The 108156-nt window shown below is 43.4% G+C and overlaps 20 protein-coding genes, 1 long non-coding RNA gene, 3 other non-coding genes and 1 pseudogene across 29 annotated transcripts; 13 read left to right on the top strand and 12 right to left on the bottom strand.

The window, feature by feature from the left end:
- Nucleotides 1-18183: 18183 nt before the first annotated feature.
- Nucleotides 18184-19581, top strand: LOC9638716 (annotated as a pseudogene).
- On the bottom strand, nucleotides 19536-19829 carry LOC112343628. The gene is made up of 2 exons (XR_002991338.1): nucleotides 19794-19829; nucleotides 19536-19725 (listed from the first exon to the last, which is right to left on the bottom strand). It is a non-coding gene; the product is annotated as an uncharacterized LOC112343628 (long non-coding RNA).
- Nucleotides 19830-27547: 7718 nt separating this feature from the next.
- LOC9638715 (peptide methionine sulfoxide reductase) lies at nucleotides 27548-28893 on the bottom strand. 2 transcript variants are annotated; one of them, XR_002991340.1, is made up of 3 exons: nucleotides 28293-28893; nucleotides 27839-28222; nucleotides 27548-27788 (listed from the first exon to the last, which is right to left on the bottom strand). XR_002991340.1 is itself a non-coding variant. In XM_002993738.2 (2 exons), the coding sequence occupies exons 1-2, from the start codon at nucleotides 28665-28667 to the stop codon at nucleotides 27971-27973; spliced, it is 627 nt and encodes a 208-aa protein (XP_002993784.1). In that variant the 5' UTR covers nucleotides 28668-28893; the 3' UTR covers nucleotides 27548-27970. The 2 variants fall into 2 exon arrangements, 1 of the variants encoding a protein (XP_002993784.1); XM_002993738.2 differs by having other exon boundaries at nucleotides 27548-28222.
- Nucleotides 28894-29484: 591 nt separating this feature from the next.
- LOC9638723 (protein CHLORORESPIRATORY REDUCTION 7, chloroplastic) lies at nucleotides 29485-30162 on the bottom strand. The gene is made up of 2 exons (XM_002993737.2): nucleotides 29972-30162; nucleotides 29485-29923 (listed from the first exon to the last, which is right to left on the bottom strand). Exons 1-2 carry the CDS (start codon nucleotides 30119-30121, stop codon nucleotides 29624-29626), a joined length of 450 nt encoding a protein of 149 aa, XP_002993783.2. The 5' UTR covers nucleotides 30122-30162; the 3' UTR covers nucleotides 29485-29623.
- LOC112343631 (pentatricopeptide repeat-containing protein At2g33680-like) lies at nucleotides 30154-32505 on the bottom strand. 2 transcript variants are annotated; one of them, XM_024667405.1, is made up of 2 exons: nucleotides 32391-32505; nucleotides 30154-32332 (listed from the first exon to the last, which is right to left on the bottom strand). In XM_024667405.1, exon 2 carries the CDS (start codon nucleotides 32328-32330, stop codon nucleotides 30177-30179), a length of 2154 nt encoding a protein of 717 aa, XP_024523173.1. In that variant the 5' UTR covers nucleotides 32331-32332; nucleotides 32391-32505; the 3' UTR covers nucleotides 30154-30176. The 2 variants fall into 2 exon arrangements, with proteins under 2 accessions (XP_024523173.1, XP_024523172.1); XM_024667404.1 differs by having other exon boundaries at nucleotides 30154-32344; nucleotides 32391-32465.
- Nucleotides 32453-36083, bottom strand: LOC112343630 (putative pentatricopeptide repeat-containing protein At3g13770, mitochondrial). Its single transcript, XM_024667403.1, has 3 exons — nucleotides 35982-36083; nucleotides 32596-35909; nucleotides 32453-32542 (listed from the first exon to the last, which is right to left on the bottom strand). Exon 2 carries the CDS (start codon nucleotides 35890-35892, stop codon nucleotides 32605-32607), a length of 3288 nt encoding a protein of 1095 aa, XP_024523171.1. The 5' UTR covers nucleotides 35893-35909; nucleotides 35982-36083; the 3' UTR covers nucleotides 32453-32542; nucleotides 32596-32604.
- Nucleotides 36060-38065, bottom strand: LOC112343632 (pentatricopeptide repeat-containing protein At1g11290, chloroplastic-like). Of its 2 annotated transcripts, none has more exons than XM_024667407.1 (2): nucleotides 36172-38065; nucleotides 36060-36118 (listed from the first exon to the last, which is right to left on the bottom strand). In XM_024667407.1, the coding sequence occupies exon 1, from the start codon at nucleotides 38048-38050 to the stop codon at nucleotides 36215-36217; it is 1836 nt and encodes a 611-aa protein (XP_024523175.1). In that variant the 5' UTR covers nucleotides 38051-38065; the 3' UTR covers nucleotides 36060-36118; nucleotides 36172-36214. The 2 variants fall into 2 exon arrangements, with proteins under 2 accessions (XP_024523175.1, XP_024523176.1); XM_024667408.1 differs by lacking the exon at nucleotides 36060-36118 and having other exon boundaries at nucleotides 36120-36477; nucleotides 36541-38065.
- Nucleotides 38065-39643, top strand: LOC9638722 (TITAN-like protein). The gene is made up of 6 exons (XM_002993745.2): nucleotides 38065-38357; nucleotides 38431-38557; nucleotides 38659-38881; nucleotides 38944-39335; nucleotides 39403-39461; nucleotides 39521-39643. The coding sequence occupies exons 1-5, from the start codon at nucleotides 38113-38115 to the stop codon at nucleotides 39439-39441; spliced, it is 1026 nt and encodes a 341-aa protein (XP_002993791.1). The 5' UTR covers nucleotides 38065-38112; the 3' UTR covers nucleotides 39442-39461; nucleotides 39521-39643.
- Nucleotides 39644-40471: 828 nt separating this feature from the next.
- Nucleotides 40472-43836, top strand: LOC9638714 (zinc finger CCCH domain-containing protein 12). 2 transcript variants are annotated; one of them, XM_024667410.1, is made up of 7 exons: nucleotides 40474-41080; nucleotides 41262-41482; nucleotides 41653-41715; nucleotides 41853-41972; nucleotides 42126-42440; nucleotides 42637-42921; nucleotides 43059-43836. In XM_024667410.1, exons 1-7 carry the CDS (start codon nucleotides 40918-40920, stop codon nucleotides 43452-43454), a joined length of 1563 nt encoding a protein of 520 aa, XP_024523178.1. In that variant the 5' UTR covers nucleotides 40474-40917; the 3' UTR covers nucleotides 43455-43836. The 2 variants fall into 2 exon arrangements, with proteins under 2 accessions (XP_024523179.1, XP_024523178.1); XM_024667411.1 differs by lacking the exon at nucleotides 41653-41715 and having other exon boundaries at nucleotides 40472-41080.
- Nucleotides 43837-44089: 253 nt separating this feature from the next.
- On the bottom strand, nucleotides 44090-45865 carry LOC9638713 (DNA-(apurinic or apyrimidinic site) lyase). The gene is made up of 9 exons (XM_002993736.2): nucleotides 45631-45865; nucleotides 45476-45568; nucleotides 45283-45433; nucleotides 44993-45194; nucleotides 44856-44934; nucleotides 44743-44804; nucleotides 44583-44669; nucleotides 44410-44513; nucleotides 44090-44337 (listed from the first exon to the last, which is right to left on the bottom strand). The coding sequence occupies exons 1-9, from the start codon at nucleotides 45835-45837 to the stop codon at nucleotides 44267-44269; spliced, it is 1056 nt and encodes a 351-aa protein (XP_002993782.1). The 5' UTR covers nucleotides 45838-45865; the 3' UTR covers nucleotides 44090-44266.
- On the bottom strand, nucleotides 45864-48131 carry LOC9638712. The gene has a single exon (XM_002993735.2). It carries the CDS (start codon nucleotides 48118-48120, stop codon nucleotides 45931-45933), a length of 2190 nt encoding a protein of 729 aa, XP_002993781.2. The 5' UTR covers nucleotides 48121-48131; the 3' UTR covers nucleotides 45864-45930.
- Nucleotides 48107-50754, bottom strand: LOC9638711 (probable ribosomal RNA small subunit methyltransferase B). Of its 2 annotated transcripts, none has more exons than XM_024667409.1 (16): nucleotides 50510-50754; nucleotides 50273-50427; nucleotides 50101-50217; nucleotides 49983-50048; nucleotides 49841-49924; nucleotides 49688-49774; nucleotides 49535-49626; nucleotides 49419-49479; nucleotides 49281-49343; nucleotides 49167-49227; nucleotides 48987-49094; nucleotides 48793-48914; nucleotides 48648-48716; nucleotides 48491-48576; nucleotides 48330-48426; nucleotides 48107-48276 (listed from the first exon to the last, which is right to left on the bottom strand). In XM_024667409.1, the coding sequence occupies exons 1-16, from the start codon at nucleotides 50745-50747 to the stop codon at nucleotides 48145-48147; spliced, it is 1638 nt and encodes a 545-aa protein (XP_024523177.1). In that variant the 5' UTR covers nucleotides 50748-50754; the 3' UTR covers nucleotides 48107-48144. The 2 variants fall into 2 exon arrangements, with proteins under 2 accessions (XP_024523177.1, XP_002993780.2); XM_002993734.2 differs by having other exon boundaries at nucleotides 49281-49340.
- Nucleotides 50755-53365: 2611 nt separating this feature from the next.
- Nucleotides 53366-54766, top strand: LOC112343635 (pentatricopeptide repeat-containing protein At4g02750-like). Its single transcript, XM_024667415.1, has one exon. The coding sequence runs from the start codon at nucleotides 53366-53368 to the stop codon at nucleotides 54764-54766; it is 1401 nt and encodes a 466-aa protein (XP_024523183.1).
- Nucleotides 54767-57735, bottom strand: LOC9638721 (chitin elicitor receptor kinase 1). Its single transcript, XM_024667417.1, has 12 exons — nucleotides 56736-57735; nucleotides 56636-56666; nucleotides 56574-56581; nucleotides 56311-56505; nucleotides 56048-56250; nucleotides 55904-55993; nucleotides 55753-55846; nucleotides 55552-55703; nucleotides 55394-55497; nucleotides 55190-55340; nucleotides 55019-55120; nucleotides 54767-54963 (listed from the first exon to the last, which is right to left on the bottom strand). The coding sequence occupies exons 1-12, from the start codon at nucleotides 57418-57420 to the stop codon at nucleotides 54850-54852; spliced, it is 1929 nt and encodes a 642-aa protein (XP_024523185.1). The 5' UTR covers nucleotides 57421-57735; the 3' UTR covers nucleotides 54767-54849.
- Nucleotides 57736-58032: 297 nt separating this feature from the next.
- On the top strand, nucleotides 58033-60809 carry LOC9638720 (transcription factor E2FA). The gene is made up of 15 exons (XM_024667416.1): nucleotides 58033-58378; nucleotides 58449-58575; nucleotides 58633-58692; nucleotides 58762-58847; nucleotides 58920-59008; nucleotides 59071-59125; nucleotides 59188-59240; nucleotides 59290-59340; nucleotides 59410-59458; nucleotides 59527-59592; nucleotides 59658-59734; nucleotides 59794-59998; nucleotides 60063-60129; nucleotides 60229-60354; nucleotides 60420-60809. The coding sequence occupies exons 1-14, from the start codon at nucleotides 58163-58165 to the stop codon at nucleotides 60315-60317; spliced, it is 1290 nt and encodes a 429-aa protein (XP_024523184.1). The 5' UTR covers nucleotides 58033-58162; the 3' UTR covers nucleotides 60318-60354; nucleotides 60420-60809.
- Nucleotides 60810-60890: 81 nt separating this feature from the next.
- TRNAV-CAC lies at nucleotides 60891-60964 on the top strand. Its single transcript has one exon. It is a non-coding gene; the product is annotated as a tRNA-Val (tRNA).
- Nucleotides 60965-61064: 100 nt separating this feature from the next.
- On the top strand, nucleotides 61065-61688 carry LOC112343637 (17.5 kDa class I heat shock protein-like). Its single transcript, XM_024667418.1, has one exon. The coding sequence runs from the start codon at nucleotides 61176-61178 to the stop codon at nucleotides 61620-61622; it is 447 nt and encodes a 148-aa protein (XP_024523186.1). The 5' UTR covers nucleotides 61065-61175; the 3' UTR covers nucleotides 61623-61688.
- Nucleotides 61689-64103: 2415 nt separating this feature from the next.
- Nucleotides 64104-64642, top strand: LOC112343627 (18.1 kDa class I heat shock protein-like). Its single transcript, XM_024667398.1, has one exon. The coding sequence runs from the start codon at nucleotides 64140-64142 to the stop codon at nucleotides 64584-64586; it is 447 nt and encodes a 148-aa protein (XP_024523166.1). The 5' UTR covers nucleotides 64104-64139; the 3' UTR covers nucleotides 64587-64642.
- Nucleotides 64643-75376: 10734 nt separating this feature from the next.
- LOC112343629 (18.1 kDa class I heat shock protein-like) lies at nucleotides 75377-75880 on the top strand. The gene has a single exon (XM_024667402.1). It carries the CDS (start codon nucleotides 75408-75410, stop codon nucleotides 75852-75854), a length of 447 nt encoding a protein of 148 aa, XP_024523170.1. The 5' UTR covers nucleotides 75377-75407; the 3' UTR covers nucleotides 75855-75880.
- A 10-nt stretch (nucleotides 75881-75890) lies between these two features.
- LOC9638719 (probable glycosyltransferase At5g03795) lies at nucleotides 75891-77373 on the top strand. The gene is made up of 5 exons (XM_024667401.1): nucleotides 75891-76306; nucleotides 76375-76661; nucleotides 76724-76932; nucleotides 76989-77137; nucleotides 77201-77373. The coding sequence occupies exons 1-5, from the start codon at nucleotides 75983-75985 to the stop codon at nucleotides 77300-77302; spliced, it is 1071 nt and encodes a 356-aa protein (XP_024523169.1). The 5' UTR covers nucleotides 75891-75982; the 3' UTR covers nucleotides 77303-77373.
- An 8-nt stretch (nucleotides 77374-77381) lies between these two features.
- Nucleotides 77382-77465, top strand: TRNAL-UAA. Its single transcript has one exon. It is a non-coding gene; the product is annotated as a tRNA-Leu (tRNA).
- Nucleotides 77466-77509: 44 nt separating this feature from the next.
- On the top strand, nucleotides 77510-79795 carry LOC9638718 (pentatricopeptide repeat-containing protein At3g09040, mitochondrial). Its single transcript, XM_024667414.1, has one exon. The coding sequence runs from the start codon at nucleotides 77510-77512 to the stop codon at nucleotides 79793-79795; it is 2286 nt and encodes a 761-aa protein (XP_024523182.1).
- A 92-nt stretch (nucleotides 79796-79887) lies between these two features.
- LOC9638710 (glucosidase 2 subunit beta) lies at nucleotides 79888-82919 on the top strand. The gene is made up of 16 exons (XM_024667400.1): nucleotides 79888-80090; nucleotides 80148-80264; nucleotides 80336-80431; nucleotides 80480-80719; nucleotides 81021-81157; nucleotides 81207-81242; nucleotides 81294-81323; nucleotides 81373-81775; nucleotides 81826-81930; nucleotides 81987-82088; nucleotides 82144-82201; nucleotides 82255-82323; nucleotides 82377-82464; nucleotides 82522-82583; nucleotides 82638-82689; nucleotides 82741-82919. The coding sequence occupies exons 1-16, from the start codon at nucleotides 79955-79957 to the stop codon at nucleotides 82804-82806; spliced, it is 1797 nt and encodes a 598-aa protein (XP_024523168.1). The 5' UTR covers nucleotides 79888-79954; the 3' UTR covers nucleotides 82807-82919.
- A 41-nt stretch (nucleotides 82920-82960) lies between these two features.
- TRNAV-CAC lies at nucleotides 82961-83034 on the bottom strand. The gene has a single exon. It is a non-coding gene; the product is annotated as a tRNA-Val (tRNA).
- Nucleotides 83035-83090: 56 nt separating this feature from the next.
- Nucleotides 83091-84324, bottom strand: LOC9638717 (cationic peroxidase 2). The gene is made up of 4 exons (XM_002993732.2): nucleotides 84112-84324; nucleotides 83858-84055; nucleotides 83585-83750; nucleotides 83091-83527 (listed from the first exon to the last, which is right to left on the bottom strand). The coding sequence occupies exons 1-4, from the start codon at nucleotides 84322-84324 to the stop codon at nucleotides 83091-83093; spliced, it is 1014 nt and encodes a 337-aa protein (XP_002993778.2).
- Between the last annotated feature and the right edge of the window lie 23832 nt (nucleotides 84325-108156).

Below are 108156 nucleotides of genomic sequence, written 5' to 3'. Positions count from 1 at the left end.
AGATGGAGGAATGTATCCAACAATGTTTGCGAGAGTTCTGAAGGCACAGAAGATAGAATGCCCTTGGGAGTTGGAGCTCCTAAGGAAGGAGACCTCTACACTAGATCGCGAGGAAATTATCAATGCTAGCAACGATGGCAATGCAAGTGACGATGGAGACGAAGAAGAGGAAGCTCCAGATCAAGTTCGTGTTCCACCACCAGACAGTCAGGAACAGGCTCCAATTCAACCATCAAACAACCAAGATCCGGATCAAGTTTTACCAGTAAATAACGATGATCAAGTGGTTCACAGAATATCACGTCGACCTCGAGGTAAGTAAAAGTGAATTTTACAAACTAAAGGTGGTAATACATGTTTTTTGCAGCAATGACTATTGGTAGTAATTTCATTCCAGCTCTACGAGATGCTCGTGAAGAGGAGTTGGAGGAACTCTCATCGACAACATGCCATATGATGGTATCATACTATTTATTATTTTTTTCATTCACTTAGCTCTTTTATAGGTCCGTCCTGTGTCCCCAATAACACAATGAGGCATTGTGGGTATCTTCATTGGCTCTTATAGTAGATTATTGACATCTTTCACGGAAGACGACATCAACATGGATATACGCTGCCAGTTCAACCATTGGTGCCGAAAGATACAAAGGCCCGTGCTCCCAGTTGCGGACTTCATTCTCTTCGACTTTCCAAATAGTCTTTCAGATATCGATGGGAAAGTTAAGGATTGGAACTTTCTCACACCTGACCACTTGCGCGATGCATTCCTATTGTCCGAAGTACTTATGCTCGAAGCTGGCCATGTCGTCTTCATCCTACCGAACGACCCCAACTGGATGTATGAGCTTATGACGTGCGTAGCAAAAGTTCATTTCAAGTCATTCTCTTCCAGGTGCATTATGGATCCTATTGGCGTTGATACGAGGGGCGTCCAAGGGAAGCCTGAAAAGGTGAGTATGTATTTTATATTTTTATCTAATTTCTAAACATTTTTATTTTCTAGGTTATGATGTGGACCTATCATGCCTTCTGCAGAAACACACATAATGGGTTTCGTGATAGCGAACGTGCAGCACGTGTTTTGCCTGGGTACGACAGTTCCACTAACATCATACCCAACCTTGTGGATGAGCAGATCCGCAACACGTTTCTAGGGTACCGATTCCGAACTCCATCAGCAATGCAAGTCTTGCTTGAGCTCTATTGCCCACCAGATGGTATTGTGATTGATTGCACAGTAGGTAGCGGTTCTATGGTGGAGGCAGCACGTGACTCTGGTAAGTTGGTGTTTGCTATTGAAGAACATCATTTCTTCAAACGCCGGCTCAGAGGATTTCGTGAGTTGCCTTCAACCTCAAGGAGGTAAATTATGTTTATTAAAATTTCAATATATATTTCATTCTATTTTATAGATCATAGTCACCTAGAGTTTCTAGAATTGGAGGCTTTGGAAGTCTCCCTGACTATGCAGAAGCCATGGCTTGCCAACATATGCAAGGTGAATCTTCCCCACAATACCAATATAGGAGGAAGTATAAAAGAAATCATTATGTTGATGATGAGGCAGAAGAAAGTTAATTGCATCCTTACATAAAATGGAAAGTTTGTTATATGTTAGATGTCAGTGAAAGTGTTAGATGTTAGTAAAATTGTCAGATGTCAGTGTCAGTGTCAGATACCATAATTATAGATTATCATTCTCACCTGTCACCATCACTTTGTAGCATTTGTGTGTTGCCATCTCCTCCTTCAACATTTTGTAAACAATTGTATGTGATATGATAGCACCTTCTAGAACAAGGTATGTTACCTACAACTAATATCATTTTATTATATTTTTTCTTTTAATAGTGACAATACTATAGTATAGTAAAGTAATTCTAGATTTTACATTCCACTATAGGGTGGCCTAAAAACCCCATATTTTGCACTAGCCAATGCAGTGTTTCCCAAGGGGATGTTGTTCCTCACCATGAAGCGATAGTGGGTATGTGTCTGTAACTCATTCTTGAATCTATTGTACATCCACACGTGCACATTTTCCAGACCTGCCGTTGGGCAATTCTTACAGTGCTCAAGAAAAGTTTGTAAACCCATAGAGCCATTTGTCTTCACCAAGAAAAAGTAGTATATTGGACACTGAATGTATAGCGTTTTGTGCTTTCAGTAGTTCTACCATGTCAAGAGCAAGATCTTGCAAAAACATGTGGCATTGCTCTTGAAGCACTAAAGGCAATCCCTCTCTAGTAGCAAGATCCGGAATTTCACATATAGAGAGCTCTAATTCAGCTTCACTAGAGCCCTCAGCAGAAAAAGGATTGTTATGTAGAGGTGAAGGTGGAATGTTGGTAGAACTTGGGGATGGAGGTGGAGATTGATATGAAATGCTGGGGGGCCAAGTACGATTAGCAATGGGTCTCCTTTGAGCCATTTCAATATAAACTTCTAAGGAGCTCAAGGAGAACAAAAAACCTACAATGACTATAACTTTTCTAGATAGTTTATATACTAAGTTTTAGTCTTGGGAATGAGGTTTATTTATTATGACACTGACAATACTCAGATTCTTGGGAATGAAGTTTATTTATTATGACACTGACAATACTTAGATTCTTTAAATGTCAGTCTTGGAAATGGGGCTTCATAATCATAGCTTTCTTGTAAACATAAGAGCTTCTAGAATTTTAGATTATCGTGTATACACATGCTCTATCATTATGATGAATCCTACTTTGCTACACATATATTCTTTTCTACACATGCCAAATGTCTAGGGAAATAAATTGCAAGGAAATATAGACCACATTATAGTGGTAGAGCACATTGGCACGCTACTATTCTCTCATGTGAGATTGCCTTTTAGTCTTGGAAATGTAGATAAAGTTGATTCTTTGATGTGATATTACTTTTGAGTCTTTCGAAAGATTTTGATTTCTTTTATCATTATTTACAAACAATTCCCAAAAACTTTTAATGAGGATTCACTGCAAAATATACCTTGGTCTTATTATATGAGAGGATTGCGATATAGGCAAGCAATAGAGTTTTTAATATGAATTAATATGTAAATTACAAATGTCATAGAAAGTTTTATGGAGTAGATTTCTTGGTGCTTTCCGCTGTGCTGTTCATTTCTTCATTTCTCTTGCTCTGGACTGTTGTTTCAGAAGTAACAATAGCATTTTTATCAATCGTGATAGCGGTCTCCACATTCCCAGATGGGTAATAAGGACCAGGAGTGTAATATGGAGATTGTGGTAGTGAAACAAAATTAACATTCTCACATTCCTTTGCACTACAACTCTTACTCACAGATCTTGTATTTTCTTTGCTTCCCATCTTCTCAAGAACCCTAAAAAATCTTTTGAATGAAGGAATAGTATCTATAGCTGTAAAGTATTCAAAATATTAAGTAGTCAAATCAAATATAACAGCTGTAACAGTTGTCATAATAAAATAATATAGTTTTATAAAAGATAGGTTCTCATGAACTTTGTCTTTTTTAAACAATTCAATCTTATAGAAACTTTTAACTTAGATATTTACATATTTTAATATTTTAAAGTTTGCTAGAACCTTCATTTGTTCAATTTAGATCTCCTTTGTAATATTTCTTATTGACTATGTTGACTTGAGTTGACTTGTGTTGAATTGAGCTCAACTCATGAGCTCAACTCAACTTTGGACCATCCCCGAAAGGACAAAATGCTATTACATTCAGTGTCTAATATGCTACTTTTTCTTGGACAAGATGAATAGATCTATGGGTTCACAAACTTTTCTTGAGCACTATAGCAATTGCCCAACAGTGGGTCTAGAAAATATGCATGTGTGGATGTACAATAGATTCAAGAACGAGTTATAGACATATACCCACTATCACTTCATAGTGAGGAATAACATCCCCTTAGAAAACACTGCATTGGCTAGAGTAAAATATGGGGTTTTTAGGCCATTCTACAATGGAATGTAAGATATAGAATTACTTTACTATACTATAGTGTTGTCACTTTTAAAAGAAAAAATATAATAAAATGATATTAGTTGTAGGTAATATACTTTATTCTCGAAGGTGCTATTATATCACATAAAATTGTTTACAAGATGTTGAAGGAGGAGATGGCAACACACAAGTGCTACAAAGTGATGGTGATAGGTGAGAATGATGATTTACAATTATGATATCTGACAATGACACTGACATTTGACACTTTCACTGATATCTGACATATAATAAGCTTTTCATTTTATGTAAGGATGCAATTAACTTTCTTCTGCCTCATCATCAACATATTGATTTCTTTTATGTTTCCTCCTATATTAGTATTATGGGGAAGATTCACCTTCAATATGTTGAGCCATGGCTTCTTTATAGCTGGGGAGACTTCCAAAGCCTCCAATTCTAGAAACTCTAGGTGATTGTGATCTATAAAATGGAATTAAACATATCTTGAAATATTAATAAATATAATTTATCTCCTTGAGGTTAGAGGTAACTCATGAAATCCTCTGAGCCGGCGTTTGAAGAAATGATGTTCTTCAATAGCAAACACCAACCTACCAGAGTCACATGCTACCTCCACCATAGAATCACTAGCTGTGTAATCAATCACAACACCATCTAGTGGGCAATAAAGCTCAAATAAGACTTGTATCGCTGATGAAGTTTGAAATTGATACCTTGGAAATGTGTTGCGGATCTACTCATTCACAAGGTTGGGTATGATGTTAGTGGAACTATCATACCTAGGCAAAACACGTGCTGCATTTTACTATCACAAAACCCATCATGTGTGTTTCTGCAGAAGGCATGATAGGTCCTCATTATAACTTGGAAAATAAAAAAGTTTAGAAATTAGATAAAAATATAAAATACATACTCACCTTTTTAGGCTTCCCTTGGATGCCCTTCATATTGACGTCAATAAGATCCATGATACACTCAGAAGAGAATGACTTGAAATGACTTCTACTACACATATCATAAGTTCATACATTCAGTTGGGGTCATTCAGTAGGATGAAGATGACATGGCCAACTTCAAGCATAAGTGCTTCGGACAAGAGGAATGCATTGTGTATGTGGTCAAATATGAGAAAGTTCCAATCCTCAACTTTCCCATCAATATTTAAAAGACCATCTGGAAAGTCGAAGAGAATGAAGTCTGCAACTGGGAGCAAGAGCCTTTGTATCTTTCAACACCAATAGTTGAACTAGCACTATATATCCATGTTGATGTTGTCTTTTGTGAAAGATGTCAACAATCTATTGTAGGAGCTAATGGAAACACCCACAATACCTTGTTGTGTTATTAGGGAAATAGGACAAACCTATAGAAGAGCTAAGTGAATGAAAAAAATAATGAATAATATTTACCGTCATATGACATATTGTTGATGAGAGTTCCTCCAACTCTTCGTCATGAGCATCTCGTCGAGCTAGAATGAAATTACTATCAATAGTCATTGCTACAAAAAACATGTATTACCACCTTTAGTTTGTAAAATTCATTTTTGCTTACCTCTAGGTTGATATGATATTCTGTGAACAACTCAATCATCATTATTTATTGGTGGAACGTGATCTGGATCTTAGTTGTTTGATGGTTGAACTGAAGCTTGATCCTAGTTGTCTGGTAGTGGAATGCGAACTTGATTTGGAGCTTATCTTTGTCTCCATCGTCACTTGCATTGCCATCGTTGTTAGCATTAACAACTTTCTTGTGGTCTAGTGTAGAGGTCTCCTTCCCTAAGAGCTCCAACTCCCAAGGGCATTTTATTTTCTATGCCTTTGGAACTCTTACAAATATTGATGGGTACATTCCTCCATCCCTTACACCCTTTGCAACAAGTCGAATGCAAGCTAGTGCCTCAAATGGCATGCCTCTATATTGAAGATACCTGTAAACAATATATATTTAAAAAATGTCTTATATCTATAACCCATATATTACATGAAATAAAGCTAACCATGTTAGCAATCATAAGTTGTTATAATTGTAAACTTCTCTAGCAGCCACCCCTCTTTAATCCCTTCTAATGATGTGTTAATGTAAGTGTCAAAAGACATGAATGTGCCATTTGGATCATCACCAATGTGCGGTGCCAAAAACTTCTCAACTTCACTTATAGTTTGCATGATGTAGATAGTCCTTATCATGTTCTCAAATAGTTTTAGTAATCCTTTCTCTTTGTTCATCAAGCAGACATTGAGAAACTCTAAAATCTCTATCTATTGCTTATATGGAAACTTTGATTTTGCGATATTGTAAATCAAGTCATTTGGAGTTTTTTTCACTGCAAAAGTAATATATGCATAATTGAGAAAAATGAAGTGTGATAAGAAACTTACATTCATGAGAAGAAATTTCGGTTATAGTCTCTAGCCACTCCTTCAATTTACAATTGTCTACAATGTATACTAGTCTTTTCAACTTTGAAAACTTTGCATGCTAAATTTTGTGCTCAATTTGTATGAATTCAGCCGAGAGCTCTTCCTAACTCTTTTCCAAATATGCAAGTTCGTAATCATCTTGCTTGACCTTCACCAAAGGCTAAAAACCAAAACAATAAAAAGAGGCCCTTATAAAATGAAAGGGAAAGACATATCTTGCATCACATAGTGAGCATAAAACTAATTGTTGAACAAAGTTATACCGTCATTTTGAGTACGTGAATGCCAAATAAGTGTTGCGAGATCATCACCATAATGTTGACGAATGTCATCCTCATTCAAGTCTGCCAAAAATCAAAGTTGCTCGATATTATGGACAAGGTTTTGTTTTTGAATAGCAAACTACCCAAGCCTGCATTTAAACACGACAAAACAAGTTAAAGAAGTGGTGGTGGTGGTGGTGGTCATCGTCGTCGTTGTCAGTGTTAAATTGAACTTCTCGTGTCTTCTTAGCTCCAACTTTTTTATGTGGTACAATTTTTTTTCTCTATAAGAGAAAAAAATTTGTTAGCCAAACTAAATAAAGATAATAAGAAATTTAAATTGTCAAAGAAAGAAAAAAAAAATTAAATGGGCCTAAACTCCACCTTGGGCACTTTGGCTACCAAGGGGGCCGAGGTTATTCAAATAACCTCAACCCCCTTAGTAGCCAAAGTGCCTAAGATCGAATTCAAGTGGGCCACCTCAGGCACTTTGGCCGCCCGAGGGGCTGAGGTTATTCAAATAACATCAGCCCCTCGGGCAGCCAAATTGCCCAAGATCGAGCTTGGGCCGACAACAAAAAGTGACAGAAGCAAGAAGAAAAAACATGGAAGTGAAAGGAATCAAATTGAAACTCACCCTTGGTGGCATCTTTCTTTCCCGGTCTCTTGATTGTGTTTGATTTCTTGCACTCTCTCACTCTCTCACTTTTAATCTCAACTCATGTGTAAGCCATAAATTTTTTCTTTCCAATTTGCCAGCTTACCCCATTTATCCAACCAACACTGACTTGGCCTTAGCTAAATTTCCTCGTCAAGGTTTCCACCTATTGTACTAGCTCCTACTTGGTTTTACTTGGTTTCATTTACTCACTGTATGAGTAACGGAGTGTTAGCCATCCATCCACGAATTCCCAATCTCTCCAAATCCCCCTCCCCAGGTTAGACTAGACTTAAGGTTCGGCTACACTCCCGGCAAGCATAAGCAACTAAGCACCCCAAGCCTTTAGGTTTCTAACATCCCTTAATACAACAAGACTTGATCATGGGACCCTCTAAATCCCCAGCCTTGGGTGCAACACTTGCTTCGGGATGCTGGGGGAAACACTGCGGCCTAACGGCCCGGTATGGGTACCCCTACTCCCCCACTTTCATCCTAAAGGGAAGGCCCAAGCCCCTAGGAAGGGCGAGGACTAATGAGCCACAAGGTACTCAAGTGGGACACCACTCCACATGAGTCAGGAGCATTGCAGTCGGTTTCCTTTCTAGGAGTGGAAACTACTTTTGAGCACTTCCTTGGGTGGTCCCTTCTGCACCACCTGAGTTCATGCTCACTCCCACCCAAGGCCCCTTGGCCCCAATCTCAACTTTAAGTCAGTTTGGAAGCACCACTAGAGAGTTCCTTCAAGACTGTTTCCTAGACCTCACTATACCTCATATACTTTTGGAACCCCCTGCAGTGCCACCTGTACCATAGTCCCACGGTGGATACCTTCATCTATGGATACTCCACACAAGAGGAAGGACGTACGCATGGATGCCCAATACGTACGATTTCAAATTTTAGGGGTAGGAATATACTTTGCTCAAGGGTATATTATACTTTTTTAAGTAGCCACTAATTAATGGGAATCAAACCCATGCCATTTGCTCCGATACCAACTGTAATGCACCCTATCTCTCTCCCCTTAAGCCAACTGGAAAAGGGGCAATTGCTTGATGAGAGAGCCCTTAGTGGCTATTTTATCCCCATTTATCCCCATTTATCCCCCAAAGTTCCAAGGATCTACGGTGACAGTATATCCAAATCTCATCCCATGATCACATACGCTACAACCTTGGGCTCGATCCCGGACTCTATCTTGAACTCGGTCTCAGAGTCGGTCTTGGACTCGATCTCAGACTCGGTCCCATCTGATGAATTCTTTATCACTTCGGTCATGTCTTCAACGATCCATTAGCCTACAACACCTCAGGGAGTTGGTTCCTTACAACTCCATCACCCATAGAAGAAGTTCGATGCCCACATCAAACATCTCTTTTTAATACTACGACTTGTTGACCATGTTTCTAGGGCCATCCCCCCACTTAGCAGTGTGCCTAGGTTAGCCTCCCCAACCAAGAGCCCATGACAACGGAATATAGGTGTTCCTACACCCATCACCTCACCACGCTTTAGTATGGGGTTGGGACTCGAACCCAACCTCCATATAATACATTTACGGATTCAACATCCCCATGGGGAGTCGGGTGTAATTCTCTACACCTGATCAACTTTGCTAACCCATGCTAATTAGTTTACCTTCGGCACATCTTCGGGTCCCAACATATAACATTGCTCAATTTCTCAAAATAAATTCTTTAATTGAACTTTGCATAAATATATAAAGTTCTACCTTGTAGAAATTCATCCACTAGATCCCCTGTGTTCGTTAGGTTCTCCTTCGATTCCCATGTTGCTTCGTAGTGTGGAAATCCTTTTTATTGCATATGGAACTCCCTCACCTCACATCCTTGTCGCTTACTCTTGTGCGCATGGCCTCGACTTCATATTCCTCTTCCCCTTGGATAACCTCAGGTAAAAGTCTTACTTGGTCCTTACGAAGCGGATCTTCAAAGTACGGCTTGAGTAAGTTCACATGGAAAACAGAATGCATCTTCCTCATCTCTCAAGGAAGTCGGAGGCAATAAGCCACCTTACCAATTCGTGCCTCAATCTCGTAAGGCCCTATAAACCTACTTAAGGAACTTAGTTCATTTCCAGGAATATATACATTTTTACCTTTGGGTCAAATTTCAACTAATCCCACTTGGTAGTTTTAGGTTCTTGGTGTTCAGCCACACCTTCTCCCTAGGTTGGAACTCTACATCCTGGTGCTTTTGGTTCACATACTTAGTTTGCCTTTATTGAGCCCGTTCTAAAGAATCCCTCACTAGATTCTAAATATTGAGTCTTTCTGTCGTGAATGCCTTCATTGCAGGTAACTCTCCATGATACTCAGCCATGTCATGTTTCATAGGACCCTCAATAACTCGCCCATTGATGACTTCCCATGGACTCACCCTGATACTTGAGTGTGGTGAGTTGTTATAGCATATTTCTGCAAGTCCCAAATGACTTACCCAATCAATCTGATCTCTAGAGATATAGCATCGCAAATAATCCTTTAGCTGCCTATTTACCCTTTCCAATTATTCGTGTGTCAAGAAGTGTTAGTGCCATTGAACTTGACTTAATACCCAATACTTGTTTGTGGTTGATAAGTTGTGTTAAATTTCAACTTGGTGCGATACTGTTCTAGGAGAGTTCTCCAGAACCTATTGATGAAGATTTTATCTCGATCTGAGATAATCTCTTCTGGCCTTCCCTGGACTCGAACCATTTGTTCGAAGAACAGCTTTGCCACACCTTCCACATCCACTTCTGTTGTGGTGGGTATGAAATGTGCCATCTTCAACAATCAGTCCACCACTATGAATATCGCATCAAACCCCTCATTTGGGGGGAGTTCCATGATGAAGTCCATCGTAAGACATTTCCACGGACAATCTGGAATTGGGATGCTTTGTAACAAGCAACCACTAGTCTTAGTCATGACTTTGACTTGCTAACATGTTAGACATGTCTTTACATAGTCTTGGACATCCTTAACCATATCTAGCCAGTGGTACTTCCTCTTGAGTAAGCCTGTCGTTTTAGGCACTTCACCGTGTCCCGCAAGAGGTCTATCATGACACTTTTTTAAGGCTACCTTCCTTAGTTCCCCTTCTGGAATATACACCCTCGGTTGTTTATAATAGATGAGTCCATTGCATTCTACATAACCTGTTTTCTCTTCCATTGGTAGTTCACCTCTCTGGTGAGCTTCTCATGCCTCTTGGTTCCTCAGCAACACTTCTTGTGCTAGACTATCGTTCTCATATGCTGTCCGCACATCATCCCAAATGATTGCTATCGCACTAAATATTGCCAACTTCAAGCTCGCTTTTTGACTTACAGCATCTGCCACGATGTTGCTCTTCCTAGGTTTATATCTGCTTCAAAACTGCACCTAATGCAAAGTTTGAAGCGTTTGTTTCTACCTTGAAGTCCTTACGAAAGTCTGGTAACACCAACATGGGAGTCTTCCTCAACTTCCCTTTGAGGTGGACAAATGCCACCTCGCATTCTGTTGTCCATACCATCTTCCCTTTTCCCGTTTGGTCTGTTAAGAGCAAAGTTACTTTCAAATAATGTTTGATAAACTTTTGGTAGTAGTTGCATAGCCCCAAAAACGCCCTCAACTCTTGTACATTCAATGGTCGCTCCCATTCCTAAATTGTTTGAACCTTCTTAAGGTCCACATTGAGCCCGTCCTTGCCTACTACATGCCTGAGAAACTTTACCTCTTGTTGAGCAAAATCACATTTGCTCTCTTTAGCATATAATTTGTGATCCTTTAGTTTCTCAAACACCTTTGCCAAGTGTTTGGCATTCTCCTCTAGCGTCTCGCTATAGATCAGGATGTCGTCAATATAGACGACCACGAAGTGATCCAAATAGGGTACAAAAATGTGGTTCATTAACAGCGAAAACGTTGCGGTGCATTGCACAGCCCAAAGGGCATCACCAGAAACTCAAAGATCCCATATCTTGTCTGATAGGTTGTCTTCTCAACATTTTCCTATACTACCCTAATCTAGTAATATCCTGAACTTAGGTTGATCCTCGAGAAGTTTTTTTTTTTTCCCAACCTATCAAATAGGTCCTCAATCCCTAGTAAAGGGTACTTGTTCTTCTTCATATACTTGTTGAGCAATCGGTAATCTATGCATATGTGCATAGATCCATCTTTCTTTTTCAAAAATAACACCGGTGCACCATACAATGACTTGCTCAACCTAACATACCCTTTATCCACCAACTCCTTAAGTTAGTGTTTGAGCTCCTTGAGTTCCTTTTCGTTCAACTGATAGAGGGGACAAACCACCGCCTTAGCACCCTCGACTAGCTCGATCTTATGTTCTATCGGTCATTCGAGGGGTAACCCCGTCAGTAGCTCCTCCAGCATATTATCTTGGAATTTGTCTAACACCCATTAGATTACTAATCACACTTTTTTTGTTCCCATCTTTTTGTCACTCTTCACCAAGAGTAAGCACAAAAATGCTACCTTGGTTCCTTTAGTGAGTTGTCCTTTCGTGGATACCAAGTTCAAGCAGGAGTCTTTGGCCTTACATTGCCCTACCTTTAGATCTTGGGCCTCCACCTTAGATCATTCTCCTCAGGCATTCACCAGTACCACAAGGTTCCTACCTTGTCCATACAGGGCTACCATGAATTGATTGAATTAATCCATCTTGAAGATTACGTCAAATCCCACCATGTCCAACACAGTAAAATCCATATCTACTTTCCATATCCCTACTTTGACTCTTGCTTGTCGAAATACCTCATCGGTGCTTTAGCTACCTTGAACAAACTCTATTGTCCTTGGTTCACCCAGCCATTGCACTGTTAGTCCGGCTTGCTGAACTATGTCTATAGCCACAAAATTATCCGAAACACCCATGTTAATAAGGATCTTAACAAAGCTATTTCCGAGCTTCCCTCAAAGGGTTAGTAGATGTCGCAAATGACTCTTTACCAAAGTTGTTTTTGTAATGAGTAACTTTGAGTTAGGGACTAGATCACATACCTCAGTTTGGATTTCACTTAATTTAATGGTTATATTTGCTTTGGCATTCTTCAAGTAGAGACATTCCCTTGAAAAGTTTCTTGCTTCACCAAAGTTGAAGCATATGTTGCTTCCCACACTACTAGCAAATTTGACCTTTTTATCCATGGGTCTGTCTCTTTTCACTTGACTCCCTCACGTACTTGCTCACTGGCCACCGGATTTGCCTTTCTTAAACCCCGAGGACTCATTCTTAAAGAAACTCTTCTTGAATTTCCCTTTGCCATATGTCCCCCTTGGTTTGGCCCTTTTGATAAACGTAGACCCCGACCTTGACGTGTTCCCCTTTCATAGGTTATCATTGAAATGCACCTTGATAGCTGCATCTAATGCTTCCTTGTAGTTGGTTGGGTGCCAACACATCACCTTGCCGCGAGCCGAGGTTTGCAAGTCTGATATGAAGGCATGGAATGCATCCATGTCACCCATATCCATGACAAGTATCCTCTTTGCCATAAACCCATTCATATACTCTTGAATGGTTCCGGTCTGCTCATCCCTTAGGTGCAAAGTAGCATTCAAAAGAATATAGGTCACACGAATCCTCACCTTTATCATTTCCCAAGTGGCCACTGGTCCTTCTTGTTTGTTGGCTTTTGTCGTTCTCCACCAAGACTTGGCATTATTTTCCAAGTATGGTTTTGCACATGGGACCTTTTCTGAGCTCAGTAACCGCAATGCTTGGAAGTAGTCCTCTATATTGTAAAACCAATCCTCTACCACCTTATAGTCATTCACTCCCTTGAAGACCGGTGGGGGCTTTGGTTTGTACTTAGGAACTACTTGAAAGACTGATTCCACTTCGGTCTGTTTAACCTTGTTTGGTTCCGCCTTAGTCCATGCCGAAGTGTCCACACCTTTTGCATTGCGCTACCAACATCTGCAGTCCTTCACTTTTTCTTCCACTATTCGTCACGCTTTAGCTTACATATGAGAGTCTCCAGCAGCGCATTAGTTTGTGCCAGTTGTCCTTCTAAAACGTCCAATCGAGCCTTGGACAACTGAACCTTACCACCGAACTCCTGTTTGGAAATTTCCTCACTGGAGTCCTCATACAAAAGAGACACACACTTTGGGCTTTGTCCACTCTACCTATATAAGTATTCGGACTCGGTCTCAGACTCAATCTCGGACTCGATCTTGGACTCGACCTCGGACTCGGTCTCAGACCCGATCTCAAACTCTATCTTGGACTCAACCTCGGACTCGGTCTCAAACCCGATTTTGGATCTCGGACTCGGTCTCAAACTCAATTTCGGACTCGGTCTCGAACTTGGTTTTAGACTCGGTCTCGAACGTGGTTTCGGACTTGGTCTTGAACTCGGTCTCGGAGTCGGCCTCGGACTCGATCCCGGACTCTGTCTCGAACTCGGTCTCAAAGTCGGTCTTGGACTTGATTTCAGACTCAGTCCCATCCGATGAACTCTTTATCATTTCAGATGTGCTTTCGAGATCCTTTTACGACACCTTGGGGAGTCGATTCCTTACATCGTGTCCACACTAGTGTGCTCCATCTCCTGCACTCTCCCACACTCAATCTCTCCCACTTGCACTCTCAATCTCTTGCATTTGCACACTCCACACTCAATCCCTTGATCTCTTGCATGCTCAATTCCTTGATTTCTTTCGTGCACAATCCCTTGATCTCTCATGCACTGGCAGCTACCCTAACCCTAATCCTGATGGCTGCCCTAACCCTAACCAATCTCTCATCCTGGCCATTCATTCCAAATAACCTAAATCTCAACCATCACAATATCTTTGATCTTATTTTATCTTATCATTATTATTATATGTGAATTATGGTTCTTTATTTTGTATATTTTAATGATGATATAACTAGCACCTATCAACGTTTTTGTTATTAGAGATATGATATTATTTTTTACAAATTATCTAGAAAGGATGCATTCTCATCAATATTTTATACATATTTTGGAATTGTTACAAGAGATTTAAAGAGTATAAATAAGGCACGTTAAAATATGTTGTACTATATCCATCTAAAAATGGATGAATCCTCATCCAGAAATTTATTTTGTGTTGTATTAGATCTTAGACAATAGGTACATGCTTTAAATGTCATTGAGTAGTGTTCACAATTATGGATAAAACTTGAGTTGTACCATAAATCAAATATGTTATTGAAGAATAAGATTTGACAAAATTTATTATTATCTACCACTTAAAATTTGACAACTTAACACATCACACGTGCTGACAGTTAGATTGGATCTTTTGGATTGACACACTATAACAAAATGTCATTATTGATATCATTATTAGGTATCAAACTTCACGTACTGAAAATCCTTCCTTGGATCTATGTGTATATATGCATCAGATATTATAATAGATGACAATAATATTAATACTGTCACACTTACACATGTTTAATTTGCTATAGAATTTAAATTTATTTTGTACGTTGTTGATATTCTTGTTATTGCTCTATTTAAATTTCAATTATATTTCACTATGGATTTTTATAGCTCAAAACTTACTAAATATGGAATGTTCCTAGATTGCAAATTTGGACATGGGACGAACACCATTGTATTCAAAACAATTTTTACATTCTATAGATGTGCCAAATAAACAAATCTAAACACTTTCCATAAATAGCATTTGGGACCAAAATGAGACTAACACAAAAGGCATGATAGCTAGTGTGTTTGGCAGACATGGTAAACTATCATCTTGCGAATATTGAGGGACCAATCTCAATATCGTGGGGGTTTCTAACACTTAGCAAGTGCAAGTCAATAAATGAGTTTCTTTAACCAAATCAAGTATACTTGACTAATAGCACTTAGGAATTTCGTCCTTATGTTCATCTGGTCAAATGCACACGCAAGGACCAATTTCTTAACTAGCTTAGGCAAAGACTAATAAAGGATCCAGCAATACTAACCTCCTGCCATCGTGGCAATAAGGAGAGAATATCCAAAAGGATTAGCTGACAAGTAACTTTCAATACCTGAAGTCACATTAGCGATAGCGACCCCATTAACAACTCGCCATTCTTTAAGTACTACATCAGGTTTAGTCATTATAGTATCTTCCAGCCACTTCATATGGTTGGCATTGGTGTTGTAACAATATAGCCAGCACCATCTCGAAAATTATGCTTGTTTTTGTTCCTCATAGAAACATGGGGCTAGAACAGAAGCAGATTTATCATCAGAATCCAAGCCTAACATTTGCCCTTCAAAAGCATCCCCGCACACTTTACATTCGATTTTGCTGGCATGTATCAGATTGCCCATTGTTTCAACTTTACACTATGGTAAATGATTTTAACATGTTGTGATACACTCTCTTCATTAACCACTTGAGGCAACTCGGTCTAAAAGTAGTGTCTTGGTGTAAAATGATACTCAACATCAAGCTTGTGAGAGCTTTTTACTCCAAGGTCCATGCCAACATCTTCATCAACAAAGGAAAAATGACACTTTGAGTGAACAATCTTTATATCACCAATAGATATTGGCCACCACATTTGGATCTTATTTGCTTTTACCTCATACTCTTCTTTAGAAGGTGCAACCTGCCATTGTTTGTACAACTCCTTAAACACTGATTGAAACTCTAGCTTGATAAGATGGCAATGCTCTTTTAGGCTTTGAGCCAAATAGAACTCATAAGTCCTTTCAAGACTTTCCAATGATGGACCATTCCCAAAACCTACTTTGACACTATTTCAGTTTGCACTAGCCCTATCTGCCATGAAACCATGAAAGTCTATAGGCTTACCAATCTGCTTTAGGATAATATCAGAGAGGGACTTCCAAATTATTTCCTGGGCTATCTGGTTTTTTACTTTAAACTCTATTGTCACAATTGTCAAGTTACAATGTAGCCTGTGAAAACACAAATATTACAACAATTTCAATATAATAAGAATAAAAATTACCTTGGATCATACACATAAGCTCCATATGGTCAAAATGTACCCATGCATTTGCAAGGTCACTGGACCCAAACATGTCCATTCAGGAGAGAAGATCTACACCAAAGATCTACCCATGTAGACATTTTGAAGACAAAAGGGCTGTAAGCCACAAATTTTTCCTTTCCAATTTAGTTTACTTCGTATATCTGACCAATACTGCCTTGGCCTTAACATCCAAATCCTATTATATAAACTTCATGTTTTACTGTAGATAAGGAGTTATATCAATTTATAATTTTTTTGGGTTTAGCAAATATGTAACAAAAGGTAATTATGGATAAAATAATTGGTCATTTGAAGGTTGTTTTAAGTATGTAAATTATAATTTATTGAGTTTTTTTATTAAAAAAATATAAATAATATGTACTTACTTTTATTATAAATTAAATGGGATTTTTAATAATTCATAAAAAAGCTAAAACTTAATTAAATTTTATTAAAACATTCACATTATTAGTAAAACACAGTTCCTCAGCTACTAAACATCACAATACTTAAGTAATCAAATTTGCTAAAATCTAATTAATTTATACACATAACAAACAAAAGGAAAAACATAATCGAGATACTATTGTTATATAGTATACTACTTGTCTCAAAAAAAAAAAAGTGCTCTTTACTTTTGTCTTTAAATAATAGTTTCTAAAATGACCAATAGAGTTAAACTTGATACCATTTTGATACCAAATGTAAATTTTTGAAATTAAACTTCATAGGAAGTCATCCAACTCAATATTATTTAAACCCAAAAATGTTTAACCTTAAATATCTCAAGACCTTAACATATTAAAAAAAGAGGTGCACTCTTGTTCATAGGCCCTTTCCCTTTATATTTAAACTTTTATGAATTTTTTCTCAAGTTATTCTCTTTGGTTGTTTATAATTTAAAACATTTTCTTACACATCTTTGTGAATGGAAGCTAAAAGTTGCAAGTTTCTTCAAAGCTCTACTCTTTTGACACTCTACTTCTTAAGTTGAGCCTAACTGGAGGCAAATTAGACTTGCCAGATATCAATTTCAACATATGGTATAATTCTTCTAACCAAGAACTAAAGTTAAACTTGAAATTGTTTTAATACCAAATGTAAACTTTTGAATTTGAACTTCCTGAGAAGTCACCCAACTTAATACTATTCAAATTCAAAGATATTTAACCCCAAGTATCTCAAGACCCTTAACTAATTAAAAAAGGAGGTGCACTTTTATTCATAAACCCTTTCCCTGTATCTTTCAAATTATTTTCTTTAATTACATACATTTTGTTATGGTACCACAATAGCCATATTGAGGTGAATGCAAGCAAGGCTGCATATTCACTTTGACATAATTACTATAGTACCACTCCTGACATGAGTTTCAAAAGATCCAAAATTGGGTATGTTATCATTACAATACATCCCAGTTTTGGATAGCATGCAAATCATAAGGATCAATGCAAATCCCATAAAATCCCTCCTTTTCCTTCTCCCCAAAGTTCTCTTTCACTTTTTCTTCCTCTTCTTCATCTTTATTTCTTCACTTATTTTGTCACTGCAGTGAGCAGCTTACATGCTTAAGATCTTTGGAACTTCAAGCAAAAGAAAGGAAACTTTTTTTCTCTTGGTTTTGCTACTAGATGTCTTTATAACACTTTGAGGAGTAGTGACTTAAGATATCAAGAATATTTAAGATCCTATAATATTCTATTGCAGGTGCCATAGCGTAAGAAAGAGAGAGCACAAGATATGGACATGAATCTGTAGAAAGGTGCTCGTTGAGAGCTACCTAATCAGACATCCATTACAAACCATGGTCAGCACTCAGACTGAGAGTGTATGAAGCGAATGTACTTGATGGGCCGCCCTAATCACGCAAATGGCGAGGTCCGTGCTCGTGATAAACTCTGGCAGCTCATCGATCAAGTGAGTAAAGTTTTTTGTGAAGAAAGAGTTCCTCTAGAGGGTCAGGTATGCCCTGTATCATCTGGGAAGAGTGGCTTCTTGCATTTTCCAGGGCAGTGTGGAAGGCATTGGAACTTCCAAGAGCTCCATCTCCCACAAGAGCATCTCCACTGCCCAAGATCTAAAAATCATGGTATTTGTGTTCCAGCAATCTTAAAGCCTTTGTACATGGATAGCTGGATTGCTAATAGTTTTTTGGTTTTCTTCCAGGGAAAATGTATTGGAGACCACGAAGCTGGTCTCAAGAAAGTGATGGACTTGCTTCAGCAGCCACAAAACGTTTGCGCTGTTGGGCACCGAGTCGTTCACGGCGGCGAGCAATTTAGCAAATCAACGCATATAACTCAAGAGGTGAAGAAAGCAATCGAGAGGGCTGTTCCGCTCCACTTCACAATCCAGCAAACTTGGAGGTAACAATCTTTTTTCCAAAAGGAAAAATCCATTTTTTTGTCCCATTTTTTCTCCAACCTTTCTCTTAAAAAGATCACAAAAACTTTCCAGGGAATTCGAGTTGCTGAGGAGCTCTTCCACTGCCCCCACGTAGCCGTCTTTGACACTCCACCATCCCCCGGCCGTCGTACACGTACGGAATCCCCTGGAAGCTGTACGAAGAGCTGGGCGTACGGCGTTATGGCTTCCACGGGACGAGCTACCAGTTTCTTCTTGGCGAGGCCTCCCGCGCCCTTGGAAGGCCAGCGCTGGAACTTAATCTCATCGCCTTCCATCTCGGCGCTGGAGCGAGCGTGTGTCACGGGCAATCGATCGACACAAGCATGGGAATGACTCCACTCGAAGGTTTAGTAATGGCTACTTGGAGTGGCGACGTTGATCCGGCGATCTGGCCCTTCTCGCAGTGCACAAATCCATGGGCTTGGCCGAGATCAATGCTTTGCTCAACAAGGAGAGTGGGATCTATGGGATTTGCCGTATAAGGAAGTATCTGGGAGCGTACATTGTTGATCTCGAGGGGAAAGTTGACGCGCTGGTGTTTAGCGGTGGCGTTGGCGAGAGGTCCGCTAAAATGCGGTCCATGGTTTGCGAGAGGCTGGAGGCTTTTGGAATCCAGGTTGACGAGGAGAAAAATGGTAAAAGCTTGAGAGAGATCCACAAGGATGGTTCGAGGATCAAGGTTTTGGTGATACCGACCAACGAGCAGCTTTGTATTGCGCAGCAAACTCGCGAGGTTTTGGAGAGTTTAGAATCTCCAGTTTGTGAGAAGAAAACTACGAGTGGGGGATAGGATTCACTAGAAAACTTTGAATGATCTTGGTTGTAAATAGAATGGATTGATCGAGGTTATAAGAGAACAAAAGTTATCGCTACATGGTCTTTGAAGTAAAACTACTAAAAACCATACACCTCTACTATAGCTTGATCTCTTCGCTTCAAATCGCAATCATCGACGAATTGGCAAGGAGAACGCTGGATTCTTTGATCTTCTCGAGCATCACATCAGCTGCAAGAACCAAGTTGACAAGTTTTTGACGACAAGTTTATGACGTGAGACTGATAGACAGGACTTACACATGATTTGTCTTAGCTGAGTTATCACCATCTGTATAGATCACAAGAACACGGTTGAGATAGAAGCAAAGCAATGAACAAATGTGACTTATGGATTTCCAGGAGGGCCCTGTTGTTGTTGTTGCTGCTGCGGCTGCTGCTGTGCTGGATTGTAGCCTCCAGGATTGCTTCCTCCACCTGGGTTGTATCCATTGTTGTTCCCAGTATTATATCCGCTCCCCAGATTAAAACCTCCACCTCCAGCACCTGAGGAAGGATTGCTAAAACCTCCCTGGCTTGGATTGTTAAATCCTCCTGGACTACTTCCTGGACCACCACTATTGCTTCCTGGATTGTTGAAGCCTCCTGGACTATTGCCTGGACCACCACTGTTGCTTCCAGACAGAGTGTTGAATCCTCCTGGACTATTTCCTATGGTGTTGCTCAATTAATGATTAAGTCATTGTGATACTTATACCATATCCATGTAATAATGAGTAATGTGTTTACAAAGTTGCTTGGTTAAATAATGATCAACCCTAAAGTGGTTGACGGTGAAGCTAATCTACTTACATATAGTAACATTGTAGTAGTTTTGATTAGATTCTTAATGGTGATCCATTATGTTAAGCTTAAGTTGGTTCCTTAGTTCCTTGAGTTTGTATAAGCTCCTGAGTTTGGACTTTCCGGGAGGTTACCCAGCCAAGTACTATTCAAACCCAAAGACACTTAACCCCAAATATCCCAAAACCCTTAACCGATTGAAAAAGGGGGTGCACTCTTGTTCATGGGCCATTTCCTTCTATATTTGAACCCCATGGATCGTCTTTCGAGTCGTTTTCTTTGGTTGCTTACAGTTTGTCCATAATGTGTTAGAAAGGGTTATAACATTCACTTGCTATGGCTTGTTGGTTTATCTGTTAACACTTAAAGTAGATTGTTGGATAGAGAAGGTGTGAGGTTGAGGCATTGACATCACTACCACTTGTGTTAGTGAAAGTGGCATTGTTATTTCAAGTGATGAGGAATTTTCCTTAGACCTTGATTTTTCATGTCATTTTTTTTGTGAGTGTTTTAGCTTCACATAGGATCTTGAAGGTGATTGAAGAAGAGTGTTAGTGCAATATGGATATCCGAAGATGTGGTCTTCATGATCAAGCCTGGGATGTTCATTTTGCCTTTTACAAATATCAGTGTTGGATGTCGGAAGTATGGGCAAAAATGTTCGATGCTTAGACATGCTATGGGTTGGTGTTGAGGTGAACCTATGTGAAGTTGTAGGTAGGAGGAAGTTGGTTGAGTTTTGGAAGTTTGTATTCCTAGACTGAGAGTCATTCTTTCTCTAGGATGAAATTTTTTTATAAATTTTCCACAAATTCTCTTAAACTTTTCCAATAGCTGATTTATTGGTCACTTTGCTCAAAAACCATTTCATTTTTGTAAGCCAATACAAACTAGTGAAAGGGTTGGAGTTGACTTTGGTTACTCTAAACCTTAGTATATAATTTGTATGATGCAGCCTGAAAGAGATGCAAACTTTTGAGGCTAAGGCAATTAAGTTGGATAGAATCTAAAGTTGGTGTAGAAAAGTGGCCATTGCGCTTTTCTAAGAAAGGTGACCCTTATTCTATAGTGTTATGCTCGATAGCAAGGTGCACCTTGCATTTTATTATATTCTATAAGAGTAGTGAGCTCTCACTAATGTTGACTTATTCTAGGTGGCTCTATGCCTTGGTTGAGGATTGTAATTTCCAACTTAGTTGTTTGAGATTGAGATGTTAGTACTTGTACTATAACTTTATCTATAAGGAGGTTGTGTACTGATATGAGTCCATCTCATGGTCATCACTTTAGTTTTTACTGAGTGTTATCATGCATAACTAGCTTCTTCAAGGCATGCTTAGAGCAGACGTGTTAGTGAGTTTATTACAGTTGAGTTGGATTCGAGTTGTCATTTAGTTTATGCTTGTCCATGAACCTTTATCTCGTACCTAGGGTATTTTGTTCATGTTAGATAAGTACATAACTTGATGACATGAATTTAGTGTTTGGGTCTTGTGAAATGCAAGTTGAAAAATGATTGTTGGTTGCTTTGCAACTAGTGATTGCTTGTAGATTTTGTTGATAACTATTGACACCTGCTTCGCTCAATGAAGATTTAGCAATGATAGACTTGCTTTACCGGATGGTGTTGTGAAAGATTGTGTCATTAGATTTTCATGGGTTTTCCATGTTGATATGTTGACTCTACCTTTATCAATATTATTTGTTTACGCTTAGTCCGTAGTATTGGATTTCATGGAGTTTTGGATGTGGTGAATCACTCCATGATGATGTGTTATCTGAAATTGAGTATTATTGAAGGATTAGTCTCAGATACTGAGTATAGTATTTTTAACTTTGGTTACCTTGGTTGCTAAAGAGCTTTGGGTGGTGATTCACTCTTGCTTTCTTTTATTTTTATTATAGTGTTGATGGCATTGAAGTGATGCCCTGTTATTGACATTGTTGATATTGAGATGCAAGTGAAATAAGATATCTCTCCTTAGGATTGATATTGAGTTTCATTAGTTTTAATGAAGATCATGTGAATGATTTGGTTTTAGCTTTGTGTTGTTGGTATTCATGCATTTGCTAGTTAGCAAGTATATTGACATTCAGACAAACTAAGTGGCAAGTTTGAGTTAGTTGTGTTTTAGACGAGATTATTTAGTAGGGGTTGAGCTTTGAGCTTTTCCTTAAAAAGTGATTTAGTCATGGACAACACTAACTGTACGAGAGGATGAGTTAGTGATCGATATTGGATTATTTAAATCCTTATTGAATTTGAGTTTGAATATGTTGATCATTGATGATTCTTCTTGTGTTTGTTATGATGTGATTTACATCTTGCTATAGATGGATTCATGGAAGATTTTTTAGTGATCACTAGTTGAGCATAGCTCCATTACACTTGGCTTTTGGATTGATGCAGATATATTCTTTATTAGCTTTGGTATTATGAAGTTTGGCTTATAGAAGTGTTAAGAAGGATGTTGTGAATTACACCATGATTTCTTCTTTAGCATTGAAGTTAGTTCATGCAAGACTTGTGATCATTATTAGGCAAAAGTTGGCTATAAGCTTCTTCAAGTTTTTGGTTCCTTGGGTTTTCATGCTTATTGTTTTATTTGTTAAAAGTTGTTGGGGAAAGCATTTTGGCTTATTAGTTTCGATGTTGAAGTTAGTATTTGCATCTGGCAATCATTGATGATGATTGATTATCATCTAGGATAGTTGATTATCCTTGTTAAAGATGTTTGCTTGATTATTGTTGATATAGAATGATTTGTCATTTTACGGGATGGTAGATTCTTTCATTGACAATGATTATGTATATCTCTTTTGATGGGATGATTGATGATCTTTCATAATGGTTAATTATGCTATTTGATAGCTTATGGCTTTTCGCAATACCATATGTTTTTTGTGGTTTGCTCTGGATTAGTTTCTTGGGTTTGAGATATTGATAGGATGTTGCTGACACTTGCTTAAGCAACTCTGGTTCCTTGGTATTGTTGACCAAGATTTATTTAGATTGGCTAATGCAATCATTAGTATGAATGAGTGTTTGTTGACCATCGCATTCATATGATATTCGCATTCGCTGCCGCATTATCGCATTCATTCTGTTATGTTGATTATTGCTCAAGTTAGTTTTGATAGATTAGGATGTTATTTCCTTCAGGTGATACATTTACGACCATTGTGCTTGCTAGTCGATGATACTTTATGTTCTTTTAGTTGTCTTTTGTGAGTTGTTTCGCATGCTATCTGCAATCTTTGATAGTTGTGTTTTGTCATTGAGTGTCCTTGATGATACACTAGCTATTGAATTTTGTTGGATAGTGAATCCTATATTTCCCACTGTTGTGATCTTGGTGGTTCCTACACTATAATACTGGTTTATCAGATGATAACTTATTTGGAATACTTTTGGTGTTCTAATCAAGATATATTGACTGATAATTAAGTCTCTAAGATATTATTGTCTCTAACTTTGATATTGTCCATCTATTAATCTTCGAGTTTGGGCTAATATAAGCAGACTGGCTTTAGCACTTCGTGTGTACGGTGAAATCTGTAGTCATGGGGTAGCTACTGTTGACTGGTCACATCACCCGCATCTTTGTCGATGTTCCTTATTCTGTTAAAATGGCGTGACCGTATTGTAAGCAACCAAAGGGAACAACTTGAGAGACGATCCATAGGGTTCAAATATAGAGGGAAAGGGCCCATGAATAAGAGTGCACCCCCTTTTCCAATTGGTTAAGGGTCTTGGGATATTTGGGGTTAAGCGTCCTTGGGTTTAAATAGTACTGGGTTAGGTGACCTCCCGGGAAGTCCAAACTCAGGAGCTTACATTTGGTATCAAAGCGGTCTCGGGTCCGACTCTGTTGGTTGGCTAGGGGAATCACACCACATGTTGATTGACATCTGGCTGGTCCAGTTTGCTCCCGCTAGGCTCGACCTGAGGGGTAGGGTGTCAAGAGAGCGGGGCTCTCGGGAGAGCTGCGGCTCTCAGCTTCTGTTCACGAGGGCGTGAACTTGTAGGGAAGCGTGGTGGATTGTAAGCAACCAAAGGGAACGACTTGAGAGACGATCCATGGGGTTCAAATATAGAGGGAAAGGGCCCATGAATAAGAGTGCACCCCCTTTTCCAATTGGTTAAGGGTCTTGGGATATTTGGGGTTAAGCGTCCTTGGGTTTGAATAGTACTGGGCTGGGTGACCTCCCGGGAAGTCCAAACTCAGGACCTTACACGTATAAACAATTCTAACTGCTTGTTTACAAGAGTCTATTTAAATCTTACTGACAGATTTGGTTTCTTTGCTCAAAAGGGTTTGGGCCTTTGGCTTCTCTCTCTATGCCACCTGCGGGTAGGGGCATATCACACTTTTGTAAGCTGGGTGACACCTAGAGTAGCAAGGGTGGCTAATTCCATTGGTCATTTCCTTATTGGTGACGGCCAGAAGGTGTCTAAGCTGATAGCGCATCCGCGTTAAACAAAGAGGTTGCCTTCTAACTCATTTAAATTGGTGCATTTCTCACATAGTGTGATCACCATAAACTTTTTCTGGAGTTATTTCCTTTATGGTGGTCTAGACTCGAGTATGCATCGACGAGGATGTCGATCTTCCCTAAGGGGGGGAGGGTGTCGTGAATGTGACTTCGGGTATCGAAAATTACCTGTCGGCTAGTCCTTTCAAATATTCTTTCCTTACTGCCACGACAGCAGGAGGTTGGTATTGCTAGATCCTTTATTAGTCTCTGCTTAAGCTAGTTGAGAAACTAATCCTCATGTGTGCACTTGACCAAATGAGCATAAGGACGGAATTCCTAAGTGTTATTAATCAAGCATACTTGACCTGGTTAGAGAAACTCATTCGTTAATTTGCATTTATTAGTGTTGGGAACCCCCGCAATATTGAGATTGATCCTTCAATATTTGCAAGATGATAGCTTACCGTGTTTGCCAAACACCCTTGTTATCATGCCTTTTGTGTTAATCTCATTTTGGTCCCAAATGCTATTTATGGAAAATGTCTAGATTTGCTCATTTGGCATGTCTACAGAATGTAGAGATTGTTCTGAACACAATGGTGCTCATCCCGTATCCAAATTCACAATCTAGGGATATTTAATATTTAGTAAGTTTCAAACTTGTCCCAGAGACTAATTCCTAGTACTAAGGGAAGCTTGGGGTGAAAGCCTAAAACATGTGTTCTTCGGGGGGGGGATTGTGGGGGGTTTCAAATGTATAATAGGGATAGTGGGTGGGTCAGGCATGGCTGACCAACTTGAGGCATAGTTTATCTCCCGCTTGCGTGTTTATCCTTGTTTTACGTCTAGCTTAGGTCTAAGCCCAAGTTCCACACCATACTAACTGGTGGAGTACCCATGTCCTTGTGTTAGGCTACTGGTATGCCAAAATAGCGCTAGACTCCGTTTGGCTCTGTTTTGCATATTGGTCATGGCATTGGGATGTTGGTTGCTCTAGGACTGTTCCAAGTTGCTCCGGGCTCCTGTCCCTTTTCTCCTTGGGCTGTATACTCGGGAGTTGCTTCATGGTCCGGTTCCGTCATTCCTTGGCTCCATGTTTGGGAGTTTGGCACCATTCCTTCGTTTAGTGGCCCAAGGCTCTGAACCTCGGGTTCCACACCACTATCCTATGGACACGTGGCATGTGATATATGGCATATCACACGTGGCATATGGAGGGTTTAGGTTCCACTTTGTGGTATTATCCTATGGTAAATCACCATAGGATAAAGGGTAAAAACCACATACACTACAGTTGCACTCACCTTGGATAAGATTGAAAACTTTGAGAAATTTAGTTTCAATCTTAAGAGGAGAGTTGGAGACATGAGTGATAGAACCAGGACTATTCTTATAGAGATGTATAGGAGGCCAACAAGAAAAGGTAATGCAATTAAATTTATTTGTATTGTCTTCAAGCAAAAGTAGGGTAAAATAAACTTGGCTCAAACGCTTGAGTGTGAAATTCTCTTCACGAAGTGCATCATTGCGCTTGCAAAGGAGTACATAGTCAAAGTTGATACTATATTTTTAAATATTAAAATAAAAAATGATAAAATGTTTCCTTTCAGCATAATTTTAATTTTGTAACAGTAAAGTTATTTCACACTATCTAGAATTTGATTACTTTATATGCAACAAACTTATTTTTTAGCTTAGATGAACACTATTATTATTCTGTCATTAAATAACATGGCATGTCATTAGTGTTTCAGTTTTGCATAGTAAATATGATTATTATATTTGGCTTACTATAAGAAAGGGTAGTACATTCTTTTATTGTATACATTTTGAAATATCACATTAACCCAAGGAGAAAATACTTGTTTGTAGGGACGAATTTAGAGCTGTGTGAATATCGTGCTCATCAGTTTTGCTCGACAGCCTTTCACGATGTTGACCCAAAGCACAGAAAAATCCAATCATGCATCAGCAGGCATAGCAGAACTCAAAATTTCCTCACAGCTGCACAGCAACCTGATCTTGTACAAACCTGTTGGTTTGTGCTGGAACTTGGACGGAATCCCTTTCTCTTCTCGGAATTTGGAAACCCAGCAGCTGTCTTTGCATGAGTCGTCACGTACTTCTAGAAATTCAACAGCTGTGGAGATCACTGGACTCTGATCATGATGATCAGACTGAGAGTAGTATGTGATTTCTCCTCGGCTGGAAAAGAGAGATTTGATTGCCCTGGACTTTTCCCAACCTTGGGCGACTTTGCCTGATTTGCCCAAGTCAAGTGATGAAATTCAGGGAGGATTTCTTTGAAATGGTTTCAAATCCCAACGATCAATTATCTCATCTCAACAAAAGCAAAGGAAATGGAGCTATCACCATCTGTCCGTATTCATGTACTTTGACGAAAACAACGAGGACAAAGCTAAGTTGGCTTCCAGGGTAGCGTCGATCGACGACTAACATTCCACTAGAAGAGCTAGAACTCCAAAGTCACGAAAAGAATCTAGATATATAGACGAGAACACGAGTGTCTAGATAAAGCCTAAGAATAATCTACGCTTTTTCTTGTTTAGAACAATGAGTTGTGAGGATTTTTTTTAACCAGCACAGTGAAAGTTTCATTCTTTTTAAAGAATCGCTGAGATCAGCGGTTCTAGGTTTCCCACGAATCCTTCTAGAAAACGAAAATCTTCTCTCTTTTCTCTTAACTTATAATTTTAGGCCGAGAGAGAGAATCGCCCACCGAAGAACACGCACAGTAAAATTCGAGGATGGGGAAGGCTTACAACATTTGTCGTTCTTCCTACCGTGGCGACGAGCGTAACTTTACTCGTTTTTATTCCTTTTGATCAGCGATCTTCTTTTACTTGCTGGTGGTGGCAGCGCCACCTTCTTACTTATTGCCTGGTGATTGTTTTCTTTCGATCAAACTGTACAGTTGATTGGAAGAACCTCCGCTTCTTCTTCTTCTTCTCGCTGGAACTCAATAAAAATTCTCGAAATGTTTATGGAAGAAATGGACGTACCTAGGAGGAGGAGGAGAAAATTTTTTGTTTTTGATCCTTCCCAAGGACTCTCACTCGTACGAGGAGAATGAGTGTAGAGAAAAAAAAAGGATGAGAGGAAAGAAAGAAAAGGAAGAACCAAATGGCGTTGTTCTACCCATAGCAGCGGATTGGATCAGTGCAACCCTTTGCAGCGGACTGCCTGAATCCGAATCGCCCACCTTTGGCGAGGTACTGCTGGTGGAACGCCTCGGCTCGATAGAATTTCTTGGCGGCCAGGATCTCCGTCACGATCGGGCTGTCCAAGCTCTTCTGGAGGCTCTCTTTCGATGCTATGGCCGCGCTCTCTTGCTCGGGAGTGTAGTAGTAAATTCCAGAGCGGTACTGGGTTCCTACATCGTTAGCCTGTTCTTCACGAAAACTTCCATCAGCCAGCTAGAATCGCGAAGAAAAAAATCTGTTTTTGCGAGCTTACCTGACGATTTGGAGTGGTAGGATCGTGCTTGGACCAGAAAACGCTGAGGAGATTCTCATATGAGCAGCACTTTGGATCAAATTGGACCCGGACGACCTCGACATGGCCGGTATCCCCATCGCAAACGTCCCTGTAGGAAGGGTTGTGGAGGTAGCCGCGCGAGTAGCCCACTTCCGTCTTGGTCACGCCAGGAACTCTCTGGTACGCTAGCTCCACTCCCCAGAAGCATCCGGCGCCGAATTGGGCCATCTCGCTGCCTGCCTCCGCCACATCCAAATCCGGCCCCTGCGCGATCTTCATCAGCGCCATCTCGTCCTGTGCCGCATTCCTGCTTCCAAGCCCCAGCTTGTGGAGCCATCCCCGGACCTTCCCCATCCCGCCGCGACACTCCCCGGGCAGCAAGAATTATCCAGCTCCAAGATCCACAAATCCCGAGCGCGCATGAAGAAATACTACCACTCTAGATCAAAACCCCGGCCATGCTCCCATCGATCGCTATGCAGCGCGCGCCCGCGGCGCACGCGCGCTAGCTCCACCGCCCTGCGAGAAATCAATCCATAGAGATCACTGCATGCCCTCGATCCAGCATGGCGCTCGCATTTTCTCCCTCCCACCACGAAGAAAACCTAGCAAGCTCTCTCGCGCATTACGATTGCCATGGCAACCGTCGATTCCGCCGATCCGACGGTCCGCGTCGCTGGCTGCCGTTGCCGTCGGATGCGTCACATCTACCGCCCGCCGTGCTTAACTGCCTGACGTGGCGGCCGCAACGGTGGGCCACGTGGCAAGAAACACGTCAGCAGCCTTTTCTCTAGAATCGTACGGTAGCCGTGGCCAAAAGTCATTTTTGACTGGTGGGTAGTGCCACCGCCGTTGGATCATCCATCCAATGCATGGAAGAAAAGCTATGGTTTGTACCATGTAGGAAAACACCCCCGATTAATAAAATCGCCCAATGTTTAGTGTCATACGATTCCTGTGACTCGCGGAAACGAGGGAGAGAGAAAAAAAAAAGTTGCTAGCAATTCACAAGCTACGCGACGGGCGACGACACGCTGCCGTACATATCTTGTATTTGCGCCATATGGCGTCAGTGACGCGTTCCTGTTTTCCGTGCCCTACCACCTTTCTAGAAGTTAGGTTTCTTTAGAACCTTCTAAAATGTTAGTTTAATGCTTAAACTTTGTGTGTGGATCCAAACCAACTTTTTGATTATAAATTCACGGCACGCCCTGGCTTACGTAATGTGGGCTTGATATGTTCGTTCTAGATGTTGACACGAAATAGAAAGATAGAAAAAGAGTAGTTCTAAACAAAGCTACTACTATAATCTATCGTTCTTCCAGTCTAACTTGGAACCACTGAATGGAACCAAAGCCGCCGCCAATTTCGAGCTCGCAGGAATTGGTCACGAGATGCGACGCGGCCTCGTCCAGAGTCTTAAAGTTTTGGAGGTCGAATGGCAGCGACCCCGACGGCCATCGCTCCAGCCAGGATTTAATCCGCGACTGGAGCTGCTCCATGGAGACGAACACTTCGTCCTCGCCGGGCTCCAGGAGAACGAACGTATCCTCGTCCTCGTACATGATTCCTCGCTGCCCCCCTGCTCGATTTCGATTCACCACCAAACTCTGGAACGGAAAACGATCAAACTCGATGAGAAAACGAAGAAGACATACCTTGGAAATCCTCTGGCAATGACCACTGATCGATCGAAATCGCAGCGAATTGCCACCGCAGTTGAAGTTGTAATCGTCGAGAAATCTCGCGGAGCCGCCACACTTCGCAAAGGAGCTCGCGAGAGCAGTCATCGTGGAAGCCATCGCCATGGCGCCACTGGATACGAAACCAACGGCGGAGATAGACCCCGACGTGGACGCCACGTCAACCAACTGTCGGCGCGCCAGCAGCCACGTCACTGTCATGTGAAGCCAGCTCGCTCGAGTAAACGTTGGCCATGGCGATGTAGATGGAGGCCTCCTCTCGATCCATAGCTCGCAGCTTCTCAAACGCTAGTCGCCCGGTGTCTACATCTTTCCACTTCGCGGACGCGGCCAGGATTGTCATCCACACCGCCGCCGGCAAGCTCCGCTTCTGCGCCGCCAGCCTCTCCGCCACCGCCACCGCCTGCTTGAGCCGATTTGCTCGGCTCAGGAGATCCACCACGCAGGTGTAGTGCTCGATCGTCGGCGAGGATATCTCCCGGAAGCACTCGAGGCCAGCGTCGACGAGCCCGGCGTGGCTGCAAGCTTTGAGAACCGAGAGGAGCGTCACACCATCTGGCCGGATCTTCTCCTCCCGCATCCTCTCGAGGAGATTCAAGGCCCCGGCTGCGTCTCCCTGGAAGCTGTAAGCCGCGATGAGAGCACTCCACACGGCCGCGTCCTTCCTCGCCACAGAGTGGAAAACTTCTCGAGCGGCGGCCGTGTCTCCACACTTTCCATAGAACCCGATGAGCGAGCATGCGAGCAGTGGATTGCTGTCCAGATTTCTTTCTCGGATCTGCGAGTGGAGCCTCTTCCCAGCGTCCAGCGCTGCTAAGTCGCCGCAGGCCTTGAGCGCCGCCATGAAAGTCTGAGCGTTTGGCTGGAGGTGGGAGCCGGCTTGCTCGTAGAGCTCGAGAGCAAAGGTGGCTGCGTTGTTCTCGGCGTACCCCATGATCATCGACGTCCAGGAAACGATGTTTCGCTGCTCCATGCCGTCGAAGACACGGCGAGCTTCTTCCAGACTTCCACACTTGGAGTACATGTCGATGAGGCTGTTGGCCACGAAGATATCGCGGCAGCACCCGGACTCCATCGCCTGTGAGTGAATCGCAGCTCCTCTCTCCAAGCTGGAATCTTTCTTTCCCCCGGCTTCTTTTTCTTTGCTTGCTACAGCCGCGCAAGCATTGATCGCAGCAACGAAAGTCCGAGCGTTTGGAGGCAGGCCAGCTTCGCGTTGCATCTGATAGAAGAGCTCGAGAGCCATCTCTCCATCTCCGTTCTGTGCATGTCCCATGATGATCGTGTTCCAGGCAACCACGTCGTGGTTCTTGGTTCTCCCGAACACTTGCCTGGCCTCTCTGATGCTCCCACAGTTGGAATACATGTCCATGAGGCTGCTCGCGACGAATGCGTCGGCTTCGTATCCACACTTTGCCAGGCGAGAATGAAGCTCCCTGCCCTTTTCCAGGTAGATCAGCTTCGACTTTCCATCCTGTTCTTCGTCCTCCATAGCCAGCTTCGTGCAAGCATTGAGCGCGGCTCCGTAAGTTAGAGCATTTGGCTGGCAACCTTCTTCTTGCATACGATGCAAGAGCTGTAACGCGAGCTTGGCTTGGCCGCTCTGGACGTAGCCGGAAATGAGCGCAGTCCACGAAACCACGTCGCGAGTTTTCATCCTGTCGAACAACCTGCGTGAATCTTCCATGCTCCCACTCTTTGCGTACAGATCCACCAGACTGCTTGCCACGAACATGTCAAGATCGTAGCCCGCCTTGCAAGCCGAGGAATGCAGAGCCATTCCTTTCTCGAGACAATTGAGTTTGTTCTCGGCTTCGTCGTTGCCTTCAGCTGCTAGCAAGCTCGTTACCGCACCGATCGCTGCGACAAAACTTCTCGAGTTTGGTTGACAGCCTTGTTGCTGCATGCTGGAGAAGAGATCAAGTGCCAAGCTACCTTTGCCGCTGTGAGTGTATCCTTTGATGATAGTGTTCCAGGAGACGATGGTGTGGACTGGCATCCGGTCGAAAACTAGTTGAGCGTCCACCATACTGCCACACTTGGAGTAGAGGTCCAAGAGGCTGTTTAGAATGTAGATGTTGGTGTGGAATCTGCTGCCTGAAACCACGTTCGCGTGGATCTTCATCCCTGTCTCGATGTCTCTCGACACGCTGCATGACTTGAGAGCCGCGAGGATGACCGGAACGCTGTGTCTTGCACCGTCGTGCTGCAGCTGGTCGTAGAGTTTGAGAGCCTCTTTATTTTCGTGCCGCCTGTTCTTGGGCTTCAGCTTGTCGAAAGAATCTGTAGCGTGATAAACTTGGCTCGTCGTCATTGCTGCGAATTCAGCTGAAAGAAAGTGGAATGAAAACTACGAAAAATGGAAAACACGAACCAATGTCTGCATTCTTCGTGGTGCGAGCGCGCTCTCACTCGTGTTATCCCGGAAAATGTGAGATGAGTTGCTCTTGAGCTAGAGGAGCTTAATGGAAAACACCCACATACCTCATTCCAGGAAGAAAAACTTGGCTTCCTCCTTCCACAGCCCTAGCATATGAAAGTTAATACACCACGAAGTTGCAGTCCAGAACTTAGCTTACCTCTTTCGCTCACCAAAAATCTCCGCAAGAGCATTTTCCATCCTCGAAAACATGAAACCGGCTGGCGTCTCGGCAAACGATGACTCGCTTTTCCACCTTGGAGATGAAGCCCGTTGCCTTGTGGCAGTCCTCGCAGACACGCAGATTCTTGCCGATACGAATCGTTGTTCCTGCTGGAGAATTCACGAGAGCACAGGCGATAGCCAGCCTCTCGCTGTGGCCGCAAAGCGACTCCTCTTTATCCTCGTCCGGAATGTCCCATGCAACGGCTCCTACGTCCGCAACGTACCCCTGATCCTTGATAGCAGCCTCGAGAAGCTTCAACTTCTCGCCAATCTCGTCCCTTTGCGCGTGAGTTCTGTCTCCGGCTACAAACTTATGGATGATTCCACGCTCGTCAGTCCACCAGCTCTGTCCGGGCTTCTTCCAAGCCTTCGCATCCTTCCTCATCGCATGAACTTTGGCCTTCTCCTCCCACATTCCAGCAGCAGCGTAGATGTTTGCCATAAGCACGTACGATGCAGCTTGCTTCTCGTTCAGCGAAACCAGCTCGTCAAAGGCGAGCTTTCCAGCCGCAACATTCTTCCATTTCCTGCTTGCTGCTAAGATGGTCGTCCAAGTGATCACGCTCGGCTTGAACGGCATCGTTTTCGCCATCTCGACAGCCTCGTCTAGCTTGTTTCCACGCCCGAGTAAGTCCACCATACAGTGATAGTGCTCCAGATCTGGAGTTACTCCATACTCCGACGAGCTCATTGCCTGGAAGTAGTGCTTCCCTTTGTCGACCAAGCCGGCATGGCTGCACGCAGTGAGGATGAAGTTGAAAGTAATCCCGTCCGGTTTTAAGCCTCCCTCCAGCATTTGTTGGCTCAGCCGGAACAAAGCCGCTGTGTCTCCCAAGTGACCATAGCTCGCCATCAGTGCGTTCCAAGTCACGACGTCCTTCGCGGTAGTCGAGTAGAAAACTTGCTCAGCACCAGTGATACTCCCGCATTTACCATACAAGAGCACGAGAGTGTTGGACACGGATGCAACGCCTTCAGCTCCATATCTGGAAATAGTCGAGTGAATTGCCTTCCCAATTGCCAGAGCTGCCAAACTTCCACAGGCCTTCAGTGCTGCCACGAAAGTTTGAGCATTTGGTGCAAATCCTTCGACCAGCATCCGTTGAAACAGCTCGAGAGCGTCTTCCGGTTCATCGTTCTGAGCATAGCCGGCGATCAAGGTAGTCCACGAGACCACGTTATGTTTCTTCCGGGGTATTCTTTCAAAAACTTGACGAGCTTCTCTCATGCTTCCACACCTTGCGTAGAGATCGACCAGCATACTCGCGACGAATATATCCGTGTCAAACCCAAACTTCGCTGCTTGGGAATGGATCAACGAAGCTTTCTCCAAAGCTCTCTTTGTCTTCTCGTCGTCCGCTTTACCGTCTTCACTCAGGAAGCTGGAACAGGCCTTCAACGCAGCAGCAAACGTTTGAGCGTCCGGATCACAGCCTTGGGATTGCATGAGAGTAAACAGCTCCAAGGCTTCGTCACTGGCACCGTTTAGAGCGAAGCCCAGCATGAGTGCATTCCAGACCACAGCGTCCCGCCGCTTCATCCCGTTGAAAACCTCTCGAGCGCTCGCCATGCTCCCACACTTGGAATACATGTCGATCAAAGCGCTGGCCACAAATATGTCCGACTCGTAGCCCCGCTTTGCCGCTTGGGAGTGAACATCTTCCCCTTTCTCCAACGAGCCAGCTTTCACAAGCTTTCCTTCCACCAGCTTTGCATCTTCGTTGGTGGCCAGGTCGATGCAAGCCTTGAGAGCAGCCACATAAGTCTGGCCATTCGGCGGACAGCCTTGAGCTTGCATGCGCTCAAAATACTCCAGAGCTACACCACCTTCACCGTTTTGAGCAAATCCCGATACCAGAGCCGTCCAGGAAATCACGTCCGGATGCAAAATCTTCTCAAAGATTTCTCCAGCGTGTCTCATGCTCCCACACTTCGCGTACATGTCCACTGCCGTATTTGCCACATATATATCCGAGTCGAAGCCGAACTTTGATGCCGCAGAGTAGACTTCTATGCCTCTTTGTAGCGACCATACTTTCACGACTTTGCTGTCGACTTGCTCGCCTTCCTCTTTGGCAGCTAAGCCAGAGCACGCCTTGAGAGCAGCAACAAAAGTCTGGCCGTTTGGTGCACATCCTTCCGATCTCATCCTTTCGAACAGACGAAAGGCCACCTCTGCCTGCCCGTTGTGAACATAGCCCAGCATCAGCGCGTTCCAGGACACCACTGCTCGTCGTGGAATCCTCTCAAATACGTTCATCGCTTCAGTCATGCTCCCACACTTCGCGTACATGTCGATGAGCGTGTTCGCAACGAAGATGTCTGAGTCGAACCTGTTCTTTGTAGCTTCTGAGTGTATTTCCCTGCCTTTGACCAACGTGGAGACTCGCAACAGACTTCCATCAACCTTGCTGCTCTCTTCTTTTGCTGCCAGATCCGTGCAGGCCTTTAGAGCAGCCAAAAGCGTCTGACCATTTGGTGAACACCCGCTGGACTTCATGTCTTGGTACAAGTCCAAAGCTACTTGTCCTTCCCCATTCTGTGCGTATCCCAGTATCAATGACGTCCAGGACACCACATCCGGCTTCTGAATCCCGTCGAAAACCTCCTTAGCTTCAGCCATGCTTCCACACTTCGTGTAGAAATCAATAAGTGTGTTGGCCAGGATCACGTCTGCGTCGCAGCTGCTCTTTTTAACTTGAGAGTGTATAGCGATCCCTGTTTGAAGAGCTTTCGGCTTCACAACTCTCCCCTTGACAAGCTTGCCTTCTTCTTTTGCAGCCATCCCCGTGCAAGCCTTGAGTGCGGCAGCAAAAGTCTGAGCGTCTGGAGCACAGCCTTTAGTCTGCATGCGCGAGAACATGTCCAGAGCTACCTCGCTTTTGCCATCGAGAACATAGCCGGAAATCAGTGATGTCCAGGAAACCACATTCGGCCGCGGTATTTTGTCGAACACGTTGCGAGCATCCACCATGCTCCCGCATTTCGAAAACAAGCTCACCAAGCTGCTGGCTACGTAGATGTTCTTGTCGTCCTTACTCGCGACAGCATCTGCGTGGATTTTCCTTGCTTTTTCCAAGTCCCTGGATTTGTTGGCGTCCTTCAAAGCTGCGAGCAAGTCCGAGACTCTTTGTCGCTCTTCAGTCTGCTTCGCTATCCTGGAAAAGTGTCTACCATCTCTTTGAGCGGAAGATCTCCATGCAGCTCGAAGCCTGTAGCAGAACCACATCATTTAGACAGCTGCTGCTACTGTAGAAGAAAAAGAAAACCATCATGTGAGGATCGTCAGCAATAAGTGGAGCTCCTGCTCAAAGTACTTACGCGCATTTCCGGGACCCATTCCAATGCCGCAAGGAATCCTTTCTAACCTTCGCGAAAACTCCAGCGCCTCTCGCTCAACCCTAGTGTATAGTCTCATCTGACGGTCCGCAGCTTCTCATATGCTTTCGCGCGACACACTGAAAGAAAAGTTTAATTAATCTATCCGAAACATGAAAAGAGATAAGCAGACCTTTTGAAGTGTTGAATCCATTCCTTGATGTAAAGTGCCTGTTCTACAAATTCCAGGACTCGTGCTCGAGCGCCTCCTCATCCAAGCCACCCATCGCACGAACGTTGGCTTTCTCCACAAACATCCCAAGGCTTCCATAGATGTTGGACATGAGAATGTGAGCTGAGACTTCACCTGGATCCAGCTCCATGATTGAGTCGAAAGCCATCCTTCCCACAGGAACGTTTTTCATCTTCCAGCAAGCACCTAGCAGCGTCCTCCATGTCACCACCGTCGGCTTGTATGGCATGTCTCTGATCATGGTCACTGCGTCGTCCAAATGGTTAGACCGGCCGAGAAGATCAATCATGGCATGATAGTGCTCGATACCTGGCTGGACACCATAGACCGGTTTCATAGAACCGAAAAGCTTCCGTCCTTTCTCGAGGAGACCAGCGTGACTGCAAGCACTGAGAACTGCTAGGAGGACGACGGCATTCGGTTTGAGACCTTCATCGACAAGCCTGCCGAAAAGAGTGATCACCTCGTCGCTCTCTCCTTGCCGACCATAGCCAGCCATCAACGCTCCCCAGTGCACAACTCCAACGGCAGCAGTCGAGTCGAAGATGTAGCGAGCAGCTTTCACACGTCCGCACTTGCTGTAGAAGTCCACCAGGCAAGCCGAGAGAAACGGCTCGCTCTCCAGTCCCTGGCCAGTTACTAGAGCATCGATTCTTCTCCCAGCATCAAAAGCCGCCAGAGTTGTGGAAGCCGTGAGTGCGGCAGTGAAAGTCCGAGCGTCCGGTCTACAATCCGAGCGCTCCATTTGCATGAAACATTCCAGAGCCTGTTCACTGTCACCATTTAGTTCGTAGCCGAGAATGAGAGCAGTCCAAGAAACGACGTCGGGAGAGATCATACCTTGGAAAACCAAGAAAGCATTGGCCATGCTTCCACTTTTGGAGTAGAGCCTCACGAGCGCATTTTCGATGAATCTATCCGACGCAAAACCCCGCTCCAGCGCCTGAGAGTGAAGCTCGAAGCATCTCTCCAAAGTCTTCAGCCTTACAGTAGCCACCTTTCCAGTTTCTTGGAGGAAAACTTGCGTTCCATCTTCTTTCTCAGCCAGCTCCGCGCAAGCGAGCAAAGCAGCTACGTAAGTTCTCGAGTTTGGCTCGCAGATCTTTCTCCCAAGAACATAGTCGAAGAGCTCCAATCCAGCTTGGGTCTCACCATTTTCTACATGTCCCTGTATCAAAGCCGTCCACGACACCACACACGGCGAAGCTATAGTCTCGAAAACTCTCCACGAATCCACCAAGCTCCCACACTTAGCGTACAAATCCAGCAGAGTGTTGGCGAGAAAGGAGCTAGATCGATCGAAACCAAGCTTCGCCGCTCGGGAGTGGAGCTCCATCCCTTTCTCCAAGCTCCACAACTTGTAAACCTTTCCATCGATTTCCCTGCCCTGTTCTTCCACCGCTGCGATCGCACAGGCCATAGCCGCTGCCACGAACGCTGGCCCATCCGCCGGCTCCTCCATTCTAGAGAAGAGTTCCAGCGCCAGCCTCGCCTCTCCATTCTCGGCGTAGCCAAGAACGAGCGCCGTCCAGGCAACCACGCCTCTCACGGCCATGGCATCGAAAACCTTGCGAGAATCCGCCATGCTGCCACACTTCGCGTACATAGAGATCAGCGTCGTCGCCACGAACGCATTCCTGTGCTCGCCAGAGCGCATTGCATCGGCGTGGATCCTCTTGCCCGATTCGAGCTGCCGCGAGCTCGCGCACGCCTTCAATGCCAACACGAGCAGCGCGATCGTGTTGATTCCCTGGAGCGCTACGAGTGCCGGGAAGCGATCGCGGAGAGAATGCGCTAGAATCCTCGTCCTTGGACGCATCCATCCAGGAAAATATTTTAGGGTTCTTGGGGGAAAGAAACGAGTTTAGGGTTCTTCGTGGGATGGGCGCGAAGGGCTTCTCCTTCTGCGCCGTGTGCCGGAGGAATCACGAGCAAGGGAGAGGTCACAGGTACACGGCAGGCCATCGCAATGCGCTGCAGAGCGTTCTTGGGAAGATCCGGATGAAAATCGAGGGCCTCAGAGGATTTCTTGGGAATCCGCGAGACCAGGCGCCGTCGCATCGCTTCTGGTGCTTGTTCTGCGAGGAAGATGTCGCTGACAATCAAGGCAGCAGCTCCATTGCCTGGTAAGATCGAGATTTTCGTGCTATAGTGAGATTTTATTTTATTTTTTCCTTGATCCTCCTTTTGGGCACACAGCTCCAATGCAATTCACCATCTTGCAAGCGCGGCCCACGTCTCAAATGTGAAGAGGTTTTGGTGTGAGAATGGCGCTGACGCCAACACCCGTCATGACTTTTTCTTTTCGAGAAAGGAGATCGCGGATGTGAGTGAGTCGTTTTCTCCTCTTTCCATTTGCATGACAATTCCAAGATTTTGACTTAGAAAAAGAAGCTCTTTTCTCTTTTTTTTTTCTTTCTTTTCCAGTGGGAAGCTGTTTGCGGTGATGGAGCATTGGCGGACAGCAGCAGCGTAGCTACAACACAAGGTGCCATGGAGAATAATATCCATCATGAACGGTTTCTGGCTGCAAAGAGCAGCCAAAGTCCCAGTGTTTGTGTTGAGCCTTTACAAAAAATTTCCAAGGATCAGACATTGCAGGTTAACGGTGCTACAGCGCATAGACACACAGTGGCAGCGTTTGGTGGAAGTATGCTGTTTTTGCATTATTCCAACTCTGTTGCTTGACACTTTGATATTTTTTTTTTGCAGATCTTGCCACTGTCACTCCACGGCCGCTTGTGTCAAGCAAGGGAAACGTGCACTCTGGGGCCCCCCCGCCTTGGTTGTCTGACCTCCCGACTCACGGAAGTGACGACGGGTGTCCGAAGGGAATTTCCAAACGTAAACGAAGAGAGATGGAGCGGCTAGACAAGCGCGTTGGAGCGGCTTGGGCCAATCGGCGAAAGGCACAGCTTGAGCGAGATGCCGCACCGCGCAGAGAAGAAGCTGCGAACGATTGGCTCCCGAGCTTTGGACGAGTTTGGCAGAACGGATCGAGGAGGGACAGCCGTAAGGAGTTTGAGATGGAGAAGAAGAAGCTGCGTGAAGAGACGACAAACTCCACGCCTCCTGCGGTGCAACCATACGTTGGGAAGAGAAAGGTGCGGTCGTTTTTCTAGTTTTTTTTTCCTCCTTGTTTCCGTTGCTACACTTGTTCGTTCCTTGCAGCATTTACAAATGGAAGCCGGAGGTGGGAAGCACGACTAAGTCACATTGAGCTTCCCAAGGTGCGATTTTCTAGCTTGGATTTCTTAACCTTTGTGTAAGGTGCAAACACTGGGTGCAGAGAACAAGGGATACATCGCTCATAATACGGCAATCATACAGGAACTTAGCAGTCGACATCAATTTTGGTATTCATTTTTATCGTTGTTGCAAAAGCGGTCGTAGTTTTTCTCGCTTTGACATTCCTGATGCGTTTGTTTTTTTTTTTTTTTTGTTACTGTTGGTAGCTCGCAGCACTAAGAAAACATGCCGCAATATATATACTCGTCGTTCTCGCTTTCTCGCTCAAGTTGGCGCCCTTTCGGCATCGCGTCCCAGAGCCAGAGAGATTTTGTGATGTGTCAAGCGCGGAGAAGAGATTCTCGTTCCTGGAGGACGAAGAAAACTTAATGCAGTGGACCTTCACACCGACTGCCTGGTTTCTCGCAAAACGAACTCCAACATTACGAAGCCAAGTAAAGTGGTGTGAAAAAAAAAAAAAGAAGGATCGAGCGAAAGAATGGTGGAAGGAATAAAAGAGACGAGAGTTACATACATTGACAACGCGAAAAAATCGGAGCTCTAGCTTTTATATAGAAGGGATTTTTGAGGTTCGATTCCCAGCTGGGACAATACCGTACGGAAGGTGCGCCATTATTGCGGCCCAAAAATGCCGCGCGGTTGCGCTCCTCGAAACCGCGCGCGCACAAAATTTGTGCGCATGTTTTTGCCTCGGCCCGATTCACACACTAGGCTACATTGAATGATTTTTTAGCGAGAGGGGTAAAATTCGGCCGGTAATATTAATAATCCAAGACACTTACGACGCTTCTTAAATCCGACGGCTTCCCATCTCGACAAGTGTGTTGGTTTGGGCCGTGGATCCGCCCATCAGACGGTCACGGAGCACGAGACAGCGCGACCGAGGATCTCGTGGCCTGATTATGCCCGTCAGATCTCCTGCCCAACGGTCCGGATGCGGCAGTGAGAGACATGTACAAGATAGCCCTCCGCCGCCCCGCTGGCCGGACAGGGGCCGTGGATCCCGCCCCGCCAACGGCCACGATGCGCCGAAATGCTCACCATAGGAAAGGCCCCCCCAAGCTCGGGAAAAACAGAGCACATTAGCGCCAACGAAGAACACACCGCGACGAAGAAGAAGCGAGCAAGGAAGGCAGGAACAAGGGAAGAGGCAAGAGATCCTCTTTGCTGCGCTCTCTCGCGAGAGAGATCACACGCAGCAAACGAGGATCCAAGGCCGGATCTTCGCTAGGGCGGGGCGGCATTCCTCGCGCTGGTCGCAGATCTCGCGGAATTGGGCAGTGGGCTGCCGCCAATCGCCGGCGGGGCGGCGGGCTAGCGCGCGGATTCGAGCAAATCGCGAGCTGGGGAGCGTAGATCCCATGGTTGTTCTACAGTGCCGCGATCCTCGACCATCGTCGCCGCCACAGGGGGAGGAGGAGGGCTGATCGTCGTCGTATGGACTACTACCAGCCAGTAGCGCCGCCGGGGGCCTCGCCATTCGTGGGCTACGAGCAGCCGGGCGGCGTGGTGGATCATCCATCCTCGTTCCAGGAATGGCGGCAGGAGGGATCATCCCAGCAGCAGGCCGCGGCGCCGCCCAATCCCACTGGCCTCGAAGGTAAGCTCTCGCGAATCCATCGATCAAAGAGAGAGAGAGAGTGTGAGTTTCTTGAGAGCTCGAGCTCGCGAGATCCAGCTCTAGCGCAGGGGGCTTTTGGATCGCGGCGCATTGCCACCCCAATTCTCCTCGGAATTCTCCTCACCAATCCTTGTCCCGGATCTTTGTCTTGTTCTTGCAGAGGCGATGTGGGGGCTGAGCTTGCAGAGCGCGGGAGATCACCCCGGGATGGTGGACATGGCGGCGCCGGGGGGTGGCGGAGGCGGCGGAGGTGGCGGCGGGGGTGGCGGCGGGCCTTATCCCGAGCGCCCGGGCGAGCAAGACTGCGTCTACTACATGCGAACCGGGCTGTGCGCCTTTGGAATGAGCTGCAAATTCAATCACCCTCCAAATCGCAAGCTGGTAAGCACTCTTCCCTCGCCAATTCTCTCCAAGTTCTTTCTCTCCAATCTCTCGTCCGCCATAGCCAACCGTGTGTGATGGTTTTCTTTTTTTTTTTTTTCCTCTGTTCTTCCCCCTCTCTTTTTTTCCCTTCCTTTTCTTTCTTCTTCTTCTTCTTCTTCTTCTTCCAGGCTGCTGCCATAGCTCGTGGCAAAGGCGAGTACCCAGAAAGGCCTGGGCAACCCGAGTGCCAGGTAAAAGAAAAGAGCTTAAATCCTCCGGGGGGTGTGATTAGCGATAATCCGCCCCCCATATCTCCGCCACCTCGCCCAGAACTAATCCGATCGATTCCTCTCGATGTGTTTTTGTTGTTCCTGCGGTTTTGGAGCAGTATTTCCTCAAGACCGGGACGTGCAAGTTTGGATCCACTTGTAAATACGACCACCCTCGAGACAAAGCGGGCATCCAATCCAGAGTCCAGTTAAACATCGTCGGCCTCCCATACCGCCCGGTAACTCATCTCTCCGAAACATAATCCCTAGAAAATCTCTCGCAAAATCCCTGTCGGAAGAAACTCCCGATCACTAAAAATACTTCCGTTTGCCTTTCATGGCTATCTTTTTTTTAATTATCTGTTTTTTTTTTTTTTCTTGTTCTATCACAGGGCGAGAAAGAATGCGCGTATTACATGAGAACGGGGTCTTGCAAATACGGAGTGACTTGCAAATTCCACCACCCTCAACCGGCGGTGGTGCCATCCATCTACGCCGCCGCCGCCGCTGCCGCCGCCGCCGCCGGGGCGTCCCAACCGGGGACGCCGAACGCCGCAACCGGGACGCCGCAGCACTTTCAGCCGGGGTGGCCGACAATGAGACCGTTCCCCAGCCCGAGATTGCAAGCCGGGGCGTCGAGTTACACCCCACTTCTTCTTCCTTCCCCACAAGGGGTGGTTTCCATCCCCGGTTGGAGCACGTATCACGTAAGCCACCAGAACCTCTTCTCTCTTTCGTTGGTTTCTTCCGTTCGATCCAAAACCTTTGCATGGTTCGCATTTCATTCCCATTGTTTGATTTCATTGCTTGGAACGAATGATCGAAGCGAGCGATTAGAATTTACTATGGTGGATCACACTGCAGCATACGATCTTATACTGAAAGCTCGGTTGGTTTTTCCAGGATCAACAGCTCTATCTTCCCGGGGCGAGCTCCCCCACGACAGCCGACTACAGCCCATTTGTGCCGGGGTCCCCCACAATGGGCCTCCCGGCGGGGCTGCGCGAGCACAAGGGTGGCGGCGGCGGGGACGCCTTCCCGGAGCGGCCGGGCGTGGCCGAGTGCCAGTACTACCTCAAGACCGGCGACTGCAAGTACGGCGCATCCTGCAGATTCCACCACCCGCGCGACCGAATCTCCGCGTCCGCACCCACAATGCTCAGTCCCATGGGCTTGCCACTCCGTACGGTATGTATCCGCCACCTCTGTGCTAGTCTTGTTTTACCCTCCATTGTTCTACCACCTTTTTATTCATCGTCCGCCACCTTTCCCCTTCGCCATCTTTCTTAGGGATGTGTTATTGACTTTATACTACGCGAATGCAGGGCGTGCAACCGTGCTCATACTACATCCGGTTTGGCATCTGCAAGTTCGGGCCGACGTGCAAGTTCGACCACCCGCTGGCGGCGATCTACGGCTTCGGTTCCGAGGTGCCGGCGTCGCCGCCGTCGATTCACCACCATCACCACCACCACTTAGCTAGTAGGGCGACTTTAGTGGAGCTGGAGGGGCAGGATCAGCAGCAGCAGCAGCACATCCAGGGGAGCAGCAGCAGCGGCTCGCTGTCGTCCACGTCCACGGCGGCGGGCTCCTCGACGTCGACGATGGGATTGTCAACCACGACATCGGTGGATTCTGCGTCCGTTTCTTCGCCCGCCGCCGCCCCTCCGCCCATTTCGGTGAGCTCCTCCTCGCCGCCGACTACGCAGGCTGAGATTTAGGGGAGAGAGATTCTTCGTGAGATCGAATTGCCAGGCACAGGGAAAAAGGAGGAAGGACAGGATTTACGAAACACCAATTTGCGACAAATTTTGGGGGCCGAGTTGCGAGCAAAAGATCAAAGAGAAGAAAAAAAACTGAAAAAAAAAACAACCATTTTCTGGGGGTCGGAAAATAATAAGGCGCACTTGCTGCTACTGCTGCTGCTGCTGCTGCTGCTGCTATCGTCGATCATCGTTTCGTCTCAGTGTAAATTCTCCTCCCTCTTTTGGTTTCTCTCCCGCTCTTTCTTTTTCGGCTTGGCAGCGGCCAAACAGCGATCATCTCTTAGAGAACCTTTTGTCATTCGGTCTTTTATAAAATCAGGCTCCCCGCGTTTTTTTTTTTTTTTTCTTTTCTCCGGAGTTTATCAGCCAAAATCTTTGTCGATTGAATTTGGGAGAGAATAAGAAAAAAAAATGCTGAAAATTGGTGCTTTTCAAAGCTTGATCGCGGAGTACTTTGTAAATCACGTTATAGCATACATAGCATGCGACATCGATTTCGCGCTACACCACAGACCGTACGCTTGCGATCGAACAGTGGCCACGCCGTACGCCTTCTTTTGCGTGTGTGCGTCGCTGTCGCATAGACTCTATGGCCCAGAATATGCTTTTTAAAGTCAGCAACAAAAGCTTTTCTGGCCGGACAGGTGTCGGACAGAGACGGGCTAAACAAAAGCACCGTCTTTGTGGAATATTCGCAGTGGAGGGAGGGATGGGATGCAATGCCTTGACTCCGTATATATAAAAAGAATGAAAATCTCGCGCCACTCTCACTCGTGGTTTTGGCCGGCTTGATTCTTGAGTTCCATGGTCAGTGGGCAGTGATCACTTCCAAGGAATCCTGGAAAGAAGAGATACTCTGTTAGATCATTGTTTGGAAGATAAGCAAAGAGATCAAAAGAAAACACTCAACCTTCTAGCTCGATTCCACGGCCGTGGATTTTGCTGCTGGCTAGACGAGGAAGCAGCGCTTTGGAGATTAGAAAGTAGTCGATTCGCATACGCTTGCCGCGATACCTGGGATTTTTCACGATTGTCATTCTCCAGGTAGAAAAAGTAAAACTCCTTTTTTACGGTTGTACTTACTTTCCCACGGGATTTCCAGACCACGTAAATCCAGCCTCCAAGTCCTGCTTCTCGTGGAGATGCCTGTACGTGTCCACCAGATTTCCCCTGAATTCACAAAGATCAAGTTAAAGTTAGATCTCAGTTTGTTTATTATTTTTTTTTTCCAAGAGATACTAACCGATTTAAGATCGTTGAGAACCTTGCTCGCTCATTGAGCGTGAATCCGGGTTGTCCAGCGTCCTGATCACTCACAATTCCAATACATAGAGTCGCTTTAGGAGAAAAGTATACCTCTTTGTTTGGAGGAGTGTAGCCGGGTTGGGTTGCGTTTGCAAAAAACTCCGGATGAGTTACATCGATCTCCTGATGGCTGAAAGTCACACTCGCACGCTTCATTTACAAGGAAAGAACCTTCAAATCGTACGTACCTCACGTTAAGATCACCGCACCAAATGAGCGGCTTGCTGCAAGAGCTCACAAACTCGAGTACTTTCTTGTCCCACGCTCTTCTTCGCACGAAACCATTCTCTTCTTCCTTCCATCCATTGTTTGGCGCATAAGTGTTGAGAAGAGTGAACGATCCAAACTCCGCCAAGATAATTCTCCCATCGATCTCATGGCGTTGTGCATCTATCATCCACGAAAAAAAAAAATCTAATCTTGTTGAGTTTTCTAAATGCCAAAGAACAAAAAAGAAACAAAGAATGATTTTACGAACCTTTGCCTTTGTTGTCAATGTTGAAGGCCACCGACACTGGCTTGAAGCAATTCTTCACGAAGAGAGCTGTTCCAGCGTACTTGTTCTCTCCGAGAGACCACCACACGCTATAATCTGCCATTGGCGACACCGATAGAACACGCATCACAGCCTACTAGCCAATGCATCACTGGAGAAAGAAAGAATCCCATACCTGCTTGTCATTGCGAGCAGCAGCGCTATCATCCTTGATCTCTCCCGGATTTTTCTTCTCGCCTTTAAATCCAGCCGCCGGGAGACGAACCTCCTGGAAGCAAGCAATCCCTGTCGATGAGAAATCCGATCGCTAGCTAGGAGCTGGGACACCACCTGGATGCAAATCACATCCGGATCGAAGCCGCGGATGAAGCTCATGACCTCCTCCCGGTTGTTCTTGAATCGCAGAAGCAAGCTATTCGCATTCCAAGACATGAACCTGGATGGATCGGCGCACGCATTCTCGCCGCCGTTGGCGATCGCGATGGAGGGCTTCTTGGAGGCGCCATCGCGCTCCACGGGCTGGAAGAACCTCTTCATCCCTGGGCAGGAACCCTAAAACCCAGTGCTATGAACTACATTTAAATTTATGTAGACCGTCCGATGGCTCGCATCTAGCGGCTGACTATGAATCTAGCCATGGCGGGCTTGAGCTATGACGGGCTTGAGCCATCTCGTGTCTCTAAAGCCACAGCGGGCCTTCTTCCCTTCCCCAGTGAGAGCGCTCGAATCTAACTTCACAGGCCCCCAGGATGGAGTTCCATCTTCGTACGCGTTGTGCGTGAGCCGGACGAGCTCGCTCCCATCGATTCTCGCCATGAAAATCTCTCCATACGGCTGGAACTGCGCCGGAACAGCGATCGGATCCGCGGACACGCCAGCGTAGTCCGTGGTGAACACCAAGCTCCTGGAATCCGGGCTGAAGAACGGATGGTTCACTCGCCCTCCAGTGCTGGAGTTGAGAACTCTGTGGAGTTGGCTACCATCGGGACGAACAAAGTAGAGCTGGAAGCTGCCACCGCCGGGGTTGTGTCGATCCGACGAGAACGCGATCCATTCTCCGTCGTGTGACCAGCTCGCCATTGTGTCCGTCCAGGCCCCCTCGGTGAGTCTCCTCAAGCTTGCTTCTTCGCCATGGATCGCGTCCATGATGTAGAGGTTCTTGTGTCCCGAGCGTCCGGACCGGAAGACGATCCACTTGCCGTCGGGCGATGGCGATGGGAATGCGTTGTTCTTGGTGCCGCTCTTCGTCAGGATCTTCCACTTGACTGCACCTCCGCCGCCGGCGATGAGCTCGTCCGCGTTGAGAATGGAGACGATGTGAACGATGGTGTCCTCCGGCACGAATCCCGGGCCATAGCTCGTGTAGAGAACGCCTTTCCTCTGCTTGTCCCAGGAGAGTCCGAAGGCCGGCTTGTCGAAAACTTTGGTCATGCCCGAGCCGTTGAGCCGCGTCACGTAAATGCCACCTTCGTCCAAGTCGGGGATGAAAGCTATGGACTCTCCATCGGGAGAGAACACGGGGAAGTCCCCGTCAACTCGCACGAGAGAGATTCCTGGAACTGGAGACTTGATGTGCTCCAGCCGAGGAGTCACTCCCTTTCCCCGGCATCTGTGATACCCGATCTTGTCCGACTCTGGCGAGACAAAAGGGTTGTAGTGATGAGCCTCCGGAGCAACGAGCTCGCTAAGTTTGTGGAACTTCCTCGAGCCGAGATCAAACACCTCTACGTGACGGTATAGCGAGCCGGCTCTTCGAGTTGCTACAGCAATCCATTTCCCTGTCCGTGAAGCCGCTGGAGTGAACGCATGAACTCCCGGTGGTGTGATCCTTTCCTCTCGAATCGCCGTGAAGGACTTTGAGAAAGTGGCCTTGTAGACGCTCCACCACCCATCCTCGGCTCTCCTGTGAAAGAAGACGGTCGAATCGTCCGACCAAGATGGCCAGCCTCCATTCTTCACCACGAGCTTTCTTCCGGATCCATCCCAGGCTTGAAAAGAGTATAGATCCGTGTCAAGCTCTTCGATCTCTCCTCCCCAGCCTCGACCATCGTCCGAAGCAACCATGACGAACTTCCCAGATGGAGAGACCGAAGGGCTGTAGTCTGTGACGCCCTCTGGAGTGAGCCTCGTGATTTTCTTCGTGACGATGTCCATGGAGTAGACTGCCGCCCAGCTTTGCCTCGACTGCTCTCGCGGCTTCCTTGTCGAGACGAAGATCACTCTCCCATCGGCCACCGACGGTCTGTCGTAGAGCGCTGTCGGTTCCACCTCGCTGCTCGACCATAGCTTCCCCAAATCGATGAAATTCTGGGAATTCCCTCTATCGCCATGGATTTCCAGCGCATCCCTCCTGTTTCCATGAGATTCTTGAGAGCCGCTCTCGATATTTCCGAGACTTCGCTCGCCTCGATCGCGTTGCCCCTGGTAAAAGAGATTGAATCGAACCTCAGCAGCGCCATCCCGCTCGGAGACATAGATAAGAATCCCTTGGCTCCCATCACCCTGCTGCTCACCGCGGAAATCCAGCGCCTCGAAGATCACTCGCCGCTGAGAATCATCCACCAGCGCCCCGTTGTAGTTGACAGAGACGCCATCGGTGGCCCGAAACTCCAAATGCGGCCCTAGGCTTGCATTCTCGAGCTCCCACGGGCGGAAATCCAGCAAGAACACATCGAATGCGTAGTGCGCTCGCCCGACAGAGGCGAATGCCACGGTCCCTTCCACGATTCTGTCACCGGCATTCGCAAACCCGGGCGCGGAGAGGACGATCGAGCTGATGATTATCCACAACAGTGCCATAGCCATATTTTGCCCTTGCATTTGGCATATTCTTCCTCTTTTAAATTAAGCTTTGTGCCTGAGCTTTGCCGCAAATGCTCCATCTATGCCGTGCGTGTACGGCAGAGAGTAAAAACATCCTTCCCGAGAGACCATTTCTCGAGGAACTTCTCTCTCGAGTGGCTCCAGGATGAAGTTCTGGAAGAACACACGATTTCACATCAATAGCTGGTAAAAAAGGAAAGACTCACTTGATTTCTAGCGAGAAAACTAGTGATCCGATCGATGTTCTCGTCCGGTTCGATCGAGCAAGTGCTGTAGACAAGCACTCCTCCCGGTCGAACCATCCTGTTACAAGTAGAGAGATACCAATGCCGAGCGAGTGAAAAACGATGGAAAGGAAAAAACATACTTGCAAGCACCGTCCAGTAGCTCGTCTTGGAGCTTTGTCAATTCCTCAAAGCTTTCCAGAGTTCTACGCCATCTCAAGTCCGCCCTCTATCGAAAAAATTGAGCAAAACCTTGTTTTGATCAAAATTATTGCTCTTGCATTGATCAAATGTTCTTACCTTGGATAGAACACCGAGACCACTGCACGGAGCGTCCAGTAAAACTCTATCCGCTAGACCTGTTTTACCCTTCACATTCACAAAAGAAAAGAAAAAAGTGGAAAAGCTTTAGATAAATCTTACAAAGTGGTAAGTTCTTACTCACACGGATCATGTCTCGGGCATCCACATTGTAGACGGATACTTGCTCGCTCACGCCTGCTTTCTTTGCGGAATCTTTGAGAAGCTGGAGACGTGCCTTGTTGATATCCACTGCTATCACTTTCCCTGTAGCACCATCTCTTTGATTCGTCCACAAAAGAAAATCTCAAAGCAAAAAAGGGATGGAAAAAAGCTGACCTTTTCCTTTCAGTCGTGAAGCAATATAGAGACTTTTGCCACCAGGTGCAGCACAACAGTCGATCACTAAGTCTCCAGGCTGTGGATCCAGCAGTTCCACCACCAGGCCTTTGAAAGAAACTCTCAGATAAAATATTCTGGAAAAGTAAGAAAAAAATGTATGTGGAAGAGTACACATACCACCACTCTCGTCCTGGACTGTGCATCGTCCCTGTTGGATCAATCCAGATCTCAGCACCTCCTAGAAAACGACATCATTTTATCAGCTGACTTGAGTTATCATCTACAAGCTACCTGAAGTCCTGAAGTCACTCGAACAAAGTCTTTCAGTAGTGGCGACTTAACATATGAAACCTGCTAAGCACAGGCAGAAAAAAAAAACAACAAAAAGAGATTCGAAGGAGTAGAAAAAGAGATTGTGATTGATCCCACCTCGAGCTTTGTAAGCTGTTCTATTAAATCATCGCGAGAGGTTCCAGTGGCATTATTCGCCCTGAAAGCCAGAAAACCAAACACGTAAAGAGTCTACAAATCACATATCGTGGTACCTTAAAGCATAAAAGGGCCTTGTGTTGTTCCACTCCATCAGTTTTAAAGTGTCCTCAGTGCCATATCGATCTGTCCATCGCCGCACCATCCACTGCGTCAAAAACGAAAAGAAACAGAATAACACGACGATTTACTTGGCATTGTCTACTCACAACTGGATGGGAATGGATTGTTGCTAATGCTCTCGCTTGCGACCGCAAGTTTCCTGTTACTTCAGGAACGGGCAGCGTGTTCTTCTCCTGTAAAAAACAAGACTCTTGCATTGTGTGAAAACACAGAGAAGTTTTTCTTTCTTATTCTTCTACTTTGTGTGAAGCTACTGCTCGAAGAAGTGCGTTGGCCAATTTTCCAGCTCCAGCCCGAGAAGCAGCATTGGCAAGTTTGACGGCCTGTGAAAGAAAAAGAAAATTTTAAAAATAGTGACTTTATAGAAAAAAAAAATCTTACTTCATTGACAACAGCATAAGCTGGTACTTCGAGTTTCAAAAGCTCATAAGCTCCTAGTCGAAGGACCTGGAGCGAAAGAAAAACGATTAATTGAAGTACGAAACAATGGGAAATACACCTGCTTTAGAATGGGCTCCATTCGCTCAAACTCGTTTTGATCCTTGTCATAGACATTGCTTATCACATAGTCGAGATATTTCTTCCAGCGAACAATACCAGCGACCTCTTCAGTCACCTATAAAAACAATCGTCAATAACTAGGAAAACCAAAAGAAATGCTAAGATCAAACCAGCTTCAAATTTTCAGGCCTCAAACTCGGTATGCTAAATCCCAGAGTTCGTTTCACGTACTCCATTTCTTTATCCAAGCGATCTTCTCCATCCCCGTTTAGGACGTCTGAGAAAGCTCCTCCCATCTCAATCCTCATCAATCTTACCACCACCACTGCCAAAGAGACAAGAGAGTAATTTTCCTTCATGTTCCTCTATTTTTCCTATCTCAAACGATAAAGGTTCTTCCAGTTTACCTGCGCGAACAGGAGAAATCCCGGCGTAAGAGGATTTGTCGATCCTGTTGTCATTTGAGGGCTTCAAATTCCTGCTCCTTGAAGATTTCTTACTTTGTAGAGCTACATTCTCGGGCTTGCTCTCCTCCTCCTTGTTCTTCCAGTCAGAAACTCGTGGACGAGAATGTGGGGTGTTGGATTCCACCCTGACTGCCTGGAACACGCTCTGAGACCGACAAACAGGCAAATGCAAAAGCATGGCACCTATAAACCCTAAAGTACTTAGATAAAAGGTATTAATTTTGAAATTCAGATAAAACTCTTATAATTTGTGATACATTTCTATTATATACATATTCTTTAATATTATTGGTTGGAATTAGTATTTTTATACTAAAGAAATTTAGTAATTTCAAAATCAAAGTCCCGATAGATATGTGTACGTTTATCAACTATAAAATTGTATTATTTTAACCATAATTACCACAAATTTAAAAGAACTCCATTTTTATATTTAAATTATTGTAAAATTATTCACATGAATAAATATTTATAGAAAAAACTGATCAACTAGTATTATTACTACTTTCAATGCTTTAAACATGTGGAAGATAAAAATTAAAGAGGAAGTTACACTAAAGCATTATAATTTATGTACATAAAATAGTGACTTTAAAACCATAATAAAAATGCTAAATTAAATCAAATACAAAATTTAAAGTATAATTTAGTAGTAAAAAGTAAATAATCAAATAATATAATTATAGATTAAAAATATTAAGTACATAAAAAATAAACATACTCTTTATTAAATAGCTGAATAAACTTTCTTAAGAATTTATGACTAGCTATAAGTTTACATATTGTTAAGATGCAAAGTAGCAATTAGAATACATAATAAAATTTTATATAACTACTTACTTTTAAAATTAAATTGATTTTTAATAAACAAAAATTATTTTTACACCCAAATCAACCAAGACAACTCAGATATAAAATATATAATAAATTGTGAAATCTGTGTAAGTCATTTATTTCCTATTGATATAGCTTTAAATCTTTTATGTCACAATAACCATTATTTTAATATTGTTTATTCTAGCACAATTTTAAATAATTAAGTTCTTTAGCTTTATTATTACACATGCTATTAAACAAATTTGAATAAGGGAAAATGCAATCTCAGAAAATATCTTTTACTTCATATATTCCATAGAAAATGATTGAAGTTTTTAAGCTTATATACAACAATATGCACTTCTATAAAATTATTTCTTACATAACAACATTAATAAAATGCAAAATAAACAATGTTCAGTTCCTTTTCCAAAAATTGTTAACTTGAAAATAATTAAAAAATATTTATTAAAATGTGCAGTAAAGATATTGCACTATATTATGCTTTTTTTACAATATATACTTATAATAGACATCTTTACAGAGCATCTCAAATGTTTGACAGCATGTTTTATGTGAATGTAGATTTATGGGTTGTAATGTTTATTACACTTGCTCAATCCTAGTATTTTTTGTATGCACAAAAGATGCTAAACAATAAACATTTTGGAGTATTTACTATCAATTCTAGAATAATATCAAGAATTGATCCTAGTAGAAACTATTATTGTGTTATCGGTATAATTAATTAATAGTTAGCCATATTATATAAGTTGATTGTAAGTAACCAAAATGAAAGATGATTGATTAAGGGCTTTACAAAGTTTAGGGTTAAATGTTTTTTGGTTTAAATAATTCTGGGTGTGGTGAGCTTCTAAGATGTTTAAATTCAAGAGTTTATATTTAGTTTCACACCATATTAAAATTGATATTTAGTGGTTCAATTTGACCCAAGAAATAGAGTGTTAAAAGAGAAATATGGCTCTTGATTTTCATTCAAAAAGGAGTGAATTTGTAAGGAAGCATGTTAAATTGTAAATAACAAAAACAAATGACTTGAAATACAACTATAAAAGTATAAATGTAAAAAAAAAAACCCATAAAAAAATGTCCCTTTTTTTCAATCAGTTAAAAGTTTTAAGATATTTATAATTAAATGCCCTTGAGTTTGAATAATACTAGGATAGGTTACCTTCTAAAAAGTCTAAATTCAAAACTTACATTAATCTAAAATCTTCTTGAATCTATTTATTTTTCTAAAATATTCATGGGAACAAACACCTATTGGAGGGTCACAAAATTTGGCTAAATCTATTTATTATTCTAGAATACTCATGGGAACAAAGATGTATATCATAAAATTTGATCATAAATAGTGCTTATAGATGAAAATGTTCAAATTCAAAAGTTTATATTGATCTAAAATCTTCTCAAATCTATTTACTGTTCTAAAATATTCATGGGAACAAAGACTTATGGGAAAGTCACAAAATTAGGCCATGAATAGTGCCCATAACAGAAAATGTTAATAAAACTTACTAAGGTTGAACACCTTATGGATTTAGCAAAGTAATTTTTGCTATAATTTTAAACATGAAATAGCATCTTAGATCACTTTGAGGAGCTCTCATCAATCTTCACCCAACCCTAATACTGTGGTTAGCATTTGTAATTTATATTGGGTTCAAAACTAAATGTGGTAACTTTACATTTTAATTTTTGCCCTTGAACATAGGACTGTAGCCATCTTGCTATGAAGCTATAACAATATTAATATTACAATTATTGGTCTTAATACGTTTGAACTGAAGAGCATAAGACTTTGTTTCTTATGTCTGCTATCCATACCTAACATCGCCTTTGGTAAAATAATCTACATTCAATAATATGCACCTCAGCAAATCAATCTCTTACATGGAAACTTTATGTACTTATTCCAGAAATGGTCAACTTGAAGATGCCCAGAAAATCTTCAATAAAATGCCCAATAAAGACATTGCAGCATGGAATGCTTTGCTCACAGCATATGCTCAGAATGGACATCTACACAAAGCATCTCAAGTATTTGATAGCATGCCTTATGTAAACACAGTTTCATGGGCTGTAATGCTGACCGCACTTGCCAAAGCCGGGCATCTAATAGAGGCACGAAAGATGCTCAAGGACAACCCAGATTCAAATCTTGTGGCATGGACCGCCATGCTCAAGGCATATTCCCGGAATGGCCTGCTGGTGCAGGCTGCCGCTGTGTTTGAGCGCTTGCCGCTACGTGACTTGATCGCCTGGAACGCAATGCTCTCGGCATTATTCCAGAATCGGCATTTGGAGGAATGCTCCCGCTTCTTCTTTGTGGAAATGCCAGAGCACGACCTTGTCTCGTGCACGATTGTGCTTGCAGCTCTCACAGAAAATGAAGAGATTGAAAAGGCAAAGTCCCTGTTTGCGACTCTTCCAGAGAGGAACATCTTTGCATACAATGCCATGATCTCCGCATATGCCTCGGGATTGCATCTACGAGATGCCCAAGAGATATTCAGATCCATGCCTGTTATTGATCTCGTCACTCTCAATACGATGCTCACTAGCTTTTCTACCGCAGGAGAAATCGATCAGGCTAGAGCACTCTTTGAGAAAATGCCAGCGAGCGATCTGGTTTCATGGACTACGATCCTAGCAATGTATGCTCAGAATGGGCATATTGAAGAATCTGAAAGAATCTTTACAAGAATGCCACAGCACGACCAGATCGCATGGAACGCAATGCTTGCAACGTATGCTGATCACCGCCAAATTGATCACACCTCTTATTTCTTCTGGAACATGCCTGTAAGAAACACTGCGTCCTGGAACACACTCCTTGCAGCAAATGCCAAGAGCGGGGCATATTCGCAAACGGTGTCTCTTTTCCAGGCAATGCCCGAGCGGAATCTCATCTCGTGGAGCTCGAGGCTCGCGGCATGCACACGACGAAGGGCATATTCCACGGAGGCACTGCGAATCTTTCACGCAATGGAGATGTTTCACTCGCCGGACGTGGCATGCTTCACGTCGGTTCTCATCTCTTGCAGCCATGGAGGCAAATTGGAGCTCGCCCGTGGCTTGTTTGTGTCGATGAGCTTGGACTTTGGAGTCGCTCCTTGCGAGCAGCACTACTGCTGCCTTGTAGATCTTCTGGGCCGTGCCGGGTTTTTGCTCGAGGCGAGAGATCTCGTCACAAGCATGCCTTTTGTCCCCAGGCTTCTCAGCATAACTTGCTTGCTTGCTGCTTGTAGAAGCCACAGGAACGTCAAGCAAGGTGCTCTAGCTGCAAAGCTTTTGATTCGTGAGAGTGTGAGAGATAGCTGTGGCTATGCATTGCTTGCCAACGTTTACTCTGTGTAGTTCTCGCATTTCCAGCAAAGCTTCGATTTATTTCTGTAAAGGTTTTTAGTATCTACAGATAAGTGTTTTTACCTTTAGAGGATTTAAGAGTTACTAGCTGTGTTGTGCATGAGTGTCATAAGCGCCACCACCACTGTTCTCATGTTGGGCCTCAACTCGGGGTTCTCTTTGGTACATGCTCCTGCTAATTTCGCGAGCTGCAAAGAAACAAGCCATTGTGCTGATGACCACTAAAGGAAATAAATTTCTTACACTCCAAGCAGCCTCTAGTGGGTAATTGTCACCCAGCCGAGGATCCATCAAGTCTCGAAGCCTCTCTTTTCCGTTTGTATCATCTTGCAGCACGTCCTCAAACTGCAAATCGCCATAGAGAAGAAGTTAGCAGCTAGAAAGTATCCTGTGCTTTGTAGCAAAAGAACTAACCAGTGTGGCAAGCCCCTTCTGTTCATCCTTATTCGAAAGAATGCCACTCTGCGTTCTTACTATAGCCTCTTGAGCGGATATGATCTCAAACAGGACTACGCCAAACGAGTAAACATCAAGGAATGGCGAGACATCCCCATATCGTGCATATCTAAAAACGACATTCGTGAATTAGTAGTTCTAAGCACGAACAGGAGAACTTACTCTGGAGACATGTAGCCAAATGTTCCAACCAAACGCGTGGGTTGTGTGAGTGATATGCTTGTCATGCCGGTCTCTGTTAGCTTGCTGAGACCGAAATCAGCAACCTGTTACCAAAAGGAGTTCTTGAAGTCTTGCATAGCATCTTGTACATACAGTACCTTCGCATGAAAATTTTTATCGATGAGAATGTTGGTGGATTTTATGTCTCGGTGAATATATGTTGGCTTTGCGTGCTCGTGTATGTACTCCAGCCCTCTTGCAGCGTCCATTGCTATCTGGATCCTGGAAGACCAGCTAAGTGGTGGTCGGGCTGCTCAAGCAGAGAATTATATAAAGAAACCAATGGCAGAACTACTTACTTGTGGAGTGCAAGTGTTGCGCTAAAGTTCCATTATCAACAAATTCGTAAACTAAAAACAAAGACTCAACTGTACAGTATCCTATCAGCTGGACCTGTAGCAGAAAAATAATAGTTGGAGTAAGCTGAAAATACAAAGCCTGTGAAAATACCAAGTTCGAGTGATGAACGCGGCTCAAGATTTTAAGCTCGGATAAAAACTCCTTGGTAGCTTGCATATTCATCCGTTTCACAGCCAGCTTCTGCTTACAGAAGAAAGAAAGAAACAGGTTGTAGATTGTAAGAAACCATCACACCTGATCTCGAAAATAGCCGTAGTAAACAGAACCGTATCCACCTTGTCCAATCTTGTTTGTTTCGTTGAAGTTATTGGTGGCCGCTACAAGTTCATGAAGTGAAAACTCAATGGACTTTTCCAGAGCAATATCCGAGATTGCAGATCGAACGCTGGTCGTCGAGGATATGTTTGACCGCAGCACTCCTGAAGGCGTTGGAGTTCCTGCGTAGCAGCACCACAGATTTGTGTGTGTGTGTGCTGATAATCAAGTAAATACCAAACCTGATGCTTTTCGCAATGCCGACACTGTGCTGCTGGCTGCTGGCGAAGGAAGACGATCGTTTTTCTCGTCTTGCTGGAGATGTTTTCTTTTCCACAGGAAGAATGCCATTCCCGCGGCAGCAGCAAGAAGCACAGCCAGAATCGATCCAACGGACGCACCAACGATGGTAGACCTCCGGACTCCACTGTGACCATCTGAATTTTGTGCATAATCATCGGCGTTGTTCCACCTTGATAAGAAAGAAGAAAAAAAGCATGCTCACCGTCATCGCTGCAAAACCAATAGTCAGGAAATGCGAGACATAAGTTTAAAAGCGAGCTTCACCTGCTGTAAGGTGGATATAAACCATTCGAATCTAAAACATAGACGAAGAAGAAGCAACGACAAAAATGTAAGCAAAAAGAAAATAAAAAGAAATGCTAACCTTTGGCCGGAACGAAGACAATGCTCTGAGCTATAAGCCTCTGGAAGTCGATATGTGGATTAAACCGCTGGAGAAGTTGCTGGTCCGGAACCTTAAACCTGGCAGAGATGGTCGAGAGCGTATCACCCGGCTGTACTACATACGTAGCAAAAAGTCCATAGCTACGATCCACGTCTGGATTTCCACACGAACAGTTGACGGGAACCTTGACGTTTAATCCCGCGAAGATGGTGTTCTTGTCTTTCAATGGTGTGGCCTCGGCAATCCAGTCATCCCTCGTTAAGCCTTGGAACTTTTCTTGCGCGATGATGAAGAGAGTAGTGTCGTCGGGGGCGATCTCATATGGGAAGTTGTGCTGGAGAACTTTTCTCACGCATTGGCAGTCGAAAGGAATGAAAATCTGTGCTGAATTGTTGCCGCTACCAAGCTGGTTGTACTGAGAAACGAGCTGGGAGCTTGTAGAAAACCTGTCGTAGATCACCTGTAGCGAGCTTGGATCCACCGCAGAGATATTAAAAACCAGGAGAGCTCGCGGACATCCAGCTCCAGGAACACAGCTCGAGCTCGCAGCAAACACCCAGGAGAAGAAAATGGAGCAAACCAAGGCGACGGGGTCTCTTCTTCTCCGGGATCGCCTGGATGATGATCCCATTCTTTCCTGCCTCGTCCTTCTCCCGCATTTCATGCGCGAGGAGAGGAGAAAGAATCGCGATCCAAGGGCGTGGGAGTGAAAGCGCAGGCGGTGGCAAACCTTGAAAGCTCCACTGGGAAAGCGATCACGCGTGGATGATAATAAACATGAAGACAAAGGTGGACGATCGCTTGTCGCATTGCGAGCGCTCTCCAGCCTGGATCATCCCACAAAACCCTCCGGAGAGATTCACTGTTGCTGGGGCGCGCCGGGGGATTGCCAACGCGGAGGCGGCCATCCGATCGATCGGTGCCTCTTCGTGAAGATCGGCGCAAACGATCCCCGGCACAAACCCTAGAAGATGCAACGCCTGCCGCGGCGCACAGTGTGATGGATTTAAAATGGAGGGAGAAAGCGACGAGCTCGTCGTCCCTAGCATGGGCGTGCCCGGTCACTGCCACGTGTCCTCCACGCAATGTCCACGTCACTGTCGGGATGAGCGCCGGGGGACGTGGCAGGCACATTTCGCGCGCTCCAATTTCAAAGAAATTCATTTTGTCTATCGCCCGCGCGCTTTTCTGCCGCTGACGGAACCCTAACAAGCGGCGTCACCCGGCAGAGTTTGCCAGCGTGTGAAAGTGACGGAACCCTAGCTAGCGGCGTGGGTGTCTGTGTTGTGTAGTCTTGGGTTTTTTCGGTGGGAGAGCTCCTCTTTCTTCTCCGGTCGAGGGGAAATTTTAGGGCGACGCGAATTCGTGGGCTGGGCAGCGGGAAAGATGCGTGGCGAGTAGGCGGCATGGTGGAGATCTACCGCGACAACGGCCTACATTCTGGTAAGACGCCTCCGCAGCTCAAGAGAAATGGGTCTGGGCTAGCGGTGCCCCCCGATTTCCAGCAGCACAAATCTAGTATGGTTTTCCAGCGCCCTCCATTCTCGTTTGCCGGGGAGCACCACTTTGGCGGTGAAGGGGAGAGCTTTCTTGGCGAAAGATCGGAGATGTCCAAGTTCTCGGTAAGTCTTTCTTCTTGTGTGGAATTAGTGATCCGTTACTCAATTCGTAAAAATCATTCTCTTGTGACAGGAGGACTCTTTACACTCGTCTCCTGTTGTTACTCCTGGGTGCGGCCCAGGTTCCAAGCGTGTTAGCCGTCCAAAGTTCGTGAAAAATGCCACCAAAAGTGGCCCTCAAACTCCCGGTAGTGTAGGTGGTAAGTTCGAGTGCCATTTTTTTTAGTCTTGTTTGCGAACTTACAAGTTCTTTGCAGGATCACCCGCTGCTAGCGTGCCAACACCAGTCAGTACATGCCGCTATGACAGTTCCTTGGGTATACTTTCTCAAGCTGTGTTTTTGGATTCTAGCTCTTTCTAGCGGCCTGTGTTTTCTTCCTGTGCAGGTCTTTTGACGAAGAAGTTTATTGACTTACTTAAGCAAGCTGAGGATGGTGTCCTTGATCTTAACAAAGCTGCAGAGACATTGAAAGTAAGTGCATGCTGCATTCAGTGTGTGTCTCTTTCGCAACCTGCTTCAGAGAGGCTTTCTTCTGCCTTTCAGGTGCAAAAGCGAAGGATCTATGACATCACCAATGTGTTGGAAGGAATTGGCTTAATAGAAAAGAAGTTGAAAAACAGGATAAGATGGAAGTGAGTCACTTGAGCATAGCATAGCATCGATGATACGGTTTCATAATCGGAGTTTTTAACAGAGGACTTGGTTTCACAACTCCTATGGATACATCACCTGACATGACAGCGTTCAAGGTAGAATTGTCATCCTTTTACTGGTTTTATTCACACCTCGGTTTTCGTTATCTTCGAAACAGTCCGAAGTGGACGAACTACATGTCGAGGAACGGGACCTAGACGAAAGTATAAGGTTTGTACTTCTATTCTAACATGACGCACTTTTTCATTTTTCCAATCAGGGAGATGCGGGAAAAGCTGAAAATGTTGAGTGAAGATGAAAACAATAAACAGTATCCTTTTTTATCAGTTATCTTTCCCGCACCCCTCAGAATTTCCTTGACTTCATACTTCTACCGAAGATGGTTGTACGTGACCGAGGACGACATTAAAAGTTTACCTTGCTTTCGTGTAAGTAAGCGTTGCTCGGTCCTTTCTAGCCCTGATATATTAGTTTTAACGCTTGCTCTGGCTGGCAGAATGAAACCTTGATTGCGATCAAAGCTCCCCATGGAACTACTCTAGAAGTTCCTGATCCGGACGAGGTCAGCTCAGCATTGTTAAAAATCTTTCATCTGGATGGTCTTACTAAACTAATTGTAATATGCAGGCCGTTGAGTACCCGCAGAGACGATACCAGATATTGTTGCGCAGCACGATGGGACCCATAGATGTATATCTTGTGAGGTGCGTATTATTATGATTTTATCTCTTTTCCTGGTCTTAAGGTTCGCAATCCTCCACAGCCGATTCGAGGAAAAATTCGAAGAAACGAATACGTTAGAACTCACGGGCCCGTCCCGTACCGTGGAAGAGAACACCATTGCTGTCATTGAGAATGTAGAGCATGTAGTTACAAGGCCGCCTCCATCACACTTCGCTGGTGCGGAATCATCAAGTATGCCCGACTATGGAAACGGCATCATGAAGATTTTGCCAGCTGAAGTCGATGTAAGTGCTGCTAACATTTAAACCTTATCCAACACGTAGCTGAGCTGACGGTGTGATGCAACAGACGGATGCTGATTATTGGCTTTTATCGGATGCTGGTGTCAGTATCACCGATATGTGGAGGACCGATCGTATCCATCCCCTTCGTTTTTATTTCTTTTCTCACGATCATTCATTGCTTGCAGCGGCGGTGATCTTAGAGGATTTTTGTTTTCCTTAATGACTAGCAGCTTCGACAGCTATGTGGGACGAAGTCCAGCTCCAGGCTGCCGAGTTTGGAATCGAAGGCGAACCACAAACACCGCCAATGGCTTCATAGCAGCAAACGAAGAGAGAAAACCTCCCAAGAGGCTCAGGTTCGGCAATGCTGATTTTCAAGTTCTCCTCGTCTCCGGGACTAAGTTCTTTGATGTTTCTTCAGGAGGCTTCCTTCCAAGTCAAAACTCTTGTTTCTCCAGACAAGACTGCGAGAAGCTTTACAGAGTTCCATTTGCAACGACACTTTGGGAAGCTGCGTTTGCTGTGCCAATAAAAATCCAACGATAGGTAACATTGGCTCTCTTTATATCTCTATAGAGTTGCAAAGCCAGCCAAGCCAAGCCTGGCTTTGACTGAAGCAAGCCATGGAACCAAGAAGAAGCACGAAATCTCCTCACAGCCTAGAATTGGAGCACACAACCTCTTTGACGACGTCGATTCTTTCCAACAAAATTGGATCCACTTTCGCTAATTTTTTTGCCGGGTGCTGTGATATTTCATAGTGTGCTTTGTAATCTTCTGTAATATTGAAGCAAAATTATTTGTTTCCAAAGTTATCGAATGCTTCTGAAATCAAATACAAATTATCAAGGTATAATTAAACCGATGAAAATATAAGCGAATAAACAAATAAGTCTGGGTGGTGTAGTTGGTCATCACGCTAGTCTCACACACTAGAGGTCCCCGGTTCGAACCCGGGCTCAGACATTAGAAACTGTTAATTCAGTTATTTTTATGGTTAAGCAATAGCTTAATTGATCTAGAATCTTCTGGGATATCACTATTCTAGAATATTCTAGAATGGATTGGAACACTCTAGAGTTGTCCATGGCTCTATATAAAAGTGGAGCAATCTCTTGGCCCCAGCATCAATCAATAGCAAGTTACAAATCTCTTCTTCGTCTTCTAAGTTCCAGACATGGCTTTGCATTTCTATGGTGGCAATGGCAGCAGCATCTTCGATCCCTTCGAGGAGCTCTCGTCGATCTTGGCTGGTGGCCACGAGCCGTCAAAGCAGATAGCCAGGGATGCGAGCGCCGTCGCCAACACTCGCGTGGATTGGCTCGAGACGCCCGACGCGCACGTCTTCAAGGCCGATCTCCCGGGGCTGAGCAAGGAGGAGGTGAAGATCAGCGTGGAGGATGGCCGCACTCTCCAGATCAGTGGCGAGAGGAAGAAGCACGAGGCACAGAAGAGCGATAAGTGGCACCGCGTGGAGCGCAGCTATGGGAGCTTCCTGAGGAAATTCCGACTGCCCGAGAGCGCCAATGTGAATGCGATCAAAGCCCACGTGGAGAACGGCGTCCTTACCGTCACAGTTCCAAAGATCCCCAAGCCACAGCCGAGAACTATCCAAGTAGAGTAGGAAGTGTGATCTTGTGAATTAGGGCTCTTGAGAAAGAGATGTCAAATAAAGAGCCCTCTTTTCTTTGCCGTCATCTTCCCATTTGTTTGTACTGAGGTTCGAACCCCAGAGCCAGCAAATTGATTTTATTTAAAATTGAACGGAAAACTCGAAGATGCTAGCCGTATATACCCAAAGTAGAACACTTTGACGATGGATATCGTTTCGCCGAATACAATGCTGACTGGATATTCCCAGAATGGCTATCTGAAAAACATAAGGATACTTTGCAGGTATCACAATGCGGTGACTTGGACCACTCATATGCCCAAATAGGGTATCTGGAAGAATCACAACATCTTTGACAAGATGGAGGAAAAGAGCCTCGTGGCATGGAATGCGATGCTCTCGATATATTCCCAAGTTGGGCATCTTACAGAGAGGTGGAGGGTTTTCAAATCAATGCGAGAGAACTTTGTCTGCGATGTTTTCGGGTTACTCTCAGAGAGGGAATCTTACCAAAGCTAAACTCCTCTTTGACAGGATGCCGGAACGAGGCCCAGTTTCATGGACGGCTGTTCTTGCAATGTATTCTAGCAACAGAAAACATTCGAAGAACCTAGAAGTATTCAAATCCATGCAAGTTGACGGTGTTAAGCGAGACGATGCAACTTTCACAAGCGTTCTAGCGTGTTGGTGATGTTCCTGTGGGATTCAATCGCTCTGTCTAGATTTCGAGATGATCCCGAGCAAGCAGCAGTATGGCTGCATGGCAGGATTGTTCTGCCGAGCTGGGAGAATCAGGGATGCTCGAGAGCTCGTCTCCAGTGCTCCATTTATTCCAGATGAAGTCGACTGGATAAGCTTGCTAGGCTCTTGTAAGAATCACAAGGGCTTGGAAGGAAAACTTGGTGTTCAAGCGGCGGAGCAAGCTCTGGCATTGGATTCGAACTCAACAGCGCCATATGTCTTGCTAGCCACCATTTAAAGCGTCTTGATGGCAAATAGACTTTCTCAGCTAGGGTCTATTTTGTTAAAGAAAACAGTAATTGCGGGATGTTTGGAAAGAAAATGATTTAGTAGTGGCCGAAGTTTCTTGGGAGCTTTCGTATATAAATTATTGTCTAGAACCATCTCTGGAGCGTTTCTCAAAACCTGAGGAAAACACTCAAAACTTGGCAATATTTGTACTCAAGGAGCACGGGACACAAATCAAGACGCGTTTGTTCAAACCGAAATTCATATATAAAGGTCAGCCACACTGCCCAAACTAAGCAAAGAGTCATTGCTCTTCAAGCTATTTCTTCTATATCAAAAATCCATGGCTTCCACACATTCGAGCGATCGAATCTTGATCTTTTGCATGGTTTTGCTTCATTCAGCTTCAAGGGAGCTTTGTCACACTCGATTGGATTTGGAGACATTGGATTTGGATACGCACAAACTTGTCCCGATGGAGCGGCGATTACGCAACAGTCCCGCCGGGACTGATACGCTTGCACTTTCACGACTGCTTCGTTAACGTACTTAATCTCTCTCCGATATAGATATGTTGTGTAATGTTCTTGGATTTTGATCAACTCACAGTCTATCCTTCTCGACTCAACTCCAACAGATGGTACCAACGTCGAGAAGTTCTCCCCTCCAAACAACACTTCAGCGCGGGGATTCGAAGTTATTGACGAGGAGTGGTGTCGTGTGCCGATACAATTGCCATCGGTGCCAGGAATTCGACAGTCAAGGTTAGCATCGCTTTGATCGTTTTTGTGTTAAGTGATTGAAAGCACTGAATTTTTCCTCTCGAATGATCATATGACATTTTAGATGGGCGGCCGGCACTATGAAGTAGTCACTGGGCGCTACGATGGTTCGATCTGGCAAGCACAACACTGAGGTCCATCGTTCGATGCTGCAGCTCTAGGAACCAAGGCTTATCCATTCAAGATCTCGTTGTTCTATCAGGTTGAATGAATTAAACTATCTTAACAAATTCTTACAGAAGTTCTTGGTAGGAGCTCACACAGTCGGGACCTCCAAGTGTTTTACTTTCGCCAACGGCCGATTTAATGGCATATACAACTTCAAAAATACCATTTGCCATATCTCCGGAAAAAATGCCCTCTTGGAGGAGATTTCACCGCCAACACAGTCGAGTTTGACAGGGGCTTCCAGTTTAATTTCGATAACTGGTAAATGGTCTTCTCACATCTGACCAGGACCTCTTTGAGAGTCAACTCACGAGTGGACTGGTGAAGTTTTATGCGGACAATCCCGATAGGTTTGCCCGGGACTTCGGGCAGTCCATAAGATGGGAAATATTGGGTGGAAGACGAGAAGGGTTTGTAATGTAGACTCGTATGTGGTTAACCATAACCATAGTTTAAGTTGATCTAGAATCTTCTGGAATATCACTATTCTAGAATATTCTAGAATGTATTGGAACACTCTTGGCTCTATATAAAAGTGGAGCAGTCTCTTGGCCCCAGTATCGATCAATAGCAAGTCACAAATCTCTTCTTCGTCTTCTAAGTTCCAGACATGGCTTTGCATTTCTATGGTGGCAATGGCAGCAGCATCTTCGATCCCTTCGAGGAGCTCTCGTCGATCTTGGCTGGTGGCCACGAGCCGTCGAAGCAGATGGCCAGGGACGCGAGCGCCGTCGCCAACACTCGCGTGGATTGGCTCGAGACGCCCGAAGCGCACGTCTTCAAGGCCGATCTCCCGGGGCTGAGCAAGGAGGAGGTGAAGATCAGCGTGGAGGATGGCCGCACTCTCCAGATCAGTGGCGAGAGGAAGAAGCACGAGGCACAGAAGAGCGATAAGTGGCACCGCGTGGAGCGCAGCTATGGGAGCTTCCTGAGGAAATTCCGACTGCCCGAGAGCGCCAATGTGGAGGCGATCAAAGCCCATGTGGAGAATGGCGTCCTCACGGTCACAGTTCCAAAGATCCCCAAGCCACAGCCAAGAACTATCCAAGTAGAGTAGAATTAGGGCTGTTGGAAAGAATGGAAATCTAGAATAAAAGCTACATCGTCACTGGTCTCTCTAGACAGATCTTTCGCCATGGTACGCATTTGCCAGTGGCGAGCACTGGTACCGCTGCACGCATGGATCCAGGGAAAACAGATATACAACGTCATCAAATTCAATGCATCCTTTCTCTGTTTTTTACGAGATCTCGCGAGTGGGCAGTAAGATCGGTGGGGACTCTTTGTGACCGAGCCTCTTATCCAAAAGATGTATCACATTTGTAAAAACTAATATGTAGAGTTTCAGTATGTTTCATGTACGATCTTCTGTGATTGGAAGAGTTTGTACGAGTTTCAATCGTTGGCGAAAGTCCTCTCGGCCGAGACACCTGCACAAAAAACAAAGAAGAAATGGAAAGAATCACAAAACCTGGCACTTCGCACGAGAGCACATCGAAGAGCTTGAGATTGATTATGAATTCCGGGGGAAGGCCAGGAATCCTCACCACCGAGTGACGATCAAGGAAGTATACAGACTTGAGCGAGTAGTCTGTGATGAAGAAAATGTGGCTTTCATCGCTGCAAAATCCATATTTAAGTTGTCGAAGGTCGTCACTTCGTCGGTGATGATTCCCCTGGGGTAGAGCCATAGACCACCCGGAAGCTGGAGTCTGGGAACGCTTGGAAACTGGCGACTGACGCGATTGAATCCTTAGCCCAGTTCAGTGGTAGCAGCGAGTGACTGGATTGGTGACGATCATCTCGGGTTTGTGAGGTTTCCACTAGGAGCAAGCTTTCAACGTTGCTGCCCACACTTCTTTCGAATTCGTGAGAAAATCCAGCCGAAAAGTGCTCACGGGGCACGCGATCTTGTCACCATAGACCTGGCGCCAGGCTTTGGAGACGAGCTAAGAGAGCCCGGAGAGATGGTCCGCAGGCTGGTTCTAGAATATTCTAGAATATTTTGAGATTGCATGAATTTTATAAACAAGTTCTTTCTCTTTATATTTTCATGTACTGAAGACATTGCTTCCAAGTGCTCATGCATATAAATCCCAAAATCAAATATCCATGAGTTTGGAAAATTTTGTATTTGGAAATTCAAATGAATTTCATAAAGCATAAAATCCTTGCAGAGTGTATAATATTTCTTCCAGTACTTCAAAATGTGTATCTTGGTGTGATACAAAAATCATTATGGAAATGAAATCCCAAAAAACTTTCTTCCATAACTTCATGTTAAATTGGTTTATGTAGTGTTTTAATTATTACTTCTTTACCAAGTGTTTTTCACAGTTTAAAATTTATATTATATTGTATCAATTTTGAATTAGTAACAACTCTCTTTAAAATTTTATAATATTTTAATTGACTATAAGTAAAATAAAATTATCTGGTTCTTCTAAAAACTGTATTATACTTATTTTTCCATATAATTAGTTATAAATATAAATTCTTTATTACTTTTTCATTATAGTTATAGCAGTAAGGGTAAATAAAGAATGTCAAAAGAGAGGCAAAGGCTTTAGTGAATCATTTGTTATATAGTTTTAAATTTAATTCTTTTTTTTGTTAAAAATAAAAAGTAAAAAAATAAAAAATAAAAATAAAAATAGTCCATTAAAGTTTTAATTAATTCTAATTGGAGAAATAGTAAAATAAGTTATAAAATTTAATATTATTTTAAAATAAGGCTTTTAATAAATAAATTAATATTGATAGAAGAGTATTCTTTAGTCCAAAATGTTTTAACATTATTTATTTTAAAAATGTATATTTAATAAGATGTTTAAATAATTGTCTATGGTTGCATGAAACAATGGTTAGTTTTTTTAATAGTATTTCATACTTTACATTGTATTTAGATTGAAAATTTATTATTACAAACTGTGAGGGCCAAGTGTACAACTACAATGCCATATACTAATATTAGCGTAGTGGGATTTTGGTAGCTGTCAGATTAGTTTCAATCCGGACCACTCGCTCCTATATATAAGTTAAAGTTTTTGAACGAATTGATATGCACATTTTTTGTATTCCCTTTTCATATTCCAAGCACTCACATTGGTGGAGATGAGGGGCACCTGAGGAGTGCTTGAATTTGGGATTTTGGTTTAAATTTAGCTTTTGCATTGTCTAGATTTAACTTTTTTTATTTCCTTTCTTTTGTTCTTCATTTTCAAGATTTTGGTTTAGATCTAGCTTTTTTCATTGTCTAGATCTCCCATTTCCTTTTCGTTTTTTGTCATTTTTCTTCTTTTGATCTTTTTTCATTCATCTTCATGGCAGATCAACAATCTCCTCCTTTGACTCTGGAGCAGCAGTTGGTACAATTGCTTGATGTTATGCACTTGCAATTGAACAACCAAACTCAGTTGATGGTGGCGTTCACGGCACATGGTACAACTCCTCTTACTCTTGGTGTTAATCCTCGCATTCGGCCAAAGTTCTTTCACGAGAATCCTAGGGATGATGTGTACCATTGGTTCAATCACTTCACGGTGATTGCCACGTATCATTCTTGGGATGATGCTCGATGTTTGCGTGAGTTTCCCATGTGTCTTCAAGGGACAGCATTGCAGTGGTACAATGGTTTGAGCGCAGCCACTCGTGAGGATTGGAGTGTTCTCCCGGACGTCTTCAAATGTGCCTTCAGACATGCTGACGATTATGATGATGCCTTCCAACAATTGCATCGTCTTTGCCAAGGGCCATTTGAGTCAGTGATGCAATTTGGTGTTTGTTTCTGAAGTCTTTTGCTTCGTGCGGAGCCAAGTATGTTGGAGCGGATCAAGCTAGGAATGTTGTGGCCAGCACTTCATCAAGATCTTGTCGGACTTGTGCATGCACTTGCTCCTGCCACCCTTGACAATGCTCTTCGCTTAGCACAACGTTATGAGACGTCGCCTCTTCCACTTTTCACTACCCGTCCTTCAACTCCCCTTTCTATGGGTGATGGTCCTGTTCTAATACAAGTTGATGATGCTGCTGCTCAAGTCCAAGGACAAGGGCTAAGACATGGTCATGGTCATGATGTTCGCTGCTGGGCATGTGATGAAGTTGGTCATACTTATTGGTGTTGTCGGCGTTTTCCAGATTGGCGACCTCCATTTCCTGGGTGGAGACCTTGGCGTTAGCAATGTCCTATTGGTGCTACTGTAGTGGAAGGTTTGGACACTGAGATGCATCTGGGAAACGAAGAGTCACACGAGTAATGGAGGGACTTTGCACGAATAAGTCAGTGACCTCTCCATCTTTCTTTCGGGAGTATCATCAAGGGGTTCACTGGGCACCGGTTCATCCAGTGTTTACTTTCCAAGCTTGTTTTTATAACAAGAGGTCTTCTATTCTTCTCTCTGTGTTGGTTAATATAGGTTTGAGTTTATCTTCTATTGCTCGATCTATTGCCACGCGTTGCCGTTTACACTTGCGTCGTTCGGCATTACCAATTTTCATTCTTTATGGCAACGGCTGTACACATGCATGTGCACGGGATGAGGCAGACCTAGTTGTGCGTGCGGGTGATCTCAAGCTTAAGTTGCAGTCATTACAGGTGGTGTCGAGTCAAGCTTTTGACCTCATTCTTGGTATCGATTGGTTGCAGCGCAATCATGCCAAATGTGACTTTGAGGATTCTCCCCCTCGTCTCATACTTCCTTATGTTTCATCTATTTCTCTCACTTCTGTACCTCTTCGTCCCTCTACTTCTACTTCTGCTTCCATTACTTTTGTTCCCCACTATTTCCTCCTATGTTTCTGTCTTGTTCTGCTCTTCCCTTTTCTGATCCCTTCGACAGTCTTTGTGTTGCAGTGGTTGACCGGCTCATGAAGGAGTATTCTGATCTCTTTAAATTTGATCTATCATTTGGGGCCAAGATTGCCATATGTCATCTGATTCCAACCGGGGATGCTCATCCAGTCAAGGTTCTTGTTCATTATCAGTCACCTAAGGAGATGTTGGAGAAGGGTGTTTTTCGAAAGTTGCGGAGTCCTTGGGCATGTGAACCTCATCTTGTGACAAAGCCTGATGGGAGTATTCGTTTTTGCATCGACTATCATCCGTTAAACGAAGTTACGATCCTAGATGTGTACCCTCTTCCTCACACTACTGATCTTTTGGATTGTCTGGGGTGAAGTCGTTGGTTCACCAAGCTAGATCTTGCTTCTGGGTATTGGCAAGTATCGATGGCCGAAGAAGATATTCCTAAGACTGCATTTCGTACACCGTTTGGTTTGTACGAGTTCTTGGTGATGCCGTTTGGTTTGAACAATGCTCCAGCAACTTTCTAGCGGATGATAGACGAGGTTCTTTGTGATATGCCAAAGGTGACTGCTGACTTCATTGATGATGTCTTGATTCACTCGGAGGGGACGTGGGAGGAGCACATTCATGATGTGTGTAAAGTGTTGGATCAGCTACGGGACGTTTGTTTAAAGCTGAAGGGGCCGAAATGCGTGTTTGGGTCCAAGGACACGATTTATCTTGGGTACTGTATTTCTCGTGAGGGTTTGCAAGTTGATCCTAACAAACTTGTGGCTGTTCTAAAGTTCCCTACTCTGAAGTGTGTGAATGATGTGCAGCGCTTCCTAGGCAAAGTGCAGTATCTCGATCGTTTTGTGGATTATCTTTCTGATCACACTGCACCATTGCAAGCATTGTTGAAGTCATCAACGTCATCTTTCATCTGGTTTTTAGATTGTGAGTGGGTGTTTGTGGATCTCAAAGAGCTGTTGATGACTCCTCCGGTTTTGGCATATCCTGACTACATTCGACCTTTTATTTTGCGCGTAGATGCTTCTGATATTGGTCTTGGAGGTGTGTTGATGCAAGAAAGCCCAAGTGTGCTTGGTCAACATCATCCCATTGCATATATAAGCCGTATGTTACAACCAGCAGAGGTGAACTACTCCACGATAGAGAAGGAATGTTTAGCGGTAGTTTGGGGTTTCGAGAAACTTCATGCATATCTATATGGTTCTCGGACATTACTTGAAGGTGACCATGCTGCTATTACTTCATTATTGAAGTGGAAAAACTTGGTTGGTCGTACTGCTCGGTGGGCTTCAAATATATGATTATGATGTTGTTCATCGCTCAAGGAGTTCTATGGCAGATGTTGATGCCCTTTCTTGAGCTCCTCTTCCTTCTCCAATCTCTTCTCATATTTCTGACAAGCCTGTTGTTCTAGCATCTGTGGATTTTCTAAAAAGGATTTTGTGCTGTCGGCGGTTGCTGTATTTGACGTTCAGTGTTCACAAGGCGTAGAGCAAGATCTACCTTCTCTTGATGAGGTTCGCGAGGCTCAAAAGATTGAGCCATGGATTCAAAGGCTTCAAGATGTGTTTAAGAATCCTGCATCACTTGCTGATGTCTTGCCTTTTTGGCATTTACATTCTCAATATTGCCTTGAAGATGGCCTTCTTTATTTTGTAGGGACGGATCCTGATGATCATTTATGGCTGGTGGTGCCTTTTGTTTTTATCCCACAGTTTCTCCATGCCTACCATGATTCTCCTATTTGAGGTGGGCATATGGGACATCGTCGTGTGACCGAGAAGCTATGCAGGTCTTTCTATTGGCTGGAGATGCGATGTGATATTATCCAATATGTGCGTAGCTATGTTTGGTGCAAAGCTCGTAATACCTGCTCGATCTTGCTCGATCTATTGCCACGCGTTGCCGTTTACACTTGCGTCGTTCGGCATTACCAATTTTCATTCTTTATGGCAACGGCCGTACACATGCATGTGCACGGGATGAGGCAGACCTAGTTGTGCGTGCGGGTGATCTCAAGCTTAAGTTGCAGTCATTACAGGTGGTGTCGAGTCAAGCTTTTGACCTCATTCTTGGTATCGATTGGTTGCAGCGCAATCATGCCAAATGTGACTTTGAGGATTCTCCCCCTCGTCTCATACTTCCTTATGTTTCATCTATTTCTCTCACTTCTGTACCTCTTCGTCCCTCTACTTCTACTTCTGCTTCCATTACTTTTGTTCCCCACTATTTCCTCCTATGTTTCTGTCTTGTTCTGCTCTTCCCTTTTCTGATCCCTTCGACAGTCTTTGTGTTGCAGTGGTTGACCGGCTCATGAAGGAGTATTCTGATCTCTTTAAATTTGATCTATCATTTGGGGCCAAGATTGCCATATGTCATCTGATTCCAACCGGGGATGCTCATCCAGTCAAGGTTCTTGTTCATTATCAGTCACCTAAGGAGATGTTGGAGAAGGGTGTTTTTCGAAAGTTGCGGAGTCCTTGGGCATGTGAACCTCATCTTGTGACAAAGCCTGATGGGAGTATTCGTTTTTGCATCGACTATCATCCGTTAAACGAAGTTACGATCCTAGATGTGTACCCTCTTCCTCACACTACTGATCTTTTGGATTGTCTGGGGTGAAGTCGTTGGTTCACCAAGCTAGATCTTGCTTCTGGGTATTGGCAAGTATCGATGGCCGAAGAAGATATTCCTAAGACTGCATTTCGTACACCGTTTGGTTTGTACGAGTTCTTGGTGATGCCGTTTGGTTTGAACAATGCTCCAGCAACTTTCTAGCGGATGATAGACGAGGTTCTTTGTGATATGCCAAAGGTGACTGCTGACTTCATTGATGATGTCTTGATTCACTCGGAGGGGACGTGGGAGGAGCACATTCATGATGTGTGTAAAGTGTTGGATCAGCTACGGGACGTTTGTTTAAAGCTGAAGGGGCCGAAATGCGTGTTTGGGTCCAAGGACACGATTTATCTTGGGTACTGTATTTCTCGTGAGGGTTTGCAAGTTGATCCTAACAAACTTGTGGCTGTTCTAAAGTTCCCTACTCTGAAGTGTGTGAATGATGTGCAGCGCTTCCTAGGCAAAGTGCAGTATCTCGATCGTTTTGTGGATTATCTTTCTGATCACACTGCACCATTGCAAGCATTGTTGAAGTCATCAACGTCATCTTTCATCTGGTTTTTAGATTGTGAGTGGGTGTTTGTGGATCTCAAAGAGCTGTTGATGACTCCTCCGGTTTTGGCATATCCTGACTACATTCGACCTTTTATTTTGCACGTAGATGCTTCTGATATTGGTCTTGGAGGTGTGTTGATGCAAGAAAGCCCAAGTGTGCTTGGTCAACATCATCCCATTGCATATATAAGCCGTATGTTACAACCAGCAGAGGTGAACTACTCCACGATAGAGAAGGAATGTTTAGCGGTAGTTTGGGGTTTCGAGAAACTTCATGCATATCTATATGGTTCTCGGACATTACTTGAAGGTGACCATGCTGCTATTACTTCATTATTGAAGTGGAAAAACTTGGTTGGTCGTACTGCTCGGTGGGCTTCAAATATATGATTATGATGTTGTTCATCGCTCAAGGAGTTCTATGGCAGATGTTGATGCCCTTTCTTGAGCTCCTCTTCCTTCTCCAATCTCTTCTCATATTTCTGACAAGCCTGTTGTTCTAGCATCTGTGGATTTTCTAAAAAGGATTTTGTGCTGTCGGCGGTTGCTGTATTTGACGTTCAGTGTTCACAAGGCGTAGAGCAAGATCTACCTTCTCTTGATGAGGTTCGCGAGGCTCAAAAGATTGAGCCATGGATTCGAAGGCTTCAAGATGTGTTTAAGAATCTTGCATCACTTGCTGATGTCTTGCCTTTTTGGCATTTACATTCTCAATATTGCCTTGAAGATGGCCTTCTTTATTTTGTAGGGACGGATCCTGATGATCATTTATGGCTGGTGGTGCCTTTTGTTTTTATCCCACAGTTTCTCCATGCCTACCATGATTCTCCTATTTGAGGTGGGCATATGGGACATCGTCGTGTGACCGAGAAGCTATGCAGGTCTTTCTATTGGCTGGAGATGCGATGTGATATTATCCAATATGTGCGTAGCTATGTTTGGTGCAAAGCTCGTAATACCCCCCCCCCCCCCTCGTGCTGCAGAAGGACAGTTGGAATCAATTGCAGTTTCACGTTTGTTTAAGTTGGTGGCGTTTGATCTTATGGGACCTTTTCCACGGTCGACTGCTGGCAATAAGTATATTATTATTGTTTTTGACTACTTAACTTGTTGGGTGGAAGTTGGTGTTTTTGCTAGCGCCTCTACAACTGCTGTTGGATACTTCCTCCTCAATCGAGTGGTGTTCCAGCATTCTTGTCTAGAGCGGATTCTTTCAGATAATGGTCTCGCATTTATGGCTGAGGTATTTCATGTTTTGATGTCTCGGTTGGGGATACACCACACTTTCACGAGTGCTTATTATCCACAATCAAACGGTTTAGTGGAACAGCTCATTCGGACATTCAAAGGGATGATTGCGAAGTATATGAACTTTCAGCATTCGGATTGAGATACTTATTTGCTATCTCTTCGGTATGCCTATGTCATAGGGGTGTAGAGTTTTGTTGGTGCTTCACCATATAAACTCTTATATAGTCATGATCCAATATTACCAACGGAGTTGGGTTTACCTTCGCGATTGCCACGAGCTCCCGATGCTAAGTCATGGGATCAATATTTGACAAGCATTCTTCCACTTGTCCGAGCAGAGTCTACCGAATGCTTATGCCGCATACAAGTGGGACAACAATGGTGCTACAAGTCCCATCATCATCCACCTATAGAGTACAAAGTGGATGATTTGGGGTTAGTCCGTTTTGCCCATCTTATGGTACGTGGTTTATCTAAGAGGCTCCTTGCACAGTGGAAAGGACCGTATCAGGTTTTGTGGTAAGTTGGACCACAAGTATATGAGGTTTGGCATGACGTCCAGTAGGCTGATCCTCCAAAGATTGTGCATGTGCACTAGTTAAAACGCTTCATACAGAGGGATCAGGAGCAGTTAATACCACCTATAGATCCACCGATACCTCCTCCTGACATTCCTCTAGATCCCAGCCCATCTACAAGAGAACCCTGATAGCCTTCTATTATTCTGAGAGGAGGGGATGATGTGAGGGCTAAGTGTATGGCTACGATGCCGTATATTAATACTAGCATAGTGGGATTTTTGTAGTTGTCGGATTGGTTTCAATTCGGACCACTCACTCTTGTATATAAGCTAAGATTTTTGGGCTAATTGATATGCACATTTTCTGAAAATTTAGATGGTAAAATATCTCAATATATCTAAATATATTCTAAAATATACCACCATTTCACACCATTTTATTTGCTTTTGTTAAAGTGAGATAATTGACCATTGGATTTGAAGCAAATTTCATCACTTTGACTTGGGCAAAAAGCAAAGTTCTCTGAAGGTTGGGAAAAGTCCAGGTTAATCAAATCTCTCTTTTCCGGACAAGGAGAAATCACACACTGCTGAGCATTGATCAGCATGGCATCCTTAGACCTCCACAAATGTTGATTTTCTGGAAGTACATGGTGCAAAGACCCCTACTGGGTTTCCAAATTCTGAGAAGAGAAACTTCTAACAAGTTTGTCTCAAAATTTCCTTTCGCTCTCCTTCAAGCACAGCTGCACAGTAAGCAAGTATAGTGCGGCCAATTCTGTATCAACATCGTGGAGCAAAACTGATGAGCATGATATTTCTCTCAATTATAAAAGTCAACGTTTCTAGCAAATTGATAGAGCTGCAAATCTCTGGCAACAAGCCAGATGGCCAGGGACGTGAGCACACTCGCATGGATTGGCTCGACATGCCCAACACGATTCGAGCAAAACATCACACGCCACTAACATATAGGTTAGGGTTTCAGTTCAGGTGTTCTTCATATATGTAAAACACAAATGTAGCAGCAAAATGAACGAGGAAGTTGCTAAGGTGCTGTGCAGATCCAGGAGGGGACGTGACCGAACTTCTTTGGAGGAAATGGGTCGTCGTTTGGCTAGCGAACAACAGTGCTCACCAATCGAGACACAAACAAACACAAAAAAAAAATCATGCCAAGAAGAAATGGATAAAGATCACAAACCTGAGCAACGAGAACATGAAGGGTATGGTGTCCAAGATGGTCATCTGAGAAGGACCTCTGCTTGGAGTCCGGCAGTAATAAAACACTCCGATGCCATCCTTGGGAACGATCTCCCGAGAAACCAGGCATTGCCAGTTGCCACTGTCCCAACCTCTAGTCCAAGCTGGGGTTTTCGTCACTCCTCCATCTCCACCGCTCAGCGTTTGCATGCACGGGAGGAGGTTTCGTCCACCACAGACAACTGGGCGGGGATATGTGTAGCCGAGCTTGAGGTAGTGAGTTCCTGGTGGCAGGTTATTCCATCCACCAAGCCGTGATTAGACTACCTTATAAAAATTGATCTTGGAAAATATGATTTTCATCGCTGCAAAATCTAACCCAGGAAAACGATGCCAACACCTGATCAGCTCCAATGTCTTACTGCCCAGCTCTCCCAGGCTGCTGCACCACAACAAGGCATGGAGCTCCAACCTGTAAAAAATGACCATTCCCTTCATGGAACCATAGAACACCTAGAAGCTCGAGTCTGGGAAGCGGCTGATTCCTCCAGTGGTGGAAGTAGAGTCCAGTGGTGAGTGAGGGGATTGGTGATGATCAAGGTTTTGACTAGGAGCAAGCCTGTTGATGTTGCTGCCCATAAATGAAAGAGCTCTTTTGAATAATTCGGGAACTTTCAAAGGTAATACAGTACTCCAGCGTTGTCGCGATAAAACCTGGTCCATATGGAAAGATTCGAGATCGGAAACTTAATCCCAGCCGTTGGAAATTTCAAATCTAGAATCTTCTCGAATCTGTTGGTTCTAGAATATTCTCGAATGTTTTGTCCATGTATAAAAAAGGAGCAGCCTCGAGTCCCACGCATCGATCAACGTTTCTCACAGTTACAAATCTCTTCTTCTTCTAAGTTCCAACAATGGCTTTGCACTTCTATGGTGGCAATGGCAGCAGCATCTTCGATCCCTTCGCGGAGCTCTCATCGATCTTGGCTTGTGGCAATGATCAGTCCAAGCAGATGGCCAGGGACGCGAGCGCCGTCGCCAACACTCGCGTGGATTGGCTCGAGACGCCCGAAGCGCACGTCTTCAAGGCCGATCTCCCGGGGCTGAGCAAGGAGGAGGTGAAGATCAGCGTGGAGGATGGCCGCACTCTCCAGATCAGTGGCGAGAGGAAGAAGCACGAGGCACAGAAGAGCGATAAGTGGCACCGCGTGGAGCGCAGCTATGGGAGCTTCTTGAGGAAATTCCGGCTGCCCGAGAGCGCCAATGTGGATGCGATCAAAGCCCAAGTGGAGAATGGCGTCCTTAGCATCACAGTTCCAAAGACCCCGAAGCCACAGCCAAGAACAATCCAAGTAGAGTAGAAGAAGTGATCTTGTAAATTAGGGTTCTTGGAAAGGATGGGAAAGTTAAAGCTCTTTGGTAGCACATTACATCGCCACTGGACTCTCTAGCTATGTAGGTAGGGTTTTTTTAGTCCCAGCGATCTGGAATGAGCTACAGATCTTCCGGCATGGCGCGCGTCTTGGCCGCATTGGCATTTGCAATCGCAGTGGCGAGCAATGCAGGCGTTGCGGAGCTCGGCACTGAAATCTTCCATGTCGCGGATGTTTTCCAGGAGGATTACGAGCAGATGGAGCAGCAGCTCAAGGTTTTCGTCTATCCCGATCCGGTTGTCTACACCAAGCTCGCGGGGAAATACGCGAGCGAGGGATATTTCTTCCGGAATCTCATGGAGAGCCGCTTTGTCACCACAGATCCGGAGGAGGCGCAGCTCTTCTTTGTCCCAATCTCCTGTGCGCGATTGAAAGAGGAGGTAAGAAGAAAATTTCAAGCGTTTTTCTCGATCTTCGCGTGATTGAATGACCGTGTTCTTCCTTCAAGGGCTTAGATCACGACGAAATCTCTGACAACGTCGCGAGCTTCGTGGAGAGCGTGATTGCGAAATTCCCATACTGGAACCGGACCATGGGAGCGGACCATTTCTTCGTGACTTGTCATGAGATTGGGACGCGAGCGACGAGCAAAGTCGCTCATCTCGTGAAGAACTCCATCCGGGTGGTTTGCGCTTCGAGCTATAGCGGGCCTTTCATTCCTCACAAAGACGTGGCCTTGCCACAGATCTTACAGCCATTTCCTTCGCCGAGAGGTGGAGATGACACTGAAAAGAGGTACGCTCTACTACACTTCTCGATTCTCCAGTAGAAGTTCTCACGAAAGAGCTATGTGCCAGAGAGACTCTTGGCTTTTGGGCCGGTCCTGCGAACTCCAAAACCAGGATCCTTCTGACAAAAACATGGCAGGAAGACTCGGATATGGTGATCAGCACGAAACACGTCGGGATGCAACAGTTCTACCGTAGCAAGTTTTGCATTTGCCCGAGCGGAACGCGCGTGAGCACTGCCAGGATAGTCGAATCGATCCATTTCGGCTGTGTTCCAGGCAAGTCCTATCGTCAAGTTAAGATCTCACCCGGGATGATCGTGCTTTTGCCGCAGTGATTCTCTCGGATCACTATGATCTTCCCTTCAACGACGTGCTCGACTGGAGAAAGTTCGCTGTGATTCTACCCGAGCAAGACGCCGGCACGCTGAAAGATGCTCTTGAGTTGGCTCCATACGCAACACTGCACAGAAATCTTCTCCAGGTACGCATCGAAAGCTCTCCTCGCGCTCTCTCGAATTTGATAATCGATCGATGGTTTTCACAGGCTCAAGCCCACTTTGAGTGGCACTCTCCACCGATCAAGTATGATACGTTCCATATGGTTATGTACGAGCTATGGCTGCGCCACTCCACCATTAGATATTGAGAGATTTCTTATCACTAAGTGTAATTTATATTGAATTGTTACTATAAAATCTCTATCTTGTAAAATTTTAATGTGGTGAGCTGGTTTGCCCGAGTGGTCTAAGGGGGGTGACTTAAGATCACCTGCATTCCAATGCGCGTGGGTTCGAACCCCACAGCCAGCAAATAGTTTTTATGCCTTACTTTTCTTTTTGAAAAGAGAATATTCATGAGCTTTGTTAGAACAAGGGCATTTTCCTCTCTCGGCGCTCTTCTTCCTTCCATCTGGACGATCCAAGAGCTCCAGCGCGTGTTGGATTCTCTCGATAGCGGGGATTTTGATCCCGGCAGTTCGCCGGCGGCGCGGCGCGGCGCGGCGATCGCGATCGTTGGAGCGTGTGGGGATCTTAGGGCGGGTTCTTGGCAATGCAGGAGGATCCGTGCGCTCGTCGAGCGGATCGGGCTCGGCGGCGATGTTGCCGTGGCGAATCTCATGGTAAATATGTATGTCCGGTGTGGAAATCTGGCAGAAGCTCGGGCGCTCTTCGAGGAGATCCGTGTCAAGGATGCCGTTCTCTGGACGGCTATGGCGTCGGCTCACGCCCACAGCGGACATTATGCCGCGGCCTTTCATCTTTTCCGGAAGATGCAGCTAGAAGGCGTTCCTCCCGATCAAGTGACGCTGGTGACGATGGTCAATGCCTGTTCTAGCGGCGGGGATTTCTTTCTTGGAGAGGGCAGGAATTTGCACGAACGTGTCGTGGAGCTCGGGTTGATCTCTTCCAATCCTTTCGTGGGAACGGCGCTTATCAACATGTATGGAGGATCGGGGAAGATCGATCTGGCAAGATCGATCTTTGAGCAGATGCCCAGATCGAATGCCATCCCTTGGAACGCGATGATAGCAGCATTTGCCAAGAACGGGCACTGCAGAGAGGCGATTGGGCTCTTGCGGGAGATGCTTCTCGAGCCTGTTGTTCCGAGCGGCACTACATTCGTGGCGGTGCTAAGCGCCTGCACGGATGTTTGCGAAGGGATCCAGATCCACGACAGAGTCTGTGAGAGCGGCCACCTGGGCGATGTGATCGTCGCCACCGCCTTACTCAACATGTATGGCAAACTTGGCTGCCCAGATCGCGCGCTGGAAATCTTCTCGGCAATGCGGCAGAGAAACATGATCACTTGGAACGCGATGGTGGCAGCGCTGGCTCACAACGAGCGATTCGAGCAAGCATTCGGGGTCTTCTGGGCGATGCAAGTGGAAGGCATCAAGCCCAGCGAGGCTACTTTTCTGGCAGCTCTCGCCGCCTCGTCGAATCTCCCGGCACACGGCAAGCTTCTCCATAGTTTGGCCGTCGAAGCTGGATTTCTCGGCAGCATTCTCGTGTCGACTGCACTGGTCGAGATGTACAGCCGGATTGGAAGCGTTTGCGAGGCAGCCGAGATCTTCGAGCGATGCAGTCCGAAAGACGTGGTTCTCTGGAACGCGATGATCACGGCGTATGCCCAAGCTGGTCATAGCAAGCAAGCGCTGGAGCTCTTCCAGGGTATGCAGACCGATGGTGTAAGTCCTGACTCGGTGAGCTTTCTAACGATTCTTAATGCCTGCTGCAGCCCAGAGTTCCTCTCTCGCGGCAGAGAAATCCACGCCAGGATGATCAAGAGCGGTCTCACGGAGGACGTGTTCTTGGGGACGGCGCTGGTAAACTTCTATGGAAAGGCTGGCAGTGTGGATGACTCGCGAGCAGTGTTTGACAGGATGAAGCAGCGGAGCTTGGTCACCTGGAACGCGATGATCAGCGCCTGCGTCCACGACGATCACAGCAGCATGCTCGTCTTCCAACGCATGCAACACGAAGGCATCAAACCGGACAAGCTTACGTTCGTCACAATCCTCAACGCTACCGGAACGAGCCTGGCCACAGGGAAGACGATCCACGGCTACGTTCTCGAGAGCGGCGTGCCGCTCGACTCCATGCTCGAGACCGCGCTGCTCAACATGTATAGCAAGGCCGGGGGACTGGATCACTCGCAGTGGATGTTTGATCGGTGGCAGAGCCGGGACGATGTCTCCTCGTGGAACACTCTCGTCACAGTTCTTGCTCGTCACGGTAGGGGCGATGAAGCTCTCAGTCACTTCTACCGGATGCAAAGCGAGGGAGCCAGGCCGAATAGCTCGACGTTCTTGAGCGTTCTATCGGGGTGTAGCCACTCGGGGCTGCTGTGGGAGGGGATCCAGTGCTTCTCCAGCATGGTCTGGGATCACAGAGTGGAGATTTGCGAAGAACACTTCGGCTGCGTGATCGATCTTCTTGGACGAGCTGGGAGGCTTGGAGAGGCCGACGAGTTTATCGCCAAGATGCCGCTGGATAGCAACTCGGTGGTGTGGATGTCACTGCTGGGAGCTTCCAAGATCCAGGGAGATGCCGGACGAGCAAAGCACGCGGCCGTCAACGCCATCGCCATTGATCCCCGGCACGATGCCGCTTACGTGGCATTGTCGTCAACGAGTTGACTTGGTCGAATATTCAGGACTCCGTACTACAAACATTCTGTGAATATTCTGCTCAAAGCTAAAGTAACCGTACGCTCACGAGGATTGTTAAACCCTAGGATTCTCTAGATTAGGTTGTTGCGGGGCGAGACGCGCTGAATGTAGGATCAGGGCGGAAGGATGCGCATCGCCGCGGATCCGTGTTTCTATCGCCGGGATTTCCTGATCTGCGCTATCTGCGCCCTGTTTTTGCTGCGCTCTTTTGCCGCCGGCGATGCATTGCCTGCGGAGAAAGCGCGAGGCATTGCTCCTGAAGGTGCGTTTTGCTCCTGGGCGATGAATCGAGCGTGATTGCTTGGCTTTGTCTGTCTAGATTTGAAATATTATCAGGGTGGGGGGCCTCTATGGTGCAAGGATAAATCCAAGAGCTTCGCATTATCTCGCCTTAATGACAATTATTGCGATTGTCCCGATGGAACCGATGAGCCAGGCGAGTAGTTTTGTTCTTCTATTTGTTTCCGACGCTCAGGGAATTGAGAATTTCTTTTCTATCGTGAACAGGGACTTCGGCTTGTCCGGAAGGCAGATTTTACTGCAGAAACGCTGGACACTCCCCACACTTCTTGTTTTCGTCCCGTGTGAACGATGGCATTTGCGGTAAAAGCTTTACGATGGATTGATGGACCGTGATGGCTCCTTTGGCAGATTGTTGCGACGGGAGTGACGAATACAATGGAAGGACGACTTGCTCGGACACTTGCTGGGAATCAGGGAAGAAATCCAGGGAGAAACTGGAGAAGAAAGTATCAGTCTACAAGGAAGGAGCGAAAATTCGTGCCAAAGATATCCGTCACTATAAGCACGCGAGGAAGCAGCAAGAAGGGGAGCTTTCTTCTTTGAAAAAAGAGGAAAAGAGCCTCAAGGAGATCACGCAGAAACTAAAAGGTACATCTTGTGATTTTCTTTTTGCACGTCGTTTCTATATGTCGTCAACTTCTCGGCACTCCAAGTTTTTTAGTTGCATGCTAGCACCATAGTGATGGCTGTTTGTCATTGACAGACTTCAGAGCGTTCCTGGTGCTCGAGATTTTTGTGATGGCTGGACTATTATGGTGGCTGGGCTTCGATCGCCTGTGTAGGAAAAATTCCATGAAAAAAAGGAGGTTGCCCCGGTGAAATTAATGTCTGATAGATTGCATTATCGAGTCAGATTTATCAAGTATGGTGCTAATCAAGATTCACGCAGTCGAACTGGAAGCTGTAGAGGAGGCAGAGAGACTGGAAAGAGAGAAGAAAGCTAAAGAGGAGCAGGAGAGAAAAGCCAAAGAAGAAGCTAATAAGAACGACACTACAACAGCAGCTGAAGAGATTGTACCCGAAGAGGTAAAGAAAACTAGTTTTCTCCTCGCTGACTTGATCTTCTGTTTGGCAGGTTCAAGAAGTGGTGACAAATGTAGACAGTCACGAGGTAATTTACTGTATTGTCGAGCCCAAAGGTTGATTTCTTCGTTGCTTACAGGCTGACAATGAATTATCTCAGCAAGTAAAGGTATTTAGCTTCTCTTTTCAAAATTCTTGTTTCCATATCGCAGTGTCAGGAAGGAGAAACAGAACACAAACCTGAGCCTCCGGCTGCAAGCGAGGTCGAAACGGAACCGGAACATTCAGAACTGGAACCACCTGGAGTCTCAACGGAAGCAGAGCAATTAGAAAGTAAACCTCAGCTTCCAACCGAAGTCGAAGTCGACACGGAATCTGGGCTTGAGCCTGCCGACGACTCTGAATCAGAGGACACTGACGGCCTGTCGAAAGAAGAGCTGGGAAAGCGTGTTGCTTCTCGATGGACCGGTGGGCCTTCGTCCGAAAGGGAAGATAAAGGTGAAGAAAAAGTTGAAGAAGAATACGATGGCAACGATGACAAAGATGTGTACTCCGGGCACGACGACGACGACGAAGACGATAACTATGACAATTTTGGATACGACAGCCATAACTACACAGGTATGAAAGCTTCTAGCTTTTAAATATCTCTTAGTGACTCTTGTGTCCAGATTCATCCGAGAAAGCCGATACTTCATGGTGGCAGAAGCTACGCCAAGCTCCTCGGGCCTTATTGACTCTATTGGGTCTGAAGAGAATGCATGTTGATGCTTCAGGTTCGCATTTTAGCCTGTTTTTACTGGTTGCAGTAAAACGTTTTGTGTCGTTGCAGAGGCTGATCGTATTCGTAGTGAGTACCGGCAAGCAAATAACAAGCTGAACGACCTGCAGTCGAAGATTTCCGAACTCCAGAAGAAGCTCAAGCAAGATTTTGGTGGCTAAAATCCGCTTCTTCCTTGCTCGAACTTACTAACCCCTTCTACTTTCAGGGAAAGAAGGAGAATTCTTTTCTCTTTACGATCAATGCTTCGAAAGGAGGCAACAAAAGTACGCTCTTTTTTTCTTTTCTTTTCTTTTTCTTGGCTTAAATCTTGCACCAGGTACGTGTATAAGGTCTGCCTTTACAAGGACTCAACGCAGGAAGAAGGCCATTCATCAACACGGCTGGGGTGCGTAAGATTCTGCATGCTTACTCTCTCTTATATTCAAGTTTTGTACACAGGTCCTGGGAGGGATTCCTGGACGATTACAAATCTATTAAGTTCCAGAATGGAGATCACTGTTGGAATGGGCCGCAACGAAGCTTAAAAGTAAGTAGTTTATACTTATTTTACTTTGTTTCGTTTAGCTCGTTGATTACTTTCCAGGTGAGGTTGCGATGCGGGCTCAAGTCAGAACTCTCGGATATTGAAGAACCAAGCCGCTGCGAGTATGCAACATCTTCCTCTCGCACTAATTTTCGTACGTGCTTTCTTCTTTGCAGGTATGCTGCTAGTTTCTGGACACCGGCTGTTTGCTACGAGGAGAGAGCGAAGGTATGAAATCCAAATTTTAAAACAAAGAGGAGATCACCGTTGGTACTCCAGGAATTACAAGCTCAGCTGGATGCCTTGCGAGCAGGGGCAATAGTACCAAGTCACGATGAACTCTAAACTAATTAAAATTGATGGTAAGAATAATCTTTATATTTACAGAAAGAACTTCTTTCAAGTCGTTATAACTTATTCAATTTAGTGGATCTAAATTAAGGTAAAAAATTAATGTGTTGTGAGATGACCAACGCTATTTTAAGTACGTACTGTTTAATGTCTGAGCCCGGGTTCGAACCGGGGACCTCTAGTGTGTGAGACTAGCGTGATGACCAACTACACCACCCAGACTTACGATAGTTAAAAAGGCCTGTGGGTATATACTAGGTATATATTCACTTTAGCTTTTACAAAGTGTCGTGTTTATTTACATTCACGGCATTACACACCCTTCTGATCTCCCCATTCTCTTTCGTTTTCCACCCGATGCTTCCCATTCTTACCATAGATTGCCCAAAATGAGACGCAAACTGCCTGGAATTGTAGGCGTAGGATCGAACAAGTCCACTCGTGCGTTCGCTCTCGAACAGCACCTGGTCAGAGGTGAGAAGTCCGTTCCTCCGCTCCAAATTCTTGAAGTAGGAGTTGTCAAAGCTGAACTGCGAACCCCTGTCAAGCTCCACCGTGTTTGCGGACCCATCGCGCGGGCATCTGCTGCGGAGGTGCTGCAAGTACGCAGGATTTACTGTCTCGTCGGCTCTGCTCGTGTTCCTGAAGTTGTACAGGCGGTCGAAGCGGCCGCTCGCGAAGAAGTTGCATTTGGAGGTTCCCAGTGTGTGAGCTCCTGACAAATTAAAGTCGATCGATTCCAAATCCAACTAGCAAAGTCGAATGATCTCACCTGACAGAACGACAAGGTCTTCAACGGACAAGCCTTGGTTCTTGAAATTTTTTATGAGAGTCGAGGCGTCCATGGATGGCGATGGTAGAAACTTTGTGGCGAGTTGCAAGCTCGACACCCGTCCATCATAGCGTCCAGTGGCTACTTTGTAGTGCTGGCCTCCCATCTATACGAATCGAAGGCCCAAATATGAGAGAAGACGAAGAAGAAGGAGAAGAAGAAGAAAAGATAGCTATGGTGGAGCGAAAAATCCACTATCAATCAAGAACTCACCCTGACAGTTGAATCTCTTGCGGCGATGGCCACAGTGTCGGCACAAGAAACTATACCAGGACAAGCCTGTTCCAGCCTTCTTTTCGCATCCTCGATAATTTCAAATCCTCGGACGGAGTCCCGGTTTGGAGGAGCGAATCTCTCGACATTGGTACCGTCTGTTGGAGTGGAATCGAGAAGGATGGAGCCATCGCAACCCTGGTGTGATCAGGCAAGGTGAGAAAACTGGTGAATTCATCTTGTAGCTAGCTTACGTTGACGAAGCAGTCGTGGAAGTGCAAGCGAATCAGTCCCGCGGGGATTGTTGGGTCCCGGCTAGCATGCTCGTTGATCGTGTCTCGGATGATCCACTCCGCATTTGGGCAAGTTCTTTCATAGCTGTGCGATGCCAAAACATCCCTGGAGCTGATCAAAGGGAGCAATACTGCTACTAGTGTCCACACTGCTGCTCTCTTTGGAAACGCCATATAGTACATGGATTGGATTCCAACTGATCTTGCTCGATAATGGAAGCTATGAATGTGTGGAGTTGTGGTTTTATACGAACTGTGAGAGAGAGAGAGAGAGAGAGAGAGAGAGAGGCGAGTTCTTCTTTGTTGAAAAGGTCAGCCTTGACTATTGACTACGTAATATTAGCGTGTGGCATGCAAAAAATAATGGCTGCTCGTTGGTGAACAGTTCTTCGTCATCACCTGATGCGCGGCGGCAATTTTGGCCTTGCGTGGAGTAGCGATCGATCATATAGAAGATTCGTTGGTACAAATAAAAAGTCAAAATAGATCTTCGATACAGGGTTAAATTTGGGTGACGGATTTTTTTGAATGGTCCATGGAAGGCTGCTTGCCAGGCAGGGACGAATCTCGAGCCGATGGCTTTGGATTCGGCGCTTGTGCGATACAAGGAAGGAAGAAATCCATGAACGATGCGTTCACGGTGTACAGGATGGGGCTTGAGAAAGTCTTGGTTGAGCATGGGCACTGCAAGGAGGAGGAGGATAAAGTGTTGTTCGTGGGAGTTTATGACGGCCATAAAGGTTCTCTAACATCCAAGCTCTGTGCTGACAATCTGCACAAGGATCTCGAGACTAGGATGAACAAAGCGAGGAGGATGTTTGGGATCGCCAGCGCCCAAAAGGCGGGATCGACTTCGTCGATAACACATCAGAGTCTGTGGGATTCCTTTCATGCCATGGACAAGATCATGGAGAACGGGGTTATGAAATCAACTGATCTGAGTTTGAGCAACAAGAACTGGCTGAGGATGGTGGGAAGCACGGCCATCGTGGCGCTTGTTTACAAGGAGAGGATCGTCGTGGCAAACGCTGGGAATTGTCGATGCGTGCTGTCACGAGACAAGGTGGCGGTGGATCTCTCGCGGGATCACTCGCCGGAGCTGGAGATGGAGCGCAAGAGGATTGAAGCGTGCCATGGATTTGTAGAGAATGGCCGCCTTTACCACTGTAATCGCGAGGCTAACCTCAAAGTGTCGCGAGCGATCGGATGCTTGATCTTCAAGTCCAAGGGTGGTGAGAAAAGGAAGATGGCTGCAAGGAGAACTCTGTTCAATCGACGAAGTATGCTCGAGAGAGACGAAATGGGGTTTAGCACCACTCGTCCAGGGCTTCATTTCAGGGATCGTCATGGTAATTTCAATTGTTGGAATGATCGTCCACGTGGAGGCGACGAGCAATCTTATGAGAGGCGCCTTGACAAGGAATTTATGATGGAGACTGATCCAGAATGCGAGGCAAGAACGAGACTGTCACTCGGATTTGATCACAATCCAAGCCCCGGAATGAATCAGCCCAGCGCAAAGCTTGACAAGCCTGACAATAACGAAGACTATAAGAAATGCCCAAAGGTGATTTGCGAGCCAGAGGTGACGGAGGTGGACATCGAGCACGGGGACGAGTTCCTGGTGGTGGCTAGCGATGGGATTTGGAGTGCGATGTCTAGCCAAGAAGTGATCGACTTTGTTGGAGAGAGGGTGCAGTGTTGCAAGGGTAGGATATCGGATGTGTGTTCTCAGCTCATCCATCACTGCCTTGACAAGGAAGCTTGCTCCAGAGACAACATGACCGTGGTAATCATCAAGCTTTGAAAGCTTAACGTTTCATATGAGTGTTTTGCGTTGATCTTTCCTATATGAAGTTATTTGCTCCCAAATTATGTTATTTTATATATAAGCTAATCATATAATTGCAATAATAAAGATAATCCAAGACTTTAATTGCATCAAATATCACTTGATATCTTATATCACTTATATTTTCTTGGAAAATATAAGGTTCCTTATTTCATGATTGGCAGAGGAGGGTAAAATGCCTAAAAATGTTTTTGATATCCATTACAATTTATTGAGTTGCATAACGGAAATCTAAGTGGTAGCACCACACAAGCATTTCACTATCAGTATTCTAGCAAGGGCGAGAAAGTATGAATCCTTAGGCTAAATGTGCTACAATGTGTGATTTACCCCATGTACAAGCCTAGTGTGGAGGAGATGTGAGAGCTAGGAATGCCACAAGAGTAGTAGTCAACATAGAACTCAAGGGTATATTATGGATTTAAGATAACCTACTCTAAGTTGAAACTTTTAAGGTAGATAGATTATGCTTTATTATCTTTGTTATTTAGAGCCAGGTCATAATATTTATATCAAAAGATGATTGATTAAGATGAATGCTAGAATCCTAATGTTGATAGTGGTGCTAATGCAACACAATATTATTCATGAGATGTAAACCTAACAAAAATCAACAAAAAAATGCAAGAGGAGATGCATGGCATGATAGTTACCATGTGTGGGTGTGTTGAAGCACTTAAATTGGTAGTGGTGGTGTTCTAAGTAAGACTTCTTTAGTATTGCTATACCACCCCTGAAGTAAGTCGACCTGAATACCCCTTCCCGGCAGCAAGAATGACCACGATTTGCACCTCCAAGGGCATCGGGGTGTGTTGAGGTTTAAGATTCTAACTTTTTTATGTGATTATTTAGTTTAGCTAACTAATGTGAATTTTTTTTTAAATTGTAATGTAACACACTTGAATTTAAAGTTGAATTCCAAGCCTATTACATTTGGTACATTCTTAATCCTACAAGCACTAGCTCCCCATATTTAGCATCTATATGCAAAATAGTGGCAAACACAGTAAATTATCATATAATGATATTAAAGTATTAGACTCAATATTGTGAATGTTCTTGATACTAAAAAGTGCAAGCTAATGACATAAGTTTCTCAAACCAGGCTGAGTATGCTTAGCAAGAAACACATAAATATTATGTTTATCCAACTTAAGTATACATGCATTAATCAGTTTTTCAACTAGTTCAAGTGGGAACTATAAAGGGAACCAATTGTATCAATTTCTTACCATCATGGTAGTAATAAGAGAGTGTCTATAAAGATTAGTCAATAAATATCTTTCGATACCCAAAGTCATATTTACAACATGAACTATCAAAGAAACTCTAGATATAAAAGTTTTAGTAGTTATTCCAATGGTTTTATAAGAATTAGCTTGAGGAGTCTAGTGTTACAAACAAAAAACCATTAGTGTCTATTATAAATGAGTTTAAGACTACTTTTCATCTACATTTTGCTCTTTATTTTAATATGGAAAATGGTTACATAGAACTTTGATATTTTTAACAAGGGAAAATGATACCTAAGGATTATATTGAGAACCTTGATTACTTGTGTTTTAAAGAAGGATCTTGATCAAAACAAGTCTGACTTCATTGATACCCTTTATAATAAAAGCATGAAGTAACATTTGTGTCATTCCTAATATAGTGCATTTGGTTTTTACCCTTTATCCTATGGTGATTTACCATAGAATAACCACGGAAGCAGAACCTAAACCCTCCATATGCCATGTGTCACATGCCACGTGTCCAAGAGACAGTGGTGTGGAACCCAAGTTTCAAGGCCTTGGGCCATTGAATGAAGGAACAGTGCTAAACTTCCAAGCATGGAGCTAAGGAGCAATGGCACTGGAGTATAGAATGACTCTCGAGTATACAACCCAAGGAGCAAAAGGATAGGAGTACGGAGCAATTTGGATCAATCCTAAAGCAACTAGGACTTAGCATGTAAAACAAAGCCAAATAGAGTTTGATGCAATTTCAGCATACTGGAGGCCTTATATGAAGATATGGGTACTCCACCAACTAGCATGGGATGAAACTTGGGCTTAGACCCAAGCCGGACGCAAAACAAGGATAGGCATGCAAGCAGGAGCTAGATTATACCTTAAATTAGTCAGCCATGCCCGACCTACCCACTATCCCTATTTTACATTTGAAACCCCCTATAGTCCCCCCCCCATTTGGGACCAAATTGAAACTAACATAAAGAGCATGATAACAAGGGTGTTTGGTAAATATAGTAAACTATCATTTAGCAAATATTGAGGGACCAATATCAATATCGTGAGGGTTCTTATCAAGTCAATGCAAGATAGAGCAAAAGAGAATTAACAAACCGGGCCAAGTATGCTTAGCTAAATAGACACTTAGGAATTCCTTCCTTATGCTCGTCTAACCAAGTACAGATGCAAAGTCTAGTTTACTAACACTTGAATAAGAGGGATTGATAAAGGGTCCAACAATACCAACTTCCTGCTGTCGTGGCAGTAAGGAAAGAGTGTCCGTAAGGACTAGCCGACAAGTAACTTTTGATACCTAAAATTACATTCGCGACATTCTCCCCCTCTTAGGGAAAATCGACGTCCTCATTGATGCATACTCCAGTCTAAACCACTGCTAAGGAAACAACTCTAGAAAAGAGTTCACAATGATCAAGAAATGCACTAACTTAAATCAGTTAGGAAGCAACCTCTTTGTCTAACGTGGATACGCTACCAGCTCAAACACCTTCTAGCTGTCGCTGATAAGGAAATGACTAACAAAGTCAACCACCCTTGTTGCTCTGAGTGTCACCTAGCTTACAAAAGTGTGATACACCCTTGCCCACATGTGGTATAGAAAGAGAAGCCAGAGGCCCCAATCCTCTTGAGCAAAGAAACCAAACCCGTTGGTAAGGTTTAGATAGACTACTATAAACAAACAGTTACAATTGTTTACATGGTCATGCCCTTTTAATAGAATAAGGAACATCAACAGAGAAGCAGGTTGTATGACCAGTCAACAGTAGCTACCTTATGATTAAAGATTTCACTATGCATATGAAGTGCCAAAGCCAGTCTACTTATACTGGCCCAAATTCAAAGATCAATAGATGGATAATATCAAAGTCAAAGACAATGATATCTTAGAGTCTTAATTATCAATGAATAAATCTTAAATTAGAACACCAAAAGTATTCCAAGTAAGTTATCATCCGATAAACCAGTATTATAGGATAAGAACCACCAAGATCACTATAGTTGGAAAATATAGGATTCACTATCTAACAAAATTCAATAGTAAGTATACCATCAATAACACTTAACTCTTAAAGATTTTAGATAGCATGTTAAACAACTTACAAAAGACAACTAAAGATCACAAAGTATCATCAACTTGGCAAACAAAATGCTCGCAAATGTATTGCTCAAAGGAAATAACATCAACCTATCAGAAGTAACTGTAACAATAATTAACAGAATAAAATGAATGTTGTAAGGCAAACAAACACTCATTTATGCTAACCATTGTACTGGCCAATCTAAATAGATTCTAGTCAATAATACAAATGAACCAAAGTTGCTCAAATAAGTGTTAGCAATATCCTATTAATATCTTAAACCCAAAAAACCAATCTAGAGCAAACTATGGAAAGCCATAAGCCATAAAAAAAAAAAAACTAACTATCATAAAAAACCATAAATCATCTTATCAATAGAGAGATGCATAATCATTGTCAAAGAAAGAATCCACCATCCCAAAGAACAGTGAATCATTGTATATTAACAACAATCAAGCAAAACCTTATGACAAGGATAATCAACTATTCTAGATGACAGTCAATTATCACCAATGATTGCTAAATGCAAAAACCAACTTCAACATCAAAGCTAATAAGCCAAAATGCCTTCCTTAACAACTCCTAACAAATGGAATAATGAACATAAAACTTAAAGAACCAAAAGCTTGAAAAAGCCTATCTCAAGTCTTGCCTAATAATGATTACAAGTTTTGCATGAATTAATTTCAATGTTAAAGAAGAAATCATAGTACAACTAATAATATCCTCTTCAACATATCCATAAGCTAAACTTCATAATGCAAAGCTAATGAAGAGCATATCTACATCAATCTAAAAGTTAAGCACAATGGAGCTATGTTTAACAAGTGATCACTAAACGATCCTCCATGAATCCATCTATAACAAGACGTAACTCACTTCATAATAAGCACAAAAAGAATCATCAATGATCGATATATTCTAACTTAAATCTAATAAGGATTCAAACATCCTAATATCGATCACTAACTCTTCCCTTATAAAGCTAGCAAAGTCCATAATTAAATCACTTTTCAAGGAAAAGCTCAAATCTCAGCCCTTACTAAACAATTTCATCTAAAACACTATTAACTTAAATTTGCCACTCAACTCGTTTGAACGTCAATATAGTTACTTAACTAGCAAATGCACAAATGCCAATAACACAAAGCCATAGCCAAATCATCAACACTATCTTTATTGAAACCAATGAAACTCAATATCAATCTTACGGAGAGACATTTCATCCCATTTGAATATCAATATTAACAATGTCAACGACAAGACATCACTTCAATGCCATCAACACTACAACAAAACTAATAGAAAGCAAGAGTGAATCATTACCCAAAACTCTTTAACAACTAAGCTAACCAAAGTCGAAGATACTTTAGTTAGTATCCGAGATCAATCCTTTAGTATAACTCAATTACAAATAACACTTCCTCAAGGAGTGAATCACCACATCCAAGACTCAATGAAATCCAACATTACGAATTAAATGCAACAAAATGATATCAACAGAGGTAGAGTCGACATACCAACATGGAAAACCTATGTAAGTTTAACAATACAATCCTTTGCAACACCATTCAATAAAGCAAGACCATCATTGTTAAATCAACATCAAGTGAAACAAATGTCAACAGTTCTTGATGAAGTTTACAAGCAATCATTAATTGCAAAGCAACCAACAATCACTCTTCAACTTGCCTTCACAAAAACCAAACACCAAACTCATGCCATTGAGTTATTTACTTGGCTAACATAAACATAATACCCTAGGTACAAGATAAAGGGTCATGGACAAGTATAAACTAAATGACCACTCAGATCCAACTCAACTGCAATAAGCTCACTAATGCATTTAGCCACTAGCTCTAAGCATGCCTTGACAAGGCTAGCTATGCATGATCAACACTCAATTGAAACTGAAGTAAAGATTATGAGATGACTCATATCAGTACACAACCTCCTTATAGACAAAGCTATAGTATAAGTACTAACATCTCAACTTCAAACAACTAAGTTGGACATCACTATCCTCAGCTAAGGTATAGGGCCACTAAAACCAAGGAGCAAAGGGACAGGAGCACAGAGCAACTTAAATAAGTCCTAGAGCAACCAGCATCACAATGCTAAGACTAGCATACAAAATAAAGCCAAACAGAATCTAGTGCTATTTTGGCATATTGGTGGCTTAATGTGAGGTTATGGGTACTCCACTAGCTAGCATGAAATGGAACTTGGGTATATAGTAAAGGGAAATTCAAGAGGATTTTATCTCAGAATGAGTCCTTAGGGTTTTGGAAAAGTAGATTTGATGGACAAAGAGCAAGTATGTGGGGGTGTCAAGTGAAAAGAGACAAACCCGCTAATAAGAAAATAAAATTTGCTAACAACACAGGAAACAATATATGTTTCAATTGTGGTGAAACGGGACACTTCTCAAGAAAATGTCTTTACCCGAAGAAGGCTAAAGTCAATATGGCCATTAAGTTGGGTGAAATTTAAATTGAGGTATGTGATTCAGTCCTTTACTCAAAATTACTCATTACATAAACAACTTTGGTAGAGAGTCATTTGTGAAATCTACTAACCCTCTGAAGGAAGCTTGGAGCTAGCTTTGTTAAAATCCTTATTGACATAGGTGCTTTGGATAGTTTTGTGGCTTCAAGCATAGTTCAGCAAGCTAAACTAACAATGCAGCAGCTAGGTGAATCAAGGATTATAGAGTTTATTCAAGGTAGCTAAAGCATTGATTAATAAATAAGAGTCAAAGTAGGGACATGGAAAGTAGACATAGATTTCACCATATTAGACATGGCGGGATTTGACATAATCTTTGGGATAGATTAGTTCAATTGGTTTGTGGTAGCCTTGTATGGATAAAGTAGAAACTTTGTGGTTTTAGCAAATGCCCAAGGAGAATAAAAAGAATAATCTAGAGTGGAGGCCTAGGATCTAAAGGTAAGGCAATATAAGGCTAAAGACTCTTGCTTGAACCTAATGTCCACAAAAGGACAACTCACTAAAAAAACCAAGACAACATTTTTGTACTTACACTCAATGATGAGTGACAAAAAGATAGAAACAAAAGAAGTACCTTTAATGATCTAGCGGGTGTTAAACCAATTTTGAGATACCATGCCAAAGGAATTATCGGCAGGGTTACCCCCCACATGATCGATAGAACATAAAATTGAACTGGTCGAAGGTGTTAATATGGTGGTTTGTCCCCCCTATCGGTTAAACGAAAAGGAACTTAAGGAGCTTAAGCACTAATTTAAGGAGTTAATGGATAAAGGATATGTTAAGTTGAGCAAGTCACCATATAGGGTGCCAATGTTATTTGTGAAAAAGAAAAATGACTTTATGTGCATGTGTATAGATTATTGGTTACTCAACAAATATATAAAGAAGAACAAGTACCCTTTATCAAAGATTGAGGACTTATTTAATAGGTTGGGAAAGGTGAAATACTTCTTGAAGATTGATCTAAGGTCTAGATACTACCAGATTAGAGTAGCAGGAAGATATAAAAAAGACAACCTACCAGACAAGGTATAGAAACTTCGAGTTTTTAGTAATGCCCTTTGGGTTATGCAATGCACCAACAACATTCTTGGTGTTTATGAACCACATCTTTGTACTCTATTTAGATCATTTTATGGTTGTTTATATTGACGACATTCTAATATATAACAAGATGCTAGAAGGGTATGCCGAACGCTTCATGAAAGTGTTTGAAAAACTAAAGGAACACATGCTAAAGAGAGTAAATATGACTTTGTTCAACAAGAGGTAAAGTTTATTGGGCATGTGGTGGGTAAAGATGGGCTTAAGGTGGACCCTAAGAAGGTTCAAGTGATCCAGAAATGGGAATGACCATCAAATGTATATGAGTTAAGGGCATTCTTAGGGCTATGCAACTACTATCAAAAGTTTATCAAACACTATTCGAGAGTAATTTTACCTTTAACAGACCAAACAGAAAAAGAAAATGGTATGGACAGTGGAATGCGAGGTGGTATTTGTCCACCTCAAAGGGAAATTGAGGAAGACTCCCGTGTTGGCTTTACCAAACTTTGGTAAAAACTTCAAGGTAGAAATAAATGCTTCAAACTTTGCGTTAGGTACAGTTTTGAAGCAAGACGGCATTCTTCTCGAAGAAGTTGGACAAAGCTCAGTGAAAGTGGCTTGCCCACGAAAAGGAACTGTTTGCAGTGGTCAATGCACTCAAAGAGTAGCAACACTACCTTATGAAGCACTTCAAAGTTTACACGAATAATGTGGTAACAAAACACTTCTTATCATAGTCTGATCTGCGAGGAGAATAGAGTTAGTGGGCCAATATTTTGACCTAATTCGATTGTGAGATTTTGTATAAACCTAGGAAGAGCAACATTGTGGCAGATGCTCTAAGTCGAAAAGTAAACTTGAAGTTGGCAATATCCAATGCAATAACAACCTTTTGGGATGATGTGCAAATAGCATATAAAAATGATAATCTAACACAAAAAGTGTTACTAAGGAACCAAAAGGCATGGGATGCTCACCAAAAAGGCAAGCTACCTAAGGAAGAGAAAATAAATTATGTAAAACATAATGAACATTTATTATAAATAGACAAAGGTGTATGTTTCACAAGGGGAACTAAGAAAGTTACCCTTAGAAAAATGTCATGATAGACCTCTTGTGGGATATAGTAAAGTGCCCAAAACAATAGACTTACTCAAGAGAAAATATTAGTTAAGGACGTCCAAGATTATGTAAAGACATGTCCAACATGTTAGTAGATCAAAACTGTTACTAAGGCTAATGGGAGCTTGTTACAAAGCCTTCCAATTCCAGATCATCTATGGAAATATTTTATGATGGACTTCATTACAAAACTCCCTCTAAGTGAGGGGTTTGATGCAATATTTGTGGTAGTGGTTTTTGAAAATGACACATTTCATACTCACCACAATAAAAGTGGATGTTAAAGGTGTGGTAAAGTTGTTTTTCGAATAAGTAGTTCGAGTGTGGGGAAGGCCAAAGGAAATTAACTAAGATCAACATAAGATTTTCACTAGTAAGTTTTGGAGAACTCTTCTAGAATAATATTACACCAAGTTGACATTCAGCACAATTTATCACCTACAAACAGGTATTCAGTATTGAGTTTAGTTTAATAGCAATGACACTTCTTGATAGATGGACAAACAGAAAGAGCAAATGGGTAGCTATAGGATTATTTACAATGCTATGTCTCCGAATACCAAATTGATTGGGTAAGCCATTTATAACAACTCACCACATTCAAATATCAGGGTGAATCCATGAGAAGTCATCAATGAGCAAGTTATTGAAAGTCTTGTGGAACTCGGCATGGCCGAGTATCATGGAGAGTTACTTGTAGTGCATTCATGGCGAAAAGACATAACATTTGGAATTTAGTAAGGGATTCTTTGAAACTAAATATACAAACCAAAAGTGTCAAGACATAGAGTTCCAACCTAGGGAGAAGATGTGGCTGAACACCAAGAACTTAAGATTACCAAATGGGATCAACCCGAAGTTAACCCAAAGGTAAAATACATGTATTCCTAAAAATAAACTAATCTTGAGTTCCTTAAGCAGGTTTGTGGGGCCTTACGAGATTGAGGCTCAAATTGGTAAAGTGGCTTATCACTTCCAACTTCTTCGGAAGATAGGGAAGATGCATTTTGTATTTCACGTAAACTTACTCAAACCATACTTTGAGGATCTGTTTTGCAAAGACTAAGTAAGACATTTACCTGAAGTTATCCAAGGGGAAGAGGAATACAAAATCAAGGCAGCCCTCAATGTGTACAAAAGCAACCACTAAATACGCAAGGTGAGGGAGTTCTGTGTGAAGTAGAAAGGATCTTCATAGGGATGTCAAATCTATAGATGTATTATGGAAGTTGGGTTTGAGTCCCAACCCTCTAGTAAAGTAAGGCTAGGTTTAAGTCCCAACCTTATATTAGAGTGTGGTGAGATGAGGGGTATAGGGATATCTATATCCCATTGTCATGGGCTCTTAACTGGGGAGGCTGACTTAGGCACACCGCTAAATGGGGGGATGCCCCTAGAGACATAATCAACAAGTCATAGGATTAAAAAAATATGTTCGATATGGGTATTGAATTTCTTTTATGGGTAGTGGAGTTGTAAGGAACCAACTCCTTAAAGTGTCATAGGCTAAAGGGTCCATTAAACCATAATATGAATGATAAAGAGTTCATTAGATGAGATGGAGTCCGAGATCAAGTCTAAAACTAACTCTGAGATCGAATTTGAGACCGAGTTTGAGATTGAGTCCGAGACTAAGTCCCAGATTGAGTTTGAGACCAAGTCTAAAACCGAGTTCGAGATCAGGTTTGAGACCGGGTTTGAGATCGAGTTCAAAACCGAGTCCAAGGTTGGGTTCGAGATCAAGACCAAAATCAAGTCCAAGATTGAATCCAAGACCAAGGTTGAGATCGAGGCTAAAATCAAGGCTGAGACTAAGTCCGAATACTAATACAAGTCGTGGGGTGAAAGCCCAAAACAATCGTCTTACAAAGGTCAAGGGGGGAGGGAGGGGGGGGGTTGTTGGGGGATGTAGTATAGTAGAGATAGTGAGGCCCTACGTGAGTACCATACAGCTCATTGGTCCTCGCCCCTTCCTGGGGGATTGAGCATTCCCTTTGGGATGGAACTGGGGGAGTAAGGGTACCCATACTGGGCCATTAGGCCACAATGTTTTCCCCTAGGGTTCCAAAACAAATAATGCACCCAAGGCTTGGGATTTAGAAGGCTTTATAATTGAGTCTTATTGTACTAAGGGATGTTAGGAACCTAGAAGCTTGGTGTGCTTAGCCATTTGTTCCTACAGGGAGTGTAGCCAAACCTTAAATCTAATCTAACATGTGGAGGTGGACTGGGAGAGAATTTTGAAATCCATAGATGGATGGCTAACACTCCATTGCTTGTGCAGTAAATAGCAGAAACCAAGTAGAACTAAGTAGAAGTTGGTACAATAGGTAGGAACTTTGGCAAGAGAACTTAATTAAGGCCAAGGCAGTGGTGATCGGATAGACAAAGTAAATTGGCAAATTGGAAAGGAAAAATTTATGGCTTATATGCAATATAATGATATATACTTCTCAAATTAATCTTGGTAAACACTTGGGCTTCACCAAAGTTATTTAAGATATCATTCATATAAGGTATTGGCATTTTATTCTTTATTATCTTTTTGTAAGGGTAATTACACTTTTCACTATATATGAAAAAACTTCTTATATAACTAGATCAATAAACTTTGCCAAAATAAAGTTGTTATCAATCCCACTATCCAATGAAATATACATAAGGTTGCCACAAAATATGCCCTCTAGCATTGAAGTTGATACATAAATGTCCTAAACCTTCATTTTGTTCCACACATAGTTAAGTTGATGAACAATGATTGAAAGCCTTTCCATCTGGTTGAAATAGTCTTCTTTGTCATCCTTATACTACAAATTTTACAACTTCTTATTATCTTACTTATCATTATTAAAAGATTGATTATTTTTCTTGCTCTATTGCTTATTCTTTAGTTATGGATAATCAACCTTAAAATGTCCAAGCTTAGTTCTTTATAAAACAATTTTACTTCCAAAGTAGTTATCATAGACTTATTTGTGATATTTGTGTTTACCTTTATATCCATAACAATCATCATAACAATTCTTGACCAAAGGACTTCTTCAATGCTATGTTTGTCATTATCAAGTTGACAAGCCTCATCAAAGTGCTCCTCCAAATTCTTTATAAGTTAGATGTTGCGAATATGACTTCAAGTATCAAAAGTTATCTGCCGGCTAGTCCTTATAGACACTCTTTCCTTACTACCATGACAATAGGAGGTTAGTATTGCTGGACCCTTTATCAGTCCCTCTTGTTTAAATGTTAATAAACTGGACTTTGCATCTGTACTTGGCTGGATGAGCATAAGGAATGAATTTTTAAGTTTCTATTTAGCTAAGCATACTTGGCCCAACTTGTTAGTTCTCTTTTGCTCTGTCTTGCACTAGCTTGACAAAAACCCTCACATATTGAGATTAGTCCCTCAATATTGCTGGATGATAGCTTACCATATCTACCAAACACCTTCACTATCATGCCCTTTGTCTAATGAGGCTTTTCATATTTATCCTCTTAAAAACCATAGAGGTCCAGTTTCGACATGCTTGAAATCGGAAAAGAGCATATGGGGAGGATCCCTGGAACTAGAGTTTGGTTCTGTGTAGATTAGATCAAGGAACTAGGCTGTAAGGGGTTCCAAATATATAGTAGGGATAGTGGGTAGGTTGGGTATGGCTAATGTTCTGCGTCCGGCTTAGGTTTAATTCCCCCTTGGTTTGGCTCCTTTGTTAAATGTGGATCTTGATCCTGTTGTGTTCCTTTTTTGTAAGTTATCATTGAAATGCACCTTGATAGCTGCATTCAATGCTTCCTTATAGTTGGCCAGGTTTCAATGCATTACTTCACCTCGAGCCTAAGTCTATAAGTTTGATATGAAAACATGGAACATATCCATGTCATCTATATCCATGACAAAGATCTTTTTAGCCATAAACCCATTCACATACTCTTGAATGGTTCTTATCTGTTTCAACCTGTTCAACTAGGTGTAGAGTAGTATTCAGAGGAACATAAGTTGTATGGATTTCCACAGTTATGACTTCCCAAATAGCCACTAGTCCTTTGTTAGCCTCTATTATTTTCCACTAAGACTTAGCATTATTTGCTAAGTATGGTTTTGTACATAAGACTTTTTCCGAGTTTAGTAAACGCAATACTCAGAAGTAATCCTCTATATCGTAAAACCAATCCTCCACCATTTTATAGTCATTTACTCCTTTGAAGACTAGTGGGGGCTTTGGTTTGTATTTGAGAACTATTTGAGGCACTAATTCTACTTCAGTTTTTTTGACTTTGTTCGGTTCTGCCTTAGTCCCCGGTAAAAGGTCTCTGCCTTCTGCACTACTAGCATTTGCAATATTTTGCCTTTTCTTTCGCTTCTCGTCAAGCTTTAGCTTGTGTACAACCTTTAGCAGGATATTGGTTTATGCCAATTATCCTTCTAGAACATCCAATCAAGCCTTGGATGACCAAACCTCCCACCAAACTCTTATTTGGAAGTTTCTTTACTGAAGTTCTTCTCATATAAGGATTCCTCATCCATAACTTCTTGTTTGACTAAATGCTCTAACTCTGGAGGAGGTTCCATCTCTGCCTTGGTTCTATCACACCCTGCTTTAGCCATCTCTCAATAATCTGCCTCTATCCTTCACTAAAATTGAGGAAAAATCTCTGATACTAAATTATAAGCCATAAATTTTACCTTTCCAATTTGCCAACTTACCTCATCTATCCGATTATTATTGCCTTGGCCTTAGTTAAGTTCGCTTACCAAGGTTCCCGCCTATTATACCAGCTCATACTTAGTCCTACTTGGTTTCACCTACTCACTGCATGAGCAACAAAGTGTTAGCCATCCATCCATGGATTCCAAAATTCTCTCTCAATTCACCTTTTTGAGTTAGACTAGAATTAAGTTTTGGTTACACTCCCCACAGACACAAGTAACCAAGCACACCAACCTTCCAAGTTCCTAACATCTCTTGGTACAACAAGACTTGATCATAGATTTAGGGTTTAGGGTCCCAAGCTTTGGGTGCATTGCTTGCTTTGGGACTCTAGGGGGAAACACCGTGGCCTAACGGCCCAATATAAATACCCCTACTCTCCCACTTAAATCCCGAAGGAAAGGCCTAAGGACCAATGAGCCGCATAGTACTCATGTGGGGTACCACTCCACATGAGCCAGGAGCATTGCAATTGGTTTATCTTCTGGGAGTGGGAGCTACTCTTGAGCACTTCTTTGGGTGGCTTCTTTGGCACCACCTGAATCCATGCTCATTCCAAGGCCCCTAACCCCCAGTCCTAACCTCAAGTCAGTTTATAAGCACTATTGGATAGTTCCATCAAGATTGATTTCTAAACCTAGGAAAGGTCTAAAGTTGAGTTGAGCTCACAAGTTGAGCTCAATTCAACACAAATCAACTCAAGTCAACATGATTAACTAAAAGTTTTACAAAGGAAATATAAATTGAACAAATGAAAGTTCTAGCAAACTTTAAAATATTTAAATACATAAATATCTGAGTCAAAAGTTTCTATAAGATTGAATTGTTTAAAAAAGACAAAGTTCATAAGAACTTATTTTTGATAAAGCTTTATCATTTTATTATAACTACTATTACAGCTGTCATATTTTGATTTGACTACTTAATATTTTAAATACTTTTATAGTGTCACGAATGTGACTTCGGGTATCGAAAGATACTTATCAGTTAGTCCTTATGAACACTTTTTCCTTATTACCACGATGCAGAAAACCAGTATTGTTAGACCCTTTATCAATCCCTCTTGTTCAAGTGTTAATAAACTAGACTTTGCATCTGTACTTAGCCGGACAAACATAAGGAAGGAATTTCTAAGTGTCTATTTAGCTAAGCATACTTGGCCCGGCTTGTTAGTTTTCTTTTGCTCTATCTTGCACTAGCTTAACAAAAACCCTCACGATATTGAGATTGGTCCCTCAATATTCACTAAATGATAACTTATTGTGTCTTCCAAACACTTTCACTATCATGCCCTTTGTGTTAGTTTCAATTCGGTCCAAAATGCTATTTATGAAAAGCATCTAGATTTGCTCATTTAGCATATCTATAGAATGTAGAGATTGTTCTAAACACAATGGTGTTCGTCCCGTGTTCGAATTTGCAATCTAAGGACATTCCATATTTAATAAGTTTCGAACTTGTCCCAGAGAGTAACTTCTGATACTAAAGGAGGCTTGGGGTAAAAGCCCAAAGCGTGTGTTCCTTGGGGGGGTTTCAAATGTATAGTAAGGATAGTGGGTAAGTTGGGCATGGCTGACTAACCTAAAGAATAGTCTAGCTCCCATTTGTGTGCCTATCCTTGTTCTACATTCGGTTTGAGTCTAAGCCCAAGTTCCCTTCCATGCTAGCTGGTGGAGTACCCATGTCCTTGTGTTAGGCCACCAATATGTCGAAATAGCACTAGACTCCGTTTGGCTCCGTTTTGCATGCTGGTCCTAGCAATGGGATGTTGGTTGCTCTAGGACTGTTCCAAGTCGCTCTGAGTTCCTGTCCCTTTGCTCCTTGGGCTGTATACTCAGGAGTTGCTCCATGGTCCGGTTCCGTCACTCCTTGACTCCATGCTTGGGAGTTTGGCACCGTTTCTTCATTCAGTGGCCCAAAACCCTGAACCTCAAGTTCCACACCATTGTCCTTTGAACACGTGGCATGTGACACATGGCATATGACACGTGGCACTTGGAGGGTTTAAGTTCTGCTTCGTGGTGTTATCCTATAGTAAATCACCATAGGATAAAGGGTAAAAACCACATGTGCTACATTTGGTATTAAAGAATGAGTCTCAGCGAGTACTATCCAATGAGGTTGGGTAACTAGTCTCGTTGCATATGCAGAGATGAAAATGATGATCCAAGTAGGTACACATTTGGGTGCAAAGGCTTTGCAATTGTTCCTTGTGTATAGATTTAGTTACCTTTTGTACCATAGTTATGTGAGCTTGCTCTTGGGCTCATAAGTGGGATTAAGATGCTTCGTTAGCACGAGTTTGCGCTTGGGCTCGTAAGTGAGGTGCATTAGCAACTCAAGGTTACACTTTGAGTTGGCAAGATTAATGTTAGCCTATCGATAGTTCCATGAGTTGTTCTATGTACCATGGGTGAAAGTAAACCTCTTCTGGGTTTGCTATGAGTGGCAAATAAGTTGGTCCAAAGCTATTTAGCATGGCACTAGTAGATCCTTCCTAGGCATGATTAAAAGTGGATCAATCAAAGACTGTAGGGATTAGTCTATTGATTCAAGTAGTCATTGCCATGCTCTCTCATAAACTTTTCTTGGATTAGATTGAAGGCAGTGCGAATGCAAGCTTGAGGTTTAGTCAAAGATAAAACCGAAAAGAGAGTTATCAAGGACGAAACATGTAAATCATATTTGCAACGAAGTGTGACTTATTGCTCGTGTTCACATTATAAGTGAACTTATGTGAAATTGTTGGTAAGAGAAAGTTGGTTGAGTCTTGAAAGTTTGCATTCCTAGACTGAGAATGATTCTTTCTCTATGACGAAAAATTTCCACAAATTTTCTTAGGCTTTTCCAATGGTTGATCTATTGATCACTTTGTCCCAAAACCATTCTGTTTTCGTAAGCCAGTATAAACTAGTGAAGGGGTTGGAATTGACTTTGGTTGGCTTAAACTTTAGTAATTAGTTTGTTTGATACAACCTAAAAAAGATGTTGACTTTTGGGGCTAAAGCAATTGAGTTAGATAGAGTTTAGAGTTGGTGTAGAAAAGTGGTTGTTGTGTTTTTCTAAGAAAGGTGACCTTTATGCCTTTCGTTTGTAGCATTATGCTCGGTGGCAGGTTACACTTTGCATTTTATTAACACTCTATGAGAGTAGTGAGCTCTCGATTTAGTCTTGGTAGCTCTGGCTGAGGATGGTGATGTCGAACTTAGTTGTTTGAGGTTGAGATGTTAGTACCTGTACTATAGCTTTGTCTATGAGGAGGTTGTGTACCAATATAAATCCATCTCATGGTCTTCACTTTAGTTTCGACTAAGTGCATAGCTAGCCTCCTCAAGGCATGCTCAAAGCTATTAGCTAAATGCATTAGTGAGCTTATTAAGGTTGAATTGGATTTGAGTGGTCATTTAGTTTGTGCTTGTCTATGAACCTTCATCTCATATCTGGGGTATTATATTCATGTTAGACAAGTATATAACTCGATGATATAAGTTTAGTGTTCGGGTCTTGTGAAGGCAAGTTAAAGAGTGATTGTTAGTTGCTTTGCAACTAATGATTGCTTGTAAACTTTGTCAAGGACTATTTGACACTTGCTTCACTCGATAATGATTTAGCAGTGATGGACTTGTTTTACTGGATAGTGTTGCGGAGGATTGTGTCATTAAACTTATATGGTTTTTCTATGTTAGTATATCGATTCTACCTTTATCAATATTATTTAGTTGCGTTTAGTTTGTAGTGTTAGATTTCATTGAGTCTTAGATGTGGTGAATCACTTCTTGATGATGTGTTATCTAAAACTGAGTATTGTTGAAGGATTAGTCTTAGATACTAAGTAAAGTATCTTCGACTTTCGTTAGCTTAGTTGTTAGAGAGTTTTAAGTGGTGATTCACTCTTGCTTTCTTTTAGCTTTGGTCTTGTGTTGATGGCATTTAAGTGATGCCTTGTTGTTGACATTGTTAATGTTGAGATGTGAGTGAAATGAGATGTCTTTCCGTAGGGTTGATATTGAGTTTCATTAGTCTTGATAAAGATAGTGTTGATGATTTGGCTATGGCTTTGTGTTATTAGCATTCGTGCATTTGCTAACTAGCAATTATGTCGGCGTTCAAACAAGTTGAATGACAAGTTTAAGTTAGTTGTATTTTAAACGAGATTATTTAGTAAGGTTGAGTTTTGAGCTTTTCCTTGAAAAGTGATTCAGTCGTGGACTATGCTAACTTTATGAGAGGAAAAGTTAGTGATTAATATTGAAATGTTTAAATCTTTATTGGATTTGAGTTGGAATATATTGATCATTAATAATTCTCCTTGTACTTGTTGTGAAGTGAGTTACATCTTGCTATAGATGGATTCATGGTGGATCGTTTAATGATCACTTGTTGAGCATAGCTCAATTGTACTTATCTTTTGAATTGATGTAAATATGCTCTTCATTAGCTTTGCATTATGAAATTTAGCTTATGGATGTGTTGAGGAGGATATTATTAGTTGTACTATGATTTCTTTTTTAACATTGAAGTTAATTTATGCAAAACTTGTAATCATTATTAGGCAAGACTTGGGATAGACTTTTTCAAGCTTTTGGTTCTTTGAGTTTTATGTTCATTATTCCATTTGTTAGGAGTTGTTAAGGAAGGCATTTTGGCTTATTAGCTTCAATGGGTTTTTGCATTTAGCAATCATTAGTGATGATTGACTTTCATCTAGAATAATTGATTATCCTTGTCAAAGATTTTGGCATGATTATTGTTGATATAGAATGATTTGCCATTTTGCGGGATGGTAGATTCCTATTTTTTTCGACAATGATTATGCATCTTTTTATTGATAGGATGATTGATGATCTTTTGTGATGGTCAGCTATCTCTTTGATAGCTTTTGGCTTTTTGCAATATCACATGTTCTTTGTGGTTTGCTTTGCTTGGGTTTGAGACATCTGTAGGATGTTGCTAACGCTTGTTTGAGCAATTTTGGTTTCTTGGTATTGTTGATTGGGATCTATTTAGATTGACTAGTGCAATAGTTGGCATAAATGAGTGTTTGTTGGTCTTACCACATTTATTCTGTTCTGTTGATTGTTGCTCGAGTTAGTTTTGATAGATTAGGATGGTTTTTCCTTTGGGTGATACATTCACGAGCATTTTGCTTGTTAGTTAATAATACTTTGTGTTCTTTGAGTTATTTTTTGTATGTTATTTGGCATTCTGTTTACAATATTTGATAGTTAAGTTTCATCATTGAGTTTCCTTGATGATACACTAGCTATTGAATTTTGTTGGATGGTAAATCCTATGTTTTCCAATTATAGTGATCTTGGTGGTTCCTATACTCTAATACTAGTTTATCAGATGATAACTTACTTGGAATACTTTTATGTTCAAATTTAAGCTTTAATCACTAATAATTAAGTCTCTAAGATATCATTGTCTCTAACTTTGATATTATTCATCTATTAATCTGACTTTAGGCCAGTATAGTTCTATAGACTAGTCACATCACCCGCCTCTTTGTCGATGTTCCTTATTCCATTAAAAAGGGTATGACTATGTAAATAACTCTAATTGCTTGTTTACAGTAGTTTATTTAAACCTTACCAACAGGCTTCTCTCTCTATATCTCTGTAGGCAGGGGTGTATCACACTTTTGTAAGCTGGATGACACCCAGAGCAACAAGAGTGGCTAACTCCGTTGGTCATTTCCTTATTGGTGACGGTCAGAAGGTGTCTGAGTGGGTAGCACATCCGCATTAGACAAAAAGGTTACCCTAACTCATTTAAGTTGGTGCATTTCTCACATAGTGTGAATATCGTGAACTTTTTTCTAGAGTTGTTTCCTTGGCAGTATTCTAGACTAGAGTATGCATCGATAAAGACGTTGATCTTCTCTAGGGCGGGAGAGTGTCGCAAATATGACTTTGAGTATTGAAAGATACTTGTCGGCCAATCCTTACGGACACTCTTTCCTTATTGCCACGATAGCAGGAGGTCGGTATTGCTAGACCCTTTATTAGTCCCTTTTGTTCAAGTGTTAGTAAACTGAACTTTGCATCTGTACTTGGTTGGACGAACATAAGTGTCGCGAATGTGACTTCGGGTATCGAAAGTTACCTGTCGGCCAGTCCTTATGAACACTCTTTACTTACTACCATGACGGCAGGAGGTCGGTATTGCTGGACCCTTTATTAGTCCCTCTTGTGCTAGTGGAGTTAACTGGGCATTTCGAGTGTACTTAGACAGGACGAGCATAAGGACGGAATTCCTACGTATTATTAGCTAAGCATACTTAGCTCGGTAAGGAGTTCCTATCTCGTTATGTCTTGCACTGGCTAGTGACAAAAACCCTTGTGTATTGAGATTAGTCCCTCAATATCACTAGATGATAGCTTACCGTGTCTACCAAACACCTTCGCTATCATGCCTTTTGTGTTAGTCTCATTTCGGTCCCAAATGCTATTTATGGAAAGTGTCTAGATTCACTCATTTGGCATATCTATGGAATGTAGAGATTGTCCTGAACATAACGATGTTTGTCCCGTGTTCAAATTCGCAATCTATCACCATTCCATATTTAGTAAGTTTCAAGCTTGTCCCAAAGACTAACTCTTGATACTAAAGGAGGCTTGGGGTGAAAGCCCAAAGCGTGTGTTCCTCAAGGAGGGGGGGCTGTGGGGGGTTCCAAATGTATAGTAGGGATAGTGGGTAGGTCGGGCATGGCTGACCAATCTGAGGTATAGTTTAGCTTCTGCTTGTGTGCCTGTCCTTGTTCTGCGTCCGGCTTGGGTCCAAGCCCAAACTCCACAACATGCTAGCTGGTGGAGTACCCATGTCCTCGCGTTAGCCATCGGTATGCCGAAATAACACTAGACTTCGTTTGGCTCCATTTTGCGTGCTGGTCCTGGCATTGGGATGCTGGTTGCTCTAGGACTGTTCCAAGTCGCTCTAGGCTCCTGTCCCTTTGCTTCTTGGGCTGTATGCTCAGGAGTTGCTTTGTGGTTCGGTTCTTTCACTCCTTGGCTCTATGCTTGGGAGTTTGGCACTGTTCCTTCGTTCAGTGGCCTAAGCCATGAACCTTGGGTTCCGCACCACTGTCCTTTGGACATATGGCATATGTCACGTGGCATAAAGAGGGTTTAGGTTCCGCTTCGTGGTGTTATCTTATGGTAAATCACCATAGGATAAAGGGTTAAAACCACATACGCTACATTTGGTATCAGAGGATACGTCTTAGTGAGTATTATCCAATGAGATTGGCAACTAGTCTCATTGCATATGCAAAGATGAAAATGATGATCCGAGTGGGTACACGTTTTGGTGCAAAGGCTTCGCAATCGTTCGTTGGGTATGGTTTTTGTTACCTTTTTGTACCGTGATAATGTGAGCTTGCTCTTGGGCTCATAGGATGGAATAAGTTGTACTGTTAGCACGAGTTTGAGCTTGGGCTCATGAGTGAGGCACATTAGCAACTCAAGGTTATACTTTGAGTTGGCAGGATTAATGTTAGCCTATCGGTGGTTTCATGAGTTGTTTGATGTACTGTGGGTGAAAGTAAACCTTCCCTGGGTTTGCTATGAGTGGCAAATAGGTTGGTCCATAGCTGTTTAGCACAGCACTAGTGGATCCTTCCTAGGCATGATTACAAGTGAATTAATCAAGACTGTAGGGATGAGTCTATTGATTCAAGTAATCATTGCCGTGCTCTCTCATAAACTTTTCTTGGATTGAACTGAAGGCAGTGTGAAAGCAAGCTTGAAGTTTAGTCAAAGATAAAACCAAAAAGAGAGTTGTCAGGGACGAAAAATCAAACACGTAAATCATTTTCTCTTCTTGGAGGATGATTTGCAACAAGGTGTTAACTCGTTGCTCGTGTTCATATTATGCAATCAAGAGTTCCTATCTTGATGCATATTGGAGATGATGGTCTTACAATGGTGAGTTGTGGGATGGATAGTGGTGAAACGCTGAACCATTTTGTCTAGGCTTACTATTGAAGACTTGGGTTGCAATGCTTAATTCTTTTCCGGGGAACCTTGCTATTGCTCCTTGAATAGCTTGGTGATAGATTAAGTTTTGCGTTTGGTCAGAAAGAGAGTGGCATGAGCTTGTTTGTGTTGTGAACAAAAGTTAGTAGTGTTAGGTGTTGTAAATCTCTATCGATGGGGTGTGGCATTTATGTTGCATTTTATCGAATCGAGTTGACACTTGATACTCACATAAACCTTTATAGTAGTGACATAGGCATTGCTCATAGTGTTGCTTCATTGATGATCAAGTCATTGTAATACTTATATCATATCCATGTGATAATGAACAATGTGTTTACGAAGTTGCTAATTAAACGATAATCAACCCCAAAGTGGTTGATGGTGAAGCTAGTCTACTTGCACGAAGTAGCATTGTAGTAGCTTTGACTGGATTCTCGATAGTGGTCCATTATGCTAAGCTTAAGTTGGTCCCTTAGTTCCTTGAGTTTGCCCATGAGATGTTGGAAAAGGGTTGTAGCATTCATTTGCTATAGCTCATCGGTTGATCTGTTAGCACTTAGAGTAGATTTTTGGATGGAGAAGGTGTGTAGTTGAAGCATTGACATCGCTAGCACTTGCGTTGGTGGAAGTGGCATTATTATTTCGAGTGATGAGGAATTTTTCTTTAGAGCTTGATTTTCCATGTCATTTTTCTTGTTAGTGTTTTGGCTTTACATTGGATCTTGAAGGTGATTGAAGAAGAGTGTTAGTGCAATATGGATATTTAAAGATGTGGTCTTTGTGATCAAGCCTTTGATGTTCATTTTGCATTTTTGCGGATATCAGAGTTTGATGTCAAAATTATAAGCAAAAAAATGTTCGATGCTTAAGCATATTGTTGGATCATAAGAATTTGTGTTGAGGTGAACCTATGTGAAGTTGTAAGTAGGAGGAAGTTGGTTGAGTCTTGAAAGTTTGTATTTCTAGACTGAGAGTCATTCTTTCTCTAGGATAGAAAATTTTCCACAAATTTTCTTAGACTTTTCCAATGGCTGATCTATAGATCATTTTGCTCGAAAACCATTCCGTTTTCGTAAGCCAGTACAAACTAGTGAAGGGGTTGGAGTTGACTTCGGTTGGCTTAGACCTTAGTAGGTAGTTTATATGATGCAACCCGAAAGGGACGCTAATTTTTGGGGCTAAAGCAATTAAGTTGATAAAGTCTGGAGTTGGTGTAGAAAAGTGGCCGTTGCGTTTTTCTAAGAAGGTGACCCTTGTGCCTTTCTTCTATAGCATTGTGCTTGGTGGCAGATTGCACCTTGCATTTCATTAAACTCTATGAGAGTAGTGAGCTCTCACTGGTCTTGACTTAGTCTTGGTGGCCCTGCTCCTTGGCTGAGGATGGTGATGTCCAACTTAGTTGTTTGTGGCTGAGATGTTGGTACCCGTACTATAACTTTGTCTATGAGGAGGTTG

This window comes from Selaginella moellendorffii, unplaced genomic scaffold (assembly GCF_000143415.4).
Source record: "Selaginella moellendorffii unplaced genomic scaffold, v1.0 SELMOscaffold_171, whole genome shotgun sequence".
NCBI classification, from domain to species: Eukaryota; Viridiplantae; Streptophyta; class Lycopodiopsida; order Selaginellales; family Selaginellaceae; genus Selaginella; species Selaginella moellendorffii.
Note: the sequence above shows the minus strand (reverse complement) of the source record. Positions and strands in the feature narration are given on the sequence as shown.

Excerpts from the sequence above, each read along its gene's own strand:
- LOC9638715 (XM_002993738.2), bottom strand. The coding sequence starts at position 28,667 with ATGGGGAAGGTCCGGGGATGGCTCCACAAGCTGGGGCTTGGAAGCAGG. Across the intron at positions 28,223-28,292 it reads CTACCACTCCAAATCGTCAG|GCTAACGATGTAGGAACCCA; the intron begins GTAAGCTCGCAA and ends CGTGAAGAACAG.
- LOC9638723 (XM_002993737.2), bottom strand. The coding sequence starts at position 30,121 with ATGGCGATGGCTTCCACGATGACTGCTCTCGCGAGCTCCTTTGCGAAG. Across the intron at positions 29,924-29,971 it reads ATTGCCAGAGGATTTCCAAG|AGTTTGGTGGTGAATCGAAA; the intron begins GTATGTCTTCTT and ends TTTCCGTTCCAG.
- LOC112343631 (XM_024667405.1), bottom strand. The coding sequence starts at position 32,330 with ATGACGACGAGCCAAGTTTATCACGCTACAGATTCTTTCGACAAGCTG.
- LOC112343630 (XM_024667403.1), bottom strand. The coding sequence starts at position 35,892 with ATGATGTGGTTCTGCTACAGGCTTCGAGCTGCATGGAGATCTTCCGCT.
- LOC112343632 (XM_024667407.1), bottom strand. The coding sequence starts at position 38,050 with ATGCGTCCAAGGACGAGGATTCTAGCGCATTCTCTCCGCGATCGCTTC.
- LOC9638722 (XM_002993745.2), top strand. The coding sequence starts at position 38,113 with ATGGGCGCGAAGGGCTTCTCCTTCTGCGCCGTGTGCCGGAGGAATCAC. Across the intron at positions 38,358-38,430 it reads GGCAGCAGCTCCATTGCCTG|CTCCAATGCAATTCACCATC; the intron begins GTAAGATCGAGA and ends TTGGGCACACAG. Across the intron at positions 38,882-38,943 it reads AGTGGCAGCGTTTGGTGGAA|ATCTTGCCACTGTCACTCCA; the intron begins GTATGCTGTTTT and ends TTTTTTTTGCAG.
- LOC9638714 (XM_024667410.1), top strand. The coding sequence starts at position 40,918 with ATGGACTACTACCAGCCAGTAGCGCCGCCGGGGGCCTCGCCATTCGTG. Across the intron at positions 41,081-41,261 it reads CAATCCCACTGGCCTCGAAG|AGGCGATGTGGGGGCTGAGC; the intron begins GTAAGCTCTCGC and ends TTGTTCTTGCAG. Across the intron at positions 42,922-43,058 it reads TGGGCTTGCCACTCCGTACG|GGCGTGCAACCGTGCTCATA; the intron begins GTATGTATCCGC and ends ACGCGAATGCAG.
- LOC9638713 (XM_002993736.2), bottom strand. The coding sequence starts at position 45,837 with ATGAAGAGGTTCTTCCAGCCCGTGGAGCGCGATGGCGCCTCCAAGAAG. Across the intron at positions 45,434-45,475 it reads CTGCTCGCAATGACAAGCAG|GCTGTGATGCGTGTTCTATC; the intron begins GTATGGGATTCT and ends ATTGGCTAGTAG. Across the intron at positions 44,514-44,582 it reads TCTGGAAATCCCGTGGGAAA|GTATCGCGGCAAGCGTATGC; the intron begins GTAAGTACAACC and ends GAAAAATCCCAG.
- LOC9638712 (XM_002993735.2), bottom strand. The coding sequence starts at position 48,120 with ATGCAAGGGCAAAATATGGCTATGGCACTGTTGTGGATAATCATCAGC.
- LOC9638711 (XM_024667409.1), bottom strand. The coding sequence starts at position 50,747 with ATGCTTTTGCATTTGCCTGTTTGTCGGTCTCAGAGCGTGTTCCAGGCA. Across the intron at positions 49,344-49,418 it reads AACAGCTTACAAAGCTCGAG|CAGGTTTCATATGTTAAGTC; the intron begins GTGGGATCAATC and ends GCCTGTGCTTAG. Across the intron at positions 49,228-49,280 it reads GAGTGACTTCAGGACTTCAG|GAGGTGCTGAGATCTGGATT; the intron begins GTAGCTTGTAGA and ends GTCGTTTTCTAG.
- LOC112343635 (XM_024667415.1), top strand. The coding sequence starts at position 53,366 with ATGCCCAATAAAGACATTGCAGCATGGAATGCTTTGCTCACAGCATAT.
- LOC9638721 (XM_024667417.1), bottom strand. The coding sequence starts at position 57,420 with ATGAAATGCGGGAGAAGGACGAGGCAGGAAAGAATGGGATCATCATCC. Across the intron at positions 56,667-56,735 it reads TGTCTTCGTTCCGGCCAAAG|ATTCGAATGGTTTATATCCA; the intron begins GTTAGCATTTCT and ends TCTATGTTTTAG. Across the intron at positions 55,121-55,189 it reads AGAAGGGGCTTGCCACACTG|TTTGAGGACGTGCTGCAAGA; the intron begins GTTAGTTCTTTT and ends GGCGATTTGCAG.
- LOC9638720 (XM_024667416.1), top strand. The coding sequence starts at position 58,163 with ATGGTGGAGATCTACCGCGACAACGGCCTACATTCTGGTAAGACGCCT. Across the intron at positions 59,009-59,070 it reads AAAAACAGGATAAGATGGAA|AGGACTTGGTTTCACAACTC; the intron begins GTGAGTCACTTG and ends AGTTTTTAACAG. Across the intron at positions 59,735-59,793 it reads ATAGATGTATATCTTGTGAG|CCGATTCGAGGAAAAATTCG; the intron begins GTGCGTATTATT and ends AATCCTCCACAG.
- LOC112343637 (XM_024667418.1), top strand. The coding sequence starts at position 61,176 with ATGGCTTTGCATTTCTATGGTGGCAATGGCAGCAGCATCTTCGATCCC.
- LOC112343627 (XM_024667398.1), top strand. The coding sequence starts at position 64,140 with ATGGCTTTGCATTTCTATGGTGGCAATGGCAGCAGCATCTTCGATCCC.
- LOC112343629 (XM_024667402.1), top strand. The coding sequence starts at position 75,408 with ATGGCTTTGCACTTCTATGGTGGCAATGGCAGCAGCATCTTCGATCCC.
- LOC9638719 (XM_024667401.1), top strand. The coding sequence starts at position 75,983 with ATGAGCTACAGATCTTCCGGCATGGCGCGCGTCTTGGCCGCATTGGCA. Across the intron at positions 76,307-76,374 it reads GTGCGCGATTGAAAGAGGAG|GGCTTAGATCACGACGAAAT; the intron begins GTAAGAAGAAAA and ends TCTTCCTTCAAG. Across the intron at positions 76,662-76,723 it reads GGAGATGACACTGAAAAGAG|AGAGACTCTTGGCTTTTGGG; the intron begins GTACGCTCTACT and ends GCTATGTGCCAG.
- LOC9638718 (XM_024667414.1), top strand. The coding sequence starts at position 77,510 with ATGAGCTTTGTTAGAACAAGGGCATTTTCCTCTCTCGGCGCTCTTCTT.
- LOC9638710 (XM_024667400.1), top strand. The coding sequence starts at position 79,955 with ATGCGCATCGCCGCGGATCCGTGTTTCTATCGCCGGGATTTCCTGATC. Across the intron at positions 80,265-80,335 it reads CGATGGAACCGATGAGCCAG|GGACTTCGGCTTGTCCGGAA; the intron begins GCGAGTAGTTTT and ends TATCGTGAACAG. Across the intron at positions 81,776-81,825 it reads CGACAGCCATAACTACACAG|ATTCATCCGAGAAAGCCGAT; the intron begins GTATGAAAGCTT and ends TCTTGTGTCCAG.
- LOC9638717 (XM_002993732.2), bottom strand. The coding sequence starts at position 84,324 with ATGGCGTTTCCAAAGAGAGCAGCAGTGTGGACACTAGTAGCAGTATTG. Across the intron at positions 83,751-83,857 it reads CAAGAGATTCAACTGTCAGG|ATGGGAGGCCAGCACTACAA; the intron begins GTGAGTTCTTGA and ends CGATTCGTATAG. Across the intron at positions 83,528-83,584 it reads AGACCTTGTCGTTCTGTCAG|GAGCTCACACACTGGGAACC; the intron begins GTGAGATCATTC and ends TTAATTTGTCAG.